Source organism: Natator depressus, chromosome 1, assembly GCF_965152275.1.
Source record: "Natator depressus isolate rNatDep1 chromosome 1, rNatDep2.hap1, whole genome shotgun sequence".
Lineage (NCBI taxonomy): Eukaryota > Metazoa > Chordata > Testudines > Cheloniidae > Natator > Natator depressus.
Genome location: NC_134234.1, coordinates 139,884,062 through 140,003,748, shown reverse-complemented (window position 1 = coordinate 140,003,748; position 119,687 = coordinate 139,884,062). Strand labels below are relative to the sequence as shown.

At 42.4% G+C, this 119,687-nt stretch overlaps 2 protein-coding genes across 2 annotated transcripts; both read right to left on the bottom strand.

Moving 5' to 3' along the window:
* Positions 1-31,147: 31,147 nt before the first annotated feature.
* SMS (spermine synthase) lies at positions 31,148-111,661 on the bottom strand. Its single transcript, XM_074968177.1, has 11 exons — positions 111,447-111,661; positions 75,385-75,505; positions 64,442-64,535; positions 62,007-62,071; positions 59,746-59,921; positions 58,046-58,200; positions 57,179-57,268; positions 55,921-56,035; positions 53,470-53,549; positions 34,504-34,619; positions 31,148-32,093 (listed from the first exon to the last, which is right to left on the bottom strand). The coding sequence occupies exons 1-11, from the start codon at positions 111,496-111,498 to the stop codon at positions 32,051-32,053; spliced, it is 1,107 nt and encodes a 368-aa protein (XP_074824278.1). The 5' UTR covers positions 111,499-111,661; the 3' UTR covers positions 31,148-32,050.
* LOC141987932 (uncharacterized) lies at positions 82,272-96,398 on the bottom strand. The gene is made up of 2 exons (XM_074953767.1): positions 94,315-96,398; positions 82,272-82,338 (listed from the first exon to the last, which is right to left on the bottom strand). The coding sequence occupies exons 1-2, from the start codon at positions 95,493-95,495 to the stop codon at positions 82,272-82,274; spliced, it is 1,248 nt and encodes a 415-aa protein (XP_074809868.1). The 5' UTR covers positions 95,496-96,398.
* Positions 111,662-119,687: the final 8,026 nt, after the last annotated feature.

Below are 119,687 nucleotides of genomic sequence, written 5' to 3'. Positions count from 1 at the left end.
CCTCTGACCAGGACTTGGGATGACAAACAGTGACTACTTTATTTACAGCTCTTGCTGTCTGCAAAGTCTGTATGAACCAATCGCTTCATAATCTCTTTTATCTGTTCAGAACATGAATATTTCACAATAGTGCTGAACAGATATTTTAGCTACTCAAACATATAGCGATAAGACCCTTTACCATCAAAACTAAACTTCTAGCAAACGTTTTCTAACACTAAAATTGGTGGAGTGGTTTTTCTTGCACCTATTTAAAGAACCTAATTATCTGCTGAACATAATTCCTTTTTCTTTAATCATCCTTGCTGCATCATTTGTCTTCATCAGAAAAGACATCCTCTCAAGCGTACAAATCCCTTTATAAAGTTTCCTAGGGGGTTTTGGGCTATCCTGTAGTATTTTATTTTGGGAACTTTGTATATGATACTATGTGCCAAAAATCATAGTCATGCTCAGTTGCAGTGCAAAGCAGTAATTAAGACAACCTACAGAAGAGTTCTCTCTCTTTTTTTAAATTTCAGACAAGCCATATTCTAGGTCCTGTGGTGCTGCTGTGTATGTTAGTAAAAGACACCATGCTTCTGAACGAAACACTTCCGCTACTATGAGTGGGATAGCAGAGAATATATCCATTTGGGGCAATTGTGGATGGGGGAAGGTTTAGCTACAGGGATTTCCAGTTCCAAGGTTTAAATTTGGACAAAAGTTGCTTTTGATGGTGAGAGTATTCCAGCTAAATCCCTGTGGCATTTATCGTTTCAAGTTGATTTTTTCCCCTCTGGTCTGAGGCAACAAGGGAGGGGCCAGAATTTCTTGCCAAACTGTAGAACTGATCCCACCGCCTGTACAATTGTAATAATCATTGTACAAAATATTCCTTTTGAGATATGATTTGAAAACTAGTAATTCAGTGATCATTAATATTCTTGCATGATGTATGTATACAATGGATATTAAGAGTTATAGATATATGTTAGAATAATGACTAACGTGTGTTTAAACCAGGCATGTCACGTGGAGTTGGTAGACAGGTCTGCCTTAGAAAGGAATTTGTATTTCATTCTCGGACCAGCCCAATCTTCAGGCAAATACAATGGCGGTCCATTTTAACGTATTAGGTAAATGAAGTTATTAAGCTAACAGTTGGGAGAAGAAAGAGCATGGAACCTCCTTCACCACCTGACTCCATGTTGCCTTGCTTACAGCTTGAATGAACTTTTCTTTGAGGGGTAACACTCACAAGAATCCATTTCAAAGGTTCACTGATCTATAAAGACAGGGAGTTAGAACCTCAAGTGATAAACAGTTGAATCAACTGATTCCATACAAAATTATTGAATTAGCAAAGTGTACAGAGGAAGGTCTTTTCTGAAAACTAATGACACACTGGTGATTAATATCATTGTGAAATATATGTATTAACACTATGAGGAAATATGGATACTTAATGATATTATGTTTTAAAATCTGTGGCCAAACAGGGAGAAACAAGTTCCCTCCCAGACAGGAATGAAGGCAACTATCTACCTGTCTCTAATGAAATCAAGCAAGGTGTGACCAAAAACAATAGATGCCCCATTTATATAGAAATCAGCAGGGGGATGGGAAGCCCTCAGGAAGAGAAGAACAGCAGGAGGTCACCTGCCTCTTGAAGCAAGGTCATGGAACTTTGGAAGATATAAGCAAGGACAGAAGACATCTTTGGCTTCCATCACTAGGCAGACACACGGGACCAGAGCTCCTGCAAGCTGACAAAGATGAGCCCTTCAGCCAATGAGGGTCAGGGGGTGAAGTCTCTGGAAACTGAATGTAGATGAGAAACCTGCTTAGGCACAGATCATTCACCGAGGAAGACAAGGGAAGCCAGCACCTTGTACTTCTGTGGAAGGTCCTGACAGAGGGAAAGTGACCCATGGCTGAGAAGAAGGAAGATTGGCGTGAGAAACCAGTTTGAATACAGTCTGTACCCTGCTAGATTAAGTTTTAGACTTTTAGATGTGCGTTTTCACTTGTATTTGCTTGTAACACTTGCTAACTTTATTCCTTTTACTTGGCATCACTAAACCTATGGCCTATTGTTAATAAATTTGATTTATTTTACTATAAACCAACTCAGTGCAGTGTTTAAAGGAAATTTACCCCAGTTAAGTTAATAAGCTGTGATATGCCTTTGTCTCTTTACAAGAACAAACTTTATTTTTTCTCTGAACTGTCCAGGAGAGGACTGGACATTACAGAGCACATGGTTTTGTGAAAACTCAGGACTGGGTGTGGGTTGGGGTCACCTTGCTGGTTGTAACCAAGGCTGCTGGAAGCCAGAGTGGGGCCACAGGGCGGTAGACCAGCTGCTGAGCTCAGTGGGGCTGAACCAGCACTGTCTAGCATACAGACACTTCCGGGTGTGATCTGCGTGCTTGTAGGCTGGTTATGAGTGACCCAGGCTGGGAACTACAGCAGCAAACCATTATAAGGCACCCAGGGTTTGAGGGCAAGAAGTGAAAACCCTTCACTAGTCTGGATTGCCCCCTGGCCCCTGTAAAGATGGTGAGTTTTCCAATTATATCCGTGATTAAGTTTATCACTGCAAATTTAATTACTTTTTCTCTTCAGGTCTGCGACAACAAGGGGTGGGCCTGAATTTCTGGCCCAACTGTAGAACTGACAGTCATTTTCAAAAATCTTCCACTCCCAGACTACCTCTCTGCAAGTAAAAAGCTACATGTAAAGTTGCCATGTTCATGCTCTCAACAGCAATATATATATATATGTTTTACTCTTCAGTTAACTTCCTGGGCCCTGTTCGTCCCCCTTTCCTGGTAAGACCTGTAGGAGGGAACTTAAAAGAAGGAAATCTCAATGAAAGTCTCCCCAGTCATCCTTTTTGAGGCAGGATTTACTCCCTCTCCCTCCTCCCTGGCATGGTCTAAGCTAAGAGGGCCAGCCTTAAATAACTGCTTTTTGGAGCAGCTAGTCCTGGAACCCACAAGAGGAGATCCTAGAGCACAGGATCTGGTCCACTGGTGAATATAGTGGTAATAGTGACCACAATATAATTAACTTTAACATCCCTGTGGTGGGGGAAACACCACAGCAGCCCAACACTGCAGCATTTAATTTCAGAAAGGGGGACTACACAAAAAATGAGGAAGTTAGTTAAACAGAAATCAAAAGGTACAGTGTCAAAAGTGAAATCCCTGCAACTTTTTAAAGACACCATAATAGAGGCTCAACTTAAATGTATACCCCAATTTAAAAAACATAGTAAGAGAACCACAAAGTGCCACCGTGGCTAAACAACAAAGTAAAAGAAGCAGTGAGAGACAAAAGGCCATCCCTTAAAAAGTGAAAGTTAAATCCTAGTGAGGAAAATAGAAAGGAGCATAAATTTTGGCAAGTGAAGTGTAAAAATATAAGTAGGAAGGCCAAAAAAGAATGAGAAGAACAGCTGGCCAAAGACTCAAAAAGTAAAAGCAAATTTTTTTTTTAAAGTACACCAGAAGCAGGAAGCCTGCTAAACAACCAGTAGGGCCACTGGACAATCAAGATGCTAAAGGAGCACTCAGGGACGATAAGGCCATTGTGGATAAACTAAATTAATTATTTGCATTGGTCTTCACAGCTGAGGATGTGAAGGAGATTCCCAAACCTGAGCCATTCTTTTTAGGTGACTAACCTGAGGAACTGTCCCAGATTGAGGTGTCATTAAAGGAGGTTTTGGAACAAATTGATAAACTAAACAGTAATAAGACACCAGGACAGATGGTATTCACCCAAGAGTTCTGAAGGAACTCAAATGTGAAATTGCAGAACTACTAACCTGAGTTTGTAAACTATCATTTAAATAATTTTCTGTACCAGATGACTGGAGGATAGCTAATGTGATGACAATTTTAAAAAGGGGCTCCAGAGGTGATCCAGCAATTACAGGCCGATAAGCCTGACTTCAGTACAGGGCAAATTGGTTGAAACTATAGTAAAGAACAAAATTGTCAGACACATAGATGAACATAATTTGTTGGGGAAGAGTCAACATGGTTTTTGTAAAGGGAAATCATGCCTCACCAATCTACTAGAATTCTTTAACAAGCATGTGGACAGGGGGGATCTAGTGGATATAGTGTACTTAGATTTTCAGCAAGCCTCTGACAAGGATCCTCACCAAAGGCTTTTAAACAAAGTAAGCTGTCATGGGATAAAAGGGAAGGTCCTTACATGGATTGGTAACTCGTTAAAAGATAGGAAACAAAGGGTAGGGATAAATGGTCAGTTTTCAGAATGGAGAGAGGTAAATACTGGTGTCCCCTAGGGGTCTGTACTGGCACTAGTCCTATTCAACATATTCATAAATGATCTGGAAAAAAAGGGTAAACAGTGAGGTGGCAAAATTTGCAGATGATACAAAAGTACTCAAGATAGTTAAGTCCCAAGCAGACCATGAAGAGCTACAAAAGGATCTCACAAAACTGGGTAACTTGGCAACAAAATGGCAGATGAAATTCAATGTTGATAAATGTAAAGTAATGCACTGCACACTGGAAAACATAATTCCAACCATACATATAAAATGATGGGGTCTAAATTAGCTGTTACCACTCAAGAAAGAGATCTTGGAGTCATTGTGGATAGTTCTCTGAAAACATACTTGAATAGTACATGCAGATGTGGTTGATGCATGTAGATGCATCTCAAACACGATAGATTGGAACTGGAAAAGGTTCAGAAAAAGGGCAACAAAAATTATTAGGGGTATGGAACGGCTGTGGTATGAGGAGATATTAATAAGACTGGGACTTTTCAGCTTGGAAAAGAGACAAATAAGGAGGAATATGATAGAGGTCTATAAAATCATGACGGGTGTGGAGAAAGTAAATTAGGAAGTGTTATTTACTCCTTCTCATAACACAAGAACTGGGGTCACCAAATGAAATTAATAGGCAGCAGGTTTAAAACAAACAAACTGAAGTATTTTTTCACACAATGCACAGTCAACCTGTGGAACTCCTTGCCAAAGTATGTTATGAAGGCCAAAACTATAACAGGGTTCAAAAAATAACTAGATAAGGTCATGGAGGATAGGTGCATCAATGACTATTAGCCAGGATGGGCAGGGATGGTGTTCCTGGCCTCTGTTTGCCAAAAACTGGGAATGGGCGACAGGGGATGGATCACTTGATGATTACCTGCTCTGTTCATTCCCTCTGGGGCACCTGGCATTGGCCACCATTGGAAGACAGAATACTGGGCTAGATGGACCTTTGGTCTGACCCAATATGGCCGTTCTTATGTTATCAGATAGCAGTTGCATGTGATGGGATCATATGTGGGGGAGAAATGCCCGACAGGCAAGATGGGCAGTTCTCAATTCCAGGATGTTGATGTGCATCCTGGCCTCTCTTGGTATCCGGAGGCCTTGGCCTGTGTGATCATCCAGGTGGACACCCCAACCAGTAAGGGAGGCATCTGTGGTGAGATTAGTGTGAAGTAGTGGGAGGTGCAAACTGGGTACCAACCAGGACCTTGGGTAGGTTGGTTCAGCACATGAGGGACACAAGGATGATCCAGGGGAGTAGGATGGGCTTGTCTAAGCAGTCTGTTTGTGGTTTGAAGATCAACTTGAGCCATAGTTGAAGGCAGCACATGGGGCATTTCAGAGGTGTCACCATGTGGCCAAAGAGAGAAAGACATCAGCAGACGCAGGTGCATGATCTGTGGCGTAAAGCTGTAATGAGAGAAGAGAACGTGGTACACTGTGAGGAAAGCACAGGCTGCAAGAGAATCCAGGCGCATCCCAGTAAAGGTGATCCATAGGGTAGGTACAAGGACTGATTTCTTCTCATTGGTACAAATGCCCAGATCAGAGAGGAGATCGAAAAGGGCCTGGATAGCTGAGAGGAGGTGGTTGCATGATGTCAAAATGGGGAGCCAGTCATCCAGGTAGGGAAACACGGAGTGGCCAATGCATCGCATGTGATCTGTGAAGACTTTTGTGGATGGCGGTGGCAATACCAAAGGGCACGGAACTGATCATGAAAGTGACCAACTGTAAAATGGAGAAATTTCCAGTGAGCCAGGCCAATGTCAATGTGGAAATATTCACCTTTCATATTGAGAGCCATGAACCAAGCTCCCTTGGAAAGTGAGGGAATAAGGATAAGGGAGTGACCATCCGGAACTTCAATTTTTGTATGAAGCTGCTGAGTAACTGGTGGTCCAGAATGGGGCGGCGGCCACCTCCCTTTTTTTGAATAAGGAAATATGGGGAATAAAAGCCACAATCCTGGTAATGCAGGGGGACTTGCTCTGTGGCACCCTTCTGGAGAAAGGAGTCTGCTTCCTCTTAGCTAGGATGATAGGAGGGATCTCCATGGCCAACCTGGGGTGAGCAACGATGGGAGAATGAGAGAAGTTCTACAGAGTATTCCTGGTGAATGATGTCCAGCACCTAGTAGTCTGTGGTGATCTTGCACCAATTGTGGGAGAATAGGACAAGATAACCCCCAAAATATGATCTGGGGCACCATGGAAGGGATAGACTGTTCACTATTCTCAATGGAGGAGTCAAAATTGCTGCTTAGCTTGACACTGCGGCAGGGTCGATGGAGTGGAGGTGGTAGCAGCAGAGTATCAGGACCACCAAGTACACTGGTGACGTTGGGACAGCTCCTGTTGTCTTTGAATAGGGGTATAGGGAGTCGGGGCAGGGGCAAAAGGATGACTTCTGCTGCCTCCAGGTCAGAGCCAGGGTGCAAATGCCAAGTGACCGCAGAGTGGCATGAGAATCCTTGAGTGAATGGAGGGATTCATCCATTTTGTCACTGAAAAGTTTTTGGTTATCAAAGGGAAGGTCCTCAAGAGCAATCTGGACCTCCTTAGGGAACCCAGATGATTGGAGCCAGGAGTCTCATTGGAGTATAAAGCCAATCACCAGTGAGCATGATTCAGAGTCAGCCGCATCTACTGCTGCCTGGAGGCTCACCTTGGTGAACAGTTTGCCTCCAGCAGCGTCTGAAAGACTTGTCGCTTGTCTGGCAGTAGAAGAGCCTGAAACTCCAAGAGCTTAGAGCAGGTGAGAAAGTCGTATTTTGCCAACAGAACCTGGTAGCTGGCAATACAGAACTGGATTCCCACAGAAAAGTAGAGTTTTCTACCCAAAAAGTCCAACTGTTTTTGCTGCCCTGTCTGGAAGAATGGACTTGAGGTGGTGTTGGCGAGAGTGTTTGGTCACCAAATGGACGACCAGCAAGTTGGATGGTGGGTGCGTGAAAAGGAAGACTGTGCCCTTAGATGGGACAAAGTATCGACTCTCTGTGCACTTAGGAGTAGGGGCACAGGAGGCTGGTGTATGCCAGACTGACTGCGCTAGTTGCAGGATGGCCTTATGGATGGGGAGAGCAGTCTGGGAGGATCCTGGCACATGCAGAATATCCAGGAGCTGGTTTTGTGGATCCTGGACCTCTTCCACCATGAGGCTGAGGTCCGTGGCCACTCGCTGAAGCAGATCATGGTATTATTTGGTTGTCAGGAAAGGAGAGGAAGGGTGGAGTCAGTGCCTCGTCCAGGACAATGAGGCTCCAGTAGGGACTGATGGTATGAACTGCACTAACAGAGCAGGACATGGTGCAGGCAGGGGATGGTTGGTAAGATGCCACTGGCAGAACCCCATAGTCCAAGTAAGGCCAATAGAGCCAAGCATATGAGTCGCCAGGCATCGGCAGACCCCGGGAATATCTGAACCACCACTTGGTGGCAGGATTGTATGTCGGAGGATAAGGTGGTTGGCACTTGGGATCCAGGCTGTGAGATTGGGCAAGTGAAAAGGAGGAATCCAGGTCTGAGAAGCACTCGGATTTAGAGGGTGGGTCCAGGATGGGTGGAGCTAATAGTGCAAGGTGGGCAGAAGAAGTGCGCTGCTCAGAGTGGAGCAGGGGAAATTCGTCTGCCAAAGAAGGCAGGACCCACGTGTCCAGGGGACTAGAGAGCTGTAGAGAACCTGAGTGTAGGAGCAACAGTTCCTCAGTAGGCATCAGTGGTTCCAGGCATCCAGGGAGTCACACATGGTAGTCTGGAGGGGCCTGGTGGCATCGATGGTGCTGGTGGTGACAATAGTGCCAGACTGGGAACTATGGCTTAAGGTGCCACCAGTGCTTAGCATTGGTGCTTCACCTTGTGCTCTGTCCAGGGTTTCTTGGGAGCCAGAGCAGCCAGGTCAGTGCACAACTTCACACCCTTCAGGGAGGCAACGCTGCATTTTGGGGTGGTCCACTGTAGGTAGCTGCCCTTATGCCCATATCCGTGCTTCTTATGCTCACAGTGGGGCTTCACAGGCTGCAGCAGTCCTGATGGCTCCAGTGCCGAGGAGTAAGACAGAGGGGTGCTCACCAGAGAAGATGGACGTCATTCCAGTGGATCCGCCAGTCCCAGTTCTGACTGTGCATGTGGATGCATCGCCTCCTCCGTTAGGAACTTACAGAGGTGAAGTTATCTAGCTTCTCATGTCCTGAGTGGGACCGATCGGCAGATGTTGCAGCAGGCAACAATGTGGGCTTCCCTGAGGCAATAAGGGCACCATTGGAGCTCATCACTCACAGAGAAGGAGCTCAGGCACAAAGCACAGCTTTTGAAGCCGACTTGCCTAGGCATAATCCCCAGAAGGGGGGATCTCCCCAACAGGGGAAGAAGACCAACGGGGAGCCTAACTATGAGTCTATCAGATACTATATACAACTATAAACAACTATATACAAAATGGACAATCAGCTCTCTTACTAAGCTAAAAGCACAGAGGTACAGTGGTTTCGACTCTGGCCATGTGGCAGTTATGAGGGAACTGGAGCGGTGTCTCATAGCTTCGGATGCAAATTTGCGGACGATGTCATGACGCATGTGAGCATCAATGGACGCTACTACAAAACTGTTCCAGTTCTGGCGCACGGCACGCATGTGCACCACAGTTAGAGTCCATATGGGGACCATCACTTGCAGAAGAACCATGAATGCAAAGAAGTCGCACTATACATTTTTTAAAATAATACATCCAGATGATCTTTGTTAGCATTAAAAAAATGTTATTACGCAATCATACAGCTGTGCAAACTTAGCTGACCATGTGCTCCAGGAACACAGTTATTCTCTCCGTAGTTTAATGCTGCTGATATGGTAAAAAAATAAAGAATAAGGGGGGAAAAGGTAATTTAAAACTATCTCCTTCCTTGTTGAGCCGTGATAATGCCATTTTTGTGGAGGGCGGGGGAGCTGAGTGGGTGGAGGGTGAAAGAAAAATAAGCACCATAATGGGGGTGTCCGGCAGGACACAGCAAGATTACATGAAGTTTTGTGTATTCATATTACTATAAAAAGGAACGGAGAGTTTGTACAGTTTTCAGCGTGGCCTTTGCATTGAGCACTGGAGGGGGTGGGGATGAGGTAGTTTGAAAGTCCAGGTGGAGGAGGAGGAGAAAGTGAGACTGACATGGGGGTGTCCTTTCAGTTCCTGGGCCTGCTCTCCCTGGCAAAAAAAAACAAACAACAGTGGAGGGCAAGCAGCAGAAAAATTGCCTCTCCACCCTTAGGTGAGCCTTGCTGGTGCACAGGGGGAATCAAGTGGCATAGGCATGCACAATATACACCTTATTCTGGAAGCTCAGGCTAATTTGGCCCATAATCTGTAAAACATCTTGGGAACTTTTAGGACAAAAAGTGAGAGAGACAAAGTTATGAATAAAATATGAGCAGCCTCAACCCACAGCTGCAAAAGGTGATTTCTGGCAGTTTTTGAAATGTTACATGGAGCATGTGTGAGTCAGCATCTCCAAGTACCCCTGAGCACCAAGAGAAGGTTAATGTTGCAATCAAAGCAATTTCGTATAAGTGTGCTGTGATGTGACCCATTAGCTGGTCATGTCCCCACAAATTCCATATACATAACCTACACCATGCACACTACTAGAGCTGCAAACACCTCCCTTGACTATTCTTATCCAAGGAGAGGTTGCACGTGGGCCCAGTTATATAATGTTTGCAAAACAGTGAACAATCTCAGGAAGAAAATTGTCATTTAAATGGAACATTCGTTGACTTATTCGTTCAATCAGAATTACCCCGGCTGAGATTCCTAACAATAGGATCATTATTGTAACAATGCCAGAACTAATGTTGTTAGCATTTCCATTAGAATTCTATTTACAAGAACTGGTAGATAAACTGTAAACTATTTTAAGCCAAAGCAATGTGAAAAATAGCCCAGAAATGTTGGGCGTGTGTTTTTAAGACTCACACACAAACTGCAGATCTGGTTGTTTTTAAGGTGGGAGAACAAACTCAATGCTGGTGTAAGTGGATACAACTCCCATGGAAATCAACTGAGTTGTGTCTGCTTATGCAGTGGTCAGTTGACCTAAAGAGCTCAGGGATTGTCTACAGTGCCCTGCAGTTCAGACCACAGGGGAATGAACAGCAGTGCACACCAAGGTGCTGCCCTGTAACTCCCTTGGTGGATGCTGCAGGCACAAACTAAAAAGTTCCTTGTTGGCCTTAACATAGTCCTCTTCAAACAGGATTACATTCTTCAATTGGCAATTCTTCAACAACAAAAAACTTCAAAAACAGACTCCAATGAGAAACTGCAGAACTGGAATTAATTTGCAAACTGGACTCCATCAAATTAGGCCTGAATAAAGTCTGGGAATGGCTGGGTCACTACAAAAACTAATTTCCCCCTGCTGATACTCACACTTTCTTGTCAACTGTTTGAAATGGGCCACCTTGATTACATTGGCCCCATTAGCACTACAAAAGTGATTTCTACCCCTTCTTGTCAACTGTTGAGTATAGCCCACTTCTACCTTAATTGAATTGGCTCATTAGCACTGACCCCCACTTGGTAAAGCAACTCCCATCTTTTCATATGATGTGTATTTATACCTCCCTACTGTATTTTCCACTCCATGCATCTGATGAAGTGGGTTTTAGCCCATGAAAACTTATGCCCAAATCAATGCGTTAGTCTCAAAGGTGCCACAAGGACTCCTCGTTGTTTTTGCAGACACAGACTAACATGGCTACCACTCTGAAACCTGATTACATTAATGTGAACCTCTGAGATCACAGCTGTATAGGCCCCCCAGGGCAGTTCGATTGTTGACAACTCATGATTTTGTCACAAGTCTCATGATAATTATGTTTTCCTTAAAGCCCCAGCTCCCAGTGTCAAGTGGAGCTGTGATGATTTCAGCCTTCATTCTTAAAGAAAAAGTAAGTTTCTAGCCCTCATGGCTGTGGAGAAAGCTTCAAAATGTGACCTCAGTGCACCCCAAAGGCTCAAAAAGCAGAAGGCAAATCAAAAGAACACCAAATCTATTATTTGGACATAAGCTCATGATTTGAAAGCCAATCTCATGATTTTTTAACATTTGGGGATGGCAATACTGGGTTTACAACACTGCATGTTAATGTGCACTGCTAGTCACGCCCCTGTAGCCTGAACTGCGGGGAAGGGCAGACGTAGCCTCGGATTTGAGCTCTGTGAAACGCAGGTCTTTCATTTCAGGGAGGGTTGCGTGAACTTTTTGTCCACAGTTGCTTCACAGGAGTTCCAGTACCTTCAATACCACAAAGCCCACACATTTTGCCTATTTTCAACTGGAAACTATTCAAAACCACAGGGATGTGCAGTTTGTACCCTAAGGCATCTGGAACTATAAAGCAGCACAAACTTGTTCCAAACTCTGCCTCAGTTTGTGGAAAGTTTTGAGAATAGCTGTGTAGAAGTATTTTCCTGCTTGTATAGTTTAAAAAAAAAAAATCCAGTAATTTTGAAGTAACTGCCAAAAAAGAAAATCACTCATTTTTCATGAAAAAATTAAACAATGCATTTAAAATACATTGCTAGCTCCTTAGAGGATTATGTTATTTATCCTCAGTCTTTTTTGCAAAATTTCTTAAGCTTTTGTTCCTCCCTGTGTCCTTTTAGCATTATTTCTAGCTCTAGCATGAGATGAAATGGGGCATTGGGAGCAGAAGCACAGCCGCTATCCCACTCACTTCTCTTGGCCAACTGAACCGGAGGTTAGGCCATTTATCCCTTGTGTCCTCACCCTGAGTGTTGCTACGAAAAAAACACCAATATTTATTGACAGGTTGTCTTATAGAAACCGGTCTAAGCTTGACCTGATCAGTTCAGAGAACAACTTCCTGCTGCAATAAAAGTAGTTTGATTTCCTTGGGGAGTGTTTTTAACTTGTTGTAAGAGGAAGAAAGCTGCTGCTTTAACTTCCAAAATTATTGGGAGAAAATATTCTCTGTAGGGTTCAGTGAGCAGCTGTAGAATATCACTCTACAGAAAAGGGTGGAGTGTCTGGTGCTAGGAGCTAGTGTGATGTGTGTGGGTGGGAGGTAGGGCGGTACAGAATGTGAGTCAGTCTTGAAAGAGAGCTGAATGCTGTTGGAGAGAAATCTAAAAGGCTGATATGCAGCCAAAGTCACTTCCAGGAACAGAGAAGTACAGTACCTAGGGAGCTAAGGATTGTGTTTCCTGGATATGCAGGTCTCAAACTGAGGGAGAATTCTGAGCTAACGCTGATGAATTTGGTTAATATACTGTATATGAGAAAAGGAAGCGAGAGAAAGAAAGTTCCCTTTTTGTTTAAATGTATCTTGTTTAGGGACTGATCAGGCCAGTGAGCTTTGGATCAGGGCTTTAAACCCTATGATTATGCATCTGTTCCAGACAGAATAGTTGTATGCAGTGTAGTTGTAGCTGGGTTGGTCCCAGGATATTAGAGCGAGAAGGTGGGTGAGGTAATATCTTTTATTGGACCAACCTCTGTTGGTGAGAGAGACAAGCTTTCAAGTCACACAGTGCTCTTCTTCAAAGGCTGTGTTTCCCAGGCCTGAAGAAGAGCTCTGTGTGGCTCGAAAGCTTGTCTCTCTCGCCAACAGAAGTTGGTCCAATATAAGACACTACCTCACCTACCTTGTCTCAGATAGAATAGGTCAGTTATGTTTTAAGGACGTGCAACATGGACAAACACAAACACACTCTGAACATCTGTCACTAGATCGCTGAATCATGTGGGCCGTATCCTGAATCTCTCAGCTATTTAAAAACTTTCCGTTATAGCTGGGCAGCTGCCAGGTTCTTGGCGCAAACATCCTTTTTCTTCATATGTCAGGAAGTCAGAGCGCTCTACGTGCCTTGCCAATGTGGACGGGGAGTGAGTTGGAGGGCTCTGGGCGGCTTTATTGCAGTATAACATGCAAGCGCAGCTAAGGCCTTTGTTACCTTCTATTGGTATAGCAACACCACAGAAAACATCAGCACAGCTGTGGGAGTATGGGTAGTTAACTAACAGCCACCACAGAGCAAGCAGAAGAGGACTTCAGAACCCCAAACTTCGCTTGTGCCTACATCTTTCACCAACAGTCTCTTTCTTAATGCTGGAGTGGTAGATTTTACATAGAGGCAGAGAATATGGAAAGTATGCCCTGCTAGACTGAAACTAACTCCAAACTGGGGCCTAACCTAAACGCGTTAATCCAAGAAAAGTGTGTGCGTGTGTTGCAGGAATACTTACAAGACCAGCATCCTCTTTTCAAATAAAGTTTGTATCTAACCCAAGGAGCAACTCTGAAAGCCAACATCTCGAGTGATTAAAGTTAAAGTTAGAACTGTTCTAAGAACCACTCCAACTCTATCATAATATATGTGTGTTTATCAACTAGCTCAGAATGGTTCTGGTTTAGGCCTTTGTGTAATTTTCTTTAAGAAACAGAGTGGATTAAGGCTAAACTCAATAGAGCCTAACTGTCTTAAAGGCCCCGTTTACACTAAGATTTGAACAACTGATAGCAAAAGAACATGCTTATAAATGGCCACCAGCTGTGCAGCAATAATCATCTGTCACCCTCTAGCACAAATCTAGGATGGAGTCCTTATGCAGTGTGTACAGACATGACTTCTGAGAAGTGTTATAAGAAAAATCCTAATGCTATTCATTGGCCCCATCGATGCGAAAAGAATGTTTGAACATGTTTGGGACACCAGGGCCCTGTCTACACTAGTCTGGTTTGGGGAATCTCCCACTGTTTCACTAGCACCAGTGCAGCTCCCCCATTGGTAGCAACAGTAGGTGAGCTAATTGAGATAGGACACTAGTGTTCACTGGTTTCCTTAAGCAATGTGTCATCTAGACCAGTGGTTCTCAAAGCCAGTCCGCCGCTTGTTCAGAGAAAGCCCCTGGCGGGCCGGGCCGGTTTGTTTACCTGCCGCGTCCGCATGTTTGGCCGATCGTGGCTCCCACTGGCCGCAGTTCACCGCTCCAGGCCAACGGGGGCTGCGGGAAGGGCGGCCAGTATGTCCCTGGGCCCGTGCCACTTCCCGCAGCCCCCATTGGCCTGGAGCGGCAAACTGCGGCCAGTGGGAGCCGTGATCGGCCGAACCTGCAGATGCGGCAGGTAAACAAACCGGTCCGGCCCGCCAGGGGCTTTCCCTGAACAAGCGGCGGACCAGCTTTGAGAACCACTGATCTAGACCAGCTCTGAGCATCAAGAGCCTGAATCATCTGCTCTGTTCAAACCAGTTGTATCATCACATCTGCCACCGCAACAAGAGTCACTCTGCTCTCTCAGGTATCATTACAACAAGTTTTGGATCTTTGTAAATGCGATTTACAGTTGTCATGTCTTTCCCTCAAGCAGAACCGTTTCCCTCTTCCTGTACTCAAAAACAAGAGGGTTAGAATTAAGTTGTGGTATTCATATTGCTAAAAGCCAGAAAATTCAAAAATTTAGATTATATCCTTAACACTTACGCCACGGCAGCAAGAGACTAAGGTTATGTCTACACTATGGATTAAACCACTGCAGCTGCACCACTATAAGGACTCCCATGTAGCTGCTCTGTGCTGGCAGGAGAGAGCTCTCCTGTCAGTACAATTAAACCACCCCCAACAAGCGCTGTTGGCTATGTCAGCAGGAGAGTGTCTCCCACTGACAGTGCTGTCCACGCTGGCACTTTTGTCGGTGAAACTTATGTCTGTCAGGGGTGTTTTTTCATATCTATGCCCGAGAAAAGTGCTAGCGTAGACAAAGCCTCAGTGAGACTCAGCAAGAGACTTTGGCTTAGAGAGTTCTAACTGTTGACTATGTGTGTCACATCTTTAATGCTACTTAAATGATTGTGTGAGCATAACAACTACAAACAACAGCAGCTTGGAAGGATTTAAATGGCATTTAATTGCTGAAGTTCTCATGATGGGAGCGGGGGACCCGAAACCACCATACAAAGCCCCATCAAATGGAATAATGGAGACCGAATGTTTGCTTTCCTTAAAGCACAAAAGACCCGCAGAACCAAACATTAAAGAACTAAATATAATTATCTTGGTAAACCAAATTGCAATGTCTGGCAGCTCTTCCTTGAGGTTTCCTTTATAATTAACATTTATATCTGAAATAAAGTGTTTTTAAAAAAACAAAACAAACAACAACAAGACCAGAGGAAAGCATACAGCTAGGTCTCCTTCATATTTTTATTTGTATTTATATCCAAGCTCTATGAAGAACCTTTGAGCAAAATACATGGCACTCACACAGATTATATGCCATGTTCATAAATGCCAGGTTTCAGAGTAGCAGCCGTGTTAGTCTGTATTCGCAAAAAGAAAAGGAGTACTTGTGGCACCTTAGAGACTAACCAATTTATTTGAGCATAAGCTTTCGTGAGCTACAGCTCACTCCATCAGATGCATAAAGTGGAAAATACAGTGTTCATAAATGTAACTCGAGTCAGTGACTTAGGTCTTCATTTTCTTTAAAATGTGCCGTGATTCATCAGGGGGTGTAAAAAGCCGGGTGGCGGAGTTATTATATGGGAAGGAAGGAGGGAAAAGTTAGCCCTGTTTTCGTTTTATCAGGTTTTGCTGGTTTTCATTTCTTTCCAACTTCTGTGCCCCTTTGAAGAATTTACATTAACAAAACATACGTCTGAAAGCTTTTGGATACTAGAAATATTAAGCTTGATTTTCACTGTGGAGGAGAATGTTTAGCTATTCTAAGTTAAAATGGAGGGCGAGCTAGGTTCTTTTTAGGCTTCTAGAAGAGATCAAACTTACAGAATTGTCTATAAACATGAAGGGGAACGGGAAGGAATCACTGGTGGCTGGAAAGAGGGGACTGGCTCATGAGCAGAATAGTCTCATTATATTTACATTCAGGTTTCACCCATTAGTGGCCTACAGTCAATGCAATGACACTGATGCAAACCTGAAGTATAGATAAGAAAGCTGTGGTTTTCATCAGTTGAGCTAGCCACAGGTTTAAATTGGGGTAAAATCAACGAGTTGTAGTTTTCTTTATCTACATTTTGGGCAAAATCCTGGCTCCACTGAAACCCCAGGTAAAAATTCCAGTGGGGCCAGTCTATTACCCTTGAAGTTTGCAACATCTGGCAGGTGGGCAGAACATCTGATAAAGTAGCTGGACATAAAGCTGGCTGGATATTAATTTTTATTCTTCATACTGTTAAACTCCCTTGTCATAAATATAAAGGGAAGGATAACCACCTTTAAATCCCTCCTGGCCAGAGGAAAAATCCTTTCACCTGTAAAGGGTTAAGAAGCTAAAGGTAACCTCGCTGGCACCTGACCAAAATGACCAATGAGGAGACAAGATACTTTCAAAGTTGGAGCGGGGGGAAACAAAGGGTTCTCTCTGTCTATGTTGTTTTTGCCGGGAACAGAGCAGGAATGCAGGTCAGAACTCCTGTAAAGAGTTAATAAGCAATCTAGTTAGATATGCATTAGATTCTGTTTTGTTTAAATGCTGAGAAAATAAGTTGTGCTGAATGGAATGTATATTCCTGTTTTTGTGTCTTTTTGTAACTAAAGGTTTTGCCGAGAGGGATTCTCTATGTTTTGAATCTGATTACCCTGTAAGATATTTACCATCCTGATTTTACAGAGGTGATTCTTTTACTTTTTTCTTCAATTAAAATTCTTCTTTTAAGAACTTGATTGCTTTTTCATTGTTCTTAAGATCCAAGGGTTTGGGTCTGTGTTCACCTATGCAAATTGGTGAGGATTCTTAGCAAGCCTTCCCCAGGAAAGGGGGTGTAGGGCTTGTGGGGTTTTGGGGGGGAAAAGACGTTTCCAAGTGGGCTCTTTCCCTGTTATTTTTGTTAGACACATGGTGGTGGCAGCAATAAGGTCCAGGGACAAAAGGTAAAATAGTTTGTACCTTGGGGAAGTTTTAACCTAAGCTGGTACAAATAAGCTTAGGGGGTTTTTCATGCAGGTCCCCACATCTCTACCCTAGAGTTCAGAGTGGTGAAGGAACCTTGACTCACTGAATGGTTGTTCAAACATAACATTAAGGCTACTGATCAATACTGAAAATAGGTGATTAAACATCCATGTATGAGTTTCTCTAAATAAAATGTGAATATTTTCAAGGTTCATTAAGTAGCAAGAGAGACAGTATTCATGCTTCTTTAATAAACACAGAAAAATAAATGCAGAAAATCAATTTCTTCAGCTTCAAATGTGCCGTGAAGGAAAGAAAGTCTATTGAAGCAGAGATTGATGATCTCACAAGTAAAATATATTTGTTGCCATCATAGTCAAAGCATAGCTGTTTAAGGCTCTTTGAAATGTCTATAAACACCATCAGTCTCTTGGCTGATTCGATTGGTTGATTAAAATGGCGGATTAATGACCAAGCTTCCCAATGACACTTAGTCGAACTCTCAAGAAGATCATGCCTGTACATTTTGATCCAACCAGTATCAGTATTTTGAAATTTGTATTAAGGATGACTTTGGTCAAAATATACCAGAAGTCCATATTTTATATAACAGAAACTCAACAGACAGGTACCAGAACTTCCAAAAACAACTGGAAGAAGTTTCAGAAGAACTGGACAGGTTTACAGAGGGATGGATGACACTGTAGTTGCAGTTGATAAAGTGTATTTGTATTTAAGGGTAGAAAGAAAAATGTTAGGCCAAAATAGGCTGTAGAATAGAATTATGATGTTTTACTTACAGAATTGCGAGCTTTGTATTTGTACATGGGAAACGTGGCAATATGCTCATGAAGTGAATCTCATAATATGTTTTGAGTTTCACTTGAAAAAACTTTTTGTAGGTTTCTGGATCCATTCCCCCAACCTAGTTTCTCTCTCACAGACATACTCTATACTTAAGTTTGGGGAACCACCACCACCCTGCTTAAATTGACTGTAATATTGAGAAATAATTGCTATTAATCTTAAGCATTTATAAAATGTCTCATTGCACGCATCAAGGCATGTAACAGAAAATTTAAAATTAAAGCCATTTTGACGTGTATGGGGTGTATGTTGCCACAATACATGTACATGACTCAAGGGACAGGAACTACTAACCCTGGTTTACAACTGAATAGTATAGACTGCTGAATTTAGATTATTATAGAGCAGTACACTTCATATTCTATCAAATTTACTGTTCTGTTACCGATAAAATGCAAGCTTATGCCTTCACTCTTACATCTTGTGTCCTCAGATGCAGCAGGTTTCCTTCCCTCACCTTTCCAACACCAAAGGAAGATATTTATATTGGTGGACTGCTGAACTGAAATCAGTACTCATTCAGTCATACTGGGATTTGCAATGAGTGTTCCTAAGAAGTTGGTTCACATTCACAACTCAAAATAGTCTTAAGATTTTCCAGTATCGAGCACGTTATACAATGACATAACAGTGACCGCTTCTGTTAAGCGAAGGAAACAGTCTCAGACTGCTTCAAAACAGCCCACTGGGAACATTTTTCCAGCTATCGCTAAGGAAGCAAGTACAATGGCCCTCTTACCCTTAACAAAAAGCATCAGGTCATTTCATACCCTGTGACATTCTTTTTTTTCCTACAAGCAGCTCAACAACTGGATGTAAAACACATTGCTAATTTTGCAAACAATTGAAATAAAGGGAGGGGCTGAACTTTATATTTTGAGAAAGCATGAGAGCGCGTGCACACTGTTGTAGCTATATGGCTCAATTGCCAGGAAGCTTTGAATGCATAACATACAAATAAACTGTCTGTAAACCTGAAGCTTGATCATGTCGTCCTTAAATCTTAAACGCGTAAAGAATGTACATTATTCAAAGTACATTTATCTAAAATGAACTGGGATGGGAGAGCATATGTTGCTAATTAATAGAGATGGAGGTTTCTTGACAATCCAGGAGGTAAGCCATGCAATAAACAACTGAAAAGAAAATACACCAGTTCGTGGATACATTTATAGACCAAACTCTCTTAACTACCTCCCAGTTAGCCCAAGTGTCATTGTAGCTTCTAGTCAACGGTCCTAAATTCATCCCAAACCCAAATTACCTGAAAGTTTTGGATAAGTGGGTTAACATGGGAATCAAAACAACAACAAAACAATCAAGCCTTAACTCCATTTCAAACGATCACTTCTCTCTTTTCAAAGGAGATTTGAACCAAGAGACTGATATTTCAACCATATACTAGGAGGGATGGGCAAACTGGTTTGAATAGAGTAAAAATCAACCACAATGTTCAAACAAACAAACTAACCTGAAATATTTTTGAACTTTGAAAAGCTGAAGTTAATTAAATGTTCATGCACCTCTGCATTTTCTGTTATCAACTGGAACCAGAAATAAAGGTACCAAAATACCAAGAGAAAAGCTGTTTTTGCTGAATTTTGCAGTCACACTAAGCCAAAAAATGCTGTAAATGAGTCAGCTCTTGTGATATTTCTAGTACAACCTACAAAATAAAGATAAATTTGGAAACATTTTGCACAATCATCCAAACCTCTTGATGCTCCTCTGTATCAAACCTCTTACAATCACTATTGCTCAGGGGCTTTCCACAGTCAACATTTCCAAAAGTGACTTATATTCTTGGGTGCCCAACCTAACAGTGGCTAGGTCTTTTTCATCTCTAATTTGACTAAATCTGCTCTTCCATCTGCCAATGCAGATGTCCCTTGAAGTACGTCAACCAGCTTCTATAATCACTCTCCCACCTTGTTTATCCTCTTCACATACTCACATTTACCATGTCCTTGTCCAGTCCTGTAAACATATTTCCCATGTCAACTTGTGAGCTAAATTTAGTTTTCTGGAAAGAGCTAGATGTTGAATGACTGGATCAGGTTACAGTTCTATATGTAAGCACACATGATTAGCCCTGGACATCCCATTTCTTATTTTTAAATGGAAGAACTGCTACCATTCTCTATTACAGTAAATCCTCACTTAACGTCCTCCCAGTTAACATTGTTTTGTTGTAACATCGCTGATCAATTAGAGAACATGCTCGTTTAAAGTTGTGCAATGCTCCCTTACAACGTCGTTTGGCCTCCTGCTTTGTCCACTGCTTGGAGGATTCTCTGGAAGAGCAGCCCGTACTTGCGGGGGTTTGGAAACCAGGATGGGATGGCAGCTCCCCACAACAACCCGCAGTGCCTCCCGCCTGCCAGTGGGCCCCATGGATCAGTGCTTCCACACTAGGGTAACCAGATGTCCCAATTTTATAGGGACAGTCTGGATATTTGGGGCTTTGACTTATATAGGCTTCTATTACCTCCCACCCCCATCCCGATTTTTCACACTTGCTGTTTGGTCACCCTATTCAGCACTCCCTCCCTGGGCCTCCTGCCCACCGCAATCAGCTGTTTCACAGCATTCAGGAGGCTGGCGGGGGGGAGGAGTGAGGATGTGGTGGGCTCGGTGGAGGAGCAGGGGCGGGAAGAGGCGGAAGGCCTTGGCGGGACAGTGGTGGAGGGGGGGGCTTGCGCAGAGCCAGGGGTTGAGCACCCCCCGGCACTTTAAATCAGCGCCTGTGCTTGTACCTGAGTCACAATGGGGGACTCCGCCGCTGCCACTGGTCAAGGTGCTTTCCAGCCTAATGTGGCACCTTCTGCCTCCTTCGTCTGCAGGGGGCTGTGCCTGTGTGGGGTAAGGCCGGGGCACTTCCCAACTAGGTTTGTAAACACACTCCACATGCACACTACCCCGCAGTGATTCACCATCACTTTATAGCCCAGCTGCTGCCCTCTTCCCTGCTCAGGAATAGGAAGCTATGCCGAGCACCTGCAGAGGCTCCGCCTGAGGCCACCAGCCGCCTGCAAAGCAGCTGCGGGGGGTGCACAGCGGTGGCCCCGCCTTGCCGTCTTGCGCCTGCTGACACAACGTTCCATCTGCTCCCCCCCGTTCACAAGCCGGGGGTAAGAACACAGGGGGCAGCAGCCCACACAAAGCAATTTAATAGCTTTCCAGGCCTGCCTCGCTCTAGCAATGTGGAGAAGCGGTGTAGGGATGCACAGAACCTGGCCCTGCTCCCATGAAAGTCTACAAAATCCAAGGGAGCTCTGCCATTCACTTCAATGCCAGTTGCATCTCTCTGCCCCTGCATGCACACAGCAGGGAGGGGCGCAGGTCTGCAGCAAACATTATTTTCCTCCTCTTACAATAGTCACAGCTTCATTGGCTGCAATGCTTCCCCAATGCTGAGTGAATGGTTTCTATGGGAGGTACAGCAGGGCCAGTTTTTCCAGGGCACCCTGGAAGACAGGCCTTTGGTCTTCCAGCAGGGCTCCTGTGAAAGTAAGAACCTGCGAGTGAAACTGACTCCATAACTAGTCTAGCCTAAACCCACACGGCTTCCAGTAGGGGAACAGATTACCATGGTGAATGACATGGGTTTTCCAAATTCTTTCCCTTTCAATAGTTGATTGATGCTGCACGACCCCAACCACTCCAGGCTGAAGGGAGTGAAGAGTAGCACGTGCATGCACCATCCAGAGGAGGGAGTGGTGTGCTCCTGAAGGCTGGGATAGCGTGGGTTCATCACCACCTTAGGGAAGTGTTTACAGCCACTACCATGCATCTATTGTGTCTCCTCCCTCCTGCCTCAGTCAGTGCTGCCTTGTAGAGTGTGAGGCTACATTAACAATGAGCAGGTCCTCAGACAATTTTCTGATTAGTGACTGCAGGGAGATTTGGGGAAAGGGGAGCTGCTGCTAACGTGCATGAGCAAGAAACAGAAGGGGCTTAAGGAGCTGACATAGGATATTGTTCCAGTGGCCCGGTGCGAGTCTGTTTTAAATGTAATGATGGAGGGCTCGTTGTGATTGTACTGTACAGTATCACCCAGCATCAGGAGTCAAAAATGCCCAGCAAGTGACAGTGGAGTGCCTAGCGGTAGCAGTACCACTAACAGTAAGAAAACCAGGAAAACCATTAGTTTGGGTACTAAATTAGACGTTTTAAGGCATTTTGATGCAGGCAAACGTGCGGTAGACATTGGCATCGCTCTAGGTCTTACTCTGTCCACTGTGAGAACAATTTGGAGTAATGCCGACAAGACCAGGGCTAGGGCTCGGCATGTAACACTGCTTAGTGCTACTAAAATAAGTCGATCAAGAAGTAGTTTGATGGAAAACATGGAGCGTCTTCTCTCAGTGTGGACAGAGGACCAAAAGCAGCAGAATATACCTCTTAAGTTTGCTAGTGATACAAGCTAAAGCAAAAGGTTTGTATGATAATTTGAAGAGAGACCACGGTGAAGAATCACAGAGACGTTCACAGTAAGGCAGGGATGGTTTGATCGGTTCAAGAGGCGGCTTCCACCTGCATAACATCAAGATGTCCGCTGAGGCAGCTAGTGCTGATAATGCAGCAGCTAAAAATTTCCCCATCTCAAGAAAATAGTTGAGGAAGGCAGCTATTCACCTAAGCAAGTCTTCACTGTCGACGAAACGGGCGTCTACTGGAAGAGGATGCCCGAACAGACTTACATTGCCCGAAAGAAGACAGCACCCAGATTTAAAGCAGCTAAAGACCACCTAACCTTGCTTCTAGGTAGTAATGCTGCTGGAGACATGAAGATGAAACCGCTGACAGCGTACCAATCCAAAACACCACAAGCTCTCAAGGGATTTTTAAAGCAACACCTTCCAGTCATTTGAGATCCAAAAAGAAGGCATGGATAACTGGACCTATTTTTTCCGAATGGCTGATTCTCTAGCCCATCCCTGCATGGAAGGAATACTGTGCCAAGGAAAATCTTGATTTCAAGAATTTATTACTTATTGATAATGCACCTGCTCATCCAATCAACTGGGACAACCTGTGCGAAATCATCAAAGTTGTCTTTCTGCCACCTAACACCACACCACTCATCCAACCCATGGACCAAGGAGCCATTGCTGCATTTAAGGCATATTATTTACTCCATACTTTCGACCAGCTCATCAGAGGCACCGATGGGGAATACAAGCCTATGATTCAGCAATTTTGGCGTGACAACATCCTGAAGTGCATCAATAACACTGGTGAGCCCTGGGCTGAAGTTACTCAGGAATGCATGAATGGTGTGTGGGGGAAGTTGTGGCCTGAATGTATCAATGACTTAAAAGGATTTAAAGATATTGTCCCTGCTATGAAGAAAGATATCCTCGGCTTGGCCAAGAAAGTGGGTTTTGATGAGGTGGAAGAAGCCAACATTACACAACTCCTGCAATTACACGGAGAAGAGCTAACCAATGAAGATCTGATGCAACTAGGGTGATGAGAGCAATGGAAGAAGAGGGCCAAGAAATAAAAAGAACCAACCCATCAAAATTTGACCGCCAAATGTTTTTCTGAAGCTTTCAAAATGATTGAAGCTGGCTTGCAAATCCTTTGCGATGATGATCCTGACAGGGAATGCAGCTCCAAAGTGATTAGGGGAGTTGGTCATGTAATTAATTGCTATAAAGAAATTTACCAAGAAAAATAAAAGGAAAGCAAAACAATCTCTAGATGTGTTTTTTCAAGTTGGGAAAAGTTCAGCAAGAGAAACAGCCAGATGATCCACCCTCTGACTCCACCACCTCAACCAAGCTTCACAATCATCATTTCTGACTACAGTATTAAATTGTTTGTTTACATTGTTTAAAACTTATACTGTATATGTATATAACATCTTTTGTCTGGCGAAAAAAAGTTTCCCTGGAACCTAATCCTCCACCCATTTACATTAATGCTTATGGGGAAATTGGATTCGCTTAACATCATTTTGCTTAAAGTCACATTTTTCAAGAACATAACTACAACGTTAAGTGAGAAGTTACTGTATTTAGGATAGTTGAGGAATTGGCAACTTCAAATCCACCAGAGATTCTTTTTCTATTAAATAGGAACATCAGGAATGATACACCCAATACAGAGCTTAAAAAGCAAAAAAGCCTTTTACTGTACAACAGGTCTTTGCAGGAAGCCCCCTCCCTTTCTGTCCAGTGGAGTGATAGTACTGATACAACAAAGATTACTTTCAATACCAAATGTAAAACTGAATTTGCACTTAGTAAATATCTGGGCTTCTTTGCTCAGGTGAACTACACAAACAGTTTTACAACAAGATTCTACACGGTTTTTTACATGGACAGATTACTGGCTAGCTTTGAAGTTTGTTTATTAGTACGTAATATGTCGCAGTTACCCAGTGAGCTGTGCCTTAGACCCCCATTTAGCCTCTCCCTAGTGCATCCCTCAGGTGACAGGCCTGGCTCCCAGCGCCTTACTTTGGGTAGAACCTACCACTCTTCACTTGGATCTCTAAGCTTCAGTCCTCCCCTCCCAGTTCCCAACCTTGTTACCCCAACAGACCCAATGGAGTTCAGCACTTGTGAGTCTTTTCCTCCAGCAGCCTATGACAGTGGCTGACTAGTGACTCAAAAACAGCTTCTTCAGAACAAAGCATTTTTTTATTTTCATCCAAAAGTACATAGCACACAAAGGGTTAACACAAAGTCTCCTATATGCACATTCATTTCCCCTTTCCTACACCTTAATCTTTCCTTACAAACATTTGAGTTGCTCTGCCCAGCTAACCCCTCTCAGGCTGGGGGGAAGCAGACTGTCTTGCTCACGGCATGCTTTCTCTGTCTCTGCATCTCCTGGCATACGTATTCCCTCTCCCTGACGTGCCCTGGGTAGCCCCCTCCTTCCCAAGGCCATCATCAGGAAGGTTGAGGATCCTCTTTGATCCTTGGCTTAGCCTTGGGAAGATGGAGCCAGGCTGAGGATATTCCCCAATTAACAGCTTCTCTATTGATTTACCTCTGGCAGGCAGACAGGCAGGTTAAAACAGATAACCTGAGGGGCATATGACATTTATAAAAAAAATAGTGCTGTATATACTCCCTCAGCCTCCATAATGTAACAGCAATTATTAAATGAATAGTATTACGTAAATGTCTGGAATCACCACTACGGATGGCAGAAAGAGACCAACAGATTGCTCCTTGGATTACAGATGTAATGCTTTTTCTCCTTTTCCATTCTCCTCTTCTGTGCATGGAGAAGGTCTGATTGTGATCCACTTACATGGGGGAAATCAAGTGGAATCATTCAAGGAAGGGGAGGGTTTGAAGAAAACCATGCTGAACTTGAGTTGAAGCAGAACATCTGGGAGGAAATGTGTGACGTATGAGAGACCTGGGAAGCTTCAATGGGCTATTTATTATTTTGAGATGGGCCAAATGCTGTGAGTGCCAGGGATTAGTCAAACTTTGGCATCTATTAATGTTTTATATGCCATTGTGAGCTACGGAATTTATATTAGCTCCAGGGAGGAGGGTTACAGAACTTTCTGCAGGAGCTGAAATCAATGGGGAGTAATTACCTGTCTCAGGATTTTCAGTAAACAACTCCAGAGAAGAGACATCCCTGGGGGAATTGCATATATGGCTCAGACTGGGTTCAAGAGGCCCAGCAGACAAAGATTTTGGGCCTGAAGGACCAGTCTGGGCTGGCCGAGGATCTCTCATTTATATCCAAAAACTGATATAAGATTGTAACCAAGAGGGCAACCCCCCCGCAAAGGTTGAAGGATTGAAGTGTGCCACGGTCTCCATGTGGAAAATGGGTGACGCCCAGCAAGCTTAGCATGTGTGATCATTGTTCTATACATTTTCTCTGTAATGCTTTTGTGCTAAAATAAATGTACTGTGCTTTGCAAAAGCTGGCTTGTTGTTAATAACCTATCATTGTCCCTGAGATAGTGAGAGGGCAAAAAGCAGGTGCTGGACTAAGGTCAGACCTGCTGGGATAAGCACAGTGAATTGCAAAGGGACAGTAAACCTAAATAGCTGGTCTAAAGGGAAAGGGTCATAGGCCCCTGCCCAGAGACATGATGGCTGGAGACCTCACACCTAAAGGCAACATCCCTTGAGCAGACCAGAGGGGGAAAGAGGTGCAGTTAACCTCAAATTGAGACATGGTATCTTGAGAAGCAGTTGGAGATGCAACTCAAGAGGTTGGTTGGTGTGTGGCTCTCCCTTCCTCCAAGTGTTTTAGTTACTTACAAGTTAAAGCTTCTGACCCTGGAGGTGGAAAAGCTTTTACAAAAAAACCTAGGTGTTTTGAAAATTTTATCCTCAGTGACTTAAGGGTCTAAGTCTTTTTTGAAAATTGAACTTCAGCTCTGAACCTCAATTAGATGCTTTTCAAAATTTTACCCATTGCCATAAGACTTGTTGCCTGGAAACTCAGGTTAGTTTCCCAGAAAAAAATGCATAAGTGGTTATAAAATAGCATTCAAAGTACACAAGAATCATAAGTAAAGCCAACAGTTGATACACTCTTTCCCAAGACGTTCCAAAGTAAGGTTTTAGAGCAATATTTAGACAAGGCATGAGAAAAAAGGAAGCAAAAATATTAGTTTTGATATGGCACTAAAGGAAAGCTAAATAGAAAATTAATATACATTAGATGCTGCCCGAAAACTAAAAATATTTGACAATAGCGAAGTGCTAGATCTGCATACACTGGTTATGTTATTGCTGGTCAACTCAGGGCACTGTTTTGAAATTCCATCACTGTTTGCCTTGTATACACAAAGATCACTCAGATACTGCTTTATTAGTGAAGAATAAAGCAGAACAAACTTTAAATAGCCCAAGACCCAAATAATTAATATTGCCGTTTCAAGAACTTCCCTCTTCCCACACCTTTGTGCTGCATAATATTAAACTCTGTTCTTACCCTCCATGTCACTGTCAACCAACCCATCTGCAAGATCTCTTCCAGGGTCCTTCTCTCTGATTCCCAAACAAGCTCTCTTCCTCTCCAGTTAGTCTCCCACCCTTCAACTTTCATACTGATAGCCCAGCCAGCCACTTCACCTCCTACCTCTTCATTTGATCTTAGTTAACTCAACTCACCAACGCACCCAACAAGGCTATTTCCTGGACTTTATCTCCACTAAGGAATGCTCATTCTGATCTCTTAATAGAGTTCCCCCTCTGACCATCAACTCATCTCCTTTAGCATTGCCTACTCCCCTCTTGCTCACCAGTCCGTCTTTACCAGGACATCCGCTCCCTTATCATCCGTTACTAATCTGCTCTCAGAACATTACTTCACAGCTGACTCCCTCAAATTCGCTCGCCAACGATGGATGAGTCATTTACTCCTCTCTCTAGTGCACTACTCACTCCAAATCTCAGACACTTAGCATGCTCCTAATTTAATGTCATGGTTTTTCCGCTTGCCTTCTCTCCATTTCCAATTTCTCCAATTGTTTCATTTACCCCAATTCCCGCCCAGTTTCTCAAGACCCTTGACCCTATGCCCCCTCCCATAACCACTATTTTCCCCTCACCAAAGCACCATGCTTTCCCCTCCCTCCACTCCTAATTTTTAAACACTACCGACTCCAGCCAACAATCGTATTTCCCAATTCTTCCCTGTACCTGTAAAGCTCACTGAACATGCTGTTTACAATCACTATCTCAACTTCCTTACCTAACGCTCACTCCTGATCTAATCCAGCTTCCACTTTTTCCATTCCACAGAAGATATCGTCACAAAGGCCACTAAGAACCTCTTCCCATTAAGTCTTAAGTCCATTTTCCTAACCTTTCCACTGATAGTATTAATTCCTCTTTCCCTCACATCCTCATCTCCTGGGTTTCTTTCTCTCTGGCTGCTTTTTCAGCCTCTCCTTTGGTGGCTGATCCTCCTCTCCATTGCCTTTCTCCATGGGAGATTGTGTGGTGCTGTCACTTATTTTTGGGCAACCTCATCCAATCACACAGTTCCCCATTACCTAGGCTATTATCTACACTGAGAAATCAAATCTTCTGCTCATCTGGTTTTCCCCCCTCTGTTCTCTCTTGGATATTGCATACAAGGCAGTTTGTCAACAACTGAAGCTCAACGTAGACAAAACTGAGGTGCTTTTTTTCCCTCTTGTATCTTCTCCACCATTCTCCATTATTATCAACACAAGTAGTTTCTCCATTGCGAAAGTCTGCAACTTAGAATGACCTTCAATTCCTCTCCCCATACACAGTTGCAAACAGATCTTGCCTTCTTCCCCAAAGTATCTAGAACCTGCTCTCTTCTTTTCTGCACCAATGCCATAAGCACCCACCATTATATCTACAACTTCCTTTTCTCCAGTTATCCTGATCCCACCCACCAAAATCCATCCAGCATTATGCCTCTAAAGTCATCTTCCAGCACTCTGACCAGAGGAATCCTCTCTTTGAAACCTGTTGTTACCTCATTGTCTTGTTAGCAGGGTCAAACTTGTTCTCTTTCAGAAGGCCCTCCACACTAACTCTACCCTTATCTCCTACGCTGTGTCACAAACGATGCTATTCTTGACGCCTCTTTTCCTTCTGATGCCCTCTCCTCAGCATCTTTCTCTATACCTCCCCAGGTATGGAATGGCCTTCTAAAGCCATTTTGCCAACCCAGCATACATACAAACCATCAACTTCCATTTAAATCCCTCCTGAATAATCACTTCTGCAATTTCTCCTGCGAGTTAACATTACATATGTAAAAATAAATGCAGTTGTGCACTTGCCATTGTCAATACCAAGTAACCCTATGATTATGCTGTTGGAACCCATGTCCTCCCACAGTCCTGACCAGTCCTGTTGTTTTGTTTCCCCATCCACAGGGCAGGCTGGAAATTTTACTGTAAGCTGTTCCTGGCAGGGACCTCTTCTTTTATAGGTCACGATGAAGTTCCTAACACATTCCTGCGTGATAGTAAAAAAAACCCCAAACCTTAAATTACGGATCATGAGAGGCAGGAAAAACTCCTTTAATATCGCAATAAAAGGACATAAAACTCAACAATATTGTGCATCTATATTGGGTGGGGATTGGAAAAGAATGGAGACATGTTGATGGTCACCACATCAGACCATTGCATGGTCTTTAATACTGAATATGGGAATCCACAAGTGAATTTAACAATTCAGTCATACAGCTAATAAGAGAGTGTACCTTTATTTTAACATGTGCACTGCACTCGTGCAGTAGATACAATGCCAGCAGTCTTCTTTCAGCACAGTCAAATGACTACCAATCAAGTTTTTAAATATGTAATCACATTTCTTGGTGGAAGCAGCATTTAGTGCAAAGAATAAAAACCATTTTTTCAGTCTCTGTTTCCATGTGTAGTGAGGCACTCGTCCAACTATGTCCCAACTGGCTTTAAATGTAAGATGTTGTTCAACTATAGCAAGTTTCATCTGAAATTCACATGAAGCTGATTTTGTTTAAGTTTACACTACAGCAATAACAAATAAATAATGAATGACAGGGTTTTAAACAAGGCAGTAATGTAAAGAGAAAAACAGCTGTGTTCAGTGTTTGCCAGATTGTTTTCTACTACATCTATCTCTTTAAGAAAGTCTACATAAAAACATTCCGAATCAAAAAAAGAGTTACACTCCCCACCCTCTTTTCACAATATCAATATAAGAGGAAAAATTGTCACATGTATTGATCAGCTTTCAAAACAATGCTTCCTCCCACCTCCCCATCACCCATCAATTTAAGACTCCTCTCCCTCACTGAACATTCCAGGGACTGATTTCACAGCATCTTTCCACTTTCAAACAGCTCTAATTCCATGTATCTATGCAAAACAAAGCAAGTCTTGGTGCTACAAACCTATCAAGTGTATTAGATCATGTTCTAATCCACAAGCTTGTGGAGGATGGGGGGTGTACGTGTCTAGAACCACTCCAAACACCAGGACATGGGCTATCTTAAACCTCACTCCTGCATGCATCCATGCACGCACACTTAACCTTACTTACATGAGTCATCACAACCAAGTCAATGGTACTACTCATGCATGTGAAGTTAAGCACGTGTTTTTGCAGCATCAGGGCCATATATAATCCCACTGACTTCAACCTTCAGCCACAAATGCACAATTACAACTGTTCAGGGTCTAGCAGTATGGTCACTACAATGTTCTGTGCTCTGGATGTGACACTGCCACGAATGCCTAGGACCAGGAGAGGGCTCTTTCCACTTTCCTACAAGGAGACTATTCTGTTGGTGAGACTGCACAGGCTCTAAATCAAGGAGTGATTTGGCCCCAGGCGTATGAAATCAGTAATGCTGCTTGCAATCGCTTAAAGCAGTAACTTAAAACAGGGAATACAAAGAACTTCACATAGCTTCCCAAGTTAAAGTGGTCCCTCTAATAGCATAATCATACATACAAAAATATACACCAAGTGAAGAGCAACGGGGATTTTTTTTTTTTGCAAGGGTTCTAATTAATATCATTTTGGATTTCTTCACAGGCTATTTATAGTTCACTAGTAGTTTTGACACGATAAAACACATCAGTTGTACTGTTTCTTCAGAGTGTAATAATTGGAAATTAGTTTTTTGACAATCTGAATTCACTGTTAATGAGGGAGAGGGGGGGAACCACTTCACCTCAAACTACAGTACATGGGAAACCTGGTGTTTAAAGATAGTCTCATTTTGGTTCACAATCTCAGATCCTCAGGGAGGGACACTGAATTTTTTTATTCTCTCTTTCAGACATACCAAAGGCTTAGACTTCTTACCTCCTCTGAGGTGGAATCTTTTTAATGTTCTGCTTACAAATAAAGTTGGCAATCGGTAAATAGCAAGCTTTTACAAAAATATAATTTCAGATGATGTGCAGAAATATTGAAGGGAAGAAATTTTTTCCTTAAAAAATCCCACAAAAAATAATGCACCCTTCCTTCCATTGGAATTTTGACTTGCCAGTGAATACCATGTCTGGGCCTAATCCTGAATTAGTGTCACTGTGGACACCTGACTCCCTATGATCAAAGTTTAACCTAGTGAAGTGAATACATTTGTTTCAAAACAACCTAAATCACTTTCTCTCTTGTCTTCCCTTTTACGCAACTTTCACTCTCTATGGACATAATGTTCTGCCATAAAGCTAATGGGTGTCTGCCTACTAGAAGCCTCATTACACATTTCAACATCCCACATTCCGGTGGGAATGAAAATAGGTTTTAATTTTCAAAGTTATGGTGCTGAAAATATCTCTATAACCTACTCTTAATCCATATTAAAATCAAACTAATAAACGTGACAGGAGCTAGGTAATTCTAAGTGGTGACAGGTGAGAGCTTTGTCTGCTGAAGAGACTACAGCAGCATGATGAATGAAACTAAGGCGTAAACAAATGAAACCTCAAATTAGCTCCTCCCCTTTATAACTAAGGACATAGAGTATTCTTTTAAAAAGTTATGCCCTTCACATTTTCTGTAATGGAAGCACAGTGGTATTCACTTAAGAGAAACCCGCGGTCCTTTAAAAGCACCATAATCTATAAGCGAGTTAATATCTGGAGAAAAAAAATACAGGGACCACCCTCAGGAAAGAAATGTTAAAGATGTCTTTTTTTAATCAGTTTGTGAAGATCTACAAAAAAATAAAAAGGATCACATTCTAAAGGTTCAGTGCATTCAGCAGCTATAGTTTTGCTGCTAATTCATCTTTAAGTTGACTTTCAAAAATAACACCCTACCTCATCAAAATATACATTTTCCATTTGCTTTTAAATTAAAATAATAATAAAAAACATTTAAAGAATTCACAATCAATAGCATGACTAAGTTTCAGGATCATCTACAGCATATAATTTAAAGGTTCAAGATGCCAATATGCAGCACGCGGCAAGCCTATATGCTCCATGCAGCACACAATTAGAATATCTTGATCTTCACACTTCAGTTCTCGTCTTCCAAATGGTGTAGAACACCCATCTGAAGAAAAAAAAAGTCAAGGAACAAAGCAAACTGTGTAGTATATTGTCAAAGAAGCACTTTTAGAACTAAAGTGAAATAAATCCCCAAATAACCCCTGTTTATTATAGCTCAGAAAGATAGGGTGGGTAAATCCCCAACATTCCTTCTGGATCCCAGGAAGTAGGACCCCTTTGACACGTAGGGGTAGATGCCATTTTTCTGAAGTACCTCTTTGCCTCACACTCATGTTTTTTATTTAGTATCATGGATTTTTCCTGTAGTTATATGGAAAGATTTGTTCCACAACTGCCACGACTTCTACTTATAGTTTGTCATTTCTGTCCCTTTCTTACTTTGCCTGCCATCACACTTTCTCGGTTTTGATCTTGGATATTCCTCGTAATGTTTCCCTCTTCTTGTTGTACATTGGGCTGGAAGCAATTAGCACAACATTTTGTTCTGCTGGCAGCAGATTCTGGCCCCTTCTTCATGAGTGCAGAGGGATCCAGATACAGCACAACCAACACACTTCCACTGTGCAGAAGATGTGAAGAGGCAGCGTACCTCCGGAATGGCAAGGAGAAGTGATCTGCTTGAACTCCCTGTTTTCTGTTATTCATGGGGTATGACGAAAATTAGATCCACTTCTGTGTAAATCTACTTGCCCCCCTGTGGCATGGGAAGGAGGGAGGTAAGGCGAAGACTAGGGCGAAGTTTAGGATGACAGTAGTACTCATTGCTCTGCAGCACTAACAGATGACAGTGATCTAAACAGAGTACAGATGGAATTTCCTTCCCATTCTTATGTCAACTTTTCTGGAATATTTATTAGTTTTAATATCTAGTTTTCCTTTTTTTTTTTTTTTTTTTTTTAAAGAATAAAATGTATGCTGTTCACATTAATGCATACCAGAAGTCTAAGTTAAACGAACAAAAGTAATGTCCTGCAGACATTCTGGAGGCTAGTCTGAAGGCAGCATGACTCCTGCTGCCCTTATTAGCATTTCTGTATATATGGTGGATTATCTTGTCATGTCGACAGTTAGACAGAATGAATGAAAACTTGCCCTTTATAAGAGCTGTTCACTTGGAAGCCTGATTATGCCTACTTGGTAGCCAGAATTAACAGAATTAGCTGTAGTGGCATTTCATGTCAATTACCTCACCGGAAACATTTAAGTATACTTTCCAGAGGAATGAGGTAGCACTTCTTGCCATAGTTCATGTAGAAGCATTTTGCAATTCTACTGCACAAACAACATAACAAACACTTAAAGTCTTTCATACAAAATACACCCAAACCATTTAGAGAGTTAAATTAAGCAAAGCATGGCTTATATAATAGACAGTGAAAATATTGTTTACTAAATACATTAAAGCTGTTAGTCATAAGGGTAAAGCCAAAAGAGATGGCATTTATGCCTTTTCTATTTGTCTTAAAGATGCTTTAAGATGCAATCTGAATATTGATCGATAGTTGGCAAGGTCAAGAGAAACACGAAGGTCGTTCCAGAGGGCAGGGCTTCAGAACAGAAGGCTCTGGAAACAACTGTACCAAGATAGTACACAGGAACAGAAAGGAAGCTTTACAGGGAGAAAACACACAGAGGCAGACTGTGGCAAAACCACTCAACACTTTAAAAACCAAGCAGAGCAGACCTAAGTACGCAGGAAAAAGTGGGCAACACCAAGCAAGAGTCTGGAGAGAGAAACTCTAGGAGATTACAGAGGAGGAGCTGCAATAATCAAGGCAAGCGCAATCCTTTCAGGGCAGACCACCCATGAAGATACCTCTATGGAGGTGAAGACTTGGGCAGCCTTTTCATGCCTCAAACCTCTTCCCTTGATGGGGGGAGAGGGAAAAAAAAAATACAAGCTCAGAGGAAAGATTTCCTGACCCTCATTCCTCTGTTTTTCCACAGGAGGTGGCTATTTAGACCAAGGAGGGAAAATAATCATCAAGGTGAAGGGACAGAGACAAAGACAAGTTGAAGGGATGAGACTTTGAGGGGAGGGAGGAGCAGCTTGTCCAGGGCCTTGAAAATCCTGGCCGAGTCCCTGACTCCTTGATTTTTCATTCCCTGGGTTTATGAGTTTATCCTATGGAGGTATACTCCACAACTGACTACTTTATAGGAGAGTTAAGGAACAAGTGGCCCAATTTTGAAAGGTGCCGGGCCCCTCTCACAGGGACATCAAATGGGAGCTGTGGTTTCATGGCACTTTTAAGCCATCCTCTCCCCCGCCCCCTACTACAGTAGTTCACTTCCTGTTTAGTAATTACAAAACGTGTTTAGATTAGGGCATTTAAAACTGTTGCCTTGTTCGTTTAAAGAAAAGAACTATTCAGTTCACTCCAACCCAACAAACTGGGGTTGTTTGATTTATTAATCATGCAGGCTCAACCTTTTATATTTGTCAAGGATACAATTCCATGTATGAAGGTACGCATACAGTTTCCTTTGAGAACTCCACAGGGCAATAAAGCCTGCCAAGCTGTTCTTCATAGAGGGTCAAGGCTTCAGTCAGATTGATACAGTTTCCCTGAGGGGAGGACAAAAACAAACAAAATACATCAAGTCCTAGTTACAATGAAGTAAAGAAAAATTACAGGTGCATAGGCACAAACACATTATACATTAATTCTAGGCTGCTCTGCACTACTGAGATATGTTTGAGCTCTTCTTAATACACAGTGCTTCCAATGTCAAATGCAAGATGAAGTCTGAATAACTTGTTTTTCCATCTCACTTACCCTTTCATGTAAAGACACCTACCCAATCACAATGTGTAATGAATTTGTAAGTACTAGAGGATTGTCTGACTCCCTTCTCATTAGCAGGAGCATTCACTGCATCAGTGCTTCCAATTACAGCAGACATTAATGGTATTTATATGAACAGCATCTACTCCATAATCATTTTCTTTATGATTGTTTCCATACATTAGTAAACAGCATTATAAGTCAGGTTTTTCTTAATTAAAATTTTAATCAGACTATGTTGTATGAGTTAATCTACGTTTAACAATTTAATCTACTCATCCATAAAACAATATGTTGAAACAACAGAGATTCAGCAGCGGGATTTCTCCCTTACCTTTAGTTCCTTTGTGTCACATTACTGAAATGCAGGTGCTTCCCAAAGAATACTTTTTTTGTATCTAAGCAACCAACAGCAGTTTTCTCCCCTCCAAAAATATTAGCAATTATTTGCTGAGCAAAAGAAAGTAAAATCTAAATGACCTGCTATTATTTCCCCTCATAACACTATCGCCAAGACACCATCACCTCCACAGGAGGACAAACTAAAAACCATATTCTTCCATTCCAAGCAACGAACTCCACAACAACCATCCACCCCAACAAGCCAGGCAGTTCTTGGGGTATACAACCTTTTATGAGATTAACTTGAAAAACTGAAAAGCCATGGTTTAAGAATCATACTCTTCAACATGCAATTGAGAAAGTGAGATATTAGGTCGCCATGTAAAGAGGGTGGTAAGTAGAAGTCATGCAGACACTTCTCTGTACCTGGTTTGAAAAAAATTAGGGATAAGTCAATCCCTTCTGAACATCTCAGGAAAAGAAGGTAAGTCCATAGTATAGGCTATTATTTTAGGTGGTTCTGCAAGTCTAAGAAAGAGGTCTATATCAAAAATGTATGTCATTTGTTCCATGGTAGCCATCCCACTTGTGGATTTTGGTACCAATTGTAGAATTGAAGGCAAGACAACCAATTTTGAAGCAAAAAGAAAAAAGAAAAGGAGTACTTGTGGCACCTTAGAGACTAACCAGTTTATTTGAGCATGAGCTTTCGTGAGCTACAGCTCACTTCATCGGATGCATCCGATGAAGTGAGCTGTAGCTCACGAAAGCTCATGCTCAAATAAACTGGTTAGTCTCTAAGGTGCCACAAGTACTCTTTTTCTTTTTTCTTTTTACGAATACAGACTAACACGGCTGTTACTCTGAATTTTGAAGCAGTAGGTGCTCTGCCATTTTAACAAAGTGCTCCAATAACAATTCCGCATTTAAGCACATGTACATACTTGCAGTTCATTTGTTTTCCCAACTGAACAAAAACATGCTCTCTCATCACTTTAACCAGGAAATGCTGTAATGTTGCTAGATAAACAACTTTATTCAGTGACATTTGCTGGAAATGTTATATTTTGTTCCTGAAAGATATACTGAGCATACTGACAGTCCAGCCCAGGCTTGTACTCAATGAGGGGACATCGGATTAAGATTCAGCAGAGGCATTTCCTCCTTTGAGAGACAGATACAAACACACCTTACATTTGGTGCAATCTGCTCATTCTAAAGTTCTAGGTTTTTTTCCTTTTTTGTTTATTTTTAAAGGGTTCTTCAGAAGTATTTTTATGACTCCCAGAGATAAGTCATCTGACAGGGATAGTTTAGGAGCCCCCAAAGACTCCATCAGAAACAAGAAAATCTTCATTTCAATTTGGTTGTGCTGGAGATTTACCAAATAGCTTTCCAGATGGTTTCCAGGAGTCCCATTCAGCACATCCCTGTTAGAGAAAAGTCAACTGGGGAACTAATTCAGGATCTCTACTGTCTCAAACAATCAACAGTTTCCTCCACAACATGCATATATTCTATTTTAAAGAAACATCTAAGAAAATGGTTGTCATAAATATAAAGGGAAGGGTAAACACCTTTAAATCCCTCCTGGCCTGAGGAAAAATCCTTTCACCTGTAAAGGGTTAAGAAGCTAAGACAACCTTGCTGGCACCTGACCAAAATGACCAATGAGGAGACAAGATACTTTCAAAGAGGCGGGGGGGGACGACGACAAAGGGTTCTCTCTGTCTGTTTGCCTTTTTTTGCTGGGACCAGAGCAGGAATGCAGGTCAGAACTCCGGTAAAGAGTTAATAAGCAATCTAGTTAGATATGCATTAGATTCTGTTTTGTTTAAATGGCTGATAAAATAAGCTGTGCTGAATGGAATGTATATTCCTGTTTGTGTCTTTTTGTAACTTAAGGTTTTGCCTAGAGGGATTCTCTAATGTTTTGAATCTGATTACCCTCTAAGGTATTTACCATCCTGATTTTACAGAGGTGATTCTTTTACTTTTTCTTCTATTAAAATTCTTCTTTTAAGAACCTGATTGCTTTTTCATTGTTCTTAAGACCCAAGGGTTTGGGTCTGTGTTCACCTATGCAAATTGGTGAGGATTTTTATCAAGCCTTCCCCAGGAAAGGGGGTGTAGGGATTTTGGGGGGAAAGACGTCTCCAAGTGGGCTCTTTCCCTGTTATTTTTGTTAGACGCTTGGTGGTGGCAGCAATAGGGTCCAGGGACAACAGGTAAAATAGTTTGTACCTTGGAGAAGTTTTAACCTAAGCTGGTACAAATAAGCTTAGGGGGGTTTTCATGCAGGTCCCCACATCTCTACCCTAGAGTTCAGAGTGGGGAAGGAACCTTGACATGGTGGCAGAACGGTGGGATTAACTTGAAATCATTTTGAGATCAATTTGAACCAGAAGCACAGATTTAAAGGTGTTTACCCTTCCCTTTATATTTATGACAATGGTCTATAACAAAAAGTCTATTGGTTCTTTACAGTCTTATGCCCAAGTAGAATATTTCGTTATTCCACACTAGAAAACACTCCCTTTATTCCTCATATCAATCTTACGTCTGAACTCTTATGTTAGCATTCAGCAGAGTATCTGAGTGCACCTTATACTTCAAAAATACTCAATTGGAAGACACTAAACCCTGCTTTAGATGTCATCTGTTGACACGCTAAGAATGCTAAAATCAAAAGAGGTTAGCTTTGGCTGGTCTGCTGAGGTCTCTGAGCATTACAGCCCTTGGTTAACGAAATTCCCTTTTATTATGAGTTACATAGACGGTAAATGCAAGGTTTTTCTTTTGCTCAGTTTTCTCCTCAATAGATTAATACAAGAACTCTTTATTGGCACGCATTCTTGCTAAAGGTAGATTTGAGATCTCTAATCTTTGGGGTCAGCTTAGTAACATTTTACCCCTGCTGCAATAGACTAGACCTGTAAAAGAAATATCGGGGGGGGTGGGGGTGTGTGTGTGAGTGTGTGTGTGAGAGAGAGAGAGAATGAATCATAGGGGGCACCTCAAAAGGTGTTCCTTCGTCAAGGAACAAACATAGCTACATAGGACTTAGACTTGTATGAAACACAAAAAATCCAGATGGTCCAAGTGAGAAAACAATGAACAATAAAACCTGAGCTGGCATTTATTTATTTAATTTACACACACACACACACACACACAGGGCCTGTACTGGAGATTTCCAAGAAGGCGATGAATCCTTTCTCCAGATTTGCAGACCTGCACCGGAATCACTACTGCATCCTCAGCCATGCCACTCCTTTCCCCCCAATCACAATGGCAGGTGATCAACAGAGTTGCAGACTCAGCTCCCTTATTTGCTCCTTGTCTGGATTCTGCCGTCTGCACTGAGGCACAGGGAACCCAGGACCACACAGGTAAGTAGATATGGTTATCAGCTATCTAGATGAGAACTGGAACAGCCAACCTTCCATCTAAATAGATAAAAGCTACTTAACTCTGTCACTTAAACAAAAGGCAATGCTGCTTAACTTCATGTGGCAGGAAGAGAGCTTATATTTTGCAGACCTCCAGTCACTAGAAGCAGAAGCATGAACTAACAGATCTTCAACTCCACTTTCAGTAGCAACAATAGCTTTTTTACCATTTTTTAATTTCCAATGGATGTGTCACATTTATCATAGTAGACAAAAAACAGGAACTTATATGTAATGGTATAATCAAATCTTACTGACGTAATAACGTCTGAGCAAAAGTCCCTAAAAATATGTTCATGAGAAGAACTAAGCCTCAACATTGTCACTATTTATTGTGAGTAGCACTCATAATAATAGACCATTAGTCTTAATAACATAAGAGAGTCATCATTAAACAGACTCTTGGCTGCATTCTAATCTTTCAAGAATTTTAAAGAATTGGATAATTCAACAACCAGCACCAGCTTCACAGTTTCTAGAATGACCTTCTCATTACATGCCCAAAAAGCTACCCATCATAACCCTAGAAGATGTATTGCTTTTGGCATTTACATCTTAAATTTGCATGGAAAAGAGACAAAGGCAAAAAAGCCTAAAATAACAAACACTGCCTAAGCAAAAGCAATTTTTTTCACCTGTTTTGAGAAACTTTTGGAGTAGTCTGAATACAGAGATTTAAAAAAAAAAATTAAGCAAGGTATCTTTTTTTCCTTCCAGACTACTTGCATGATTTGTACCTGACTGGAAAGACGTAAATAAATATATCTATATCTAATCTATCTGGTTCTCATTCTAAAGACTTAAATGTCACCCTTTTTTCTAAAAGTCCTCTTATCTGAAGGTGAGGATCAAGCTCTTTTAATGACTCTGATGACAAAAACCAAGGTGGATAAAAATCAATGTTTTTTTAAAAAAAAAATAAATTAAAAAAAATCGGGTTTTATTTAAATCGGATTTTTTTGATGAAAAACCTATCTCAAGATAGTTTTAATTAAGATACATTATAGCTCAAAGATATCATCATGGAATAGGGATTATAAATTCTAACGGATAGTATGAGACAACATATTCATGTAATGTTTAAGAAAAGTTTTGTAAATGGAGTTCCAATAGTTTGTGGATTAGGGACCCAATCTTGTGGCGTTTCAGGGGCTTCTGCATAGACGATTTAGGCTAATCTACCCAATGGGACTCAGTGCTCAGTCTAGAAGATACCATCAAAGATGCTTAGTTTTGCAGTTCTCAAACTGTGGATTTGTGTCTCCAGAGATAACATGCTTGTTAACAGCAAAAATGTTGATAGATAGACAGACAGGATGGATAGATAGATAGGATAGATAGCCTATTGTCCCTCTGCACATTTGTGTACACAAAGTCAATCCCTTACCTCTCTTTAAAAGTGCAAAGTTTCAGAAAGTTCAATGAATAGAAGATTGTTGGAGGCAGAATAGATCTGGACAAGCAGAAGAAGTCTGGAGATAAATGGGAGAAGTGAGGGACAGGCAGTACAAACATAAAGTGAAACTGTTTGAGCGGCATATTCCAGAAGTCTTGAGGTCTTTCTGAGTGTAGCCTTCATTGATTTGAGATCTACCATACCATTCTCTCACTAGAAGGGAAAACCTCTAATGGCAGCAGGCCATAAAAGAGACCCAGTTTGGGAATATTTTAATGAAGTTCTTCTACGTGCGGATAAGACAGGAATGCGTGCAAAATGCAAACAGCGCAACAAATAATGCAAGGCCTGGTGATGTTCTCCTCCTAATACAACATGGCAAGAAAATCCTCCAAATATTAATGATTAACCTGTTGAATTGGAGATAGTTCACCTCCCCGTGACTTCATAAATATCTGCTTCAATTACCTTTGGTAAATGAAATAACCAAACAATCATTCATTTTCTGATATAGCTGTAAAACTAATCTGAAAAGTTTTCAAAAATAAATCACTTTAAAAAATATATAGTGTACCTTCCAAAAATGAAACCTACATCTATCTCCAAGTTGTGTAGAATATGTATTAAGGTTATAACAACCAACAATAATGCACTTTTATGTAGAAATCCATGATTAAATTGAGTCTTCCTGACTAGTAATTTAAATCAATTTGAAACAGAATTAACTAACGCAGCGCTTTCAAATGATCTTTCACATACAATATTCATATGTTTTGCTAAAGTATTACAGAGTTTTATTTTTTGAGAACAGACTTTACTTAAGACACCAATCAGAATTTTATTATTGTGTTTCTTCTTGGAAGACAATTTCTAATTTGTTAAAAAAATAGCTCTAATTTAATATAAGCTTATTTTTGGACACAGACATAAAAAAATCAGCCCGAACAACAGACACACGTAATTAGAAGAGACTGAACCAAGCAGATCTTATATTTAATCTAGTATAGTTGAGCAGTTTCTTTCAAAACTGTTTCCTCCATGTGGCAGGACCAGATAATAACTAGAAAGCAAGCCCAACCTGTCTGTTTTGACTTTGGGAATGAAAAGGTATGAAACAGTTTCTTTGCTTCCTACTATTACAAGGATCCTCTCTACTATGGAGTATTTGAAACAAACCTGAAAGTGTTCAGAGGAGTTTGGAAGGGAGATAGGGAGAGATGTCATCCCACTTTTATTTTATTGTACCTTGATTTTTTGCATTTACTGTAAGTTCCATGGATAAAATAAAGAAAGCTTTCTGTCTTACAAAGTATTTTTTTAAACATCATCTTTTACCCTTAAGATGCTCACTTTCAGTTTGCTGGAATGCCAAAGAGAGTTGGGTAAAACAGTGATCATTAAAACTGAAATGATATTTCATTTACAAATGCACTCTTGATTACACAGCCCAAGATTGCACATGTCACATTGCAATGTTTCATACTTATTTCCGAACAGGTTTACGACTACTATAGGTATCAGGAAATGGAAAAGAAGAGATTTATAAAAGGTAAGAGTTGGGTACTTTAACTTAGCACAACTGTGTAAAGCAATACACTGAAGAGACTATTGTAGTACTCGTTTAGTAACCTATTATTATCCAGAGGACTGCAATGGTTATTTGGTTCAGCTGTCCTTTACCAACCATATAATTTTGTTTTGACATCACATTGAATGAGAGTACCAAAACAGCTTGTGTGTGTAATTTAAGATTCACAAATAGAAAATAGTGCTTGGTAATTTATGGAACATACCACCATTATGGAGGAAGTTTAATGGTGAGACCAATAAGGCACACAATGACCAAAAAAAAATATATCTATCTATCTATCTATCTATATATATATTATAGACTAGTTTCCCAGACTGTCATCTTAGTATCCTATCCCTTCTCCTGTCTTCATATATGACAGAGGAATCACTATAGCCAATGTGGCAAATAAATTACAGGAAAGAACAAAACACTTCAGTATGTAATTTCTACATTTTGTCAAACCCACAAACTCCCACCTCTCAAATCAAGACTTGCCCTAAGAGTGGTCAGACACATTCCATTTTACAGTATTTTTAACACCCTCTTTGAATTGAGGTATATAGAAATGTACGTTTTATATTGCTTTTGTTTCAAAGTAGTTGTCTACTTTTATTTAACAAACCAAAAACAATACAAAAAACACTGCCTAGAAAATTTAGATATGGCCATTACAATAATCAAACAAATTATCTAAAAACATCCCCTCCTCACTAACAGTTGACAGGCAACTAGAATAGTTTAAATCAATTGTAGCAAAAGGCTTCACTTAGATTACTTCCAGGTTGCAGTTATGATGCCAGGTTAGAGCAAATTTAGGAGATTTATTTCACCGAAATTATTTATATCACCGAAATTATTCAGACAGGGATCAAGACTAACACACAAATGACCATCTTCAGTCAGATAGGGGAAATAGTTAAAAAATTAGTGTAGGTTGAAGGAACACAATTCAAGGGTGTAGCAATACACTTTTTCTTCCATCTAGCCATTTTGTATTCAGTAACGGGCGATATTAGACAAAGCCAGAGGCTTCATTCCACCTCACTTATACTGAGTTTAATGCAGTTTAAACAGGTTGAGTAATGGAATTACTCCTCTTTTATATGGTAATATGTGAGATAAGAATCAGGCCCTTAATTTTTCCCCTTTTTGTTCAGCAAAAGTGTTCAGCACACCATAGAGTTGGAGAAGTCTTTTCTATTTTGTTCTTTAACCGTCTTGAAGGAAGTTTTCCCAATTTATTTTGGTTTTGGCTTTTTCTTTATAGGTGCCATGATGAGATAGCTCTGCAGCTTTCTGAACAGGAGAGTACCTAACATGATTTGTAACTCTCAAGCACATTAGACATGGGGAATTTTAAATAAGCTTACTTGAATTGTAAAAAGACTACATATTTCTATACAGTAAGATTTAAACATCCCTTGCATTCTTACATGGATTAGAATACTTACACCTTTCACTGTCCATGCCTTTCTCCAAATGTAAACTGTCTCAACTCTTAGAGACTGTAAGCTCTTTGGGACACAGGCTATCATGTATAATATGCACAGTGAAGAACTAGCCAGGCTGACCTCGAAGCACTATTGCAATATGAATAGTGAATCCAGAGAACATCAAAACTTTTCATGAAAAGGTTGTCCCTTTCTTATGCACCATACCCCACCCCACCTCCAGGAAGTTACTCAAAAACCTTCAACCAGCTCCAGTTAAATCCCCACTACATAAACAATATTAGTGTCAATACTTCCCCAAGTCATATTTTAAGATAAGCCTATCCCTTGTAACATTTTTTCTTTCCTCTGCCACATAAGCACATACCCTTCCACCATGCTTTGTGTGGTAGCAGCCAGGTTTCCTACTAAAAGGAAACAGGAAGGGTAACATCAATAGCTCTTTTCTTAATGGGACTAGGACAAAGGAAAGAGTTGAATTTGGCCAATATTCCCTTTCCCTTTTATTTCAGCGTGACAAAGGGCCAGAAGATATCTATTTTACAGCAAGACAGAAAATCATTTTGGCTAAGTGTATGTGCGTGGTGGGAGATGGGGGCAGTTATCAAGAAATAAGTGAGCTGAATCGGTTCAAAGGAGGACTCTGCAGTGTTTTATGAAAATACAGTTCATTTTGCAAATTGGATACAATTAACTTAGGCTTGAATAGAGACTGGGAGTGGTTGAGTCATTATACAAAGTAAAACTATTTCCCCTTGTTTATTCCCCTCCCCCCGTTCCTCAGATGTTCTTGTTAACTCCTGGACATGTGCTGAAAATGGCCCACCTTGATTATCACTTCAAAAGGTTTTCTCTCCTCCCCCCCCCCCCACTGCTGGTAATAGCTCATCTTAAGTGATCACTCTCCTTACAATGTGTATAATGAACACCCATTTTTTCATGGTCTGTGTGTATATAAATCTCCTCACTGTATTTTCCACTTTATGCATCTGATGAAGTGAGCTGTAGCTCATGAAAGCTTATGCTCAAATAAATTGGTTAGTCTCTACGGTGCCACAAGTACTCCTTTTCTTTTTGTGAATACAGACTAACACGGCTGCTACTCTGAAAGAAATACCTATAACTGGAAGTTCTTGAGATGTGTGGTCCCTATCCATATTCCATATGTGGGTGTGCATGGTGCACATGTGTACCCATGTGTGGAACACACACAAACATACATAGGAACCATGCCTCAAAAGTAGTAGTGTTGGTCAGAAGAATTTTGAAAGAACAAACTGACAAGAAATTACACACACACACGAGCAGCTATGAGGCAATGGCCCAATGGGTCTGAAGAATCTACAAGAGCAGACTTCTAATATATTGGAGAGTGGCTGGGAAGGAGCAACATGACAGATGGCGGCGTGGGGGAAGAAATCTGATCCTCACGACAGTAGTTAGTGGAATGCACAAAAACCCACCATAAACATTCTGAGAACATTTTTATCTGGATGGGAAAGATGACCCAGACAAGGAAGTGCAGTTCCCGTACAAAAATATTTTTGAAGTATTCATTTCATAAACAGGCTCAAGATGACAGCTATTGGCTGAGAAGGTTAGATCGGCAGGGCAAGTATCTGGCATCAAGAATAGTGGCTATCAGTTAAAATGGTTGGGTTATACAAAACAGCCAATGACTGACAATAAAACAGCCATCATACAGCAGCTGTTAGAGACCCTTCCAGCAGGTTTGGACAGCATGGAAAAAGGTAGTTTTGAGGCAGTCAGGACAACTCTGAGTGAGATTTTCAAAAGCACATAAGTGATTTAGGAGTGGGATGGTTTTCAACTTTTTTCATTTGCAGACCCCTAAAAATTTTTCAAATAGAGGTGCAGACCCCTTTGGAAATCTTACACATAGTCTGTGGACCCCCAGGGTTCCACAGATCACAGGTTGAAACCGACTGACTTAGGCAATTTTGAAAATCCCACCCTATTCCTTTAAGAAAAGGATATTTTACCCTGCATGGAACAGAAACATGGCCCAAACAGCATCATAAGTAGTTAGATCTGGAAAGAATGACAATATGGGACTCAGTCAGGAGGTCCCAAGTTCTAAGATTGGTCAACAACTCAGGGCTCTATCCTTCAAGATCCTGAGAAGGGTACTCAGCACCGCATAGGACCAAGCCCTCACCATGCAGCCTTTGGCAAATCAGTTAACTTCTCTGCTTCACAGAAGAGCGAATGATGAAAGAAACAGTAATTACACCATGGGCCAACCCTTTAAACCCTTAGCACCTCATGCATTCCTATTCAAATCAATGGGACTATGTTCAGTAGTACGTCTTCGGGCTCCTTTTGCTTCTTTATGATATATAAAGGACTGAAAGGGTCTCTCCCCACCTCACAACATGCTGGGGGAAGTTGTTGGCTTGCTTTTTTGCACTGGAGATTCAGATCCTGTGTATGCTGCAGAACTATGATGCCTGAGGAACTACTGAAAGAGTGAGGTTATAAGAGTCAAGAGTCCAAGCTGAACAACTGAGAGGAAACTGAATAGTTTTCATGTGCTGTACACGTGTGTCAAGCATATTCAGAGATAAAAAGTCACACTATCCTACCGCAACTATTAGCCACGTTAAAAATCTAATCCTCTCTTTTCAAACTCAACTTCCAAATTATATATATCTTCTTACTATATGTTCCATTCTATGCATCCGATGAAGTGGGCTGTAGCCCACGAAAGCTTGTGCTCTAATAAATTTGTTAGTCTCTAAGGTGCCACAAGTACTCCTGTTCTTTTTGCGGATACAGACTAACACAGCTACTCTGAAACCTGTCTTCCATATCTATCTACAATATAAAAACAAATCCTACAACTAGCCAAGTCTGTCCTAGCACTTTTGTTAATGCAAATAAATCCTCAAAATTCTCTCACACAAAACTTTTCCGTAGACTCTGGTGTGCTGAGAAGTTGCTAGCCAATATTAGTCTTTTGTCTCCACCTAGTGGTACAAGATCATACTGCACAATACTCAGATTATCTAAGGCAGTAGTTCTCAACCAGGGGTACATGTAGGGTACTCTGGGGGTACTCAGAGGTCTTCCAGGGGGCACATCAACTCATCTAGATATTTGCCTCATTTTACAACAGGCTACATAAAAAGCACTAGTGAAGTCAGTGCAAACTAACATTTCATACTGCTCTATACACTATACACTGAAATGTAAGTACAATATTTACATTCCAATTAATTTATTTTATAATTGTATGGTAAAAATGAGAACGTAAGCAATTTTTCAGTGACAGTGTGCTGTGATACTTGTATTTTTATGTCTGATTTTGTAAGCAAGTAATTTTTAAGTGAGGTGAAACTTGGGGTTTGCAAGACAAATCAGACTCCTGAAAGGGGTCTGAAAAGGTTGAGAGCCACTGCTGTAATCAGTCTCCGAATGTCTAAGGAATGATCAAGTTGTGGAATGGAAAGCATGTGAAGAAAAATTTGGAAAGAACAAGTATACTTTGAGAAGGTTGGGAGGGCAGTGTAACTATGTAAATCACAGCTATAAAAAGAATCTAAAGATACAAGCTCATTTCTACCCCTTTTTCATGATATATTCCTGGTACAATAGAGCCTCCTGCCAAGCCTAGAAAAATACCCCTGCTTTGTTTAAAAGCATAATGAACAAATTTTACATCACAGAACCTGGCTAAATGTTCCCGCGAGCCCTCACTATTAGGCAATTTCGGTTGAGAATAATGTGCAAATTTTGCAGAAGAAAAAAAAAGACAAACAAATGAAGCCTCACTCCATTTTACTACCTTCATTGTGCTCACCCTCCAAAAGACATATATCTTGTCTGGATAATTCTTCTCTGCACGAACCTGATCCAAAGCCCACTGAAATCAACAGAAAGCCCCCCACTGATTTCAGTGGGCTTTGGATCAGGCCCCAGATGTAGCTCCGTTTGGAGTCTTTCAACTCTAGTTGGCAGTGAAGACCTGAGAGATAAGCAATAGACTGCCTCTGCACATATTTCACAGCTTTCCTGAAGAACACTGATGGACAAACCCCTGGCCAGTTACACCTACAGTTTCATTTATTTCGTGCCCTTTTGTTCATGTAGGAGTATACAGATGTATTATCTGCTCAACACAGTCATGCAGAAACAAGGATTTTGGTGTGCCAGTGAAGCTTTCATGAATTTGGAACTTAAGTTATTTAATTAGAAATAGTACCATGTGACCAGTTTGAAGGATTGGTGACTTTTTCCCCCCTTCATGCATGTTATACTCTCAAGAGATCAAAAAAACCCTAAGAAATAAGGGAAAAAACAGCAAGTTCTGATTTCAGAACAAACCAAAGCACTGCATATGTACAGCACATAAATTCATGAGACTGAATTAGCCTAGGAACAGTAACTAGAATATTGGAGAAGGAAAAAAAGGATATTACACAGCTCGATGTGGAGGATAAAAATAATTAAGCAACAGCAAGGTACATTCAATTACTATTCTTTCAGACTTTCATCCTGGCTCTGCGGCTTACAATTATTACCACCCCCCTTCTCCCAACACTTCTGTATTTATTTACCTGCTAGTAACTGTTGGTATTTCTTGAACTTCCCTAGCTACTGTCAAGGAGCTATCTATTTGATACTCTTGGGCTCTACATCCTGTGCTTTTGCTGTATCTGCAAATGCAGTCTGCTGAGCCTACAGTCGTGCAATACATGTAATTGCACTGTTAGCTTATAGTGACACAGTTGCGGTACAGTATAATCAGTGTGTATGAACTTTTTTCTTCTATATCCAGCACATGTAAGGTAGTCTTTATTTAACTCATAAAACCAAACATTTTAAATGCTGTTTTTGTGCCTTTTTAATTGAATGCAAATTTCCATCCAAATTCAGATTAAATGCAAATCACAAGTAAAAAATGAATCTAGTTAATAAGTAATATAACATTCACCATTTTCTAACAAAAAATATAAGAGTTCTTATATAAGAATCTTACTAAACACATGCTAAGCTATATAATTGCTTGAATTAACGTGTACAGATATAGCGTACCCACTTGGTTTGCATAAAGTTCCTAATTTAGCATAAAGACTATATTTGGTTGCAAATCAACATGTTTTAATGATTATTATCCCATGAGAATCAATCTTTCTTTAAAAACAGAAAAGGAGTACTTGTGGCACCTTTTCTTTTTGCAAATACAGACTAACACGGCTGTTACTCTGAAACCAATCTTTCTTTAGGATAACTAAAAAGGTACTTATACAAAACAAGAGGTTTTCAGCTTGCTCATTTAAAAAAAAAAAAAATCAATCCACCCCCAAGTATATTTGCTTTAAAAAGCATCAAGATACTAAAAAGGTAAACTTTAGCCTAGTGAAATATGTACAAATCATTGCTAACACGTAATCTGACTCTGTAACACAAGCTAGTCATTGAGAAAGTCACACTCCAAAGTAGGTGGAAGGTTTGGGTGTGTAAATGAAGCTATGTTGTTGGAGAAAGTTTGCCCAGACACTGGGAAGAAACAATATTCTAACCAGACAGCCCTTCATCTGACAGCTTTCCCAGTTGAAAGGCTGACTGTACTGCATGCTTGGCGACCCCTACAGCTAGTGTTCAAACACCAGCACAAAGCACAGCAGACTCCAGCTGGAGCCTTGTTGAGGCAGCTGGCCAGTAATAAGTAGGAGGTCTACTCCATTATTAGACACCTTGATTTCTGCCGACAAGTGTCTTCTCATTATGGGAAAAGCCAAGATGTAACATAGGGAGAAGCGACAAGCCAGAATGAATAGATGGGCAAATAAACCATTACTTTTTCTGGTATCACTTAATACATTATTTTCCGGCTTCAGAGTTTTCAGCTCCCTGGGGAAGGCAATCTCAGTTTTTACAAATGCCTTCTTTGATAAAATGAAGTTATTTTGCTAAGCAAATACAAACAACACCATGCAGACCCAGACAGCAGTCTGAGACATAGCAAATTGGAGTAACACTATGTAACAGAATCTATAAACTAAACAACCCTCCACTACCAAACCACATAGACTGGCAAACTGCAATACAGAGACCAACACAAGTCAGCATTTATCAAGACATCATAGTATTCATAGGCTGCAGTTTTCAACATATGCTTAAACTAGGCTCCAATACCATAGTGGTTACTGTTGGTAATGTTGACTTTTACTAAAATAATTAAAATTGGCAGATTCCTCATGAATACGTAAAACCATGGTTACAATTTTACATATTTTACAGTTATAGAAGGCTGATTTTACTATATTTTACAAGTGAAATGAGTTAAACTCTGATGACTGGCTATCAAAAAAACAAACCAAAAAAACCATTACTACCTCCCCCCCCCACACACACACAACCAGTGAAAGTGTTTGTTTGTTTGTTTGTTTTTTTAATACACACAGTGTGTAGATTAAGATCAGTTTGAAAAAAGCCAAACTTTTTCTATGGTGCCTTTATACTTTCTAAAAATAAGTAAATTTCAACTCCTCAGCAGGTCAAGCTGTGAAAGAGCACATGACTCCCGTGCTCAGGACCCTCCACTGGTTACCAGTTAGACTACAGTGCCAATTTAAAGTGTTTCCACTGATCTTCAGATCTGTAAATGGTCAGGATCTAACTACATGAAATTGCCTCTCCATCCCGACAACTCTCCATCATTGGGTTCCTTTGGGATAATGCTGCTTTAAAAACAAAACAAGCTTACCACCCTCCCAACCCCCTGACACACACACACTGGGCCCCCAGAATCTGAGGACCAGAGATAAAGTATTCTTTAAAGGGGAGGGGGTGTCTGTTCAACAAGCCACTAGGGGAGATTAGCCTGAGAAAGTCTGACCAGTTTTAGAATACAACTCAAGACCTACCCATTTGCTAAATACTTCCTATGTCTAACCAGAGCACAAACATTCATACCTGTCTGTCCACTCCTGTATCTGCATACAGAACTATTTAGAGCAGGCACCTGGCTGATAAGCATTATTGCAAAACCTACAGTTATAGGGGGGAAAAAACCCTAGAACAAATTATGTATATATTCTCTTTGTATATGAGAATTAATTTTGTGTCTGCTGCAGATATGGTATCAGTCATCAAAATACATCCTGCATCCAATAAAAGATGTAGATATTAAACAGACTCTGAGCTTTGAAATGAGATTTCGTATTGTTACATTAAAAGTCATTAGAGAGAACTGTTTAAGCTTTAGACAGCACAATAAGAATGCAATAGTGATTTTAAAAGATTGTATTACACATTACAGTGACCAGATTAAGAGAATAACTCACCTGTACAACCAAGAGGGTCTACAATAATGAAACACATTAAGGTGGGCAATAATGGAAACCAACACAAAATAAGTGGTGGTGGTGGTTGGGGGGCTTTTGTAGGCCAACCTTATTTTTTTGGGAACTTATGCACTGCAATCTAGCATAAAAGCCATTTCCTTTACAAACACCTAGCTTAGACAGACATTAAGTTCACAGACATACCAACAAATGACTTGTTCGCCATTCAAGAATTATTGTAGAGTACTAAGTGGGGAAAAAAAAATTCAACATACTACAGCTGCATGCTAGATATGTTGAAAGACAAGTTATGCTGAGTGCATAGAGAGGGAAAAAAAAATACCTTAAGAGTTACAGTTCAGATATGTGCTGGAGAACAGAAAATAGCAGCAAACATTTTATGTTTAAAACAATGATAGAAAACTGTATGTGCAGTTATGACTACATATTTGTGATAAGCAGAGTCCAGACATCCCAGAAGAAGAAAAGGGGCTTGAAAGCTCCAAAATAAGCAACTGAACACTGTATACAATACTATTATACTATAGAAGTGTATTAAGTAAGGTCTTTTATGAAAGCCGGCAACACACTGGTCATGAATATCATTGTGAAATGTATGTATTAACACTGTGAGGAAGCATGGATACTCATTGATATTATGCACTCAAGTCTAATCAGACTAAAGCCTTGGCTATATTTACAGATGTACAGCGCTGTGAGTTAAACCCGCCTTCGTACAGCTGAGTAGGGAAAGAGCTGCAGTCTGTCCACACTGACAGCACACTGTCGTGGCCACATTTGCAGCTGCATTGGGAGTGGTGCATTATGGGCAGCTGTCCCAGCATTCAAGTGGCTGCAATGTGCTTTTCAAATGGGGGAGGGGTGGGTGGAGTGTGACAGGGAGCGTGGGGGGGAGAGAATGGTTTTTTGGGGGTGCTGAGAGTGTGTCAGTACCTTGTAAGTAACAGACCTTCCTCCCTCCCCCGCCTCTCTCTCACTCACTGAAAGCAAACAGCAGCTGTTTCTTTTTTTCTCATAGATGAGATAAGCAGCCGCTTGCGGAAATGGACCCCAATCCCCCTCCCCTCCCCTCCCCTCCCCCGTGCCACCTCTCTCTTCAAGCAAACATTAGCTGTCACTCCAAACAGAGCCCCCCCGCCTGCCCCTCACTCATTCAAAGCAAACAGTAGCTGTGTTTTGTTTTTTCGACAAGCAGCCCCCGGAAACGGCCCTTCCGCATCCGGAGTTCACAACAAAACAAGACAGGATGCTTCAATTAAAAGGATTATGGGGAGTTTCCGGAGGTCAATCCAGCTCCGTTTACACTGGAGCTGGAGTGTCTCAGCCAATGCGCAACAGCTGTTAATCCTCTCGGGGAGGTGGAGTACCAGGAGCGCTCCAGCCAGGGAGTCAGAGAGCTCTACGTGCCTTGCCAGCGTGGACGGGGAGTAAGGTAGAGCGCCCTGGTAGGCTTTATTGTGGTATAACGTGCAAGTGTAGCCAAAGCCAAAGGGAGAAACAGGGTTTCTCTCAGACAGAGGGAAGGTAGCTCTCTCCCTCTCCCTAATATAAATTAGGCAATATGGAACCAAAACAATGGAAGCTCCATTTACATATGAGTCAACAGGGGGATGGGAAGTCAACAGGAGGAGATGAACAGCAGGGGGTCATCCTGCTTCTGGAGACAAAACAATGAGTTTGGAGAAGTATAAAGAAGTATAAAGAAGCCATTACTTAATGGACACAGAGGCGAGCACTCCTGAAATCTGTGAAAAGTGGATCCCTCAGCCATGTGGGTTGAGGACACTGATCTGACTGTAACAGTGAAATTGCCTGAGACCAAGATTGTAATCTGTTAAATTTTAGACACTGGAAAATGTGTTTTATTTTTGTTTTGTCACCATTTTCTGTTTCTATTATTCTTGCTTAGTCTCACTTACATCACTATTCTTATTAATAGACTTACTTTTGGTTTTATCATAATGCAGTGTTGTGCATTAAAGTGTGGATCGTCAGCTAAATTAACAGGCTGGTGCATACACTGCCTCTTTAGATGCAGTAAACTTGATACTTTCTGTGAATGTCTAGTGATAGGAGCTGAATACTGCAGAGGAACGCTCTCCCAGGGTGGTCAGGAACTCGGGTTCACTGAATGTTACCTTCAAGGCTAGGTTAAGACTGACAGAATCTTGAGGAGTTTGCTGGTGAGGTGGACACAATGGTGTGGCAGGGACCCGACACACAGTTTAAACTCCAGCAAAGCTCTCTCTTGCTGAGGCAGAGGGATAACGGTGGCTTACGGTTTTGGGCACCCAGAGAAAGCATCACAATATTTTAAAAGTCTCTTCCAGTGAAAGTTTGATTAGAATTACACCTGAAGTGGTTTTACATCAGTTACTATATTAAAAGGCTTTTATATTTTTTCAATCATTTAAGTTAATGAATATTAGGCCAGAGGTTTCAACATTAATGGGCACTTGGAAATCAGAGTTTTGCCACTATCTTCACCTGAAGTGTTTTTACAAGTGCCAAAATTAGACCAGGTTTTCAAAAGTTGCCTCTAATTTTGTGGCTGGAAAAATGCAGGCAAAAATTTATATTTGCAAATCTGGTCCTTGAAGTTGGAGCTAGCAATCTAAACATACTATGGGGATGTGTTCTTTATTATTAACTCTCCATTTATTGCTGGTTCAGCACCCAGTAGGTCAGTTTTCAACTCACTCATGCCTTATGGACAACATAAGTTTTCATCTTTTGTTTATATATTACTAGAGCCATTGGCCTGAAAACTGGTTCATTGTTTAACAATTCACCAGTTCTTGCTTTTTTAAACACCACTTGAAGACATAATCCTCTGTGACAAGCCAACTAGTTTCTGAAGAAGTGATTATAAATGTCAAGACAAATACACTATGACCTCAGCTGAGAACATGCACCACCAGAAACAAATGAGTCAGCAGCAGCAAAGACCATGTTTCATACAAATATCCCTAGCAATATATTAAAGAAAAAGTCAGACAGTATTTTTTCAAGATCCGAAAATGTAAGTCACTATATATAGAGAGAGAATGCAGAATTATTTCTTTTAATCACAGTGTCATACCTGCGTGAAATATTTTCCATCATGTTTCAGGACTTTCATTGAAAGGTCAAGAATCAATCGTAGAAACTCCCATGTAGAATCTGGATATAAAGAATGAATTAGAATTTTCAAGTACTAGTGGCTTGCTAAGCATTACATAACTAATATTTAAGCACTATTTAATATTTAAATATTAAGGAATATTTCAGCAGGATGGTTATTTTTCTCCATCATTAGTTTAAATAAAGTGTTGATTACCAGCACTTGGGCTGTTTGGATTTTTGTCAGGTTTTTTAAGCATTTCTGAGAGACTTTGCATAACCTGTAGTGTGAATTCTCACACGTATTTTCATGAGTTCCCACTATTCAGCTGACTGTGCTTAAAGTCATACTAAAGGGTAAACAAAGAAAATTTCAAGAAAAAAAAATCAAGTCTTCGATGCCAGTAAATGGACTTTGTAAGCACAGAATATCAATAGAAAAGTATTTCATTACCAATAAGGTAATGCAGTTTCCACCCAGCCAAGGGCATAGAAGAAGCAAGCCTGCAATCCTAAACTATGGAGGTTAGATGCGTGACATTCCCCCTTCAGCTCTAATTTTTCCACACTGCAAGGTGCATATTGGGAGCAGTTCAAGATGAAAAGCTCCAGAGCCCTGAAAATAAGAAAAATCTGCAGAAGAAAAAATGTAATGTGATTCTTTATGTCATTGGATGAATGCATTACACGAACCCTCAGGAAGATTTAACTTCTTTCTCAAGCATAACTGCAATCGGCAACTCAAGCTAACAGTTATCTGTCATCTAGAAGGCATTACATGAAAGAGACCTAAAATAGCGCCACCTAATGAAATATTGAGATCTTATTGTCCTTCAACATATAGCACAATAAGACTTCAACTTCCTCTAGTCATTCCAGCCCCACTGTGTCTTCTGCAAGGAAAATTCTATTCTCCATAGGGAAGGTATCTTATGTTCCCTAAAGTGTTCCATATCCATACTTTAATAGAATGGTGATATAGCACATAATAATTCTGAAGTCCTCAACTTTTTTGAAAAAGGACCTCAACTTTCAGCGCAAATGGGAGGAGAGGGAAGAAATGCTCCAAACAGAAAAGAAATCTGGGCAAAAAGTGCTCCAAAAATGCACATGCTAGAGCAGCAACTCAAATATAGGGATATACTATTACATTTATTTTAAAAAACACATCTCCCTGCCTGAGAACATAAAATAATGTGTCCCCCAATTTCATAAGACCCAATTAAAGAAAACGTACATTCATGTTCTGTAGGTCACAAATCTATGGCAAGCTGTAAAAAACAGATTTGTGTTTCCAAAGTCTTCCATAGTTTATAAACTAGCTGTACTGTTTAAATTCAACTCGGGAAGTGGAGGTGGGGGAAAATAAAAATCTGTGACATTTACTTCAAAATTTGCAAGGAAAGTACTCCTCACTTCCCCTTTTTCCCCAATTCAGGAACTGAATGCTAAAATTTAGAAGTCCTGATAGTCACAATTCTTCTCTCCACCTGCATGCATGTGCACTCCCTTTCCCCCCCCCCCCTTGCTTTTCTTCCTAGTGCTCCTAATTATGAGAGCATCTCTGGTCTCAAAAGAGCATGTTACTTACAGAAACTGCTGCGAATACCATCCCACGCACTGCTGAATGAGACTCTGACATGGCTGAAATAAACTCTTAGTAAGTGTACAGTTGGGTTCATTGCTGTGCAGTGACTAGGTCCCCATCACCACCAATATCCAGAAGGTGGGGGGGGGGGGGGGGAAGGAACGACGTACTTGTGGATATATGTCTATACTTCTGCAGGGGAAAAAGCCATGGCAGAGTCTTAGAGCCCACATCAACTGACTCAGGCTCACACTACAGGGGTAAAAATAGCAGTGCAGATGTTCCCACAGCAAGACGGGGTGGTCTCAGAGCCTGTGCTCCGGCCCAAGTAGGAACACTGACACTACTGTTTTTAGCCCCGCATCAGATGACCCAGGCTGAGATTCCCTGCCACAGGTTTTGTTTTGGGGTTGGTTTTTTTTGCAGTGTAGGTGTACCCCATCACTGCACTCTGCTATTTAGCTTTTGGTACAACTGGCTGTGACCCAGGAGCCCCATGGGACTAGACAATCCAGGCAGATTCTCTGGAGTTGAAGTGTGCCTTTCACTAACCTGCAGAGAGTCAGCAGGGCTGAGTAGGCCTAGAAGAGCATGCTTGTGTTGCCCATGGAGTTGGGGAGCTGACCCATGGCAGGTACAGACAAGGTTTCCTCAAGGTGAAGCCAGGAGGGATGGGGCAGGATGCAGAAGGGGCAGCAAGGTTCCTCAAAACCCAGGATACCCCCAAGCAGCATCACATAAGGTAAAAAGATCCCCCTCATTTTAACCCCCAAAATAATATTTTGCTGCAAACTGTCAAGAAAGCGAAGTGTTAAAAACAGTTAGTATAAACAAAGAATTAACCTTCTTCAGGAGATGTGGAGATTGGAACAGCTGTCAGATCATTAATTACATAATCAAACATCCTTCCTTCTTTGGCATACCTCTTCAGTACTGGAACACAGTCTTCTATTAGAACCTAAAAAATTACTATGTTTTAATAAGTGATCAAAATCTTCTTAAACTGACTGGACTAATATGATGTATAAGCATTAATATAGGGAAAGAGGTCAGAATTAAGTCTGACTTTAACATAAGGTCCTAATCTTAGCTTTTTATATCTCCATACAGAAGGCAATGCTTGGGGGATGGAGCGGGGGAGTGATGCAGCAGCGAACCAGAATTTCCATTCCCAGCTCTGTCACCGACTGCTGGGTGACCACTTAGATCACTTGTGCCTCTGTTATTCCCCATTTTTTAGATGGGGAAGTAGCTACTAGCCTCACAAGATAATGGCAAGTTTTGAGATCCTTGGATGAAAGGCACTTAACACATGCAAAATATCATGCAATTTTTGCTAGTTTTTCTCCAAGAAAACTAGCTAGTATTCAAGGATATGTCCTTAGGAAGAATAACCTTGCAGTTAAAATACCGAATTATGATCCAGTAGCTGTGGGCTAGTTTACCTGCTCTGACAGACATGATATGTTACATACCCTTCTCAGTAACCCAGTTTCTTCTTTCTTCCAATGGGGGAGGGAGGGTAGAATATTTACTCGTATGAATAGAATTTGCCAACAGATTTCAAGCAAATAATAGCACAGATAAAACCAAATTAACCCCCCAATCATGTGAACTATATCTGAGATTCTGAATGATGTACTAGCAATTGAATTAAGCTTATGATTTGCATTACTTCTCTGCCAGTTTATACTGGGAGTTATTAGATGCCATACTCTAATTTTATATTAATATTACCTATTTTCACTCAGCTACTAACAAGGTTTGGTGATGCCAATATGCATTATTACGCTTCAAGTTTCTTTATTATTCCAAGTGTGGGTTGTAAATATTAAGAAAGCAGAGTGGGTTTGGAGATGCAGAGTTAAATATTTCAAAATTAATGAATCAGTGTTTTGAATCCAAACCCTAGTGCAAACTATACTATGATTTAGAAATGCAGATACGGATTATGCCTAAAATAGTAGGAAAGAAAATCTTAAGAAGTCAGATGGCATACAAAAAACTTCCCCAAAACAATAAACTGCCAGATCTAAATCTAGGTCTAAATCATATTTTCATTTGTAAAAGTTACTTGCAATGAAGGCAACAGATAGATTACCTGATAACATTCTCCTTTAAGATTGTCTAAGACATCTCCACATGTTTTACGCATGTATTTTCTACACCCGTCGATCACCATTTGGTCAATGTTTGATGTTAGTTAAGGAACATTAAATTCTGTTCACCTTTTATTAACCAAAGTTTTGGGGGTTTTATCCTTTTATCAAAGAGATACAGTCAATCTTATGGAGAAATAGTAATACATATTTACTGCAACATCTAGGTTTAGGAATTAATTCCCAACCTCAATTAGAGGTTTAAGATATTATTTATATTAAAAAAAAATTCTTTCCAACCAGCATTGTTGGCACCATAATTTACCATACATTTTAAAAGTGCAATGTTTTAGTACAATGATGATGATAATTATTTTGGTTTATAGCTAATGAAATTTGCTATGTACAGTGACTAATAGCAAATCATATCTGGAAAACGGAACTTTGAAATCTTATTTATGAAGCCACCTTTGGATCGTTTTCTTTAACTGATATCTGAGAAAGAGGATACGGTTGACATATGCCATCATCATCAAGAACCAAATCATGAAGTCTTTAATCAGGTGACATTCCCATTGACATCAATGGCTTTAAGTTACCTAAATAAGGAAATCAGGATCCAACTCAAAGTGCAGAAAATGCTGTTCGAGAGCTACGATTTGGATTAGAAACTTGGCCAGGATCAGATCTCACAGTCAGCGCCTGCATGTTGTAGTGATTGGGTCTAAAACCATTCCTATTTTTTGGCTTAGACAGAACCAGTCTCCCAACACAAGTTCATACAAGAGACATTTAACTTGAGGTCCCAAGATACATAAGGAAGAGTATGCTGGATCATTAACATGAATGGTCATTTGTTGAAAGGATATCTCCACCATGGTGACCATCTTTGGTTTCAGTTTGACTATTTCATACAGTATACCCCCATCACCACCTCCTAGGATCAGCACTTCTTTCCCAGTGAAGTCTTCTTTCCCACTGCCCATTATGGCTTGCGTATATGCCAGGTCACTCTCTGCCAGATCTGGAAGGAACAAAGAGAAAGTTGGTCAGAAGCTTTGCATTTGTAAGTCTGTTAATTACTAACTACAGTAGACCAGATGCATCTTAAAAGCAATGCTGTGTATTGTCAGTGTGAAAACCAGCATGGATTTTATATTCTTCCAGAACAAAAACACCAACACTTACAAGTGTTAATGTTACAAAGTCCAGCTCTCCAAAGTGAGGACATGCCAGAACTAAGGGCTTTCCCTGCATGGAATTTTTATGGTTACTTCGGTCCCCATCCCATCACTTACTCTGCATGGGTAGATCTGCATGATGACCCCTACTAGGGTCAGTGAACTCTGTGCAGATGTGACCACAAGCAGCCAGTTGCAGGTGGGGGCATTACTGCATACCCTCTGCTAATTCACTGGCTTTTTCTTACACCTCAGTTAATTGAGCAGTTCCCTGGGCTATCATTTTATTATATATATATATATTTATTTATTTGTCTACACAATGCCTGCAAAGCGCACCAGAGGGGTTTGAAATCACGGCAGATCTGGCAATGTTCTTTCCTGTAGCCCTCCTCCAGACACTTGAGACAACTTAAGTGAGGGTTGCTGGCAGGCATAGGCTTGCCCCAGGAAGCATGCTGTTTAAACCTCAGTGACCGAGGCATGCCCCGGTACTGGGGGAGGGACGGACAGCCTCTCCGGGCATGGAGAGGAGCCCTACCCCTACTACACTAAAACAACTAAAAACTAGACTAAGAAACTATGTACAGGAAAACTATAGAGAGAACCACTAAAGGCACTTTGCAAACGCAAAGAGGCAGTTCCAACAGCCGTCACGGACAGTAAGAAGGAACTGAAGAGTGCAGGCTCAGCGGGCCCCTTATATCAGTTCTATGATCACACAGCTCCAGGGGGTGCCAGAGCTGAGCCAACAGATACCACTAGAGGAAACATTTCCGACAGCTGTGCTCAGGGCATGCACACACCTAAATCAGAATGGACATGTACAAGTACTCAAAGAAGTAGTATTGATGGGGAGATTGAGACTGCTAAAAGGCTGAGATTTGGCTACCCCTAGCTGGCCTCAACCAAAGAAAATTAGTAACAAGTAGAAAGCAAGTCACCAAAGGCCCAAATATTTTACAGGGGAAAATAAGCCCATAACAAGGTTATGAAACCTTAAGGCAGACTAGGTAAAATCATTTCATTTGTCCTTTAAAATAATGGGCAGTTGTTTAGAAGATAGATCACTGAGTTTGCTTTCCTGTCCATTAAAGTAACTCTCAGAGGTTGCATAGCCTGGGGAGTGGGAAAGGGTTAAATATAAGAGAGTTTTCTTCACTTATACATTTTCTCTGAAACTTTCTGTTTGATACTTTGAAAAAGGTGCCTTTAAAACACACACACACACACACACACACACACACACACACACACACACACACACCAAAAAAATCCACACAACCTCTTACTTGCAGGGAAACTAACAAAGGGGTGTTCTGACAAGATAGAATCCAAATGACCTACAGCTTCAGAGCAACAGCACATTGTAAAGAGACTATACTTACTAACATCCCCACTGAGGATAAGAATATTCCCAAACTGTTTCGAATGTAGAATTTTAATATTCTGATAAGGCGACTCTTCGTCATAAACAACCTCATCTATGTCATACTCTACCAAACGCCCATCAGCCGTGGGCCAGTATCTATCAATGGCTCCTCCTCTCACAGTTGCTGGCAATCTAAGGAAGGGGAAAACAAAAACTATTCACGATTCACTCTGAAAGTTAACAAACATTCCTCATTCTCCTTTAATTTAGCATGAATGCAATACATTAGAGATGCTCTCCCACCCCCATAGTACTTAACATTTTCTTATCATCATTAGGAATGCAGTACTACATAACTGAATGTAGTGGACACCAACTCAAATACATGTTTAATCTACGATTTTGCAAGAATATACAATCCAAATAGCATTCATACAAAAAATAAAAATTTTCAAATGTGATTTTTACATTTTTCTTGTATTCAGTAAGATTGCACTGTATACGAAGTTATTCCAATTTGTGTGTAATGCTCAAGAAGGTTATTTGAAATATTTTAGCTAGCAGTCAAATATACAAGGATTGCTAGTGTCTACAGGAGAATCTGCGTGTTGATACTTTAATTTAGCACTACTCTAGCAACCTGTGTGTGGATCAATCTTTTATCCTGGGGAAGAGGATTTGTGGAACACTAGACACTTAATTTGAAACTAGAAACTGAAATTAATGACACAAATGCAGAACATGGGCAAAAAGACACTAAACAAGTTTAAGCACTGTCTGCCTTTATTCTTAACGTAGATGTGAAACACATTTAGATGTTTCCACCAGAATTTGCATTAATTTCTGAAAGTCTGGCTCAGATATGCAGCCTCAAAGTTGGATGACTCTAGTAAGTCATTTTACAATTTCTTAATCGAGTATAAGTTCAGTTTTAAAAAATTAGTTAGCTTTAAAAAGAAATTCACATTCAGTGTTCATGGTTAAGGTGACACCAACAGATCAAAATGCTTGTGTTATTCTTCTGTGCAATACCGTCTAAACACTGATTTAATTTGTTTCATATTTAGGAAAATTAAGCTTTTTGAAAAAATAAATTGATCTTTGAATGTCCAGTGATTCTAAAGGACAAAAGTCAAAATTATACCTTCTGAGAGACACTAGATGGCAGTACACAGTGGGAGAAAGTACAAAAATATACATCGACAAGCACAAATATGAGAAGGCAAAAAAAATCAGGACCTGCAATTTCTGGCTGTTCTGCTTTGAGAGTGAAAGAGAGTGAAAGACCTTTGCAGTCCTTATAAAATAAACACACATGGACAAGATAGCCTCACCATTTGAGCACATCAAAATATCAAACTGAAATTAAAATGCTATTTTCTCTGATTTTTTATTTATTCAACTCAATTGTTATGAAAATATTTCAAACTACTTTTTCTTTATTTTGGATTCCCTTTCTCTCTTCATGTATCATAATTATTACATAGTATACAAAGGATTAGTATTACACAATGGCGTAGTCTATGTACAATTTAACAACAAGCCGAGTGGCGATATTTATCAATTCTGAAATAAAACCACCACATTTATAGGTATTGAAAAAGCAGACATACTCAGACTTAAAAACAAACAAACAAACAAAAAAAAACCAATAACAGTCTGTGTCTCTCTCTCTAAAAATTAGATATACATATAGATATAGAAAGGCAGTAATTTATTATTGGTGATTTTAATAGCCTCTTAGAAACTTGAAACCGAGTTTCCTTACAAACTCCACCACAGCAGAGATAGTTGGCTATTGGTACGTTACAACAGGGTTGCTTACCAGTACTAGACAGCACTATAGAATGTGTCTGGGAAACAAAAATCTCCCACTAAAAAAAAAGTAATGTGGAATTTGCTATATACCAAGCACTCAATTTTGCGCCTACCAATCTTGACAGTGTTTCTTTGAACAGGTATTTATTACAAAAGTTAACTGCCATATGAATTTTTCAAAAAATTATACAAAAATATATTTATATACATGCATTTGTTTGAACAAACCTGAGGATTAGAAAGAAAAATTAGCAGTAAATCAAAAGGTATGTCCACAGACCTGTCCGCTACACTACAGGATCAAAACGTTTAACCAAATTCTGTGTCAATCCAGAGTGATTCCCTGGCTTCAGAAGAATTAGGCCCTACTTACACCTGTGTAACAAAGCAGGATTTGACTCACTTTCAATGTTAATGTAAATCAAGTTAAATGGTGATGATACATTAAAAATAACATACCGCTTTACCCTTTTGATACTGCTGTGAAACAACTGTTTCATTCTTTCTTCTATCTTATTTAGTAGCTGTAAGAAACATGAAAGATGTTGAATTTACGAAGTTCAGAAATACACTTCCCCACCCACGATACATTAATTTGAAATAGCATTAAATAATGTGTAAAAAGAGTCTCCCTGTGGTGCCTATACAGCTGGGTTGGGGCCCCTGGTCACGCCCAATTATCACCCTGAGGTCAGCCCAGCCCAGTCCAGGCCCCAGCATCTTAGGGCATGTCTACACTGCAATTAGACACCCGTGGCTGGCCCATGCCAGCTGACTTGGGCTCGCCAGGTTCAGGCTATGGGGCTGTTTAGCGGTAGTGTAGACTTCCGGCTCAGGCTGGGTTTGGGGCTCTAGGACCCTGTGAGATGGGAGGGTCCCAGGACTCAAGCTGCAACCTGAGCTAGAATGCCTACACCACAATTTATCAGCCCCACAAGCCGAGCCCCACAAGCCCGAGTCAGCTGGCCTGAGTCAGCCTTGCAGAGCTGAAAACTTGCAGTACAGATGTTCAGGCTTGGGCCTGAACGTCAGCACAGAAATTTTATAGCCCCACAAGTCCAAGTCAGCTAACCTAGCCAGCCACAGATGTTTAATTGCTGTGTAGACATACCCAAAGGGTAAGAGCCCAGAGTCAGCAGGATTCCAGTTAGCAGTCCATGGGTTTGTTAACTTACGGCTTGAGTGTCTAAACTCATTTGTAACCCCAGGTTAGGAACTGTTGAACCCTGGGTCCCAACCAGCATCTACACTGCATTATGTGGGCCTGAGTCCAGCCACCCAACCTTCATAGTACCCTCCCAACACAGGGCCGCTCTAACCCTTGGTTCATGATGCAGTGTGGGAAACCTTGACTAACCACCACACTTGACTGTCAAGAGGACAAAGAAAGTCAGCACACGGGAGCATGGAATGCCTTTGGTGGACTCCCAAAGCACAAGTCCAGTTGGGCTGTGTCTACCCTGTAAAGCAACAGGTCTCGAACCTTGGATCCTGGCTTGACTCAGGCTCGTGGAGTGTTGAGAGCCTGGGTCCAAGCCCTGAGTTAACACAATTTGTGCTTAGATGGAAGGAAGGGGTTAGGCTGAGTTTGAAAGAGGTCAGTAGCACCACATTACTTTGGGGGTGCCTGGGTAGCAGCTTTATGGACTCTTGGCCAGGTAGCCAAGCCAGTCTCTCCCTCCTGGGCTTCTCTGGGGTTCACCTGACTCTTTGCAGAGCCAGGGGGGGAGTGGGAGGGCAATGACACAAGGGAGGTATAGGATCTCTGGCATTGGGAGGTTCCTCCTATTGCTTCAGCAGCCACTTCCTTCTCAGGACTTCCCCCTTGCTGATAGCAGCTTCCTCTTTACCATGCATGACTGGCATAGCTACCTTAGCACACAGAGCCCACGCTGGCCCTGGCCCTTTCAATGCGGTGTTTACACACCCTGTCACACTGGGTATCTCAAGAGAAAAGTAATGACACACAGCCTTTCACTTGTAAGTTACCAATACAGATCTGGTCAACTTTATGACAATGTGAAGTTAGCAGTCTTAGCCCAATTCCTAGTGAATAGTATCCACATGACAGCAGCTACAACCACAATTGGCACATTTATTGACAGTATCAGCCTGGAGGCCAAGGATCAAATGGGCATACAGAGGCTCTCATTCTAAGTAAAAAGGTAGCTGATTCTCCAACTTGGCATCAAGACACAGCAGCATATGGAAGTTTGCACTACCACTAAGCAGTGTCACCTCCGGATGGCGGGAATAAGGCGCTTCAGTTGAACAGCAGTTGCAGTACAGCTCTCCCAAACTTGGCATCTGACCTGGCTGCTAAGTTAAGGGCATGAAGTTTGACAAAAGTCAGTGGGTTACTCTACACTGCTGCCTTGTAGATATTCCTGAAACTGGCAGAAGACATTGTTTGTGCTCCGGTGGAGTGGGCGGTACACCAGCCATCTGGTGATCTATCTAGGTAAAATGTCCTCAGTAGCCTCATATGGCCACAAAAAGACATCCTGAAAGATTTAGTTCTATCAGTATACTAGAGCAAGTATGTACACACACACACACACACACACACAGTGTTAGTTCTTGAGTCTAAATCAAGTAGATAGTGTTGGCTAAATCTTCTGCCTGACTCTAAGAGATAGTGGGCTGGACACCACGGTTTTATTTTGTTGCCACAGGTGGTAAGAGGCGAGGGGAGGGGAGGGTGGCAGCCACTTTTACTCCTGCATGAGAGCATAAGGAGGTACAGGATGCATGGCCAGCCGCAACAGACACTGCTATTCAAAAGACTCAGATCTTGTGGACACATTCACCTATAGTGGGATCCACGCTGACATATTCAAAGAAACTGCTAGGATTTCTTCTACGTGCTTTGAGATGGCTAATGGTATACTTACATGATCAATTTCATCTCTTCCTTTAATATCATTGCTGTGGCTCTGCAGATCCACCAATACTAATCCATGAGGGTAAATTCTCAGATTGGAAAAACTAAAAAGCAAAATTATAGTGATTAGGATTTCATTTATTAACAACATTGTAGTTTACCAAGAGGAAAAACTATTTCTTAATACAATGCAATGCTGGAGGGTAGGTATAGGATACAGAGGGACCTAGACAAATTAGAGGATTGGGCCAAAAGAAATATGATGAGGTTCAACAAGGACAAGTGCAGAGTCCTGCACTTAGGATGGAAGAATCCCATGCACCGCTACAGACTAGGGACCGAATGGCTCGGCAGCAGTTCTGCAGAAAAGGACCTAGGGGTTACAGTGGACAAGAAGCTGGATATGAGTCAACAGTGTGCCCTTGTTGCCAAGAAGTCCAATGGCATTTTGGGACGTATAAGTAGGGGCATTGCTAGCAGATCGAAGGACGTGATCGTTGCCCTCTATTCTACATTGGTGAGGCCTCATCTGGAGTACTGTGTCCAGTTTTGGGCCCCACACTACAAGAAGGATGGGGAAAAATTGGAAAACGTCCAGCGGAAGGCAACAAAAATGATTAGGGGACTGGAACACATGACTTATGAGGAGAGGCTGAGGGATCTGGGATTGTTTAGTCTGCGGAAGAGAAGAATGAGGGGGGATTTGATAGCTGCTTTCAACTACCTGAAAGGGGATTCCAAAAAGGATGGATCTAGACTGTTCTCTGTGGTAGCAGATGACAGAACGAGGAGTAATGGTCTCAAGTTGCAGTGGGGGAGGTTTAAGTTTGATATTAGGAAAAACTTTTTCACTAGGAGGGTGGTGAAACACTGGAATGCGTTACCTAGGGAGGTGGTGGAATCTCCTTCCTTAGAAGTTTTTACGGTCAGGCTTGACAAAGCCCTGGCTGGGATGATTTAGTTGGGGATTGGTCCTGCTTCGAGCAGGGGGCTGGACTAGATGACCTCCTGAGGTCCCTTCCAACCCTGATATTCTATGAATTCAGAAGTCTAGTAATTTTTCCAGCTCCACCGTCAAATAATGATTTTCTCTGTTTCTTTCAAAAAGTAATTGAACAACATACAGAGTTGGCAGGAGCATGACAGCCACCCCCTAAAGATCATACAACTAATCTTAAAACAAACAAACAAAACCACAGCAGTGCATAAAAACCAACACAGACATAACAAGAGGGAAAATACACTGCACATCAGTTTCTATTCTTTGAATATGAAAATTTGTTTAGAGAGTTAAAATTAGATACTTAAAAACAAAACAAGTTTCAGAAAACAATTAGCTATTCCCTTGCCTTTCACTTCAAGAGAACTTAAAGTATTAGAGCCACCTCATGCAGACAGCTTTCATGTTAACAGATTAATGACTATTCGTAAGAAATAAAAAGTGTATTTTATGGGAGGGCGGGGGGCAACAAACACAATTAAGTGACAAAACAAGTACTAAGTAAGAATGGGTAACTAGTTTCTGCTAGTTTAATTACTGGAAACTTTTAAAGTGATTAAAAGTTTCCAGTAATTTTGGCTTTAAAGTGATTACCCTAAAAACTAAAAAGGAAGAGGCCATGGATGACATGCACTGAACCAACAACAAAACCATTTGCTCTATTCTAGAGGCCATCAATCAGCCATTTGCTTTGGATATCAGCGGGATTTGGTTTGGTTTGTTGGGTTTTTTTAAGCAAAGAAGAGAAGGCCTTTAAGATGGAACTCCAGTCCCTTTAAGAGATGTCTCAGTTCACCAAAGTCTCTATTACAGGACCTGACTTAGGAGAAGGATATGCAGCATATCCCTTTGGAGTAATTTTATTTTTAAATCTACAGTAACATCTATAAAGTACTTTTTAAAACATGCAGATTTACAGGTTTCTATCTAAACCAGATGGAATCAGAAACAGTCCACTCAAGGCCTTTCCCACCAATACTTAAGACTATGAGACATCTGTAAACTAACACCATTAAAGACATGGTTCACCAAAGCCAATGGACCGGTCTTTCCCCTCCTACTATCTAGTAAATAACTTTTGCATAATAAGCAACCTGCTAATTCAGTTTGATGGAGGAAAGTAGATGAACAGTGATGTGACAGATCAGGCGTTGATAACCTGTGGCTCGTGAGCCACATGTGGCTCTTTTACAGTTAAAGTGCGGCTCGTGGACCCCCCACGCACCCCGCATTCCCTGCCTACCAGACGAGAAGGGGGAAGAAACTCGGAGTATCTGCCCTGCAGCAAGGTGGTAGGATTAGGGGTTTCTGCCCTGCAGGGAGGGGGATGTAAAGGCTTTAGCCCCATGAAGGGGCGGTGGGCCAGAAGCCCAGCACCTCGGCAGATCTTGCAGCTCTCAAACTTCTCAAGATTATTGTATGTGGCTCAGAGGGTCAGTAAGTTTGGCCATTCCAGTGATAGATTCATCTGTGTCTTGTAATTATAAGCCACAATGGAGGTGAAACATGGCAGTTGTTAAACCATCAACTTAGTCACTAGGATGCTGTTCCATCACTTTAGAAACATTGTGACATTACCACTCTCTTAGGAGAAAGCACTCGCGGGTACTTTGTTCTAATAATAACGGTTTGGTTTTTTCTTCCATCTCATCACTATGGTAAAATGTTAGTGACAACCCTCAATACAGCAACTTAGTTATAAGCACATTCAGTGCATTGATGGACATGAGCAATAGCAATGCACACACAGTGAGACTTTCTCCAGCTTTCCAGAAATATGTACAACAGTAAAAACCAACCAAGTTACGCGATTTATTTTTAAAGCAACCATTGCCACTGCAGTCCCCATCTATTCTTCAGATTCACCATCTTCCCCTCCCCAGCCACTCTTATATGGCAGAGCCAGCCCATGAGACATTTTACTTTGACAGCCCTGAACACTCCACCAGCATCAATGCTTGGGTGTAAGAGCTGGTGTTTTTGCAAGGTTCTGCACACTGTAGCATTGCCTATACACAAATGCTACAGAAGCAACATCAAAGCCAGGAAACTCTGGAGCGGTTTTTGTTTCGTGAGTGGGATGGCTAGGATCCGGTAAAAGTTAGCAGGAGATTGGCTCCAGCAAAGCAGGATTTGCTATAGTATAAGCAAGTTTTCCGCTACCAGAAAATGATAACTTTTATATATGACTGAGAGGTTATTAAGTTAAGAACCTAGAGATGAATGTCAAAAATTTTGACCTTCAAGATTTCAGGCCACATATCAGGGGAGAAACATAAAAGACTGAACACATTTGTGATCTTTTCCTCTTTTTCCCAAAAAACAGCACTATAAAGAGCTGCCATTACTGTTCTCTAGCCTTTATGCATGTGTATCCCTAAAAGCATTTTTAGCCCTTTCTCTTGGTCTGTTTCTTAAGGCACTCTGGGCACATTACAAAAGAAACCCTGGCTGGCAACAATCCTGCTGGAAAGAAAGTCAAGCATGGATGCAGAAGCCTGCATGACAACTTCTTCCAAAAGCTGGACACCCTCCACTACAGAAAGGGATTTTAATAAAGCGTGCTTGCCCAAGCATGCTATAGACTAGCCCTATAGGTATGTACAATGCCTTCAGCCCAGGAGACTACATGGTTTTTGATCAAATACTTAAATGGAAGTACTCCTGTTGACTTTTTAAGTCAATTGATTCAAACCAACCCCTAACCACCACCCATAGTGCTAGAGCATGTAGCTAGGTGGCGCTCTTACTATTCTGTACTAAACCCATGCTTCAACATGGTGCCAGAGAATGCTGCACTATCAAATGTGCCATTTCAGAAATTTATCCCCATACTGTAACAACTGGAGGTAATTCACCTCCCATTGGCCATTATTAATTTGGGTAGTCATCTCCTCTACACAAATTCCCTCCTGTAATTTCAACTTCCTGTCCTGAAGTGAGGCATTGCTATTACTGTTTAATAACTGCCATGTTTCACTTCCAATGTGGCTCATTCCAGGGCTGCTTCCTCAATACATACATACATACATAGTAAATTTTTTAAAATAGAGACACAATATAAAGGCAAGGCTATTTTACAGCAGGTATTAGAATATAAAGCAGAGGCTTTTCTAGACCTATGTGGATTTTATCTATTTGTTTTTTTAACTGTTACCACAGGATCCTTTAGGCTTCACATGAGTGGAAGATTGCTGTCATGCCTCCTTTCTTCCGCAAACTGGCATCTGAGTGGTTCAAAGGGTCCATAATTCAACTTGTAAACCTAGCCCATACTTCCTGCCTCTAAACAGAAGACAGTCTTAGCCTTTTTCTAAAGACAAGTTGCACCAGTTCAACTAAAATTAGTTTTTAAATCTGCTTAGCTGGATGGAAACCCCTGCTGGTTACTGATTTACTTGTTTACCAAATTAAGCTAAAACCAATTTAAGTGTGTCCACAAACTAGGCAGGCTTGAAAACAGATGTAGTCAAACCACTGCAATCATATGTTTAGAAAAACACCCATTAACAACAGTAGAGCAGCCCAAGGGTGCGGCCAGGAGACTCATTAGCTTCCGCTGTAAATAAGACTCAGCAAAATCAAAAACAGTTACTATGCATTTCTGGTCAAAGTTCATCCTCTCTCCTAAGGTAAGTGTTTTCTTACTACCGGTGTTATCTACACTGCTAAGACCAGTTTCCCCGAGTTGCCAATGAGCACAGGCTAGCTTCACCACCCAACATCCAATGAGAATGCTTCATACAGCTTACACAGGGAATCCGAAAATGCAATGACACTTTTGATAGAGCAGTGAGATATCACACTGTAAGTAACCATAGGGTGGCTGCCATCAACAGCTGTTCAGTTTTCTTGAATTGCTAGCATTGCCTCTTTTTTTTTTTTTTAAATAAGAAATACTGACTATAGAGAAGGAAACAAATTTTTGCCACTATTAAGTTAGACCTAACTTTGAGTTGGCTAGGCAACGAGAAGGGGACAATTGACTCAATGGGCTAGAGTCCTCTCACTTAAAGGTTGGGGGTGGCGGGCGTTTTAATCAGCCACACTCACTAGTTTAAGTCACAAAATTATCAGGAAGCAAATGAGAGCAGAATCTAACCCAGTACCTTACCACCACATCCTACCAACTCAGTCCTCTTGTTTGGAGCCAGATCTAAAGCTCACTGAAATCAAAGGGAGACATTTCAGCAACTTGAAATGGTATTGCATCAGACCTGTAGATACTTACTAAGACGGCTGCTACTCTGAAACCTACATTATTACAGAAGTTTTCAAGGTGTCACTTCTAAGATCAATTTTTAAGATTGAAAAGTAGATTAATACTGGAGTTTAAATGTTGTAAATTCTAAAACAAGACTAATTTTTACATTAATAACGAGACTAGTTGAAAACAGCCAATGTAGTCTGTAAGATAGAAATAGTCAAACATTTATTATTATGGGTATTATTATTATTAGGCTCCTGAAGTGACACTCCCTGCCCACAGGAACATATATACAAAGATTTTGTTTTCCAGCAATGCCAGATGCTTTACTCTCCTTTCCTACACCTTACTTCTGTAATTAAAATTCATCTTCAGTGGTGTGGGACAGCAGTGTAGAGGAATAGTGAAAAGAGATGAGAAGCAGCCCAAGTCAAACAAGTCTTTCTCCCCTTTAAGGGGTAGTGGAGGTAGACTCCGAGCAGAAGCCTGGCTCAGCCATGGGGCCTTGGTGCTGCTGAAGCTGTGGGCCTGGATCCTGCCAGCCACCCTTCTCTCTACACAGGTTGAAGGAATCACATAAGAGCTTTTCCCCCTCCCCCCTTTGGGGGGGGTGAGAGCATGCATACCTCATCGGAGCAGGGTTTACTTGTTTTATTTGTTCTAACATTTAACAGTCAGGTCTCGCCTATGTTGGTTGTCTTGTCCAACCGTCTGCTAGGGGTGGTTGGACATTAGAGGTCATCAGTTCATCAGGTTTCATTTCCTTTATACTTATGAACTAGGAAGTGACTTTTTTATACCGTTTGAAACTGTGGGATGGAGATTTGAGTTGACTCCTGTTAAATTTAAAAAAACTGAAAGAGGAGTCCACTTTGCTAAGGATTCAGCACCCTGACCCCTTCAATTACAGGTTGAGAGAGGACTACGGGGGAGAGAGTAGGAGACAACACAACACACCCCCATTTTAGGCCTTCTTTGCATATCATACAGCAGCCTAAATATTTTCCTAGACAGGTCACTTTTAAAATGTTGTCTTCTGTCACTTAGGTATTCCTCATAATAGGGGAGGGGACAGAAGCCAATCCTGATTGAGACATTTCAATGGTATTATTTTAATAAATCAAACTTTGCTCATCTATTAGTATTTCCCAATGGATTTCAGAGCGTTTACCAAACATGAATGAAAGCCATTACTACACCATTCCTGCATAGTAGGTATTTTAATTATACAGATGGGAAAATGAAGGAATTTAAGATATACCCAATGTTACAAGAGACAGTGACAGGGCTAGCAAGTGACTACAGATCTGATTATGCCTTCTGACTATAGGATGATTCCGAGGGTAAACCACACAATTTATAGCCTGAGGCCAGGTCTACCCTTCAGACCTATCGCGGTATAACTAAGTTGTTCAAAGGTGTGAAAAATCCACCCCCTGAGTGACAAAGTTACACCCACCTAACCCCCAGCGTAGACAGTGCTATGTCAATTGGAGAGCTTCTTCCCACAACATAGCTACCACCTCTTGCGGAGGTGGATTAACTACACGGAGAGGAGAAGCTCCCCCGTCAGTGTAGGAGCGTCTCCACTTAAGTGCTGCAGCTACGCTGCTATAGCGCTGTATGTGAAGACAAGCCCTGAAACAAAGACTTGGAGAGTGTCCAGACTAGCCTTTTTTAAAGAGGTGTTAACATGAGATAAAAAAATCCTTCACCCTCTTGCTGTAGGCCAAAACAGAATCATAATCTACAGAACCACCAGTGTGGCTGACACAAATGCCAATAAAATCACAGTGCTCTACTGTGTTCCAAGGCTGAACAGAGGTTTAAAAAAAGGTGAAGGTCACAGCTACTCAGAGAAGTAGCTCATTTTTTTTTTAAATGAGAAAGAGGGATTTTGCTTTTAAACAGTTGTGCAGGCAGACCATGAGTGTGGATTTGAAGCAACTCCTCCCCCTTTCCCCACATACACTGCCTGCCCAGGCACCACGTGCAAATCTCAAGTTTACCCACACACTATCAAAGCTGCCACTAGAACACAGAAAGATACAGTATTCATTTATATGGCACCATCAATTAAAAAAAATAAACCTCGAACAGTTACAGGTACTACCTTTAGTGCTCCCCTCACCCTGAATTCCTCTGCCAATTTTTGAAGTTTTACATTTTCTTTTAATCATTAGTTTCTTGTCCAGTTGCTGTATGGAAGGTGCCAGCACATACGCAAAACGTAAAAATACACTGAAAGTGCAGTAATAATTTTCCCTACAATGTCATGTACAACCTGTAATGAGAATCAGTAACATTTCAGGTAGAAATGTGCTGCTTAACACAAGGCACCCTTTTAAAAGTTAATGCAATTTACATAAGTGACTTTAAAGGTATTGGTCAGAAACAAAAATTGCTGAAGTCCCACTTTGGTGTATTTGCCGGCTCAGTGTTTGGTCAATGAGGCTGGTACAGCAAAGAAAATATTCATTCACACCACTACTGGCAATGATTTGATTGGTTAAAGTGGGCAGTGTCTTGCTTCCGTGTGGGGTGTGAATGGTTATTTCCCCTACGTTTGTGTTGACAAAATAATTAGTGAATATTTTTCAAGTGAGCCTTCTTCAATTAGGTTCTTTGTCAGAGTAAATCATGAATTAAATGGACCAGGTAGAGTTGCCAAAAGTGACTTTTGCTAGCTTAACTTCAGACAAAGAAGGACGCAGCTCTGTTATTTTGGCAATGACAACAGGAAAGTGTGGCTTAATCCGCAAATCAACTCTGATTCATTTAACAGCTGCAGCTTTCCAACGGGCAGTTCAGATAATGTCTTTGTCAGACAAATTTTTGTCGACAGCAACGGTAATAGTCTGAATCTCTAATATACTACAACTAAAGAGTAGCATGCTCATTTTACAGAGTTTGTATTGCATACACAATGTTTAACAATATATCTGAGTTGTTCAAAACATTTTCGTTTTTCTAGGTTTAGCATTTTTGCATGTGGCCCTGCATTGGCCCAGCTTTCATTGCCTGGTTCAGGGCATAGGTAAGTACTGAAACTACCCAAAGCAATTACTTTGATATTAAGGCTGGCTATTCTCCCTCCTGGGCATCACCTCCCACTCAGCGTGCAGTGTTTGTGCCTGACAACACCCAGCAATCCAGTATGAAAGCTCCTCATTCAGGCTCACAAAGAGGAGACATTGTTCAGCAAGATGGATCTGAGTACAGCACCCTCCACTGAGGCCTTAATATCAGAGTTACAAGGTTTCCTACCAAAGCCAAAATAGTTTTGTAAGGTAACTAACTCCAGCCACTGCCAATGGAATAATATGAAGGTCTTTTGACAAAGATCAAACTACAGCTGCATGACAGAACAATGTACAAACCTGCTAACTGCAAATCTAAAAAGAAAAGGAGTACTAGTGGCACCTTAGAGACTAACCAATTTATTTGAGCATGAGCTTTCTTATTGCTGAATGCATCCGATGAAGTGAGCTGTAGCTCACGAAAGCTTACGCTCAAATAAATTGGTTAGTCTCTAAGGTGCCACTAGTACTCCTTTTCTTTTTGCGAATACAGACTAACATGGCTGCTACTCTGAAACCTGTAAATCTAAAGGCATTGTTTTATTAACATACAAATTCTATATGTATAATTCAAGCAGTACATTCTAGTATATACAAGGCCTCAGGGTTTCCTTAAGTCCAGCTAACATTTGACTAAATGCATAACTATGTCCAAAAATGTTTTAATGGGCTGTAACAAAAGTTACAAAATTTGGAGTTTCCTTTTAACCTTTTTAGTAAATAGGGTTCAGTTTAAAAAAAAAAAAAGAGAGAGAGAGAGAGCGCGCTGCAGTCGGGCAAGCCTCCTAGGTAACAGAAGATTCAAGAAGCATCTTTTTTAGTGGAAGATATAAGGCCTTTTCTGCACTGAGTATTTTTGTACCTGTGTAGCGAAACTGATATAACAGTGTGTGTAAGTTCCTATCACAAACCCCCTGCCATAGTGTAAACCGTGATTTTGCACCGGTACAGTTCAAAATTGTGTGAGAAAGAAAATAAGTCCCACAAGAAAACCCCGTACAGCCATGGTGACACTTCTCACTTTGCAAACTAGGATAAACTGCAACATCTCTATACTCTGAGCTTGCACCACTGCATTTAGATTAGCATAGCTAAGCCAGCGCAAACAAACAAAAACCACAAAGCATAAAAACCACGTCAAACTGCACAGCTTTTGGTTTCTGCCCTCAAGGATGAGCCAAAGTTACAAAATGGTCAGGCATGAACGCAGTAAAGCTAATCTAATTCGTGATGTGAAGCATCAAATAGGCCAATTATATTAAATATGCAGTCCTTCAAAATATATATTATATATATATTTCTACATGGTAAAGCAGCTAAGGGGAATAAACTGAGCCTGATTTTATTTATTAGTTTGTCTCAATTAGCTCTGTTTATATGAAAGCGTGTCCCACTCATATTTTTTGGGAAATTACCAATGGGTTTGTAAAATAGCGAAAAGCAATGGCAATAAAGGGGCAAAAATACCAAGTTAGCATATCTAGGGACAAGAGGGGTGACTTTATTGGACCAACTTCTGTTGGTGAGAGAGATTAGCTTTTGAACTACACAGAACTCTTCTTCAGATCTGGGAAAAACAGAAGCCTTGGGGACTTCATTTTTCTTCTCTCCAGAAAATGCACTTCAGTTAGTACATCTATCATTCACATGCTGCAATTTTCTAAAGCTAAAACGTGGTTAAACATATAACGATCTTATCGTTGGAAAATTGAGAATCCTGAGTTTAAAGCAGCAGTGATAAACTATGGCAGGGCTTCAAATACAGTATTCCATGGCAAGTAGGAAGTTCTCTCAAAGGGAGCTGGAAGGAGTGTAACTTTGGATTTCTGCAGAATTTATGATCTGCTACTGTTCAGAGTTTTGTGCAGCAATGAAACTGGACGAAGTCTGGGTTAATTTAATTCCACTACAACAGGAGGACCCCTCTCCTCCTCTCTCTCACACACATACACACACACAGAAATAAAAAGGAGCAGGTGGATCAGCTCAGCCGAGTAGACTCCATGATCCTTTCGGGACCCACAAGGGAGAAATAAAATAAGAGAAAAAAATATATAGGGAAAGAAGTAAAGCAAGTACGGTGTGGACAGGGGAGAAAAATAAGAAGGCTGAAAAACAGGAAGAGACACACCATGATCTAGAACAGGGATTGGCAACCTTTGGCACGTGGCCTGCACCTCTTCCCACAGCCCCCACTGGCCTGGAACGGCGAACCGCGGCCAGTGGGAGCCGCGATTGGCCGAACCTGTGGACGCAGCAGGTAAACAAACCATCTCAGCCTGCGTGCCAAAGGTTGCTGATCCCTGATCTAGAATAAGGAAAGAAATAAATAAAGGCAGGGAAGAAGGTAAAATGAAAACAACAAGGACACAGTAAAACACCTTCTAAATTTAAAATGTTCAAAAAAGTTTTAGTTAAGTACGGTATTTAAACTAAGTCTCAGGCAGTACCCAACTGTTTTGTTCCTTTAGGGGTTTTTTTTTTGTTTGTTTTGTTTGGGGATGAAGGGGTGGGCAGAGGTTTTCAGACATACGGTTCCTTTTACAGATTGCTTTCAGAAGCTCAGATGGTGTTAACGCTGCTTTTCTTACATAGTTATAACTATGCTCATAGATGACTTCACTCATCTGGTCAGAATATGAACCAGGGTCCAATATCCAACTCACCTGCCATTTTTGTTGATGTAAGTTGCTAAGTAACCATGATCCTCCCAGTTATGAATTGTTTCTGTCATTCCCTGCTCTTGAAAAACAGGCTGTAGACCTTTAAGAACGGCATTGCAATCAGCTGCAAGATGAAGGGAAAATACAGTCAGTTAAGACATTCTCAGACAAACGTTAAGTTTACTACACACACCTGCTGCTTTATTTATATTTTAAAAAGGTTCTGTAGTTTTTGGCAGCAGTCTGGTAGCTATACTCTGGACCACCCTTGTTCCCCCACTAAGGCAGTGGCTTTTGAGTCTGCAACCTTACGCTATGAGGGTGCCTTGTCCCCTCCTTTATGACATCTTTCTGGTCAAGGAAGTTCCATCAGACATTTTTTTTTTTTTTTTTTTTAAGGAGTTGGGTGATCATAGGGCAAAGCGTCTACTTTAATAGGATTAATATTATTACTCAATCATCTCTACCACCATGATAGCAAGACTCCAGACTTGTACTATTTTAATTATGATGAGACCTAATAAGAGAGAAGCTACTGTACTGGATGACCTCGCAATTTAGTGTCCTTCCCAGGTTAGGACTTTTAACATTCTCTCCAATAACAATGACTGACTGGGCAAGATGAGCCAACCAATTCCACTCCAGACACAAGCCAAGCTTTTCCTGGTTCCTTTTAGGAACAATAAGACGATTTTCCTCAGGTGAAGAGGGAAACTCTAAGGTGAAAGTTTGTAGCTAAGGGATACAAAGCAATAGTAAGTGCTAATGCACGTATCTCACCACCACCAATACCAACAGTGAGTTAGATTTTTAAATTGACTGTCAAGAAGCCCTCCAACAGAGACTTCAATCTGCAGGCATTCTCTGTTGGTCATCAGTTTTCTATTGGTCATCAGTTTTCTATCAATCTATTGATTTATGCGCTAATCCCTGTCTGTGGTACAGAGAGGTCTGTTTGCACAGAACTCAATAAAGGCTGAGGGCCTCAGTCATCAAACTAGACATGTTACAGAGTTTAGTAGACTTTCACAGGCCAAATCTAAACTAAAATGGAATTACTTAGAGCCGGTTCCCTCAGTTATTTACTTACATTAATTGGACAATCCCAAAAAAAGGAGGAGCAGAATGGTCATTCCCTTATTTAAGAGGAAGCCATTATAACCTGCCAACTATAATCCAGTTATTCTGCTAGAGTTCATATCCAATATACATAAACATTTGTCCAAAGTCATCCCTAGTGTGATCCCATTGAGTTTAATGCAAGTAACATCTGAGACTCGTTTGCTCTGTTATCTCAAAAAAAAAAAAAAAAAAAAAGATAAATCTACTTTTGTAAATCAGTAATCATCCTTTTATAGCTAAAACAATCAAGTTACAGCACAAAAGTCTGGTGTGCATAAAATAAAGAGACTGCATCTTTTGCTTCCTCGTTATGGTATTTTAGAAGCTGTATCAAGAGTGAAATGCTAAACTAAATTGTGAGAAGTTAGTTGACCTTGGAATTAGTTATCCATGCTAAATTAGCGATTCTGGTAAAATTATATGAGACTCAGTGTAAAACTGGCAGAAAAGTGTCATACAACGCAGGTTCTGATGTACATAGCATTAATCCTCAAAGCATAACCCACAAGTTTTAACTAAAAAAAAAAAAAAAAAAAAAAAAAAAAAAGGAGAGAGACATTAAGCCCCAATTAAACCTCTGTTGCCATAAGACCATTCAGCAAGACAGGCATAGCAAAACAAGTAGCTAGTCTACACGGAGAAATATATTGTTTAGCTACAGTGGAATAATTATAACTATAGCTAAGCCAATATAGCTATATGCAGACACTATTCCAGAGTTAAAGTGACTTTATTCAACCATTACTCTGCTTTAGCTGGTCAGTTTCTCCAGGTAGACAAGCCCTAAAACTTAGGAACCCCTATCTTCCACCGAGTACAAAGACCACTAGACTAAACTGCCAACCTGATTATTGATTGCTATTATGTAAAAGCTGTACTCAGACATGTGGGCTATCATCCATATAATTTTATCAAAGAAATTGAAATACTAGAGAGAACAAAAAAATATTTCCCTTATTTTTCCCTGTCAACAAGAATGATGTGATTCATCTCTCTTGCCAAATGTAGTAAGCTGGGAAGGCAATGCCTTTTACATAAAGATCAAATAATGTTAGGGCTAACAAAGCAAGAGTTCACATTTTCCTTTTATCTTCTAGGTCTCATTCATTACACTCCCTGGGTTGCAATTTATGCTTAATTAGAATTAAGAAAAAACAAACTGTACTGAAAAGTACTGAAGAATTTGGATGCTGACATGTCTACTAATTTTACTCGTGTGTAGTGTTCACACATGCACAACTATAAGTGGACTCTCCTTCCAAACCTCCACAATATACATGCAGTGTTAAGCGGTGGTATAAATTCAAACTTTACTGGGGAGATTTTATTTCCAAATTTCTTTGGCAAATTAGCTCAACTAACTATTCCCATTATAATGATAGCTGAAACATAATCAAATGCAATCTCTACCCTCCCTCCCCAAAAAACCACAACTTTTTTTTGCCTTCTTTCATACTCTACATTTTCTAGGAAGTTTTAGAGCCTCTCCCTGGCTTCATATCCACTAGCAATTTTTATACCTCCTATCCAGCAGCAGTATAGATACACCATTGGTGTAAGCACTAGCACAGACTAGACTCAGGTGTTTACAGCAGTGGCTTGAAAGGTGGTTTTCATGAAAGCGTAGGGGACAATTTTCTGGCGCAAGTGCTAGGGGAGCCAACTAGGGGGGGCGCTTTTCTTGACCTGCTGCTCACAAACCGGGTAGAATTAGTGGGGGAAGCAAAAGTGGATGGGAATCTGGGAGGCAGTGACCATGAGTTGGTTGAGTTCAGGATCCTGACGCAGGGAAGAAAGGTAAGCAGCAGGATACGGACCCTGGACTTCAGGAAAGCAGACTTCGACTCCCTCAGGGAACGGATGGGTAGGATCCCCTGGGGGACTATCATGAAGGGGAAGGGAGTCCAGGAGAGCTGGCTGTATTTCAAGGAATCCCTGTTGAGGTTACAGGGACAAACCATCCCGATGAGTCGAAAGAATAGTAAACATGGCAAGCGACCAGCTTGGCTTAATGGTGAAATCCTAGCGGATCTTAAACATAAAAAAGAAGCTTACAAGAAGTGGAAGGTTGGACATATGACCAGGGAAGAGTATAAAAATATTGCTCGGGCATGTAGGAAAGATATCAGGAGGGCCAAATCGCACCTGGAGCTGCAGCTAGCAAGAGATGTCAAGAGTAACAAGAAGGGTTTCTTCAGGTATGTTGGCAACAAGAAGAAAGCCAAGGAAAGTGTGGGCCCCTTACTGAATGAGGGAGGCAACCTAGTGACAGAGGATGTGGAAAAAGCTAATGTACTCAATGCTTTTTTTGCCTCTGTTTTCACTAACAAGGTCAGCTCCCAGACTGCTGCGCTGGGCATCACAGAATGGGGAAGAGATGGCCAGCCCTCTGTGGAGATAGAGGTGGTTAGGGACTATTTAGAAAAGCTGGACGTGCACAAGTCCATGGGGCCGGACGAGTTACATCCGAGAGTGCTGAAGGAATTGGCGGCTGTGATTGCAGAGCCCTTGGCCATTATCTTTGAAAACTCGTGGCGAATGGGGGAAGTCCCGGATGACTGGAAAAAGGCTAATGTAGTGCCAATCTTTAAAAAAGGGAAGAAGGAGGATCCTGGGAACTACAGGCCAGTCAGCCTCACCTCAGTCCCTGGAAAAATCATGGAGCAGGTCCTCAAAGAATCAATCCTGAAGCACTTACATGAGAGGAAAGTGATCAGGAACAGTCAGCATGGATTCACCAAGGGAAGGTCATGCCTGACTAATCTAATCGCCTTTTATGATGAGATTACTGGTTCTGTGGATGAAGGGAAAGCAGTGGATGTATTGTTTCTTGACTTTAGCAAAGCTTTTGACACTGTCTCCCACAGTATTCTTGTCAGCAAGTTAAGGAAGTATGGGCTAGATGAATGCACTATAAGGTGGGTAGAAAGCTGGCTAGATTGTCGGGCTCAACGGGTAGTGATAAATGGCTCCATGTCTAGTTGGCAGCCGGTGTCAAGTGGAGTGCCCCAGGGGTCGGTCCTGGGGCCGGTTTTGTTCAATATCTTCATAAATGATCTGGAGGATGGTGTGGATTGCACTCTCAGCAAATTTGCAGATGATACTAAACTGGGAGGAGTGGTAGATACGCTGGAGGGGAGGGATAGGATACAGAAGGACCTAGACAAATTGGAGGATTGGGCCAAAAGAAATCTGATGAGGTTCAATAAGGATAAGTGCAGGGTCCTGCACTTAGGACGGAAGAACCCAATGCACAGCTACAGACTAGGGACCGAATGGCTAGGCAGCAGTTCTGCAGAAAAGGACCTAGGGGTGACAGTGGACGAGAAGCTGGATATGAGTCAACAGTGTGCCCTTGTTGCCAAGAAGGCCAATGGCATTTTGGGATGTATAAGTAGGGGCATAGCGAGCAGATCGAGGGACGTGATCGTTCCCCTCTATTCGACACTGGTGAGGCCTCATCTGGAGTACTGTGTCCAGTTTTGGGCCCCACACTACAAGAAGGATGTGGATAAATTGGAGAGAGTCCAGCGAAGGGCAACAAAAATGATTAGGGGTCTAGAGCACATGACTTATGAGGAGAGGCTGAGGGAGCTGGGATTGTTTAGTCTGCAGAAGAGAAGAATGAGGGGGGATTTGATAGCTGCTTTCAACTACCTGAAAGGGGGTTCCAAAGAGGATGGATCTAGACTGTTCTCAATGGTAGCAGATGACAGAACGAGGAGTAATGGTCTCAAGTTGCAGTGGGGGAGGTTTAGGTTGGATATTAGGAAAAACTTTTTCACTAGGAGGGTGGTGAAACACTGGAATGCGTTACCTAGGGAGGTGGTAGAATCTCCTTCCTTAGAGGTTTTTAAGGTCAGGCTTGACAAAGCCCTGGCTGGGATGATTTAACTGGGAATTGGTCCTGCTTCGAGCAGGGGGTTGGACTAGATGACCTTCTGGGGTCCCTTCCAACCCTGATATTCTATGATTCTATGACTCGGTGTTGAACACCCTGCCCTGCTCCTGTTGTCTGCCCTGCTAATACTGGTACAGCCACTCCCTGGCAAGAAAACAGGTTCCACATTTTTTAATTTAGACTCTGCACTTGGTGCTGTGTCTTGTGTTGTCCATCCCATCACCCACACATCCTCCCCATTACTACACCCGTCCGTCGTCATCTCCCTCCCACTTTCTTTCCTTTCCTCCTACAAGATCACAACAGTGCTACAGGAACATGAAAGTGAAACTGATGGGTGCCTAGTTAGTTTAATTATACACACAGCACTTTCCAGGCCAGCAGATTAGAGGGAAAACCAAAAAGGCCTGGTCTACACTTGAAAATTAGGTCAGCATAACTACATCGCTCAGGGGTGTGAAAAAGCCACACCCCTGAGCAGCATAGTTAAGCCAACCTAAGGTCCGTGTACAGAGTGCAAAATTGATGGGAGAATTCTTCTGCTGACCTATTTATCCCCCTCAGTGAAGTGGATTACCTATGCCAACTGAGCAACTCCTCCTGTCAGAGTAGGCAGTGTTTATACTGAAGCTAAAGGCTTGGCTACACTTGCAAATGTAGAGCACTTTGAGTTAAACCAGCCTTCGCAGAGCACAGTAGGGAAAGCGCTGCAATCTGTCCACACTGACAACTACAAGCATACTGCCATGGCCTCATTAGCAGCTCTTGCAACGGCCACAGAGAGCAGTGCATTGTGGTAGCTATCCCAGCATGCAAGTGGCTGCAACCTGCTCTTCAAATGGGGGGGGGGGTGGGGTGGAGTGTGACAGGGAGTGTGTATGGGGGAGGAGAGAGTGGGTTTTTGGAGGGGCTGAGAGCATGTCAGCATGCCGTCTTGTAAATTCAGACAGCAGCAGACCCCCGCCCTTCCTCCCCCGCCTCTCTCTCTCTCACACAGCATTCCACAGTAATGGTTGCTTCGTCTTGGAGCAGATAAGCAGCTGGCTGTCAGAAACGACGCTTTCAACGGGCATCTCTGCATTCCTACAGCGAGTTCAAAACAATGAGAAGAGTGGCCACTTGACTTAAGGGATTATGGGACATTTCTGGAAGCTGATCAGAGCGCAGTAATGCAACACCTCATTCACCCTGACGCCCAGGCGTTTCAGCCAAGGGTCAACAAGCATTAATGTTCTCGCTTAAGTGGAGTACCAGGAGCGCTCTACGTGCCTTGCCAGTGTGGACAGGTAGTGAGCTAGGGCGCCCAGGGCTGCTTTAATGCACTGTAACTCGCAAGTGTAGCCAAGCCCTACGTGTAGACATGCCCTAAATGAATTCCAGACCTTCATTTGAATGCTGCTGCTGCAGCTGCACCACCACCACCACTGGGTAGCCAGGAAGCATTTGGAATATTGACACCCACCACCTCGTCCCCCCTACTCCCCAGTTTTAAAAATAAGTGAACTTGCCCCCCTACCCAAGTTCAGAGCAGGAGAATCAATACACTGAGCAACCCCAAGCAATGCAAAGTGTATCCTCTGACCATAACAGCAACTCAAGTGAAAGAAAGCCTTTCCATTCAGCTCAAATTTTGATGCAAGTTCAGGCCAGGGAAATTTCTTTATAGTTCACATGGAAATTTAACAAACTGCATTTATTTAAAATGTGACAGAATTAATAATTATCCAATTTGGCATTTATGTATGGAAAGGAATGGAACTGCAAGGGATTAGATATCAAAGAATACAAAACAAGAATTACTATTACGTACAGTGACATCACATCTGCATAAGTTTTAAGCATCCAGTCTGTGCATAACAATATGCTTCTAGAAGAGGCAATTTGGAATAGCTACAGACATTCCCCTGAAGTTACAGTTGCCAAAAGGCTGCTCACTGTTAAAAAAAAAAAAAAAAAAAAAAAAATCAATGAATTTAAATATTGTCTTTAGGAGAAAAAACCCCATTATGATCTGCTAGTCTGACTTCTTGCACAATACAAGCCACAGAATTTCACTCTGTAATTTCAGCATTCAGCCCCATAATTTGTAGCTGAACCAGACCATCTCTTTGACATCCAACCTTGATTTAAAGTCTCCATGTAAGAGAGAGTTTCCAACAACATCCCTTGGTAATCTGTTCCAATAGTTTATTACCCTCTTGTTTATTACACATCCTTTTTCCAGTTTGAGTTGTTCCAGTTTTAATTTTGAGCCATTTGATCTTGTTATGTCTTTATCCTGTGGATTAAAAAAGCCCTCTAAATTTCTGGTTTGTTCTTTCCTTGTAAGTACTCCTACACCACAATTAAAGTTGCTTCTTAAACTTCTCTGTAAGATAAACAGACTGAGCTCCTTAAAACTCATTGCATGGTATGAACACAATTAATGTGATGGTTCCAAGAATACAACATCAAATTCTATCTGTTTAGTTCTTGCTAGTCAGATAAAACAAATTAAATAAGACTGTGATGGGGTTCAACTAGGGACTGTGGGACCACTGTGCCTCATTAACTCACTAATCTGGGTTGTCTCTCACAATGCCTTACTGGAGACAAGCAGCAAACCCCTCCACATGTTGTTAACACTCAGTACAACTGCATGTGGAGCCCCACACCCAGCTAGATTGCATGAATGCTCCCAGAGCTACTCATGAATCACACAGAGAAAGGCACCAGCCAAATCCCCCCCTCTCCAAACCTAGTACCTGAGGAATATGCCATCATGAACTGCTCAAAACCCTTTCTTGAGCAATGCAAGTTTATTAATTGGTTCACTACTTCATCAATGGAAAGTGGACATATACAAGCCTTTGTAACCTGAGCAGATTCACCAAGCACTTCAGTCAAACTCACTGATAAGGATAAACATTAGAATAAGTTTATTGATTACAAAAGATGGATTTTAAGTGATTGGTAACTACTCTGACTTTTGCCTAAGGAAAATAAAAGATAAAACACACAGTCTAAATTCTCAACTTTATTAGACTAGGCAATCTGGACTAAGAAGTTTTTCTCACCCCACTGAATACTACAGGTTGGTTACAATCTTTCATATGCAGGCTCTTCCTGTTAGCCTTGGTGTGGACTTGTGCAAGTGAATCACTGAATTGTAACTCCCTTGCTGGACAACAGCTGCTGATGGTTGTTGGACATGCACCCAGGCATTGGTTAGCTCCCTTGTTGTTGTTTCTGGGGATCTAATACCTCGGCAATTCCCCAATTCACAGCATATTAGATACAACACAATCTAATAACTTCATATGCACTAATTATACACATATTTAGATAGAACAATGGCTTTCGGCAGATCATAGTCCTTCCCATGAGTGCCTACCTGGCATGCTTTATATGAAATATGACAATTATATAAAAATTATGAATATGGGGTTTACAAGGTGCCTTCCCCATCCCCGAGGTATAGTGTGTCACAAAGACCCCACTGTTGAATACTTCTCCAGTTTTGAAGACTACTTTTTCCTAAATAAACCCATGGACTAAGTTACAAAGCAAAAATTCATAAACCTAATGTAAGATATGACACCGAATATGCATGGTTTGAAACATCATACCTGTGCAAATACTACTGTATAAGCACACATATTTATGCCACTGGGTGTTAGTATGTATTCACACTCCACACAATGTGCAAATATACAAGTGGCCTGGGAAAAGAGAAATCTGAATGCCTGACAACTTGTGACAGTTCAAGATATTGGATGCATGAGTTTGAACTTGCAAATCTATAAAACCACTGCTTTGTAGTCCATAGCTACATGGCTCCAACAGCAGCAAGTCTGATCCTTTACCATCACACTATCATTTGCTCTTACGTTGTATATATATCCCATGATATAGCAGTATGGCCCTATGAAATCTATACCTATAGATACACTAGCTATGTGTATTACCAACATGTGCATTTGTCAGCACATGTACATTCAGGAATTGGGGTTGAGGGGGAAGGGCAGAGGCCCCGCACTGCGCGCTTTTTGATTTAGGAAGTGGCAAATAAATCTGTGGATTATGGACGGCTGTAGAAATGGCAGAAATAAAGTGCATTAATCATATAAATTAAGAGGTACATTTTCATTTAACTGATAGCATGCAATATTTCTGGCCCCTATCCCAAACGTAATTTGGTGCTGTGGCAGGGGGGAGGAAGGGCGAATTCACCCACTTGAGCAGATTACAGGAGCGGAGCTTATAAAACTAAGAATTTACATACCTCCGAAGAGACTCCATCTCTAAATGTGATGTTTCTCAGGGCAGCAATATAATTCATTAATTATGTTTCTCACATTTACTTATTTTGAGTACAGTTTTAGACTTTCAGGTTTTCTAAAGTTTAGGAAGGCTGTTCTTTCTTGTATTAATAGCTTTTAATTGTAGCTTTCGTTGAAGGGATGTTTTTAAGAAGAAACTGAAGAGCATAAGAAACCCCATTCTAACATGACCTTTCAAACAACTGAGCTACTTTTTGCTTCAAGTTGGTGAAAATATGTCCTCTAAAAACAATTGGCCTTGGCAACAAACACCTCCCACAGTACTAAGTTTAGAAGCATTCTGTTCTCTGTAAGAAAAACACCATAGGAAAATCCTTTGTTTTATGCACACTAGGTCCAGCCAGACACAGAATGCAGGAAGCAGAGCTCTGTACCAAGACTTTCAAGGCATTTGGGAACTGAATTTTTATTAATGTTCACATGTGAGCAGCCACTAATATTTCAAGTTGAAATGACCCACCTGTTATTCAGTTGTACATGGGAAAGTGGATCAACATTGGATTTTCCTGTGCACCTGCTCTGTTTTATTAGGTTCCTCATGTGTATAATATGGAAGATGGGTTCAGAGGGCTACTTTTCCTTAATAGATTATCACAGTAGTAGTGAAGTTCTAAAATCACGCTACCAAAATAGGAATGTAAAAACTACACAATGAACACAAACCAAGTGTAAAAGTGAATTTCTTTAATACTCATAATGCTTAGCCCACTTGGAGCTTCTAGGAGATAGTGTAATAAAAGTAAGGTGACCGCTAGGGAAAGGGAAAATTTGCACAGAGAAGACCTAAAAAGATTTCTTCTTTGCTTTTTACGTTTGCATGTCTTGACTTCACTGTTTTTGCTGAAGTACTCCTTGGTGAACTGGGAGGGGGGAAAAAAGTAAAAAAAACAAAAACAAAAAACAAAAACACCATACCCCACTAGTGAGTGATGTGATAAGACAGTGAAAACAAGAGCAACCCAGAAAGGAAGGAATTTTTATCTAGGCTGTTTGAAATTGAGTTTAAAAAAACCTGATAAAGCCATTGCAGTTGGGAAAACTGCTTTCAGAAGATTACCTTTCAAACTGATTGAGAAATCTTCTACTCCAGTACTACCTAGCCATATCTCCAACCAAGTCACCCAAAAAGGAATTAATTACATTGGGGAATGGGGAGGATTATAATTTGGATCAGATCTTATTTACATATCATAAATCAAGAAGAGAGAACTTTTACTTTTTGCAGGTTAACTTTGAACTGCTATTCTACTTTGAAAAGTGACTAAAGTCTTGTGTGCACTTGAAATGCTACAGCGACACCACTGAACTGCTATAGTGCTTCAGTGTAGACACTACCTACGCCAACAGGAGGGATTCTCCTGTGAGTGTAGGTAATCCACCTGCCTCAGGCACAATAGCTGGGTCAATGAAATAATTCTCCCATCAACCTAGCGCTGCCTACACCGGGGGTTAGGTCGGCTTAACTAAAACAGTTCAGGGACATGGATATTTTTTCCCCGTACGAGTGATGTAGCTGGGTCAACCTAACTTTTTAGTGCAGACCAGGCCTGCGTAAAAGTTGCACCTTAGTGCTGAAATTTTTGCTACCCGTGAGAATTCAGAGCAACATCAGCTTTCCTAAGGGTGTGTCTAAGCTACGAAATTAGGTCGAATTTATAGAAGTCGATTTTTAGAAAGCGATTTTATACAGTCGATTGTGTGTGTCCCCACTAAGCGCATTAAGTTGGTGGAGCGCGTCCACAGTACCGAGGCTAGCGTCGACTTTCGGAGCGTTGCACTGTGGGTAGCTATCCCACAGTTCCCGCAGTCTCCACCACCCATTGGAATTCTGGGTTAAGCTCCCAATGCCTGATGGGGCAAAAACATTGTTGCGGGTGGTTTTGGGTACATGTCGTCAGTCGCTCCTCCTTCCGGGGAAGCAGACAATCATTTCGCGCCTTTTTTCCATGTGGGCGCCATACTGCTTTCAGCAGACGGTGCAGTAGGACTGCTAACCGTCATCATCGAACCACCACTTCCGCTGCCACTCTGCTCTCCTGCTCTTGTCTCGATAGCGAATTTCTCCATGTTGTCTCTCATGGCCTCCCGCTTCCGCTGCAATTCTGTTCTCATGAATCCACCTTGCAGGTTGTCAGCCATCACTTCCGCTGCCACTCTGCTCTCCTGGTGGTCTCGCAGGGCCGCTTCTGCTGCAACTCTGCTCAGCTGCTCGTGTCTCGCCATACCATGGCAAGCATGTAGCCTGCTCAGCTGTTGTGTCCTGGCAGCAGATGGTGCAGTAGGTCTGCAAACCATCGTCACTGAACGACCACTTCCGCTGCCACTCTACTCTCCTGCAGATGCCATACCATGGCAAGCATGGAGCCCGCTCAGATCACTGCAGCAGTTATGAGCATTGTAAACAGCTCGCGCATTATCATGCAGTATATGCAGAACCAGAACCTGCAAAAGCAGGCGAGCAGGCGATGGCAGCGTGGTGACGAGAGTGATGAGGACATGGACACAGAACTTCTCTCAAAGCACGGGCCCTGGCAATTTGGCCATCTTGGTAGCAATGGGGCAGGCTCATGCCATGGAACGCCGACTCTGGGCCCGGGAAACAAGCAGACTGGTGGGACCGCATAGTGTTGCGGGTCTGGGATGATTGCCAGTGGCTCCGAAACTTTCACATGCGTAAGGGCACTTTCATGGAACTTTGTGACTTGCTTTCCCCTGCCCTGAAGCACAAGAATACCAAGATGAGAGCAGCCCTCACAGTTCACAAGCGAGTGGCAATAGCCCTGGGGAAGCTTGCAACGCCAGACAGCTACCGGTCAGTCGGGAATCAATTTGGAGTGGGCAAATCTACTGTGGGGGTTGCTGTGATGCAAGTAGCCAACGCAATCACTGAGCTGCTGCTATCAAGGGAAGTGACTCTGGGAAATGTGCAGTTCATCGTGGATGGCTTTGCTGCAATGGGATTCCCTAACTGTGGTGGGGCAATAGATGGAATGCATATCCCTATCTTGGGACCAGACCACCAAAGCAGCCAGTACATAAACTGCAAGGGGTACTTTTCAATGCTGCTGCAAGCACTGGTGGATCACAAGGGACGTTTCACCAACATCAACGTGGGATGGCCGGGAAAGGTACATGACGCTCGCATCTTCAGGAACGCTGGTCTGTATGAACAGCTGCAGCAAGGGACTTATTTTCCCGACCAGAAAATAACCGTTGGGGATGTTGAAATGCCTATAGTTATCCTTGAGGACCCAGCCTACCCCTTAATGCCCTGGCTCATGAAGCCGTACACAGGCACCCTGGACAGTAGTCAGGAGCTGTCCAACTATAGGCTGAGCAAGTGCAGAATGGTGGTAGAATGTGCATTTGGACGTTTAAAAGCACGCTGGAGCAGTTTACTGACTCAGTTAGACCTCAGCGAAACCAGTATTCCCATTGTTATTACTGCTTGCTGTGTGCTCCACAATCTCTGTGACAGTAAGGGGGAGACGTTTATAGCGGGGTGGGAGGGAAGTTGAGGCAAATCGCCTGGCCGCTGATTACGCACAGCCAGACACCAGGGCGGATAGAAGAGCACAGCAGGGCGCGCTGCGCATCGGAGAAGCTTTGAAAACTAGTTTCATGGCTGACCAAGCTACAGTGTGACAGTTCTGTTTGTTTCTCCTTGATGAAACCCGCCCCCTTGGTTCACTCTACTTCCATGTAAGCCAATTGCCCTCCCCCCTTCAATCACCGCTTGCAGAGGCAATAAAGTCATTGTTGTTTCTAATTCATGCATTCTTTATTAATTAGTCATACAAATAGGGGGATAACTGCCAAGGTAGCCCAGGACAGGTGGGGGAGGAGGGAAGGACAAGGCCACTCTGCACTTCAAAACTTATTGAATGCCACCCTTCTGTTGCTTGGGCAGTCCTCTGGGGAGGACTGGTTGGGTGCCTGGAGGCCCCCCCCCCCCATCCCCCACATTCTTGGGCATCTGGGTGAGGAGGCTATGGAACTTGTGGAGGAGGGCGGTTGATTACATAGGGGCTGCAGTGGCGGTCTGTGCCTTTCCTGCACCTCAATCATATGCCGAAGCATATCAATTTGATCCTCCAGTAGCCTCAGCATTGCATCCTGCCTCCATCTCTCCTGTTGCTCCAGCCATCTGTCCTCGCGTTCATTTTGTGCTTTCTTGGACTCTGCCATTGTCTGCCTCCACACATTCTGCTGGGCTCTTTCAATTTGGGTGGACTGCATGAGCTCAGAGAACATTTCATCGCAAGTGCATTTTTTTCACCTCCTTATCTGCCCTAGCCTCTGGGACGGAGATGTTAGTTGCAGCATTGAAACATCTGCAACTGCGGGAGGAAAAAAGGGGAGACTAAATTGAAAGAAAAAAAAAAAAAAAAAAAAAAAGACACACTGGCCATTTAAAAGGAGGGGCTGATATTTTCGGGTTAACGTGCAGCACAAACTCAACTACCCCCCCCCCCCCCCCCCATACACACACACACACACCCAATTCTCTGGGATGATCGCTTCATCCCTCCCCACACCGTGTGGCGAACAGTGGATGATTTCTTTTCAGCCACAGGCAAACAGCCCAGCAGGAACGGCCACCTCTGAATGTCCCCTGAATAAAATTCCCCTATTTCAACCAGGTGACCATGAATCATATCACTCTCCTGAGGATAACACAGAGATATAAAGAATGGATGTTGCTTGAATGCCAGCAAACACCGGGACCACACATTGCCATGCTTTCTTATCCAATGATTCTAGACTATGTGCTACTGGCCTGCTGTGGTAAAGTGTCCTACCATGGAGGACGCAATAAGGCTGCCCTCCCCACAAACCTTTGCAAAGGCTTTGGGAGTACATCCAGGACAGCTTCATTGAGATGTCCCTGGAGGATTTCCACCCCATACCCAGACACGTTAACTGGCTTTTCCAGTAGCTGTACTGACCATGAATGCATCCCAAGTCTTATGGGCAAAGTAATCATTAAACACACTTGCTTTTAAACAAACAGTGTATTATATTTACAAAAGTACACTCACCAGAGGTGCCTTCTCCGCCTTCATGGTCTGGGAGCCCTTGGAGTGATATTGGATCCAGACTGATAAACAGTTCCTGGCTGTCGGGGAGAACCATTTCTCCACTTGCCTGGTGTGCGCTATCTTCTTCATCCCCAAAATCCTCATCCCTGTTGTGTGAGACTCCCCCCTTGCAGGAGTCCACGTACAGGGTGGGGCAGTGGTAGGGGCACCCCTTAGAATTGCATGCAGCTCATCCAGAAGCGGTATGTCTGGGGCTCTGACCCCGAGTGGGCGTTTGCCTCTTGGGTTTTTTGGTAGGCTTGCCTAAGCTCCTTAGGTGTCACGCGGCACTGCTGCGGCTCCCTGTGATAGCCCCTGTCCTTCAAACCCTTGGAGATTTTTTTCAAATATTTTGGCATTTCGTCTTTTGGAATGGAGTTCTGATAGCACGGATTCATCTCCCCATACAGCGATCAGATCCAGTACCTCCCGTTCGGTCCATGCTGGAGCTCTTGCGACTCTGGGACTCCATGGTCACCTCTGCTGATGAGATCGGCACCGTCACCTGTGCTGATCAGCTTGCCACACTGGCCAAACAGGAAATGAAATTCCAAAGTTCGCAGGGCTTTTCCTGTCTACCTGGCCAGTGCATCTGAGTTGAGAGTGCTGTCCAAAGCGGTCACAATGGAGCACTGTGGGATAGCTCCCGGAGGCCAATACCGTCGAATTGCATCCACACTAACCCAAATTCGACCTGGCGATGTCAATTTCAGCGCTAATCCCCTCGTCGGGAAGGAGTACAGAAATCGATTTTAAGAGCCCATTAAGTTGACAAAAATGGCTTTGTTGTGTGGATGAGTGCAGGGTTAAATCTATCTAACGCTGCTAAATTCGACCTAAACTTGTAGTGTAGACCAGGGCTAAGGGCATGTCTTCGCTATCAACGTTTGAGCTTTAACGTGGCTGTGTAGTCGCAGCACCAGCGCTGGGAGAGAGCTCTCCCAGTGCTGTAAAAAGAAACCACCCCAAGAGGGGAGTAGCTCCCAGCTTTGGTGCACTGTCTACACTGCCACTTTACAGCACTGAAACTTGCAGCGCTCAGGGGGGTGTTTTTTCACACCCCTGAGCGAGAAAGTTGCAGCACCGTAAAGTGGCAGTGTAGACAAGGCCTTAGTGACTAAAGTTTTTGCTATGTTTAAATTCTCACAAGCAGTGCAAACTGATTATTATGAGACAAGTATGATTCTATTCTTTCATGTGTATCGAAACAAAAATGGTTTGATGAGTTCCAGCTACAAGGCCAATATGATACAAATGAGTAGGAGCTACAGAACTGGGACCATTGCCATCAATTCAACCCAATGCACACGGACAAGATTCACCATAGTTACAGATCTCGTCTATTTGCATTCCATTATACTACAAATATTCAAGTAATAGTCTTTTTTTTCCCCCTTTAATCCTAGTAAGAAAGATGTTCACTTTTCTCTTTGTATTCACACAGGAATGGGAGTATAAGAGAAACCCTGTCTCTCTTTAAAAATGTGACTGCAAGCCAGACAAACTGTCAGGAGATCTGGAGCAACTGTGTGCCTGAATTCCCTTGATTTTTTTTTTTTTAAATGTTATTTCAGTTGACAAAAATTAAGTCTCTCCCTCCAAGATATACAAATGAGTGGACAGTTGTGAAAATTTAGACATCAGTACATGTAAAACAAAAAAAAGCACTATTTTCTAGTTGCTGTACTCTGCCTGTGCTCACATTGCAAATACCTTAAGGGATTGTCAGATGTATGAAGTAAACTGTAAAAGGTCAATTAAAAAATCCAATGGGATGTATAAATTGATGTCACTTTAAAGCACATATGTAGTCCCAATTCTCAGATTACAGAATTAAAAAACTGTTAATAATTACTAGTATTAGAGTAGCATCCAGAAGTCCCAATCAGTATCAGAGTCCCAGTGTGCTAGACACAATAGATATAGAGGACATTGCTCTAAAACATGAGTGCAAGTCTTTATAATAACTAAAAATGTGTATGTTCACAGTAGCATAGGTTTTGTGAGACACCTAATCGCTTGAAGTTCTGCACCAACTGCACCCAATGACTTTGGCTCTGAGAGAACTGATAAAGTGACATGGCAAGATGTATTTACTTAGTCTTTAAAAAGGACACTAAAGGACACATTTCTGTCTGGCTTCAAAGACAAAAACTTCATTTTAAACAAGAAGAACAGAGGACATGGATTAAAATGTTTCAAACCTATATGAGTCATGACTGTGTACTAAGAAACTGGTAGCCAGCCCCCCACCCCATAGCCTATAATTAAACACAGCACAAGCAGAATCTGAAGTCTGTTAGAAATCATGATCCCAGTATCCTGAGGAAATTCCATTCTGCCTATCTAAGTCCCCCTTGAAGTTTCAATTGGATAGACCATTTTTTACTTCCCATTCTTAACGACTGCATAGCTGTATTAAGCATTGGTTACGTAGCACCACAGTTTTGCATGGCTCTTTACAGCTCAGGGAGATGGTCACTGCCCCAACAAGTTTAGAAGGCTAAACTGGATAACGTATGACAGAGAAGGCCAGGGTTGCAAATGAAGGTGAGGAGACTTAGGCCTGATCCACACCAGAAAGTTAGGGCGGCACAACTAGGTCATCAGGGGTGTGAAAAATGCGTGCCCGTGAGCGGTGTAGCGATGCTGACCTAAGCCCTATGTAGACAGCGCTAGGGAGACGGAATACCATGTCAAAGCATCTAGCGTACTATTGGTATTATTTAAAACATGTTTCAGAGTAACAGCCGTGTCAGTCTGTATTCGCAAAAAGAAAAAGGTGTACTTGTGGCACCTTAGAGACTAACCAATTTATTTGAGCATAAGCTTTCGTGAGCTACAGCTCACTTCATCAGATGCATATTGTGGAAAGCGTAGAAGATCTTTTTATACACACAAAGCATGAAAAGATACCTCCCCCCACCCCACTCTCCTGCTGATAATCTGTCTAAACCTTGCTTTGAGTTGGTCTATTTGGCTACAAAAATGTCACAATGTTGGCATTAAGTACTAAAAAAAACGTTTCCTTTTGTATGGGGTATATTTATTGGCCTCTGGACTCCTGCTCATCTGAAGTCCCACCCATATTTTTATTTGCTAAGCGCTGACTGGGAGCTCAGGAGGCTACAAAGAAGACATGCTCCCTGCCTTGAGAAGTTTAACCATCTAAAGCCATGATCCCGTAAGGATGCTCTGAGTGGGCATTACAGTTCACTCTCACAGAGCTTCTTGATGGATCAGGGCCAGTATAGACAGACAAATCAAAATCAGACCCAAGAGTCACCAGCCCACAGGATGGTTTTTGTAACTGGCCATCACTATAAAAATCTTCATCCCAATATAAGAGTCTGCCTATCCTCCAGCCAGTTAAGGATCTAGCAAAGCCAGATTTAAAATACTTTCCGGGTGGTTGAGATTTAAGCTATTTGGGAAGGGAAGGCCATTTGTTTCAAAGTTTGGGGGGGGGGGGGTCACACTTCAGTATCTGCTTTGATTTTTAGTTGCATTAACATGCATTAGCCTCACTTATCAGAGATGATAAATCAATCTCCAAAGCTGTTGACTCACAAAGACTAACTACATTTCCTCAATATTAGAAGTACTTTTCCTGGCTTGCGTACAGCACAAATAATATTCCTTGCTCATTGGAATTCAATAACCCTGCTCCATCCCTTTTCTATTTTTGACTCCTCCTACTTAACAGTTGCCCTAATGCAATTAAAACACACACAAGTTGTTTCTTATTGTGTTAAGTATTTGATGGTTTTGCTTGGTTCAGCCAAGCAACTTTTAGATCCCTTCAGCACTGCTGAGGAGCTGGGACCATTTTAGGAACCACTTCCAACTAATCAAAAGAATGTTTTTCAATTAAGCTAGGATGAGTCCCAAAATAACCTTCCCCAGGAGGGAAAAGAGGCTTAAAACCACTAATCATGCCTCTCAGAATTTGGCATGCTGATTCCATAAAAGGCATACTTCTTGCAAGACAGCCTCTAGAGAGAGAGAAAGAGCACTGGCACAGTGACATATCACTTCTTTCATAGACAGCGCTCACACAGACTTGCACCAAAACAAAAGGGTGCAAATAAAAATAGAAAAAAGAAAAGGAGTACTTGTGGCACCTTAGAGACTAACCAGTTTATTTGAGCATGAGCTTTCGTGAGCTACAGCTCACTTCATCGGATGCATAGCATATCGTGGAAACTGCAGAAGACATTATATACACACACAGAGACCATGAAACAAAACTTCCTCCCACCCCACTCTCCTGCTGGTAACAGCTTATCTAAAGTGATTATCAAGTAGGGTCGTTTCCAGCACTAATCCAGGTTTTCTCACCCCCCCCCCCCCACAACACACACACCCCTCCAAAAGCCACACACACAAACTCACTCTCCTGCTGGCAATAGCTCATCTTACAATGTGCACAGCAATAATCCAAGTTTAACCAGAACGTCTTGGGGGGGGGGGGGTTGTAGGAAAAAAGCAAGGGGAGATAGGCTACCTTGCATAATGACTTAGCCACTCCCAGTCTCTATTCAAGCCCAAATTAATAGTATCCAATTTGCAAATGAATTCCAATTCAGCAGTTTCTCGCTGGAGTCTGGATTTGAAGTTTTTTTGCTTTAAGATAGCGACCCTCATGTCTGTGATTGCGTGACCAGAGAGATTGAAGTGTTCTCCGACTGGTTTATGAATGTTATAATTCTTAACATCTGATTTGTGTCCATTTATTCTTTTACGTAGAGACTGTCCAGTTTGACCAATGTACATGGCAGAGGGGCATTGCTGGCACATGATGGCATATATCACATTGGTGGATGTGCAGGTGAACGAGCCTCTGATAGTGTGGCTGATGTTGTTAGGCCCTGTGATGGTGTTCCCTGAATAGATATGTGGGCACAGTTGGCAACGGGCTTTGTTGCAAGGATAGGTTCCTGGGTTAGTGGTTCTGTTGTGTGGTATGTGGTTGTTGGTGAGTATTCGCTTCAGGTTGGGGGGCTGTCTGTAGGCAAGGACTGGCCTTTCTCCCAAGATTTGTGAGAGTGTTGGGTCATCCTTCAGGATAGGTTGTAGATCCTTAATAATGCGTTGGAGGGGTTTTAGTTGGGGGCTGAAGGTGACGGCTAGTGGCGTTCTGTTATTTTCTTTGTTAGGCCTGTCCTGTAGTAGGTGACTTCTGGGAACTCTTCTGGCTCTATCAATCTGTTTCTTCACTTCCGCAGGTGGGTACTGCAGTTGCAAGAATGCTTGATAGAGATCTTGTAGGTGTCTGTCTCTGTCTGAGGGGTTGGAGCAAATGCGGTTGTATCGCAGAGCTTGGCTGTAGACGATGGATCGTGTGGTGTGGTCAGGGTGAAAGCTGGAGGCATGTAGGTAGGAATAGCGGTCAGTAGGTTTCCGGTATAGGGTGGTGTTGATGTGACCATCGTTTATTAGCACTGTAGTGTCCAGGAAGTGGATCTCTTGTGTGGACTGGACCAGGCTGAGGTTGATGGTGGGATGGAAATTGTTGAAATCATGGTGGAATTCCTCAAGGGCTTCTTTTCCATGGGTCCAGATGATGAAGATGTCATCAATATAGCGCAAGTAAAGTAGGGGCGTTAGGGGACGAGAGCTGAGGAAGCGTTGTTCTAAATCAGCCATAAAAATGTTGGCATACTGTGGGGCCATGCGGGTACCCATAGCAGTGCCGCTGATCTGAAGGTATACATTGTCCCCAAATGTAAAATAGTTATGGGTAAGGACAAAGTCACAAAGTTCAGCCACCAGGTTAGCCGTGACATTAAATCGGGGATAGTGTTCTTGATGGCTTGTAGTCCATCTTTGTGTGGAATGTTGGTGTAGAGGGCTTCTACATCCATAGTGGCCAGGACGGTGTTATCAGGACGATCACCGATGGATTGTAGTTTCCTCAGGAAGTCAGTGGTGTCTCGAAGGTAGCTGGGAGTGCTGGTAGCGTAGGGCCTGAGGAGGGAGTCTACATAGCTGGACAATCCTGCTGTCAGGGTGCCAATGCCTGAGATGATGGGGCGCCCAGGATTTCCAGGTTTATGGATCTTGGGTAGTAGATAGAATATCCCAGGTCGGGGTTCCAGGGGTGTGTCTGTGCAGATTTGATCTTGTGCTTTTTCAGGAAGTTTCTTGAGCAAATGCTGTAGATGCTTTTGGTAACTCTCAGTGGGATCAGAGGGTAATGGCTTGTAGAAAGTGGTGTTGGAGAGCTGCTGAGCAGCCTCTTGTTCATATTCCGACCTATTCATGATGACAACAGCACCTCCTTTGTCAGCCTTTTTGATTATGATGTCAGAGTTGTTTCCGAGGCTGTGGATGGCATTGTGTTCTGCACGGCTGAGGTTATGGGGCAAGTGATGCTGCTTTTCCACAATTTCAGCCCGTGCACGTCGGCGGAAGCACTCTATGTAGAAGTCCAGTCTGCTGTTTCGACCTTCAGGAGGAGTCCGAGATTTTCCAAAAGTTTGATATTGACAGAAATAAAGAAAGGGCTGTTTTGCCACCCAACCAACTGTAATTATAACAACTGATTGTTTTTTTCAGCATCTGTTCGCATTTGTTCTTAAAGTAAGGCCTGGGTCGGACACACCACAGCACTATGCAAAAACTACTCAGCAACGGTAAATGGAAAGCTTTTCCCAGCAAGAGCCTTAAGCCAGCGATTTCTACAGAAGCTAATCTTTCATTAAAAGAAAGTTTACTAGTCCTTCTGGCTAAAATGATAAAACTATCCAAACGTAAGGTTTAGAGTAGCAGCCGTGTTAGTCTGTATCCAGAAAAAGAACAGGAGTACTTGTGGCACCTTAGAGACTAAAATTTATTAGAGCATAAGCTTGGGTTTGAATAGAGACTGGAGTGGCTGGGTCATTACACATATTGAATCTATTTCTTATGTTAAGTATCCTCACACCTTCGTGTCAACTGTCTAAATGGGCCATCCTGATTATCACTAAAAAAGTTTTTTTCTCCTGCTGATAACAGCTCATCTTAATTAATTAGCCTCTTACAGTTTGTATGGCAACTTCCACCTTCTCTGTATGTATATATCTTCTTACTATATATTCCATTCTATGCATCCGATGAAGTGGGCTGTAGCCCACGAAAGCTTGTGCTCTAATAAATTTGTCAGCCTCTAAGGTGCCACAAGTAGTCTTACATTTGGTTAAAAAGAACAAGGCAAGGCAATGTGTTTTCTGGGCTCACAGATGGCTCCAGTCCCTTTTGCCATCCTTAAGTTTGCCAAGCAGCAGCAGAGTGAAATTAAATGAGACTGACCAGTTTAACTGCTGCTATTCAGAACTCTACTGACACCTGTGACACTATCAAGAATCACATCAGTTTCAAGCTACTGATCCTTGGGAAAGCAACCCAGCAGCATCATAGGCAGACAGTGGATATGTCCCAGTAAAAGAGAGGCAGGAGAGGAAAGAACAGATGTGTAGAAAGAATAGTAAATATGGAAGGCAACCAGCTTGGCTTAACAGTGAAATCCTTGCTGACCTTAAACACAAAAAAGAAGCTTACAAGAAGTGGAAGATTGGACAAATGACCAGGGAAGAGTACAAAAATATTGCTCAGGCATGCAGGAATGAAATCAGGAAGGCCAAATCACACTTGGAGTTACAGTTAGCAAGGGATGTTAAGAGTAACAAGAAGGGTTTCTACAGGTATTTTAGCTAGGGAAAGGGGAGAAAAGAATACACTACCAGAGACCCACGATCTAACTAACAGTTCTGAGGGAGGGATTCAATAAACAGAAACCCTCCATCCATTCTTTCAGCAGCTATGAGGAAATGCAGAATGTAGAGACACAAAGCTGCTTTCCTCCACCAGCTAGAAAAGGATAGAGTTTCAAACACCTATTATCCAGAGGCTGAAAGATGGAGCCTAAAGCACCTCCCCCTACCCAGAATCCAAGGCAGCAGAGGTTTTGGCCTTGTTCCCATGTCACTGATCCCACATATACGCCTGTTGGGCTTCCCTCATCTTTCATATCTACCTTTGGCTATCCGATTCAGGCCTTCTGCTAGTAGGCATCCAATAACTTTTTCAAGCACTGGCAGTTGAGTATTCAAGTCATGCCACTGTGCTGTCAACCTCGGTGTCTTGGAAAATAAAATACTGCAAGATATTAACTACTTAATTCCTTTTCCAAGATACAGTGTACCTGAGGGCAAGACCAAGGACTTTACTGTACTATTACATAATTACTTAAAGCCAGGATACATTAACAGCAGTGATGAAAGCAAGGTTTCCTGCTTGCTGATTTTAATAACGATTTAAGGCACTTCAATTTTAAACCTCATTCTGCAACCGTGTTTTGTTTAGGGAAATAAGTACTGGTTCATTCTCATTGGCTGACATAATAATTAGAACACACTGATATGCAATCAAGTATGAAAATTTGGTACTTTTTTTTTGTTATCTATACACATTTATTTTAGTAGTTATATAGTTTAAGTATACATTTATTCAGTTTTTTTTTTTTTTTTTTTTTTTTTTATTACTGTTGGAATATGCAGGTGACCCAAGAACCTCTTAAAGCCAACTGAAATGGGTGTAGAGAGGGGTTACACAAATCTCAAATCTGGTGTGCACGTTCTAGTTCACCAAAGCATGTCACGTGAGGTTTCAAACGAAAGCCAGTATCACACTGGTCATTAATGTCATTGTGAAATGTATGTACATGTACTATGCAAGGAATTATGTATCTGTACCAGAAAATTATGTTCTTAAGCATGTAAGGTAAAAAGTAGATCATCAAAAGATGACATGCCTCAGACCAGTTTTTCCAGACAGGAGGTAAGAAATGTGCATCTCTCTGTCGGGATACAAATTAAGCTTTATTTACATACACAGTCAAATGTTAACAAAGAGATATGAAGTCAAAAGGAAAGGAGCACGCAGGAAAAAAAAGCCATGGAGCGTTATCCCCTCTTGGAGTAAAGACAATGAACTGGGAGGGGGGGGGGCGGAGAGGAGGAGATGTCTAGAAGGCAAAGAAGATACCCTGGTATCCTGCACCTATGAAACAAACAGTCAGCATGTTTGCATTCATGAAAGTAGGGGTCTCAGCCAATCTTGGTTAAAAATGCTGCAGAAGACTTTGTGTGAGAGAAGCGTCTTTTGACAGGAGGTTAACCTTTTAGTTGAGTTTAGTTTCTAGAAAGCATTTAATGATTTTGTTTAAGATTAAGGCATTTCTTTCCACTATTCTTACTATTACTTGAATCTTTGATAATAAATTTATTCTTGTTTTCACTATACGTATCTAACTGTGATGTTAAGCAAAATGCCGATCCTGAGCTGAAACTAACAACCTGGCATGTACCATTCCATTGTGAATAGCAGATCTGGTAACTGTGTAGAGTGTCTAGTGGATATGGGACTGGACACTGCAGAGATCACTCCAAGGACGTGGGCGTTGGTGTGTGCCTATCACTACCTGTACAGAGAGAACGAGGACTGCAGAAGCTGGTTCTTGTGCTGCCAGAGGCTGCTGATCCACAGCAGGCACACACACAAGACCCTTTCACACCAAGGATGGGTAGCGGTGAGGTGCCTCACAATCCTGGGGAGTGTCACTACGCATCATACAACATCTTCTATTTACTACATGATTATTTTTTTTTTTTACTTGATAATTGTGTCAAGTTGCATTTGAATGGAAATTTGGAATTTAATTAAACACACAAAGTTAAATAAAACTACCTTAAGTGTGCTGGATACGTTAAGAAAAGTATCAAATGTGTTTTGCATTTAGAACGAACTATTTCGGTAGTTAGAGAATTGAACTGATTGTTTCTGGTCACCATATCTCAGATTTTCAAAGATATTCTAAAACGTATAAATAGGTGCCTACTAGGATTATCAAAAGTGCCTATGTGCAGCTTTAGGCACCTAAATATCTTTGAAAAGTTAGCCCCCCCGTTTCCCCTCACATTTTTTCAATTACTTGCTCTCCTCCTCCCCCACCTGTTTTTTATTAATAGACTGATTAGGAGTTGGAAGAAGCAGGAAAGCTTATTTTTTTCTATCAACTTCTCAACTTTGAATGAACTAGCCCAAATTAAGAAAATATTCTCTGCACCTGCTAGCTAATCTTAAACCAAAAGTAAGGCAAAAGATTTTCTGCCCAACAGAAATTGAAGGTACTTTTCCCCTCTTTAACATCAAATGCATATTTAAATGATTAAAAGATTATACTAAATGTAGGCATTAATGTAAGTTGTCATAATTTCAAGTTTAATTTGACAGGTTTATTTTTTAAAAAGAAAAATGTATTTAAATACAAAATCTGTTAACTGATTTGTATCCACTTTGCTTAAGGCAGCAGTCACTTTTCAGAATGTACCATGTAAAAAGGCATCTCATTCAGCATATCTACCACGTGTCTATTCAGGGTTACACTTGATTTAAAATAAAATAAGTTTGTATTGATTTCTAGTATTCTTTATACTGCAATGCCGACACAGCAAAAAAGGGGAACTGGATTCTAATCCTTTTTGAACTTTGAACAGAATGAATGTCATTCCTTTTGCCACCCAGCTACATTGGTACAATCCTATTGTACACAAGGGGGTTACACAGGTGTAAATAAGGAGCATAGCATGGCTGCTGATTTTAGCACCAGCATCTCTCTTTCACACTGAGGCAGAGGGGTTACGCTGCAACCTACAGTTTTAGATGCCTCGAGAAAACATCACGGCGTAGTCGCTTCAGGAGTTGCACGCCTATATCAGTGACCTGAGGTTCACACGCCAAACACTTGCTAAGCAGACCATAACAGATTCAAAAGTGAGGGAGCAAAGTACAAGGTTAGAGTCTGTATTTGTTCCTGTTTATTTAGGGTAAAGGAAATAAAAACAAAAGAAAGTATACAGAAGAATAAAAGCAGCAGAAGAGGCAGGTTGAGCAAAGAAATGTATGATAAACACTCACCAAGAAGCCGTCAGAAAAGCTGTGTGCACAGCAAGGTCTGTCAGCTGCTGACCAGAAGAAATTGGAGCTGGTGGCCATGCTGCACTCATGTGCAATGAGGCAGGATGGGGCACCTACTCCAAACTAGCAGCCAAAAGAAGTCCCTTTTTCTCCTACAGCACATGCAAGAGACCAAGCAGACCATTCTCCATATAATCTAGCAGCAGCGGTGATAGTGAGAGGCCCAAAGGTGTGAAGTCTGGAGTGGGAAAGGATGCTCGTTAAGGAGAAATGCATGGAGTTGGAGGCCAGGTGTCGGTGAGGAGGCAGAGCTGGAGCACCAAGCTTGCTGATCGGGACAAACGCAAGCAGCATGAACCTGAGAAGAGAATCAAGTACTGCCCATGGGACGCAAAAGGAAGAACATAAGGCTGTGTGCCCAATTACAGGCTAGCAGGCAAACAGATAGGGGTGTGATGCCTGTAGCCTGAATCATTATGGACACCAAAAATGGTCTGTAATTTTGACTGTGGGAATCTGGTTTCCTTGATGTGTCATTTCCTGTAATGATGTAAAGGCTCAGGTATTTGCTTGCCATAATCAGACTCAGTGTCAAGGGGGGAAAATCGAGTCAGTGCTGAGTGTGTCTGTGGCACAGTTAAGAGGTGTTGTTGGCACAGAATCTGCTGGGAGCGGTGGGACACGGATAAAGCCAGGAAATGCTATTGGCCAGTATTCTGCTGAGAGCAGGAAGACTGCTGGGAGGGGCAAGACTCTGATATAACTAGGAGATGCTGTAGGCCAGAGCTCCACTGAGAGCAGGGACACTGAAGCACAGAGAGAAAGTGCTGTAGCTCAAGATCTGCTAGGAGCAGTAAGTCACGAGTACAACTAGGAAACAGCTTGGAGGCAGAACTCTACTGGGAGCGGGAAAGACTCTGGGTGGTAAAGCATCTGGTTTCATGCCTTCAGGGGTGACAGAACTCTTTGCTGTTCAGGGTGACCAAGATGTTGTGTGAGATTAAATGAAAGCCAGTGACATATTGGTCATTAATATCATTGTGAAATCACTCTATGGGGAATTATGGATACTTACTGATATTATGCTTAAAAGAGAGAGAGGTTTTATTCCAGACTGGAAGGAGGATAGTTGCCTCTAATGCAAATTAAGCATTGTGGAACACCACAAAGGACGTTCCATTTGCATATGAAGTCAACAGAAAAAACAGGATGACAGAGGGATGTGAAAACCAACAGGAGGGAATCTGAACCCCAGGGTGTCATCCTGATTCTGGAAACTAAAACAATAAACTTGGGAAATATAAGGAGAAAGACATCTCGTTATCCATTTCACTGCTGAACACCCTTCATGGAGGGAGGTGACTCATAAATTAAAAAAAAAAAAAGTCTGGATCCTGATTTAATTGAAAAGTCAGCAAGCTTTTCAGAACGATTCTGAGGGTGAGAAACTGTTTGAGACAAATGATTATAGCCTGCTAAAGTTGTTTACTCTCTTAGGAGCATATTATACTTTTGTTTTATTTGTAACCAAATTCCATTTCCACTATCCTTACTCAGTATCACTCGAAGCTGTGCTCTTGTTAATAAGCTTATTCTTGGTTTTATTATAAACTCATCTCAGTAATATTAAATAAAACGTGAGGCCTCAACTGAACCAAAACAGGCTGGTGTGTACAATGTCTCTTTGGAGACTGCAAACTTGGCAATTTCTTTGAGTGTCCAGTGACAGGGGACCACTCTTCAAGTGGGCTTGGAAACTGGCATGCACCTAAAGTTAACCTGGCAAAGCGAAGGAGTAGAGGAGGTTGTTTGAGTGGCTAACAAACTGGTGTGACAGGGAGCTGACACCCAGTTTAGCACCAGCAAGTCTCTCTCACCGTAGCAGGGAAATAACAAGGTGACCCCAGTCCTGGGTACACCAAGAAAGCATCAGAGCTTCACTCTAAGAACTCAGGACGAGTTTGCAGAGCTCGCAGGGTACTTCTACACTGCAAAAAAAAAAAATCACAGCAGCAAGTCTCAGAGCCCCAGTCAACTGATTTGGGATAGCGTTATAGGACAAGAATGTCTACACTGCTATTTTTAGCTCCATAGTGCAAGCCGAAAGCAGTTGATCCAATCTCTGAGACTGGCTGCTTGAGGGGGAGAGAGGAGTTGCAGTATAAACATACTCATAGTTAGAAAACAAAAACAAGTCAAGACAAAAACAGAGTGCCTGTAATCTGAAATCAAGTTTCACACATACTTTCAGCAACTCCTTGGAAGGGCAATCCTGGAGGAGTATGGAAACAGCAGACTAAAACACTGGCTCCCAAGGCTCTAGGAGAATTCACTCCAGCTCTACTACACCACAGGAAGTTATCCCTGCAATGAGTGAAACTGAATACAACTCAGTTTCTCTCTAGCTGCATCTACACCAGAGAATTGCACTACCATAGTTTACACTGGGATGACTGAACCTAGGCAAGCTGCAACAGTGCACCCTTCCCATCCCCCACCCACCAGCTGACTTTTTGTAAGCAAGCAGTACTTATGCATCAATAGGCAGGCAGCACTCCATGCAAGTGACTGTAGATTGTAACATCTTCTCCACAGTCCTAAGACAGACTGCAGATGCCATGGAAAAACATCTGCAGTTCCAAAGTCACTTCAGCTGTATCTACGCTAGGCTGTTTTGGCAAAGATCTTCCAGTGATTCAGCTCTGCCACTCCTAGCAGTAGCATACTTAGACCTTGGCCCACTGTGTCTCATCCAAAACTCCTCAGAGCAGGAATACGCAACATGGTGGTTAAAATGCCAATGACCAGCTGTCTACACTCGCAGTTCCACAAGTGGTGCTCTGCAGATGCAGTCTTGGGGTGGGGAAGAGGAGAGACGAACAAACCCTGGTGCGGGGAATAAACACAAATCATCCTGAGTTTTAAGACTGGAGATTATATTTTATTTTAATTTCTTTCAATTACTGTTCTAATTAGTGATAGTACTTTAAGGAAATAACCAGTCTCAGAACCTTTCAGATCAAGTTTCTTCCTCAAAGAAGTTCTGTTTGTCTGCCACCAGATACATTCGAATCATTAGCTTGGCAATGGAGGGACTAATCACCAAGTAGTACATTGTTACCATACTAACGGAAATAGGCTCTTTACATACAAACACAAGAGATTATTATTGTCAAATATTTTTACAGTAGACAGAACTACTGGGCAAATTTGTTTTTTATTTAAATTAGTTTTAGACTAATAGTGTCTCTTTTAAAAAAGTATCCCACAGAGCATGGTTTGTAAAAGAAAAAAAAATGTTTTTCCTACGATTTGAGTGAAGCTGAAGTATACCATTTAAAAAAGGGACTTCAACTTACATAACATCCTATTACAGCTAACCATTATTGTTTGTACAACAGCTTCATAATGCCAGCAATGCTCTGGGAACAGTGGCTAACTGATGTTGCAGAACCAACAGAATAGCAAGTATTGCTTATGGGCTTCCAATCATAACCGCGGGTATTTTAAAATAATTTCTCTTTTTCTGCTTGTTTAGCATAAATAAGCCCACTAACACTTTAAAACTGAAGTATGAATGTTTTTAACATTTCTCCCCCACCCCAAAAGTCATGTGCATACACACACACACACACACACACACATTATTATAGGGTTCCCAATTCTTACTTGGCTGCCTTTCTAACTACAGAGAGAACTTTGTATAGACTTTGCAAACAGTTAAGGAAAAGATATGTCACTCACTGGGTTAACCCAAAATGTGACCTTATCCTTCACACATCTAGCCTTATAATGGGCATTTCCCCATTTAGGACTATATGGATGGTGTTTGGTCCAATTGACATCTTGCTGTGGGAAGAAGTGAGATATTTAATGAACTCCTACTGCAAGAGACCAAACAGCAGATGGTAAGGAAAGCCTACAAACTGAACATTTCAAGTCCACTTAGTATTTCAAGTTCTCCAGTACCAACATTTGCATATTGATGTACACATGCCTGGGACGTTACTTACAAATCCCAATGCATGAGGAAGAGAATACATCTTACTTCTTTTAAAGTGCCTGAAATTCACTGACTGACCAAAGACAAAAAATTTATATATAGAATATATATATATATATATTCTCTCAGTGTGCTTGTAAATTAATTAGTATAAATTTATAAAATAATTGTGTGCATGGTGAACTGCACATGGTTGTCCCAAGAAACACTTTCCTAGTAGTGTGCTTGAATGAAGCTCCACCCCACTCCACAAGCCTAACAAATTTAATAGAAGATATTTGCTTCTTCTTGACTGCCACTTGTAACTAGAGCTGATAAAAGAGAATGAATGTTTCATGCAGGTTTTCATCAAGGATGTGTTTAAAATGGCAAACTGCGGCCACTGGGAGCTGCGAGCAGCCGTACCTGCGGACGCTCAGATAAACAAAGCGTCTTGCGGCCCACCAGTGGCTTACCCTGAACAAGCCGCAAACTAAGTTTGGGAACCCCTGCTTTAGAGGCAAGAAACGGCATATATTTCTAAAATATCGAATACAATTATCTGACAGGAGGAAGCATTAAAGGGATATCAACTTAAAAATCCACACAACACATCTAATTAAAAACCACTACCATTATTACAATAACCAAAAGAGTAGAGGGCAAAGTTCCTTTTGTTTACTGTGATAATTTGACTATGTTGGGTTAGTTTCACTCTTCCTCCCGCACAGACACTTACTCCTGTTTCTGTGGGTCTTTCACCCAGCAAGAAGGAAAATAAAAAACCCCTAAAAGAACAGGAAGAGGAAATTATAAATCCTCAAAAGGGAATGAAGAGGCTAATACAGTACCTCTTCCCCTCCCCCCCCAAAAAATATTTAAAATAATTAATGCAGTGTGGCAGAGAACAAGTCCATAAAGAACATCCAAGAAACACAGATTTGTGTACACAAAAGAATCCAAGATCCGCAGAATAGAGAGACAAGAAGAAAATGAAAATACTTCACCTGGCCCTCAACCTAACAAGCTTCAAACAACACCACATTTAACTTCACAAGTCTTGTATTAGTTAACCGGGTCTACAACCAGGTTCTCTACCAAACTCTAAAGCACGGTATGGCTCTTGCCATTCCTTTACCAAGAGATGTGGTATGTTTTCTGTCACTTGGGAGCCTGGATATTTTTCTGGCCCAGGACTTACTAGACTTATACAGGAAGTCAGCCTAGATAACCATAAAGTCTTGAATTCCTTGTTTCTCCTGGATGAGGCTCTGGAGGACTAGCTAATTGTTATGTCATGATCCCACAAGCTGGTGGGAGAAGGATGGAGACTTTGCATGTTCTTGTTGACAGGGCTTGACAAGTATTTCAACTGAACAATCCATCCCTCCCCTCCCACTCCAGAGTTTTAAACACAAAATCATATCTCCCCTGCTATTTCAAATTAAGGCTGGGAAAGATGGAGATCAGGTTTGTCCTGCAATGCCGTGAGGTACAGGAGAAGTTAGACAGAGGAAGCACTGGTCTGCCAAATAAATGCAAGTGTTCATTCAACAGAGAGTTTGTGAACTGCTGGTCCAACAGGTAGCTAGTACTTTATATTGTTTAAATCTCTGTGACCCCAATCCTATGACGATCTATACATGTGCTTAATCACAGTGCATAAAGTTATGCATATGCTTACATGATCAGATTTTCATAGATGCCTTAGGGAGTTAGGTTCCCAATTATTAAGGGTGGGATTCACAGGGGGGGAATTTAGGTGCCTACAGGATTAAGCAGTAGCTGACATTTTGTAAATGCCACCTTTTACATACCAACATTTAGATACCACTGGCATTTATAAAAATCCTTTTAGCTATTGCTTAATTCTGTAGGCACCCAGGCACTTTAGGCACCAAATTTCCAGTTAAGTGTCCCAGAAGCACTTGCATTTCAGCAGCTAGGCACATGCACAGCCATCCAAGTCCTGAGATCAGCAAGCAGAGAGGGCTGACCCTGTTCAAGCACCTAACTCTATGAGAGGATTCACAACTGTGAACCCTGAAAGGAGGGAGACATCTCCCTCTGGCCTGGAGTTAATTGCCTAACTCACTTTGAGGGGAGGAGCTTACACAATAATACCCCTCTCCCAGCCAATAGGAAATGTTGAGTTTAGGTGCTCCCCACTGAGCATGTTGGCTTTTGTTAATCCCTTTCTTAGATCCTCTCTCCCCATACATTGCATAGTGAGCCTGGGTGCCTAACTCAGGATTAAGAATTCCAGTAGGTGCTGCAATGCCTAAATCCCCCTTAAGGCTGGTATAAAAAAGCCCAGTCTAGCTTTATCTAGAGGAAAGGAGCCTAAGCTTTATATTGTCTAGGTAGATTTCAGCTATTGCAAGTACTAGATATAATTAGGTATCACAGGGTTACTGAAGTCTTCTTACTTTATATAAACTGTCCATTCACAGAGAGACATGATTTTAAAGACTGATTACCACACATTAACATTTCCTAAACCACGTCATTCAATAGCCTAAAATTATATATTTGGGAGTAGGAGACACTTGAAAAGTTATATACTGAAATCAAGACTCTCTAGTTGCTGTCCGATGGCAGAGAAATCTAAGGCATAGAGATAACGTACATTACTCTAAAACAAAAACAGTTCAAAGATACATCAACAGTTTGTTAGTAGTTTCAGGACATCCCAGAGCACTTTACCATCACACTGTAACACTGCTAGGTGCAGCTGTTATTTTTCTGTTCAAAAATTGTATTGCCCATATAGGAAATACAAAACCAAGCTAGTTAATAACCTTTGATTCAGCCTTTATATCCAAAACTTATTTCTATGGATGATATGTACTCATTTCATTACAGAAATCATACCAATATTTTGTTTTGAGCCACAACTATATAAGAGGTGAAATTCAATATAAAAAACCCCACAACTTGAGTTGAGGATACTGTCATCTGCAGAAAAGAGACTCACTCCTCTCCAAAGACTGTTCACCTACTGTTGTTATAGGAACACACAAGTAGATTTCATCATTCACTTATGTATTGGACAACACTTCCCTGTTTAGTCAACTTCCCCTTTTGTTGTTAAGGTGAGTACTTCACACACACTAACTGGAAAGAGAAAAGTGTTGTAAAAACAATAGGAAAGTAGGATTTTAAAGACACAGTAAGGCAGATGTAACATCTGAAAACACTGCCTCCATTAACTAAAGGAGGGAGAGAGAAATAGGAAAGTACAAAAACTTTTACAATTATTTTCCCTTCTGTGATATCTTTTTGGTTTTTGCTGGTTCACTACAAAAAATGTATCATTCTGCACTGTCAAAAATGCTATGGATTGCAATAAAGCTTCTAGAATCTATGGTATCTTCACTGAAACAGAATTCCCAAAAAGGATTTGTTTAACAGGGGGGAATGCCTGTCCCCAACCAAAACAGCCTGGAAAAAAGTACTGCTGGGGACTTCTGCAGCCAAAAAAATAAGAACTCCGTGCACAATATTTTAAAATTCTGCAAATCGTATTTGTCATATAAATGTAGAGGCTCCAGCATGGCATTGGGGAGCACAGGACACTGGCTGCACAGAGGTGGGAGATCACTGTGCAGCTTCTCCCCCCCCCCCCCCCCCCCCACAGGACACAGACTCAGCAGTGAGGCTTGCACCCAATCCACACACAGCTCAAGGACCAGGCCTGCCCCAGAAACACCCCAGAGCCCTGCCCCTCCATGCCAGGTGCGGGAAGGCAGGATCTAAGCGTGGAGAGGCTAAGTGTGGGGGGATCCAGGTGTGGGTTGAGGGTTCTGTGTGGGGCAATCCGGGTGTGGGGGGGACCTGAATGCACAGGGGCTTGTTGGGGGGGTGGGGAGGGTTCTGGGGGCAACTGTAAGGGGACTCTGCAGGGGGGTCCAGCTGAATGTTGTTGGGGGTATAGAGCTCAGCAGGGGGGTCTGGATGTGGGGGGAGTGGGGCACATTGCAGTGGGGATCCAGGTGCAACTGGCTGGGGCTTGGTGAAGTGGGAATCTGGGTGTGGGTGGCTCGTTGGGGTGGTTTCCAAGTCAGGGTGAGGCTCAGCAGGAGGATCTGGGTATGAGGGGATCTGGATGCACGGGGGTTGGGTGGATGAGGGAGCAGCTCCCTGTACACGAATCCCTGAGCCAGGAGGTGCGATGGATGCAGGAAGCAGGGGTAAGTGTGCAGAGCTTCCTGCAACTGGGGGAGAAATCTGGGGGTGGGTCTTACCCAGCCCCAGATACTGTGCAGGGGAAGACAAAGTCCAGTCCTCCCCAGCCCAGCCGGGATTAGCAGCTGAGCCCAGCGCAACATAGGAGCAACCAGCCAGGTATTCCCCAGTCCCCCACCCCACCCCTACTTCTCTGACGGCTGCCCAAAACATACTTCCGGGGAGGGTCGCATGACCATTCTTGTGGCTTCCCTTTGCTTCCCCGTCAGAAAGTCATTTTTCTGCGGGGAAGCAAAGAAAACTGCAGGGGATATAAATTATGCGCCTGCACAGCGGCGCAGAATTCCCCCAGGAGTAAAAAAGGACGCATTCAAAAACTAAAAAAAAAAAATTTTAAATAAATATTGTCAGAGTAATTAATAAATAGCAAGATAATCCAGTGTTTACTTGCCTCTTTACAAAGCTATCTACAGACTGTGATTGGCACTCAAAGTTCACTACAGCACTCTCCAAAAGTGAAACGTATCACCCACCTAACTTACCAAATAAAGTGAATACTTTTATTGAATTTAGGCTCAAACCTGCCTCCCCATCCCTCAACTGACCAGTCCATGACTGAAGTCAGTAGTTAAAATCTGATCCCCAGCTCACTTTTATCACTAATTACTGCAAGGAATTCTGCACACCACCATCTGACAAGAAATTCAGCTTATAAAATCATAATAAATCATGTTGGATATGAGTCCCTCTACTTTGTGTTGACCCAGAAAAAAAAAAAAAAAATCATCAGCAGATTATTTCCTGTTACCCCGTTTTAAATAAGAGAAAAATGCTACTTTTACCATTTCACTGACAAGTCATAATAGACTACATAATGAAATGCCACAGGTCAGATTTTCAGGACCTCCCATTTTACAGTAATGTCTCCTCCCCAAAGCAACCTCAGAAAGCCTAACATGGATAGGAAGTTTTTTAACAAAAATATCTAGTTTTTAGTAAGAACAGATTTAAAAAATTTATTAAGATGTTTTAAAAAAGTGAACGGTACAGAGTTTAAGTGTAGTAGTTTCTAGTTATCAGGGAATAAAGTACAGATTATCAAGAGGTGCAAAATTCGGTTTAAGATCGGATGGCGTAAGGAATACATAATCTGCAATATCCCCAATTGGGGGTAAAAGGTTAACGGGTCAAAGTACAGACACTGCGCTATGAGAGTATGTTGTTCACATAATGGCTATGTTCAGGTATGAGTATAATGAGTGGATACGATGATGAGAACGGATTGACCCTCATTTGGTGAGATTTAATGTTCAGTGAGTTTATGGTTCTCGTTCATATGGTTCAACGGACAAGTACATGCATAAATCAACCCCACAGACTACACCCCCACCAACTCCCTTCCCATAGCACCATAACAAAGGGATAAACAAATAAAAACAAAACTTGAGTCTTTTCTAGCTTAGCTACCCCTGTCATTTGCAAGAGGCCGACAATGCACATTTCCAAACCAGGCCTCCGAATCTGGGCACTTCCTTGTTTCGTTTCTCCATATCATATTGTTGTATTTCCCTCCAACCCTCCCAAACAAAAATACCTCCTTTTGCCTCGCTTTATTTCCACACTAGGCCAAGCATTACCTTGGCCGGATCCCATTTCCCACCAGGATAATGGCAGAAAAATAAAAATAACCTCGCCAAGAGAAAGTCACCCAACCAAGGAACAGAGAAAGGTCACGCACGCGGCAAAGAAATGCTTAATAGCAGCGACATCCTTCCCCCAGACACACACACTTTCCAGTGACAATCCACTGATTTGCATTAACAGTCTAGGCTGCCGAAGAAGAGCTGCACTAGGTGCGTTGCTAGGCTGGCCGCCGATGCCGAGCGGACTTTGTATTTTTTTTCCTAGGGATCGCGGAGATGAATTGTGCAGAGAGGGACAGGAAAGGGGTTGCATGGCGGGTCACGAGGGGACTGCGCGCCCGGAGTGGCGGACGCCTCTGCATGCCCGGGGAGAGGCGGGGGAGCTCCGCACGTACGGGGAGGCACGGGGCAGGGGGAACCCGCGTGCCTGAAGGGAGAGGGCAGTTGCACACATAAAGGACAAGGAGAGCTGCATGCCTGAGGGGGGGTTACCACAGGGAGCCCTAAAACATGGGGGAGGGGGCCCACAGGAGACTTGCAGGCGGGGGGAGGGGGCAACCTACACGCCGGGAGAGCAGCCGGATGCCTGCGGGGAGCGGGGGGGAAATCAGATGCGTGCCTGGAAGGAGTAGGGGTGCAGGGTGGGGGAGCTCTGGGAGGAAGGAGCGCAAGGATTTGGGGAGGGAAGCGCTCGCATGCGGATGGGCAGAGCGTGGAGGCGGCTGGAGCCGCAGGAGGGCCTGCGGCAAGGAGCGGGCCGTGGCCGGGGCCCGGCTCCCGCTAACCCGCTGTCTGACTGGGCAGAGGCGGGGCGGTGCGAGGGGGACGCGGGGGGCGCGCTAGCAAGTGGGGACGGCGGGCGCTGACCTGGGGCGCTGAGCAGGAAGTCCAGGGTGCTGTGTCGCGCTGCTGCTGCCATGGCGAGGCAGAGCCCTGTGCCATGCCTGGTGGCGGCGGCCGCTGCTGCGCTGCGAGTGCCACTGCCAGAGCCTGCCTCTGTGTGCGTGTGTCTCTGTCTGCGCGGGGCTGCGGCGCTGCCGCGTGTGCGCCGGGCTGTGGGAGCGCAGGGGGCGGGACCCGCCAGCGCCGCCCAGCCCAGGTTGCGGGGAGCGTAACCGCGGCGGCCTCCGGGGGCGAGGCCGTGCGGCAGGCGGGCCGCAGAGGCCGAACCAGGGAGGCGGGGGGGGGGGGGTCCCCGCCTTCCCCCTTCACTGCCGCCCGCGCGTCAGGGAGGCATGGGGGCAGTAATTACACAGCAAACCAACCCTGGGGCCCAGCCCAGCCAATATCCCTTCTCCCTCTTCCAGGCCCCTGAAGAGCCCACAGTGTGCCAGCAGCAGGAGAGGGAAGAGTGCGCGCAATACGTTGGTTCCTTGGGTTGCAAGCCCAGCAGGGAAGGAAGAACGGCCATACTGGCTCAGAGCAGAGGTCCATCTAGCCCAGTATCCAGTCTTCGGCCAGTGCCGCACGGGGGACGAACAGAACAGGCAATCACCACATGATCCATCCCCTGTCGTCCAGGCCCAGCATCAGGCAGTCAGAGGTTCAGGGACACCATAAGAACCTATAAGCATCTTTTTGTTCTTGTTCAGGGCTCAACCCATGACTGGGGCTCCTACCTACAACTGCACTGCAAAACAAATGCTTCTAATAGTTTTGTGTGTCTCCTTTGCTGCCCTGAGCCTCGCTTTGGAACTTGATGGAGTCTAGAGTTGGGCCCTTCCCAAACCTTCAGTTGTGTTTGGAGCAGACAGATGCCGCCCCTGCTGCCAAAACAAAAATACACCCCCAGAGTCTCCCATGGACTTGTTTCACAGCAGTACCTCAGAGTGCCCTGTGATCTTCCAGCATTAACTTCATTGCCTAGCAGGGAGGCTGCTGTCACTCTCCTTCAGAGAACTTAAGAAAGGCTGCTGTAAGGAAACTTTTAAAAAAATCTCTGAATAAAATGAAAATTGCAAGATGAGATGCTGCATGCCACAAACAGCAAATGAAAGAGGCAACATGTAAACAATGTGTGGTAGTACAAATTTTAGTTTAAGCAGCTGTGGCTGGTGTGACATCCAGAAATGTATCATTTTGTGGCATCAAGGTTACCAAAAACTTCATTGGAACATGCAAGCAGACCATAGAGGCCAAGAAGACATGTGTGATGGACCAGCTAGCCCGTTGAGGCAAGCTCTGCCCATCGTTTAGCAGCTATCCCTAGCTTTACCGATGAGCTGGCATTAGTTCATTAGTGACCCCACTGGATATAATGGGGCTTAATTAGAAAGCCTGACCCCAGCAGTGATGGTGAAGCAGGGTGAGTACTACTCAAATAGAGCTGGGAACTCAGAAGAAAGGAGGACCCTAGAGAGAGAAACAAGGGGAGTTCCCCTCCAGGAAGCGTCTGAGGCAGTCAAGCTGAATCACCCATAGGGGATAGGATAGGCTTGGCTCAGGGGAGAGGGGGGAAGAACAATGAGCTAGGGCCTAAAAGTACCAGGAAGCTCCTCAGAGGTAGACTGCTAAGAGTTCCTAGCAAAGGGAAACGGGGGTAACCCTGTTCAAGAGTGTCTCTAGAGGGGCTAAGAAGCAAAAGATTTCATGTGAGTTTGAGATGAGCAGAAGTTTGGACATTTTGAACTTAAATTGGACCTTTAGTTACCCTAGAAGGAGAGTGAATTATTACGTGACTGGGCCGGAGGGCTGAGCCACAGAAGAGTGGTGGTTGTAATTCATGTAGGTACCAGTGACATAGGGAAAGGTAGAAGAGAGGTCCTGGCGGTCAAATGTAGGTTACTAGGTAAGAGATTAAAGTCCAGGACCTCCATGAAAGCATTTGAGAATGCTTTCAATTCCATATGCGGTTCTGCCTGTCTAACTGGCTCTGCAGGGTCTCACTGGATGAGATAATGATGTTAGAAGGAGAGATTAAGGCTTACTAGGAACTAGGGGACCTTTTGGGAAAGAAGGAGCCTATGCAGAAGAGATGGGCTCCACCTAAACCAAAATGGAACCAGATTGCTGGCATGTAAAATTAAAAACGTTGTAGAGGAGTGCTTAAACTAGTGGCTGGGGAAAGCTGACAGGTGCAGAGGAGCACACAGTTCAGACACAGACATCCTTTAGGTCAGTGGTCTCCAAACTTTTTTGATCATGCACCCCATCAGTAAAAAAATTTGAGCATGCACCCCCCCCAATATATGTATAAATTATATACATTACTATTATGTAAATACACCAAAAATAGAAATTAAAAACCATGAGCTAAAGATGAATATTTTTAAAATAATTTATTTTATTTATTAATGGTACAAAAAACTTTTGCTCTCACTTAAAAAAAATAATTTTAGTAAAAAGAAAAGGAGTACTTGTGGCACCTTAGTGAGCTCACGAAAGCTTATGCGCAAATAAATTTGTTATTCTCTAAGGTGCCACAAGTACTCCTTTTCTTTTTGCAAATACAGACTAACATGGCCGCTACTCTGAAACCAATAATTTTAGTGAGAGCAATGTGACTGAATAGGCTTTATTATTTTTGAAAATCTGGGTTTAACACTTTGTGATGCAGCGGGCACTCAGGGTGGGGTGCGGGGTCTTGGAGGGAGACAGGGTGTGGGAGGGCGCTCAGGGTGGGGGTGCGGAAGGAGGCTCAGGGCTGGGGCAGGCAGGAGGTGCAGAGCACTTACCTGGGCCAGCTCCTGTTTGCTGCGGGGGTTTGCAGGTGGCTCTGCGCAGCGCAGCCCCACCCCCATGGCCACGATTCTGGGAGCTGCCCCCCCCCCGGCAGGCAGGCAGGGCACCCGGAACGCAGGGGCTTTAGGGCCCTGGGCTAAGGGGGCCCGGCCTGCAGCTCTAGAGCCCCGCTCGGCACGCGGCCCTGCGAGCACGGGCCGGGGGACTCAGGAGGGGCAGGGGCAGCCGCGCAGCCAGCGGCTGGAGAGAAGCGGCGCCTTCCCGTTCAAAGCGCCGCTTCTCTCCGGCCGGCTTTGAAGGGGAAAGCGCCGCTTCTCTCCAGCAGCTGGCTGCGTGGCTGCCCCTCCTCCTCCACGGGCCGGAGGACTCAGGGCCGCCCCCTCTCCCCCCCCCCCCCCCGGCGGCGCTCCTACTGCTGTGCCCCCCAATCGGTCGGCTGGCGCACCCCACTTTGGAGACCACTGCTTTAGGTGAGGATTTATTAAAAGGGATACTCTATCCTAGTAAAAAAGGAGAAGATAGGAGTGGATACATTCAGATAGGAACTGGAAGGAAACAAATAAAAAGAGTCCCATTCAATTATATTTCATGAAAGCAGACAACTAAATGTTGACAAATTTTGTAAGTGCGTATATACAGATAATAGAAGTCTAAATGCTAAGATTGATGAACTTGAATGCCTGGTATTAAATTAGGATATTGACATAGAAGGGATCACAGAAACTTGGTGGAATGATAATCAATGGGACACAGTAATATTAGAGTATCAAATATATGGGAATGACAAAGTAGGTTGTGCTGGTGCAGGAGTGACAGAAAGCATGGAGTCAAATATAGTAAAAATCTGAAATGAATCAAGAAGTACTGTGGAATCTCTGTATAGAAATTCCATGCTTGAACAATAAAAATATAGCAGTAGGAATATACTATTGACCACCTGCTCAGGATGGTGATTGTGAAATGCTCAGGGAGATTGGAGAGGCTACAAAAACAGAAAGTTGATCTCCATATTGATTGGGTTCATGTCACCTCAGAATGGGATGCAGAGAAAATTTCTAGACACCATTAATGACTGCTTGGAGCAACCCACAAGGGGAGAGGCAATTCCTGATTTAGCCTTAAGTGGAACGCAGGACCTTTAGTGACCATAAAGAAACTAAATTTAACATTCTTCTAGGGGGGAAAATACCAAAGAAACCCACCACAGTAGAATTTAACTTCCAAAAGGGGAACTATACAAAAATCAGGAAGCTAGTTAAACAGAAATTAAAAAGAACAGCACAAGGGGGAAGTGCCTTTAAGTTGCTTGGAAACCATTTAAAAAAAAATTTATTTGGGGTATACATTTAGTTTGAACCTCTGTTATGGTTTTTTAAAAGCCACTGTGGCTTAACAATAGTGTAAAAGAGGTGGTTGGCAGCAAAAAGGCATCCTTTTAAAACTGGAAGTCAAATCTTACTGAGGAAAACAGAAAGGAGAATAAACTCTGGCAAGGTAAGTGTAAAAGTATAATTAGGCAGGCTAAAAAAGAATTTGAAGAGCAACTAGCAAAAGACACAACTAAACAGCAAAATAAATAAATCAGAAGCAGGAAGCCTGCCAAACAGTGAGTGTGGCCACTGGACAATCAAGGTGCTAAAGGAGCACTCAAGGAAGATAAGGTCATTCCAGAAAAGCTAAATGAAATCTTTGTATAAATCTTCATTGCAGAGGACATGAGGGAGATTCCCCACACCTGAGCCATTCTTTTTAGGTGACAAATCTGAGGAATTGTCCCAGTTTGAGGTGTCAGTAGAGGAAGTTTTGGAACAAATTGGTAAATTAAACAGTAATATGTCACCAGGACTAGATGGTATTCATCCAAGTTCTGAAGGAACTCAAATATGAAATTGCAGAACTACTAAGTGTGGTATATAACCTATCACTTAAATCAGACTCTGTATCAGATAACTGATAGATTAGCCAATGTCATGCCGATTTAAAAAAAAAAATCCAAAAGGCAATCCTGGCAATTGTACACGGCTATGCCAAATTTCAAGTACTAAGCAAATTGGTTGAAACTATAGTAAAGACACATAGATGAGCACAATGTGTCAGGAAAGCGTCAATAGAGCTTTTGTAAAGGGAAATCATACCTCAAAAATCTATTAGAATTATTTATTTGAGGGGGTCAACAAGCATATGGACAAGGGTGTATTTGGACTTTCAGAAATCCTTTGACAAGGTCCCACACTAAGGGCTTTTAAGCAAATTAAGCAGTTATGGAATAAGAGGGAAGGTCCTCTCAGATCAGTAACTGGTTAAAAGACAGGAAACAAAGGGTAGGAATAAATGGTCAGTTTTCCACAATGGAAAGTGGTAAATAGAATCTGTAGTGGGATCAATGTTAATAAATAATGTGGAAAATTAGGTAAATAGGGAGGTTGATAAAGTTTGCAAGCGATACAAAATTACTCAAGATAGTGAAGGCCAAAGTGGACTACAAAGAATTACAAAGGGATGTCACAAAACTGGGTGACTGGGCAACAGAGTCACAAATGAAATTCATTGTTGATAAATTCAAAATTAAGCATACTGGAAAACATAATCCCAACTATACATACAAAATGATGAGGTCTAAATTAGCTGTTAACACTCAAAAAAGGGGGAGGGATAGCTCAGTGGTTTGAGCATTGGCCTGCTAAACCCAGGGTTGTGAGTTCAATCCTTGAGAGGGCCATTTAGGGATTTGGGGCAAAAATTGGGGAATGGTCCTGCTTTGAGCAGGGGGTTGGACTAGATGACCTCCTGAAGTCCCTTCCAACCCTGATATTCTATGAGCTTGGAGTCATTGTGGATAGTTCTCTGAAAACATCTGCTCAATGTGCAACAGTCGTCAAAAAAAGCTAAACAATCTTATGAATCATTAGGAAAGGGAGAGATAAGAAAACAGAACATATCATAATACCACCATATAAATCCATGTTAGACCCACATGTTGAATACTGCTTGCAGTTCTGGTTGCCCCACCTCAAAAAAGAAAATAGAATTGGAAAAAATACAGAGAAGGGCAACAAAAACAATTGGGGTATAGAATAGCTTTCACACAAGGAGAGATTAAAGAGATGGACTATTAATCGTAGAAAAAGACAATTAAGGGTGGATATACTAGAGGTGTATAAAATCATGAATGGTGTGAAGAAAATGAATAAAGAAGGGTTATTTACTCCTTCTCATAACACAAGAAGCAGGGCCCACCCAATGAAATTAATAGGCAGCAGATTTTAAACAAACAAAAGGACATACTTCTTCACACAATGCACAGTCAAACTCTAGAACTTGTTGCCAGGGGATGTTGTGAAGGCCAGAACTAGAACTAGGTTCAAACAAGAATGAGATAAGTTCATGGAGGATAGGTCCATCAATGGCCTGACCATCAAGATGGTCAGGGACACAACCCCATGCTCTGGATGTCCCTAAAATCTGATTGCCAGAAACTGGGACTGGACAACAGGGAATGGATCACTCAATAATTGCCCTGGTCTATTAATTTCCTCTGAAGTATTTGGTACTGGCCACTCTCAGAAGGATACTGGGTCACATGGACCATTGGTCTCACCCAATATAGCCACTCTTATGTTCTTAAGACCCAGAAAAGAAGTCAGAAGAAGATGCTAGCTGGGACTGGTCGTTGTGGGGCCAGGGCAGTGGGCATCAGAGGAGTGTGAGAGGCAAAGTTCCCTTAAATGCTGCATCCAGGTACAAAAGGGCACCCTAGAAATAAGGACACATCCATACAGCAGGTTTTTATAATAAGATATGGCATGTGTGACAAAGTTCCTCCTCTACCTTGGTAGGTCTTGCGCTTATTGGCGGATTTGCTCAGCTTGGCGCTTCACAGCAGCCCTCAGTTTAGCCATTTTCATGAGCCCACAGTCTAGGTCAACTCCTCCTGTATCTGACCAGGAGTTGGGAGGAACCCAGGCCCACCCTCTACTCCAGGTTCCAGGTTCCAGGCCAGGGCCCCGTGGAATGCAACTGTCTAGACCACCTCCTGGAACAGCTACGACCCCCTGGGCTACTTCCCATGGCCTCCTCCCAACACCTTCTTTATCCTCACCATAGAACTTTCCTCCTGGTGTCTGATAATGCTTGTACTCCTCAGTCCTCCAACAGCATACATTCTCACTCTCAGCTCCTAGTGCCTCTTGCTCCCAGCTCCTTACACACACCACAAACTGAAGTGAGCTCCTTTTTAAACCCAGGTTCCCTGATTAGCCTGCCTTAATTGATTCTAGCAGCTTCTTGATTGGCTGCAGGTGTTCTAATCAGCCTGTCTGTCTTAATGGTCTCCAGAAGGTTCCTGATTGTTCTGAAACTTTCCTTGTTACCTTACCCAGGGAAAAGGGACTTACTTAGCCTGCTCTCCTGCTACTGCCCTCTGGCCTAGGCTTTCCTTGCTTTTTGCCCCTGCTTTCGGCTCTTCCCCCCCCCCCCCCGACCGGGCCAGATGCTCTCCCCCCTTTCTCTTCTTTTTGTTGTTGTTTTTTTTCTCTGCTGTTGCTAGAGTGCTGGCCGGCTGCCGGCCGGCTGTTAGCCTCCACCCTTGCCTGCCCTCGGACGCTGCTGCCGCTCCAGCTGAACCCCCCCCCCCGAGAGGGGGGGCCTGCTGACCCGTTCCCCGGAGGGAGGAAGTGGAAGGACCCAGCCCCCAGAGCCAGCCGCTTGCTCTTTGTTTGCGGACCCGTTTCCGGTCGAGAGGACTCTTATCACTTGCTCCAGCATTTCTGGAATGCTGCTACTGCAAAAAAGAAAGCCCGGAACAGACAGAGAAAAAGCGGTCCACCGGAGGAACACTGCCCGGGGAATCTACAAATCGCCGTGGAGGGGGCCTAAGACCGAGTAACTTTCGAACTGTGCTCTTGTGTGGGGGGAGGCCTTGACTGTGTCTTAACTGTGTTTGTAGGGACACAGGGGGCGTGGCATGGAGCTGCCCCCCGATCCATATGTGTCCTCCCAACCCCCACACTACGATCTTCACCCCCCCACTCCACCATCTTTGCTGGCTGTCTAACATCTGTCTCTGGACTCAGCTGCTTGCCCTGATTCCACCGCGTGGGCAAGAAGCACCAGCCAACCAAACAGGACTCTCTGGACAAGCGTACGGTGGTTCATGTGCCCCCCGCCCCGAATTGTCCACCTCACAGCTTGTCCCTTTCTATCTGACCCCAACTCCTGTTAACCACCGCTACCGCCCCCGCTGGGGCATCGGCAATGGAGGGCACCGGGGTTGACCTCCGCTGCTGCCATGCCCATCGCCTCCCCAGGCTCTAGGGAAGCCCCTCCAGCCGGCAGGAAAGGCCGGGGCAAGAAGAAGGGGAAGGGCCCCGCTAAAACCACCAGGCCCTCCATGGCAGGGGCCACCCCCACTGCTGCGGCCCCGCCACC

Coding starts and splice junctions, on each gene's coding strand:
- SMS (XM_074968177.1), bottom strand. CDS start 111,498: ATGGCAGCAGCAGCGCGACACAGCACCCTGGACTTCCTGCTCAGCGCC. Junction 75,506..111,446: donor CTTCCTGCTCAGCGCCCCAG/GTCAGCGCCCGC, acceptor TTCATCTTGCAG/CTGATTGCAATGCCGTTCTT. Junction 53,550..55,920: donor CTCCACATCTCCTGAAGAAG/GTTAATTCTTTG, acceptor CTTTATATCCAG/ATTCTACATGGGAGTTTCTA.
- LOC141987932 (XM_074953767.1), bottom strand. CDS start 95,495: ATGGGTACCCGCATGGCCCCACAGTATGCCAACATTTTTATGGCTGAT. Junction 82,339..94,314: donor TGGCTAAGTCATTATGCAAG/GTAGCCTATCTC, acceptor TTTTTTTAACAG/TGAGCAGCCTTTTGGCAACT.